Source organism: Falco cherrug, chromosome 5 (genome assembly GCF_023634085.1).
Source record: "Falco cherrug isolate bFalChe1 chromosome 5, bFalChe1.pri, whole genome shotgun sequence".
In the NCBI taxonomy this organism is placed as follows: domain Eukaryota; kingdom Metazoa; phylum Chordata; class Aves; order Falconiformes; family Falconidae; genus Falco; species Falco cherrug.
Window position 1 is genome coordinate 78,240,986 of NC_073701.1, and position 144,179 is coordinate 78,385,164.

The window sequence follows — 144,179 nt, forward strand, 5'->3', positions numbered from 1 at the left end:
TAGTGTCTTTTGAATTAATGAGATGAATAAACTAATCAAATGGCACCAATACAGCCATAATATTAGGCAAGTTGACACAGAGAAAGACTAACCGATTGAAAACTCAGTGAAACTGGTTATCTAAAATTTCTTCTGAGAGCAGGTAGATATTAATGATGAAGCAGTGAGTCTAAGGGGTAGAAACCTAGCTCTACATGACTGTCATAAACTCAAATGGAAATGGACACTCTATTAATTGCTGCTGAGCTGACATGTAGTAACTTCTCAAAATTTCTTCTCTCCCTGAAAAAGATTAATGTCAACTCTGAAATTAGCAGTATCCTTAACTAACATTAGCTTTAAGCTGGTATATTTTTCCAAAGCTTTTCAAAAAGTACCAGTCCCAATGTGATTTGAGTTCAAAGACGTGAAAATGCATGCTATAATCAGGAATTAAATTTTAAAAACCTATCTTTGATGTTATGATAAAAACTATTAGTTTTCATTATAAAAGTTTTCATTTCAACTTACCACCTGTGAGCTGATGTGATGAACTTTCCCAACATTAATGTGCTTAGACTGAGATTGTGTCAGCTTGTTTGGTTTGTTAGTTTGGTTCTCAAGGAGTTTGACCCATCACATATGTGTGTTGGGATTAGAAATGAACACAACAAAGAAGGATGAGATAAACTAGGTTGCTGGCCTGCTAATAGCCTGCTTTTTCAGTGTGGCTGTGCTCTGCATTTCAGTAATTCCAGTTAGACCATTAGATAAGCAAATGTAGTGAGTGGTGAAATAAGGCTGTGAGCATCTTCAGTTCTTACAACAGGTCAGAACTGGTCTTTCAGTTTTTGAGATACTGAGTCCTGATTCAGAGCTGGATTTTTGTATAGCTGCCTAGCTGGGTAAAATTCATTATTTCTTTGAGAACAAGCACACTTCTCAACTAACTATATATATAAATAACTAACTATGAAAGCTGCTTAATCGGTATCTTTAAATGAAAGTTCAGTAAGGGAATGATTGTTAATACTCCTGTATTTTCTCTGTTGTGCTAAAAGGCCATAAACGAGGCTGCAAAATGAATAGTTCTGATCTCCCATGGGAATAGTGTTATGAAAAAAAGCCAGGCCAGGCTGTTACACTAGCAAGGGTTTAAGAATTGGTTAGACTTTTGCTTATGCCAGAGAGTGATAAAAAGTCATTTTATAGAGCTAGGTAAAAATAGTGTCCTTTGTGCCTTGAGAACAGTCTTGGAAGCTGTTCTGTTTAAACGGACTGTTCTTTTCATGCTTCCCATGACTGAGAATTTCTGTTCAGAAAATTGAGTATTTACAACAAGATTGCCTTTACCACTATGCTGAACTTAAATGTAGTCATAACTCTCTGAAACTGATATTGTAGCACTTGTTTATTGAGAACAGAATGAGGTAAACCCTCTTTTTGTTTTATGGGTTTTTTTAAATACATATATTGCTACACTGAGGCTGAATTAGTTTGTCTTATTTCATGTCTATGTGACAATGCTTTTACATACGTAAAATTACTTTTCTGTAAAACGGTCACTTGGTGGAGACAGATGCTGTTTTATCCTGAAGAGAAGCTCTGTACACAGCTATTACCCTTTATTGTTCAGAGTTGTTCTCAGGTCTGAATTTTGATCATCAGAGTAACATGTTGCAATGGTTCCTTATATATAAAACATGAAAGAAGCTTGTAGTGAAGTGAAGGTCAGTCTTTTCTACAAGTAACAAGTGATAGAAGAAGAAATGGCCTCAAGTTGCACCAAGGGAGGTTTAGATTGGATATTAGGAAAAAATTCTTCACCAAAAGGGTTGTCAAGCATTGGAACAGGCTGCCCAGGGAAGTGGTGGAGTCACCAACCCTGGAGGTATCTAAGAGACTTGTAGTTGTGGCACTTAGGGACATGGTTTAGTGATGGGCTTGGCAGTGCTAAGTTGGACTTGATCTTAAAGGTCTTTTCCAATCTAAACAATTCTATGACTCTATGATTCTATAATTTGCTGAGGTAATGTATATGAATTTAACTTCTCAATATGACAAATATGATGCATGAATATTCCTCAGTTTTTTCTCCTAGCTCTATCTTAAATTTTGTTTATGGTGCATGGATTTGGTACTGATTTCTATCTGACACTTGATATGTAGTTGCTATGGCTACCATTTAATCTAGAAACTATGGCAAGATTGTGAACAATTACAATAAAGATGAATTAGGAATAAGTATTCCATGGTTTTAATGTTGATCCAAATAATTACACGTTTCTCTCCCTGTATTTGAGAAAAGCTTATAAATAATGCTCTTTATAAAAAACAAGTAACACAAAAACCAAGGCACACAAGCATCACTTTGGGGGTAAATAAAACCACCATTAAAATACAGTTCACACAGTATTTTGCAAAACATCTTATAGTAAATATCAAAACCTAAAATACTCCTCTTTTACAATTTAGCTATACCAATATATGAATCATCTCTATTACTTAGGTATTGATCTCTTGGTTTACCATTGGATTCTTTCAACAGTTGCAGCACAACTATGTTTTGTTCCATCAATAACATGTATCCTGCAGGATATATATTATAGGAAATAAAAGGTCGAGACTACAGCTTGTTGTTCTTGAATTGTGTGGTCATTATTTCTTGGCATAGTACCCCAGGCAGTGCTGTCCTCATTCCTGAATTTGAACTTGCAAATAACACATCTTTACTTGGTGATGTCTCTCCAGTGAATGATGGGCCTTTACACGCTTACAGAAGCATCTCCTAGTCCCTTTGGATTCAAGGCCTGGGGGCAGAATCACACTGCCCATACCTTTTGGATCTTACTTGTATCTCACTGTTAGGAAGTCAAGTCTCAGACAGATTGTATGAGTGTTCTCTGGCATTGCCTAGCTGTGGAGGCAAATGAAATCAAGTGTTTTCATTTCGCTACTGTGGTTTACAAAGTTTCAGTACCTTAGGATGGCTTAGAGGCATTCTGACCTGGGAAGCAGTTACGTAGCTCCTCTGTAAGGTCTGTTATGATTTAATAATGGGCAGCAAAGCAACTGAATTCCATCTAAATGGCTAATTTAATCTAACTTCATTAATCAGCTCAGACCACTTCTTCTTTAGTGTGCATTGACATCAGTACAAACTTCATCAGCCCTGACGGCTTTCAAAAGGAAAATGAATTCTGTGGACTTCTAGTAAGTTACTCATACTGAGAGGAAGTATCTCTAAGGTATTTATTATATTTTCCCTGTGTTTTCTAAAGAGGATACTCAGGCATTTTTCCATTTAATTGCCATGAGAATCAAGGACCCAGCCCTGGCATGATTGTTTCCTTTTCAGCTATAACAAAAATTGATTTACTCATTGGCCTCAACTGTTTGATTTTTACAAGTACTGGCTTAAGATAGATGCAAGAGGGAAAAATATGCAGTGCCACATTAAACAAATAGGGCATCAAAGGCGTTTTCATTAACATTCAACTTCAGGGCCAAAGCACATTGTCAGACAAGACATGTACTTCATGATCTTCATGGCATCACTTTAATGGTTATGTTGTAGCTACTTAGATGCATTTTTAGTTGCAGCTGGAGAAATATACAGCAACAGGCCATTCAGGATAACTTAGTTGAATTAAATGTGGAAACATCTACGGGGGCCTCATCATCTGATTTCACACTTAATTTGCATCAGTTTATGATGTTCTATGTACCCTGAGGTTTTTGACATACTGTAGATTTTATATTGAAAATAACTAACTGTAGAAATGTTGTTATCAGCCATAGTTGAAGATTTGGCAGGTTGGCTAGGAATGTTTTTTGCCTCTGGGTGGGTGGGAGTGAGAAACTGTGATTGTCCACTAAACTTTAGCACTAATTAGATCATTGCTAACAGTTATCAGTAGTGGAACAGTTAAAAACATTGGTATTGAAATTATAATCTCTGGCTGCTGCTGCTGTCATTTAAGGCATTTGAAAATGTACAGTGATACTATTGTGTGGATCCACAGCACGTTCGTACATGGGTCGTGAAAGCTACAGATATTCTTTTATTTCTAATGAAGAAAAAACAGTCATGTGTCAACTCCATGGCAGATTCCATGCCCATGGAACAGGGACCTCTCTATGCAGCAAACAGATTTCATACAATTGAGATTATATACCTGATACTTCCAATTAGGAAGTTATGGTACTTGCATGAATGCCTGGTTTGGCAATAGTTTCAGAGTTGGTACAGGAAAAGATATGTTATGAAGCCAGCTACAAAAGCAGTGCTAACACATTTCTAATACCCCTCTCAGGCTGTAAAAGCATGGTATCTTCCAATTTAGGTTTCTACAGTCATCATCTTTACGAAAAATTATTAAGCAGGATTGTGCTGTTATAAAATTAGCTGGTTTGCTGCAGTAACTTTTCAATAAAGGGCCCTTAAAGAAATAATTCCTGAACCAAAATTTATAATTACTTCAAAGAAACTAAAATAAAATAAGATACTCAAGCATTGCCAAAAAGCAATATAAAAATGTTTGAGTTACTGCTATTTGTGCATGTCCATACTTCCAAATTGTTGGAAGTCTAATTGGGACATTAATTTTGAATTACCTGACTTTTTATTCATTTATTTCACCACTGGGTTCCTGCTTTGTAATCTTTATACTATCTGTCTGCTAATCAGACATATATCAATCAGCTATACGTCAATAATGTTTTACATTTAGGAATTAAGAATAATTAATGACATCTTCTGTTTATTCTTTCAAAAAAACAGCTATGATTGATAGTCTTTTCCTGACCTGTCTGTTCCTTTTTAGGCCCTTTTTGTGTAGATGAACTTCAGGCCAAGGCAAAAATGGATATGGATAGTATAAAATTTAGAGGAGTAAGCTGGACGAATGTTGCAAAGCTTGTGGATTTTGGTTTGTTTGACCATAAATCAGAACCAGATATGACAAAAATATGAACTTAAGACTGAAGGGGATGTCTTGGGTCATTGAATTAGAATTCTTGCAATTGCAAGTATCTACATCATGTAACATTTTGGTTTATCTTAAGATTTTTTGCAGACCTCAAAATATAGATTATATATTTGCTATTGTTTTAAAGAAGAAATAGCTTCCTTTCCTTGAAGGTAAAACTTCATTTTTTTATCCAAAGAACACCCCTTCAATATTTTAAACTCGGATATTTCTACTGTGTATAGCCAGACCTCTTCACTTCTATTGCAGCCAGGTTGTGTACTGCACTTGTAGACCCCCTATTGCATAAGCTATTTTCCCTCCGTGATTGCAGAGGATTCACTTTGTTTGGGCACGTTTTACCACACACTAAGAGCACGCTGCATACAGAGCACATCCAAATCAAGTGCAGAAATCAGTTTCTTGTTGGCTAGAACACACAGAAGGTCACTAGGATTAACAAGCTACCCAGCCAAGCATCAGTATTTCCCCGCCTGAAGAGTATTTGCTGGCCAGACACGTGTCAGTCAGTTGGGGAAGGCTGATTTCTGTTCCTCCTTGGAAGAGATCTTTGATGGTACTGAGTTGTCATCCTCCAATTCCCCGTTTTTTCCTGAAAGTTTTTATACCTTTATATGTTGTTTTTCTTTTCCCCTTTAACTGCTAAGGATCCTTATCTCAGCAACCCTCTATTTACAGTTCTACTTTTCCTGTCGTGCCTGGCTTTACTCTACAGATCCTCTCATTGCTTTCTCACATTGTAATTTGCTCAGCAGTTAGAGCTAAGGTTACACACCTGGTTGTACCTGACCTGGGCCTTGGATCTTTGGTCACGGGCAGCTCTGGCTGTGAGGCCAAGCCTTCGGGAATGGTTAGAGAGAGGTAGAACCTACAACTATGCCAGTATAAAATGCCATTATATTTACAGTGATTATCATTTTCCATACCTATTAGACACGTCTATGTTCTCAACTCTATCAAAAGTTATTTACGTACAGGCTGTTGTTCTGAACGCATTAAAGATTTTATTACATACTTCTTCAAGAAAAACATGTTTCTGATCCATAAAACTTTTGCTTTTAAAATATTGAAATTGTTCCATTTTTTTGAGAAAGTCTGTTTTCTTTCAGTGCAGCATTAAGGAAAGAGCATGTAACTGAATCACTTCGACATTAAAAAGTGCAGCCTTTTAGGTGTGGTAATCCAACTAGATATCCAGACAACATTGCCTTTTTCAGGAGGATGTCAGATGCGGAGACAATAAAGGAGCTGGATGCAATATCAGAAGGTAATAATTTATCCATTCTTAATGATTGAAAAATCTATCCTGAAGGCCTTTCTCTTCCTGTAGAATGCTCTGTTTTCTTATTTTTATTGAGAAACATTTCTATGGAAATAAAGAAGTATATAGTGCTTTTGTGGAACATAAAGCAAAATTACACTTAGTTCCCACCCAAAGTCTTGGTTGGATTTTTTTGTTTGTTTTAGTTGACAATATGGAAAGAATGGACAGGTAAGAAATGAAAGGCTTAGAGTGGTGGAGTTTGAAAACAGTTAGGTACATTACATTTGCTGATTAATCTGTAAAATATAATACATGCAAAACTTTGCAAATAACTGCAGGCAAATGACTGAGCTATGACTTTTTAAATCTAGGCATAGACTTTTATTTTCTTGCTAGAAACAGCTAAATTCTTTGCAGTTTTTCTTGTTGCTGATCAGGAGTAGAGTTGGTTCTTATTAAGTTGAATTGCTGAGAACTTTTTTTCCCCCTTGAATATGTCTAATGGATTAAACTAAATAAAAACAGTTAAAAGAAAGTAATACTTTTTATCTAGAGGCACGAGGAAGAAGTATTAACCTGCAGGGAAATTTCAAAACAGATTTTGAATTTAATTTTCTTAAATGTAGAGTATATTTGCATGCGCAGGTCAAACAGTGAAACAGCACAGGGAAAATTTTTCAAATTAATTGAAGTGCAAATGTAAGTTCATTTCTGGTCATTGTTTCTCTGTAATTTGGCTTGTTTTTTTTGTTTATGTAAGTATTAATGTGGAGGTAAGATGAGAGTTTTGTTTTCATGAGGCTAAAATAGCCTTATGAAAATTTGATATTCTAAAGGAGGGAATGGTGGCGTTGGCATAAGCCGTTTTACACTATTCCTTTCCCAGTGTTTCCTCCGCATTTTATCATCCTGAAATAGGAAAGTAAGTGAAACTTTGGGTCATTGTAATCCATGCCAAGCTTTTCAGATCACAGGACAGCCCTCTAGGTATTAGGGATTGTTGCTGGGAGCTAAGACAAAATTAAAGGTAACCTCCAACGTGTGTGTGTTGGCATTGATTCTGTGCTGTCAGACCATACTTAGACTAGTGGTAAAGGCAAGCGACCTTCAGAGCTGTTGATGCAATCCTAGCATGCCCCGTGTCACTGTACTTAGAGCTGGACTAGACTAAGAGTATAAAACTAAATACAAAGGAGATTTACTTAACACAAAAGTATTAAGGGCAGGGATGCCATCCAGAGGGACCTTGACAGGTTTGAGAGGTGGGCCTGTGCAAACCGCATGAAGTTCAACAAGGCCAAGTGCAAGGTCCTGCACGTGGGTTGCGGTCAATCCCAAGCACAAATACAGGCTGGGCAGAGAACAGACTGAGAGCAGGCCTGAGGAGAAGCACTTGGGGGTGTTGGTTGATGAGAAGCTCAACATGGCCTCACAAGTGTGCATTTGCAGCCCAGAAAGCCAACTGTATCCTGGGCTGCATCCAAAGAAGCGTGACCAAGCAGGCTGAGGGAAGCGATTCTGACCCTCTGCTCTGCTCTCGTGAGACCCCACATGGAGTACTGAGTTCAGGTCTGGGGCCTCCAGCATAAGAAGGATGTGGACCTGCTGGAGCAAGTCCAGAAGAGGGCTGCAAAGATGATCAGAGGGCTGGAGCACCTCTCTTAGGAAGACAGGCTGAGAGACTTGGGGTTGTTCAGCCTGAAGAGAAGGCTTCAGGGAGATCTTATTGCGGCCTTCCAGTACTTAAAGGGGGCCTGTAAGAAAGTTGGAGATGGACTTCTGACAAGGGCTTGTAATGATAGGACAAGGGGGAACGGTTTTAAACTGATGGAGAGTAGATTTAGATTAGATATTGGGAAGAAATTCTTTACTGTGAGGGTGGTGAGGCACAGGAACTGGTTGCCCAGAGAAGTTGTGGATGCCCCATCCCTGGAAGTGCTCTAAGGCCAGGCTGGATGGGGCTTTGAGCAGCCTGGTCTAGTGGAAGGTGTCCTTGCCCATGGCACGGCATTGGAACTAGATGATCTTTAAGGTCTGTTCTGACCTAAACTATTCTATGATTCTAAAAGTATGTTTTGGAAAATCTAGAATACAAAATATATCCCATTTTAGTGCAACACTGGAACAGACAGAATTATATGAAAAAATGTACAACAGAAGCTCAAATTTAATTCAATTCCTAAACGAATGTCCAAGTACAAACACGTTCAAACAAAACTACTTGGCCATATTTTCTTCAGAAGGTGAGTTTTCAGGGAGCATTCTGTGAAACACCAGCACTGCTTCAGTGGCCAGGAGAGAAGGAAGCCTTTAGCTATATGAAGAAAACAATAATAGCATGATAATTATTGTTATAATTAGATAATTATTGTTATAATAGAGATGATAATAGCAGTAGAAGTATCATCACAAGGATAAAGTACCAGTTATTTTGCATGGCAAACCTTAGTTTCCAGATCTGTGAAGTAAACTGGTTAGTTAAATTGCTGTGGTCAGTACAGTTACACACACATACAGACATCTGCAGGGACAAAACTGTGTTGCTTCATCACTAAGGAAAAAGCCCCACCCCAGCAGAAGGAAGATCTTAAAATTCATAAGCCAGACAAATTATGGCAGTGACAGATTTTGGTTGTCACCAACAACTGGGAGCTATGTGCTTTTTACAAATACTTATGACAGCAGAAACTGGAAAGCTTATTACTCTTCTTCCGTACCTCTTCCAGCTATGGCATACATTTGAAGGAAAAGAAATCAAACCAGGATGGTCCTGCAACTTTTTAACGCTAGTGAAAAAGCTAGCAGCTAATTAGTGTATCCTTTGTATGAAATACGTCCTGTGAATCTTTAATATGTAGTATATTTCAGTTTATTATTTTTTTATATCTACAGAATAGCTAAAAGTAAAAGCATGTTCTCCTTTATGTCTTCAACCCACCTTCTTCAGCAGAGGTACTGCAGAGTTCAGGAGCTGCATAGGCAAATACTGCCTGGTTGTTGCAGTCACAGCAAGTGCCTTAGAAGTGACTTCAAAGAAGCTGCAAAGATGAGCGGAGAAATGCAGAGGAGAGAAATAAGGTCTGAATTCCATTTCTCAGAGGTGGTTGCTTCTGGTTGGAATTCTTAGATCTCAGCTCTCTCCCTGCTGAAGTAGCTTAATTTTAGTTTAGCTGAAAAAACCTGAAAGGTAGCTCTAAAGAGGCACTTGTTTAATTACAATCTACTGTGTAATGCAAACTGCTGTCCCTTTTCTCTAGTTTTTTAAAAAAACAAACCCACAAAAAACCCCAACAAAACCAACCTACTATTTCTCCAAGGAGAAATATTTTTAATACTACATACTGGTTTTCAGTCCTTCACATGGAATTGTAGAAATATTGGTTGGAATGGATCTTTGTAAGTCATCTGGTCCAGCCTCTCACTTGTAGCAAGAATATTTCCATGGACTTTCTGGGTAACCTGTTCCAAGGTTCAGTATCTTCCTGGTGAGTAAGTTTCTCCTGATGCCAGTATGAACTTCAACTTGAGGCCATTGTCTGAAAAGTTTGACACCATAATTTTTCTAACTCCCTTTCAGTTGTTCTTGTAGGGTGCAGTTAGTTCCTCTCAGCCTTCATCTCCTCCTTGTCAAACTAGAGGTTTTTCCTTCAACTTCTGCTTGCAGCCCATGTGTCCTCTGCCTCAAGAGCCCCCTTCTGTACTTTCTCCAGTTACCTTAATTTTCTGCTCCAACCAGGTGACACAAAGCTAGATACACTACTCTAAGTGTGCCTCACCAATGCCAAGTAGAACAAGATGTAGTAACTTCCTGCAGTTCCCTGCTCGTAATCCTCCTAATGGATGTGGTGTTTGCATTGTATTGAGGCTCTCTGTTGGCTTATATGCAACTTGAGATCCACCATGATGACCCCAGCAGATTTTCAGCAGGGTTGGTCTTCAGCCAGCTGATTCCCAGTCTGTCACAATGCATCTGAGTGTTCTGCCTCAGGTGCTGAGCTTTGCACTTCTCGTGGAACTTCATGAAGTTTCTGTTGGCCTAATCCCCAGTATCTTACTGCACTGAAAGGGGTATTTTTTCAGAACAGAGTGTTTCATTCAGTGTCTGTAACACTGTAGAATTAATCTGGTGTGGTACTCGAAAAGTTTGAAATACTTTAATAGCAAATAACTTTATAATAAGTGTTTCCAAACAAAATCTTTGGCCAGATTTTGTCGCTTCATTGTAATTGTTTTATTGCTGTAGAAGTTAGTCAGGTTTCATTTGCAGACATGGTGTGGTGTAGGAATGAACAAGACTTATGCCTTAACTGTAACCTTGTTTAATCTCTGAGCCACTAGGTCTGAATCAGCCTGTGGTCTAATTTTCTAGCAGATAGAATGTATCCTAAAAGAAATTTTGAAGAGAGCCGAGTTGACTCAAGGTGTCCCAGGGTGAGACCTAGAATTGTTAATAGTGACAAACGTTTGCAGATCTCTGAAGAGATTCTATATAAATCAAGAACATCTACTTTCAGATTTGCAAATTAAATCTCTGTTCATTTCATGTGGGTTCAACTACTTGAGGAGGAAGAGGAGGAGGGCAGAATAATAGTAACCTTCTCCCTTTTTTAGAAATGTGCCAACGTTGATTGAATTATATACCTTTATTGCTATGAAATGCTGTTTACCAGCTGGTAGGATAGTATGCCTAAGACTTTGCCTATTTCTCTTTCACAGCATGGTTACAACTGCATAACCAATAACAAACTCATAGAAGCAAAACCACAGCTGCTTAAGCCCCTAAAATAAGTGGTTTACAAGAAAAAGCCTAATCAGTAGTATCAAGTATTTTGTCAATTATATTAGCAACAGAAAACTAGAAAACTATGCCTATTTGAAAAGAGACTGTTTTTAAGATGTTATATTTGCATAATGCTTGTCTTTTCGTGCTATAGAAAGCAACAAGACATTATAAAAGATATCCATTATTCATGAATTTAAATAATCTGACTTGCATGTGGAAAAGAAGACTGAACTAGATTTTATATTGTTATAGTGTGTTTTTTTTAAAAAAAATTACAGGCAATTATTGTAATTTTTTAATGAATCCTGTTTCTTTCACCTTTTATGACTCAGAGTGCTGAGAGTAAACAACTCAGGCAGAATTATCCTGTCACATCTGTGGGGCTGTTGAGATGTAAGCATCGGTCATGACAATTTAGGTTTTCCATGTAGCTTCTGCAGATGCCCTTGTATACTATAAGCATGGATGTCGACTAAGGCTGCTTACCAGATCTATGTTGGTTTCAAAAGACAGAAGTAATTTGTAAAATAAATACTGGTTTTTTATTGCTCCATCTTGTTTTTAGGCAAGAACTGTGTATCTCAGAACAGAATTAGTGACTAGATACAATCCTCAATGGAAGACACACAAAGCAGACTAGTCTGTGTCTGTTTACCCAATTAACATATGAAACAACTATAGTACAAAAAATAATACCTGAAATTTGGTTAGCTCAAAACGCTTGGATCTCTCTGGTTTTTCTGCCTTCTTGAATACGTTCCAGGTACTCTTTCTTGGCTTTATACCCATTTTCTGACCATAAACTCTTCTCTCTTTCCAGTAAAAAGTTGCAATGAAGCAAGTCTGAAGCAACAGCTCTGCAGCTCCCATGTGAATCTCTGAAATGCAGCTGAGGTTCTGTTGCATCCCTTCTAAAGCTCCACTGCCTCCCTCCCACAGCCACCCCAGTGAGATGTTAGAACCCTATATTCAGGCTTTTTCTTCCTAACTCTTAAGGTTAGAAACCTGGCCAAGCTCCCTTAGTACTTCTGACGCTACAGCTTTACATTCTTTAAATATAATGGTTTATTTTGTAGAGAGTGGGTTATCTAGTGATAGTGTTCCTGTAGCTGTGGTAGCCTGAGGATGTAAGAAAATGAAAGTTTATAGGTATAAGAAACATCTTTTAATCATTCTATTAGTTGAAACATTCTATAGAGCAATGAAGACTTCTCTGACATTGGTCTGAGGCAAAATGAAGGATGCTGATACAGGATTTGATTAATATATAGTTAAAGGAGGAAATGATAATGATAATTAATATAACTTTATGGAAAAAAATGACATTGTTAGTTGCAAAACAGATTCTTCAATTCACCAATTTCATATTTTTATATCTTATCAAAGATACTTTTAAATCTTTACTTTCACTGTTGATAAATTTTCTCATTTTAATTTGACCAAGCTCAATTTGAAGTAAGAAAACGCAGTTTCTAACCAGTGAGGTGATCAGAGATCTTTAAGACAACTGGGCAGGACAGAACCCTTTGGAGCTCACTTTGGCTTTTTGGCCTGTTACAAAGATGAGAAAAGATTTTTATATTTAATACTGTTTAAACATGTATCTTACATGGTAGATACTATTATGAGACAACTAACTGGTTTAATTACATGGACTGGAGCCCATTCCATTATAACTCAGACTGCTTCTGTAGATTCACTAATATAAATGGAACTCTAGATGTATTTTTTTTTTTTTTTGCCAATCTCTAACCTGAACAGCAGGTTTGTAGCTGCTGTCTGCTGATCTTGTAATCCATGAAGAAACTCCCTTGAAAAGAAAGTTGTCAATATGGATTCCATGACCAGACCAGCTTCCCATTGTAATTCTGTGGAGCACTATATACTGCAGGAGGAGCAGGACTGCTCCCCAGCATAAGGTATAAGGGCATTCAGAATTTAGCTGATGTTCTTCATGATTGTTGCAAGCCAAAGGGAATATGATAACAAGCAGTTGGGATTCATTAAATTGGGATGGGAAGCATTGTAGATTATATTTATTACAAAATCTAATATATTATTTCTTGTATTTTGAAGAACAAGTGGCCAGAAGTATTCATTTTTCCTTCTTTGTATCGTTATTTCTTGTCCCCCTGGATCAAAGTATTAGTCTTTTGGTTGTTTTCTCAGACAGATGCCTTTCCCAACTTTGTTTTCTAATCATTCTCCTGACTGTCTTTGCATATGGCTGTTTTTTATGTGCTCTTCCACTTAGTGATCCAGAATAGTATTATAGGAGAACACTTCAGTGATACATAAAAAATGTTGAAATACACTGATTTAGTCTCGGCATCTTTATTGTTTCTTTATTGTTTCAGACGTTATCTGTCACAGCACACTGAACTGTGGTTTTAGACTCAAGACTTTGGTGAGAGGTGTGGTTAGTTTAGAATTTAACATGTTGTTCCTTTCTGCACATGTTACCTTGCATTCACGAATGCTTAGTTGTCTGCTTGACATGCAGACTTACTCTGACTTACTTTCTCGGGTGCCCTGAACCTCCTCCTGTTGACCTGCACGAGCATGAGATTTCATTCTGTATTTCTCAGTTTAGATGAAATGAAGGCTGTGACTCTTATTTTAAAGTAGCTTTGATGTTTCTGTAGGAAACGTGCTTATCCTTAATGTATTCAGTTTTGATGAATTATTTTTTCAAAGACAATATACATTCTGAGCACTGATAAATGTAACCTTACATTTACTTAAATTATTTTCTCTGAAAGTGAGAAATTTATCTCTTTGGGAATACTCTTAGAACCACTGCAGTAAGCAAGCCTTCTTCTTGAAAATGTGAAATATTTTATTTCAAGGCTTGGGACACTCACTTTGGATGTTGTTCAGCTCTTCCCTTTTCCTGAAGAAGATTTGAACTCATAGGACTTAACTCCTGAAGCAGGCAATTTTAGCTTACTGCTCTCAATCTCCACTTGAAATTGCTCCACTTTTAAATGGCATACCTAAGCATTCTTTGAGCCTTAAAGAGAGAATGTGTGTTATAAGGTGAGACTTCAGACTTAATCCCCAATCATTTGATTGTTTCATTGTTTTCTGTCAAGAAGAACTGTGCATATCTCCTTTACTGGTAAACATAAGAGCGTCTTTTTTTTTTTTTTTTTTTTTTAATGTCACTGCTGGATTTAAGTGCATGTGTTTGATTTATATTCCACTTTGGACACCTATATCTTTCTATGAAACTGGCATTAAATGCTTCTTGAAATAGGCAAGAGCTGGACAAGCATTTTAGAATCTAAATTTAGGACTTTGGCACTGAAGACTGAAACAGAACAAGGTCTTAAAAAAAAAAAAAGATTAGTCAGGATGAGTTTGGTACAATGCTCTGGCTGATGCTCTGTTTGTGTTGAGAAAGGAATGTACTCTGAACAATTAGAAAAGATAAGGTGGGCAGCTGAAAGAGATAAGGAGACCATGAGTCAGGAAAACAAAGAAAATTGAAAGGTCTATTCCACCTAGATCCCACCTGTTGTGAATGGAATGACTGGGTGTCAAAATCAAATGAATATGTATGTAAAGATGTCGCAACCTCTCATGAAAACTGTATAAAATACCTAACTTTTCACTGAAAACTTTGGAGCTAGTTTGTCCAGTGCGAACTGGCTAGCTCCCCAACGTTGCACGAAATAAATAACTTTGCTACTTAAAGACAAAATTCACCTCTGAGCAGTTACTCTGTGCTGTTTTGGCATCAAGACACATAGTAGAGGTATGTAAATACTGCAGTGGTTTGTCTTGCACACACGTATGAACTTTGGGGCTATTTGTAAGCTTGCATTGTTTTTCCATTTAGCTCAAGCATGTGATTTGATTAATCAAAATTAGACATTTTGATTTCTTTACCTAACTTCAAGTTTGAGAAAGCTATTGTGAATGTGTGCTGTTTCAGCATATGTACACCTCGTATTTCAGTCTCGCTGTCTTATTTCTGTTTAGATCAATAGCTGTAGGAACAGGAATGTTTGTGTGTTTTGTCTGAATTATGAAACATTTTTCTTTAACATTAAAGAAGAAGTTTCTTGAAGTCCTTTAAATTGATTGGGTTTTGGGGGCTTTCCAAGCTATTTTTCAAAGTACTTGTTTAAAGGTTAATAGACTTAACTCTTAGGAAGTGTCATCCTCTAACAGGAAGTCTTTGTTATCTCACCATAGAATATGCTTCCTGCAGCTCGGGGTTAGGTAATACTCCATTAATCTCTTCAAGTGTCCTTTTGCATTTAGATCCATTTGGTTACACAGACAAAGAGGAGAATATGTTGACATGCGTGTGGTACAGTACCAGCAGTCAGCTACAGTAAAGTGACGATGCAGCTTTTTTAGAGAACCAATTCCTGGATTATTGGCATGGATTATCTGGTGAAGATTATTTAATATTGTGGAATTGTAGAATTATAAATTATTACACTTCGTTGTTCAGTCTAGTCCTTACTAGGAAAATAAACCAAGTTTCTTGCAGCAATATCTATCGGTTTTAGTTCTGGACTGAGATTACTTTATGCTTAGTCACATATGAGTCTGAAATGCAGTTTACTGAGCCTAATTCCTTCCAGATGTAAGGATTTAACTTCTGACACATTCAGACTTTTGCAAAAGTAATGGTCTGAATTTTGTGTCCTGTAGTTACAACTAGGGCTGAAGCAATGTGCGGAGTATCAAAAGTTCCTCTGAAATTTTTCGATACCATGCAGAATTGGAATTGCAAGCATGTGCCCTGCATTGAGGGACCAGGCTTCCTGACTTAAGATACAGTCACTTATCAAATAACTGAAGAAGGATTGCTGTTCTTGGTGGAACCTTGTGCCTTGCTTTTGTTGAGTTTAGCAGAGGTCTGGCTGTCTGGTGTAGCTGTTCAGAACAATTCTCCATCCATGTAAAAATTCAGACAGTTGCACTTTCCAGAGCAATTAGCAGCAGACTTGTAGTGGAGAAGCAGCATCGCATACTGGAGATGGAAAAAGTTTAAGGAATGGCAGCATCTATCTTCAAGAAGTGTATTATATTTATGACTCTGGTTGGTATTCATTTTGATGGCATTTGCACAAGTTATCCTTCCTAAAAATTAACTTAAATTGTCACAGCTGTTGTTGTCAAGTTTTATCTAATCATCAAGTGTCAGTAACAGTATTTATTCATTTTTGAGGAAGCCCAAACCACTTCAGTCAAAATTTATCATCATAGTAAATTTCTCTAATACAGTAATTTTTTCACTGAAGTATCAAAGAAAGATTGTGTTTGTCTTGAGTCATTTTGAAATATCTGACGAGGCTTTGTGTAATGGATTTTCAAAATAATACTGTCCTATACTGCTTGCATACTGTTATCGTAAATATCGTAGAATGGAGGAATGCATTCTTTTGCATTATTTTTTTTGTTTTGCATTTAAGGAATTGATGCCTAAATTATATGTCTTCTTTGTGATCTAATACAATATGTTTGATTAAGGAGCACATTAAAATACATCTATTTTTAAAATATTCTCTGTTTCTGTGTTAGCTACTTTTTTATTTTATTCTTTGCGTATAATCTTTTTACCAATGTAATTCCATGTATTTATTCAAGAAATGCTTTTTTCCAGGGAGCTGGAATCTGTTCCTCCCCTTGCTTTTTGTAGAACTGGAAATATTCTGTGACATTCTCGCTGATAAAAAGGAAAGCCTAATAATTGCATTGGTGTTTCTTTTACTTTCTCTGTGGCAATAATGGTTCTGTAGACAACAGAGACCACGTCTAGCTGCTACTGAAACCAGAAAAGTCCTTCTCTTTTAATCTCAGTGGAGAGTGAATCAGATTTCACGAGAATGGATGATAGCTTTTAGATGAAAGGTACCAATATCTTGCTGTGTGATGAAGATGTGTCTCAGCACTCTGTTCTCTCCGTTCCTTGGATGGAGAGCTCTGCTGTAATGTATTTAACCCACTACTGCCGCCTCATTCTGCAGAGCCAATACTATTACAATTAAGAGAATTTCTGAGAATGATGAGATTTCAACAAGCTTGTGTTCCTATTAAATATAAAATCTTATTTCTGGAGTTCTTTTCTATTTGAAATTTCTTTTAAAATATTTTTCATTTAGAAAGTGAAACTGTCTGCTTTCCCATTCCTGATTCCAAACTGAGCTGAACGCACCAGCTTTCTGCAGCTCCCAAACCTTGCCTCCTGGAGCAGTTAGACCTGTTTCACCCAAAGATTATTCACTGCCTGTGACTGAAGGCAGTGTGACCGCAACTTGTGTGAGGGCTGCAGCTGAGGACTTCCTATGCAGTATTTGCAAGATCATTCACATCTTAACTCACACCTGTATCATTTTTGCATTTGCACCCCTAGAACGAGACTGCTATCTGGGAGCAAAGGCTGTCTGGGGTGCTGCAGAGCTGACAGCAGTCAGCATCCTCTGGGAGGTGCTGGTGCTTTACAGTGTTCCCAGACCGTACATCGTGGGACCTGGCTTCATAAGGAGGCATTGGATGCTGTTTATTCTATTTGAACTCGGGGAAGCTGAGGAGGAGCAGTCTTGAAAAAAACTGGTCTCTTAAAAGCATTATACACATTATATTCAAAGCTTTAAAACATATTTACTCATTTTAGATCAGTTCTCTGGGTGGTACTGTTAAGAGTATTTAGAATTACTGCTAATTTAAAAGAAAAATAAATCACAGAATCTTTGCAAGTTTCCTTTTCAGTACTGAATGAAAGATTTTGACCAGAAAAACAGAACATTATTTCTGCACTTAACAGTTCTTGTGACAGCATGTCCATCTACAATGATACTAAACAAGAAAACCATCTCAGTCACTTATTTTTATCCAAGCCTAATTGCACATACCTTGTTTTAACTGGCATAATTATGACCATAATGCAGCAAAACCTGGAGATGATCCTCTGTTTCTCCAGAGGACAAATAATGCAAAGAGAGCAGATTTACCAAGGCCATATCAACAAAATAAGTATCCTCTTATTTTTCTTGTTAACCTTTTACATGCTTATTAGTTTTTTTAAGGTTGCTAAGAAGAGCTGTTATTGTAGCACCAGAGTATTGGATTTTAATTTTCTCAGTGTAAATAATTCAGGTAGCTACCATGGCTACCTTGGTACCTGCTCTGGATCCCACAGGGAAAGGTGGTCTTTGCAGGTCTTGAGGACCAGTGACCCCTTTCTGTGTTCTCCCCTGTTCTTGCCCTGGAAAGCTTTCTTACTGCCTTTGCTCCAGGTGGAATACCTTCTGCAGCTACGCTTATGTCTCACCTCTGCAGCCTTTTATGCACAGATTAGAAACCAATTTTGTTTATGCAGCAACCCTATAGTAAAACCAACCAAACAAATAAAACCCCCAAAGCTAAGTTTAAATTGAATTTTGGCATAGTTCTCCTTTTCGTGCTTTTGTGAATACTTAAAAAAAATTAGCAGACTTATTGTATCACCCTAATCGATTTTATGTATTTAGCTTCTTTTCAAAGCAGCAGTAAAACTTTATCGTAAAAGGACTTTATCTCAGTATTATTTTTAAGTTTCAGGCTTTAATCTAACCTGCTGTAGCATCATAATATTGTATTAAAAAAAAACCCCAACATTCTCGAAAGGCATTTTTCTTTTATGTTGAAGTTCCTTTTGTCTTTTAATTGTATGACACATTAATGCTGAGGTTTGGGGGATTTTTTAAAACTATGGATAGCTAAAGAAAAGCTACTGAATATATGGCCTGATTCTGAACGTTGCTTGATAGCTGCAGTGCCCAGAAAACCCCGGATTGCAAAGTTTGCTTCAGGACCTGGATTTAATGGATCTGTTAGCCTAGGAAGTTTCCAAAGCTCTTGAGGTAAAGCTAAGCTCATTTTTTAGGAAAACAAAGAGCATGCAACTCCAGGGCCAACGAGTGTCTGCATGCCAGCTTTCAGTCTGGGAATATATAAATAGCAGTAGAAGCAGGAAGAAGCATTTGACCAGCTGCATGGCAATTGCATAACACTACGTTACTGAAGTTATCAGCAAAACTAATTGCTTCAGACAGAGGCATTGTGCTAACTCTGCAGGTCTTGGGACTGACATTTGATTACATGGCTTCGCATTGTCCCCTTTGCTGGCAGCTTTACTACCCTGGTTGTTGGGTCACTAGCTTCTGGTACAGATGATACGGCGTTTTACCTGTTTGGGCCTGATGAGCAGTCAGATGTCTCTCAGTCTAGCTACAAGACATGTACAGCTTCTAAGATCCATCTAAAAATGTTTTAGCCATGCCCTCCTGCAGTATGTCCTGTTTAACCAGTAATAAACCCCACTCTGACCTTCTGTTGATTTGCTCAGTTTGACATTTATTCACTACGGATTTTCACTCCACTTTCTGAATATATACAGAGCCCATTCACACTGGGGTGTTCTCCAAACCAAGGGTGATACAGGAAAAGCTGATTTCTACTGTTTGAGTCAGGTCTTCGTAACTCACAGACTACAGCCCCCGATTCTCAAGAGGATCCATTTCCTGAATGGTAAGACAGGACAAGATTGTGTTACTCTGCCAGAATCGAATGTATCGTGGTGTATGAAGTATATTTCAGACAATTCTCATGAAACTATTGGGATCTGTATCCTCCCAAGAATATAAGGCAAAAATAAAGAGAATAAAGGTGATCTCGCAGCACTTACTTTTAGGCACTACATGGCTGAATCCACAGCATGAAACCCTGACTTGCCCTTGGTCTGAGAAGGAATTCATGTGCCAGCAGCCTGGTTGAGCCTGAAGTTTGCTGGCTTGTCCCCCAAAGCTTCATCCAGACCCTTGTAGCTACAGACCTTGGCTCCCCAGGCTGCACACACACATTACCCAGACCTAGCCAGCAAACCCAGGAAGTTCTTGTGGTTCCTCAGAATGACTGTCCTTCACTTCAGGGTCTCTCCCCATTCATTCAGCTTTTACAGGGTTTGCTTTTGGATGAGGTATATCTGGGAAATAGCTACGCTGTGCAGCGGAGCTTTGATGCAAAAATATTTAAGTCTTTCAGGCATGAGAAATGAGAAAGATGGGCTTTATGAAGAGATTTCTAAGCAATTATGCTGTATTCTTACATAAGTCACAAAGGACATCCAGAGCTATGTGAAATAGTAGAATTTATGCACTTGATTTCCTCTTGAGTGTTTTGGGGAGATCTGATCTAGACCTGGACTCTTTTGAAAAACAAGATGGTTCTACCTGAGAAAGCATGTCCTTTAAACCTCTCATCCAAAGGTTTAAAACCCAGCTCTGACACTTGTTTTCACTCCCTCGGGTCTTTAATTTTCCTCTTTTATATCTCTATGGACAACATAAGGAGAAGCAATTCCCTACCCTAACTCCCTGCAGAACTTTTTCAGTTATTCTCTCGTAAGGAGATCTGGTTTCCAGATACCTGTCCTGAAGCATGCCAGTTCAGATTTGAAAAAAAAACAAACAACAAAACAAACCACCAAACCACTCCAGAAAGCAAAATGGACTGTTGGAGTGTATACATAACAGAGATCACAACGTGCAGATTTCATAGCTTTTAACATATGGAAACAGCATGTCTGAGTTTTGTGGTAGGTAAGGCAACTTTATTCAGTACTGGATGGATAAAACCAAACCAGCAGACTAACTTTCATTTCAATCAATAAAGTGGTAGGCATGGAATCGTTTCTTTCCTTTTTGTGCATCATGATTTGGTGAGATCACGAGAAGAAAGGCTTAATTCTAGTAGAGGTCTTGGATATCACAGGATGAAGCAAGTCTAGTTGCCTTTTTGCATGTGTTGGTTAATGTGTAAGCATTCTAGCAGGGTATGTCCTGCTGGTGCACACATAACCTCCTACTCAGTTTCACCTGTTCCAGAGGGGATGTCAGAGATACAGCCGGGAAATTTTACATTATATTGCAGTAATTTTGGACAGAATCCTGAATCAGCTTGTTCTTAAAAAATGTAGCCAGAGAAAGTGGTCTTAAGACAGTAGGTCTGTGCTAGGCTTATCTAGTATAAGAAGGTAAAATTTCATGGCTAATTTAAGTTAAACTGATGGTATTTGCATTCTTAAATTTAGTCACTAAAACATGTGGCCTAGTTTTCAGAGATTCTGCATACTCAATTGTTTTTTCATTAAGAAACTATTGATTACATTGGTGATGTAGAAGAGGCATTTAAAGGAATACTGATGACAAGGTTTCTTCCCTCTTCAGTGCAAAATCCATGTTTCAACTTAAATGTGTTGTATAGCCGTAACAGGAGACTTTCCTGCCTCTCATGTGCGTACAGCTGAGTCCTTACAGGAAAGCTTTCTATTTAAAAGGTTGTGGGGGGATGGTGCTGATAGCAAAAAGGGGGGAGAAAAATACAGACAGAAGAGGACAGCAAAATTTCATTTAGTCCAACACGGCAGGGAGAAATTAAGAGACTCCTTGTGACTAATGAGTTCAGGAGTAGCTTTGACTCAATGCAATTACTAAAAACTCATTTTAATCCTAGGTATTGAAGACCTAATAGCTGTGCAGTTTACCTTATCAGCTTTACCAGATAGTGGTGTATACTCCAGAAAAGTCCATGACTGTTACTTCACTGTAGTGATCTGTTGTACCGTTAAAAAAAAAGAAAATGCAGACTATGATGAGGTCAAGCAGAATCACTCACAATGCATGTGCCAGCTTTACAAGAAGGCCTCTTTGAAATGCATGTAGCCTTTTGGCAAGTAGAATCCAATTTTTCATTGCAATGCAGGGGAATTGTCAGGCTCCTGTTTTCTGCCCTTCTTCCGTTTTTTGTTGCAGTCTCAGATGCGTGCGTCGTAGCAACTGAACCATCGCAGTTCATGGGTAATCTTTGTAAATCTTTGACATTTCAGCAGCTGTTGCATGAAGAGCAGAGGGACATCTGAAGCAGGGGTAGGATTTTCCAAGAGGCTGAGGTCACCACAACAGGAATTCCTAGGTAATCTGTGCATTCATGAATTACAGCCTTCAGCTTCATCTGGGGACCATATTGCAGTGTTGACTTTGCTAGAGTGAAGCTGATAGGACTTTCAAATGTAAAGATTGGCTCTTTTGGAAGTCTTTCTTCTTTTGAAAGAATTACACACATGTACTCAAGATTACCTGGAAATCTGGCATTCCTCTGCTGATGTGGAATAGTACTTGTGACTCAGATTCAGGCAGGAGCCTTGAAATTAATTTTCTTTTTCATAAAACAGGACTTTCTTAGTGCAAGCAAGTGAAGGTCACATCTTTTGGGAAGATGTGACCTGCAAATCAGTAATCTATTAATATCTCCAATGTTCTGTTACTCAATACGGATCCTAGCCATAGCAAAGCACCTTGTGCACCTCTGAGGGACCTGTATGGAGAGCTTAATTAGCTGTTTAGGGAGACTGGAGAGGGTCTTCTGGGTCAATAAAATGTGGCCTTGTGAAGTTGCCATTAGAGAATAACTCTGGTAGGGACATATTACAGCCACCAAACTGCAACACCATCCAGTCTATGTAACATTTTTGTTTGTCATTGACTGAAATCAGTGTTGAATTTAGAAATGGCTGTTGGAGGAAATTGTCTTTCTCTTCTTTTTGCTTAAAGGAAATATCTTACAAAATTATGTGGTTTACATGGGTTGCAATTCAGCTGGTTCAGAAAAGAAATGATGTGAATGTTTGTCAGGGGCAGAGACTACAGGATGAAAAGCTGGGGGGGATGACTTCGGGTTGCAATGAGGAGAAAGGCAAATTATGGCAAAAGTTGAAGTGTTGGGGCAACTCTGGTGAGAATGGCCGGGGGGCTCAAAGTGGAGCAGTAGGAAGAGCTGGGCTTACAGGGGATAGAAGTCAGTTGCCTCTTCCTGTGCACCAGGATCTTGAAAGAATTCCTCTCTTGTGACCCTGGGGTCCTTCTGCAAGACGTGACATTAGGCCTCTTACCTTAGAGGCTAGGAGAGCCATTTACCCTCTAATCACCGCATTCTTCTTGTCCCAGACTCCATCTTGAGCAAGCTGAGGAGGACATCAGACACCGCAAAGCAACCTTCAACTTTTGCCAGCCACGTTTTGTTTTGCCAGTAAAGAATAATGCTGGCAGGCTCAGCATCCTGCTTCCTTTGCAGGTGCTCAGCACAAAAGCAGCCAGCCAGCTGCGGGGCAGAGGGCAGGGGTCTGCTGCTGAGTTACGGGAGCTGTTCTGGGCTCTCCTGGGCTTGGATGGTGATACTGCATTACCCGGTCTGTGAAAATGACCTGAGAGTACCTGTTCTGTTCTGGCTGAGTTGTTTCACTGGATACTGTTAACTGCCCCGCAGGTGTGTCTTGAAGGTTACTTTACAAAACAGTTCAAGAGAGTGGTATAGAGGATGAATGTTTAAAAATAGCTGCTTTCCACTGACACTGCAGCAGTTTGGATGAGATGACAAGTCCAAACCTAAACATTTGTCTTCAGAGGGGTATTTATTTCACATTAATCTTAGCTACTGCTCATGAAAGCAGCCACAGCTACCAACTACCAAGGCAAAATAATTAGGGTGTACTGACTGCCAAGACAGTGCTTGTTCCTCTGTCTATTTTGAAGGTGTTTAAGTTTACTGCTTATTGATGTAGTATGGACAAAGACACTCTTTTAATGTATGGCAGTCCTTCTGTTGTGTTTCACACCAGGACCAAGTAGTTCTTTTGCCTTCAGGCCTTATCCAGCTATGGAGAAAATTGTGGGCATTTTTACCTGCACATCCCTGGCATTGTCATGAGCAGAGTATGTCTGTGGTACTCCAGTGCTGTGTCAGCCAGCAAGAGACAGATGTCCATGACTTCGGGGAAGAAAATAAGGTTCAGGATGGGCTTGAGAATATCCTCTGAAGGGGTACCTGAACCAGGAGGCATCTGTGCTAGCTTGTTTTATTAACACAGTGAGGTAAAAACCAATTGTAGAAGACCCAAGGAACAAACAGCAGAGTGCATGAGTAGCAAAAACCAAACAAAAAGTGTTACCTGTGGATTTGAATCTCCTAGCTGGACTCTCTGGTGTTTAATGACCCTAGCCGTGTTTTGCACTATGGCAATAAGGACATTCACAATGTATTCACTCCTGTATGTGGTAACTAGCAGCGGGAGTGGGCTCAGCCTTTCATTCAAGAGGGGTGCTTATGGGAGGTCCCTCTCCACCTTCTCGGCATACTTTTGAGAAACTTGTAGAACCTAACATCTTTAACATCTCTAGCCTGACATGAAACGAGATACATATGGATTACCACGTGCTAAAGTTACTGGAAATATACATATGCACACACAGGGTTATTATGTATATCTCCATAGGAAAATACGCAAAACCCAGACCTCCAGCTGTATTTTTATTGTATTCATGTTCTGACAAGCCGGATGGCATTTCATCAGAGAGCAGCCTGCAGCTCAGCTGCTGACAAATCCAGGCCACCATTGCTCAGGACAACTTCTGGTTCACAGGGCTGACAAGAGAGAGGTCCAAGAAGATTCTGGCATCAGGAACCAACCTGCCTACTTTGGCAGTGTTTTTAGCGTGCCGTATACTAGATTTAGTGTAATAAAATCTTACAGTGAAGTAAGTTTTTGGAGCAGTCTAGAGGCAAGGTGTTATTTAAAGCAGTTTGATTCAGTTTTATCGTTAGGTTGTTGAGATGACACTTCTGACAGATGACTTATAGAATTGTGTCATGGTGATAGAGCATTTAATTGCCTAACAAGGCAATTCTACAAGGAAATCCTACAGGGGTTATTATAACCAGTGAATGAACCCTGTCTGCAGGATACACTGAAGGTACAGCTGTGACACCGCCAGGCAGTGCTCCCTTCTCATCTGCTCCGCTACATCAAGCTACACCCCTACCTGCCAGCAGTGTTTTGTGAGGGAATCAATCTGCCTGTGTCTTGCTGAGTTTCTATTTACCTTCTTAAGCAAGTACATCTGGGCTCTTTGATGCTAGATGCAGTCTGCCAGTGGAAACCGCTGTGCAATTGTTCGCTTACTACCTGCAAGCCTTCAAAGCATAACATTCCTTCCATGGATTCTGTCCACGGCTTTCCCAAGTATTTCCCTGCCAATGTCCTCTGAAAGCTCTTCTTCCTTTTCCCGCTGCGGTCATGGGAACCCTTGCCGCTCACAGTCAGCTCTTGATCAATGGTCCACAGCAAGAAATCACCTGCCTACCCCAGTGGCCACACGGAATCTTGACCACAGGGTGTCATACTTAAGGAACACAAGGTGGGGAAACAACTTCTTGTCTCCAGTCTAGGGAAGATGCACACATCTCTTAATTGAAAGGTGGGGGAGACCGCATCTTTTAAGTCATCCAAGTAAGATATTCACGTTAAGCTACCTGCCTTCCACAGTAATGGAATATGAGCTGTTGGTGTTGTCAAGGACAATTTCCTCCTTCCTTGCCATTCTGAACCAGGAGAGAAGACTCAAAGAAGGAAGCACTTGAATAACATCTAGTAGCTTAAGAATGCTGACAGCAAGTGTTTTCAGGACTGTTTTTGAGGTTCTCACGAAGTTGGAAAGAGAAAGATGGGGGGTTAGCTATGTTACAACTGAAGAAAATCTCACCATAAGCAAGAGGACTTGGGAAAACAGGGATGAGCAAGTATCACTCCTGCAGATAAGGAACAGGCAAATGGCTTCACTGGGAAGCATACTGAAACAAGGCACTTTTTCTCCTTTTTTTTTTTTTTTCTTTTTTCTTTTTTCCTCCTATCACAACTTATATTCTGCATAAGACATTAAGAGCTGAAGGTTTGTGTTGTGGCCATATGAAACAGGACATCCAATGAAAGTTCTCTCCCACACAAGATTCTGGCCCTTAAGATATCAGACAAAGTGGGCAGCTAATTGTAATGTTGGAAACTTGTGATCTCTTGGACTTTGACAAATTCATGCAACAGTTTTTGTGATCATCAAAATTTAATGACTGACTCTTTTTAAGTTCACAAGCTTTCCTCTTTTCTGTAATTTATTACAGCAAAATGATTATTTTTGAATGAAGAAATATTTTACATCTGTATAATTGAAAACAATTCTATAAAAGCATAACTTTCAGCCAAAGAAGTCCTGCTCTCATATTCAGCAATTTTCATGAAATATCTGAAGTATTTTAAAAAGACTCCCTGATGTTTTCATGAAATATAGATGCCAGTGTATAAAGAAAATAATTAAGATCCCAGTGAGATATGTTGTAATTTGGGCAGACTCCAAGACAACACATGCCCAGTTTTCATGAGATTATATGTTGCATTTCATGAATCGTTCAGACCCCATATTTTACAATATCCATTAGGTTTCATAGCAACATTCATGACATTTAATAGCAATTAATACAATATTAAAACATAAAAAACCCCATCACAGCCACAAGCTTAATAAATCATAGGAGTATAAACTTCCAAGCTGTAAGAGAACAGACATCTTGCTTTGTTTTTCTTACATTTCATTAAAGACAAGCAGTGTTTCATGGCAGATTCACAAAATAGGTCTTAAAATTCATTCTCGCCATGCATAGGCTAAGCATTCAAAATGACACAAAGCACGAAGACAGCACAGCCACAGCTTCACTGGAGTTTATTTTAAATTATTAATAAAAAAATAGCCCACTCCTGTCATAGCAGGAATGCTGCTCTGACAGACTTCATCAGAGACCGCAGGATGTTATTCTGGAGACAGCAGCTTTCTAGTTGCTCATAATTTCTACTTCTGTGTCTTCAAGTTATAACCTTAACACTAAAAGGCTGTTAAATGGAAGTCTCCAGCCTTGCAACTTGCCTTTCAGTTTTCCAAATTCATACTTCATCCTTACCTTACAGCTAATTAAACATCAGTTTACCATTTACAAAGCCATTCAGGAAAAGGCTTTGTTAATCCGGGAGCTACAGGATAGAGTGGGTCTCCAGAGGGAAGAGCATCGTTTTTACCGATTGCAGTAGCTGTGGGAAGTAGATGCTTTACAGCACAGTGACATATGCATACTGACAAATGTATCACCATGCCAAACAGGAGTAGCAGATAAGGTTCTTTAATAGCTTCCACCCTGTTGAAAAGGTACAGTGTCCTACCTGCACCAGCTGTACTTTCTTTACATCAGCTGTTCACAACCCCACCAGCAGCCAGCAGGTGACCTGCTCAGGCCTGACTGACGAACAGAGGCAGCCGGTGCCAGCACGGTGCTGGTGACTGGCTTTTGCAGAGATTAGAAATCTGGTATCGGTGTGCTGCTTCCCCAGCTTTGCTGGTTGTTTATTGTATCTCTAGAGACATGGTCTGTCTCACTAAGGTTCCTCAGTCAGGGCAGGTCTGAGGAAACACATCCCCCCCACATCCAAGGAAATGACTTCTCCCTCCTTGAGCCCTGCAACCTTTTTATGTTGCATCAAGGGCATCCAGGGAAACTTGTTGCTGGACACGGGTCCACGGCTCCTTGTCTATGATCCGCTGGAGCTGTCAGCAAAGCTGCTTCTTGTTGACGAGCAGAGTGGAGGCTGTACGGAGCAGGCTGTCAAGTGCAGCTCTACAAGACTGTGTGGGTGTTAGCAGGGCTGTGAAGTGGATCACTGTGTCTGACACATACACTGGTAATGACCTGGAGACGACTGGCTACCTCAGGAGGAGAGGTCATGGAGATATATTAGCAGCTTTTGAAAAACCACAGCTTGGTTGCTAACTAGACCTCCATGCAAGTAAGCTCTCAGGTTAGAAGGTAAGCATTCTCTTCTGGGTTGTTTCTCTTTTTTTTTTTATTTTTTCAATATGTTTTGTTACTCAGCTATCAGTGCTTGTGGATGGCAATACAGTACAAAACATATCAAGCAATATGTGTAGCTACTCCTGAGTACAAATATGCTACCTGTAATTTTAAAGCACTCTGGCAGTAAGTTTTGCTATTGCAGGGATGTGTTGAGTGTGCTGGGCAATGGGGAGAGCTACTGGGGTTTCTTCTGGAGTTTATTCAGTTACTTCTTAGGGAAAGCTTCCTCTAATGGGAGTTTGTAAGAAACCAGCTTGTAATTTGACTCATGATGACTAAATTAATAGAGAGGAGGCAGTACTTTGATCTAATTTTTTGGTTTCTCCTGAGAGGAACATGCTTATTTGTCAAGAGAGGTCTTAAAATATTCTCATATCCTCAGTTCCCATTAGGCCAGTGAGTGAAACCTTCAGCTTTTCCACAGGCAAAAAGCATTTGGGATGAGCAGTTTTCAGGATAAATCATGCAAGCACTTGAAGAAACTGAACCTCACGTGAAGTTTTTCTCCTGTCTATGAAAGGAGATCCCCTGCCTATGAGAACAGAGGTCTACTGTTGACATTTGTGATTCAGACTCTTAACACTGACCACCTTCCCTACCACCAGCAGAACAGCTTCACAATGAAAGTGTTTAATGTTTAATAGTTCCAGACATGACAGAGCCAAAGTAAAATACACTGAAGTGACTTGCTTTTTTAATGTGTGTGGTGGTTGAGAGAGGAAATTTTCATGTGTAGTACTTGGAGAAGGGTAGAACAAACTGACAACCACAAGGGGAAAAAAAAAAAAAAAAAAAAAAAAAAGAGTTGTTCTTTGAGGTACTGGTAATGCCTAGAAAGCACTCCTGACAGTAGGATGTTCCCATGAAGCCATTTGGTGCCAGCTCATTAGAAGGTTTTGGCAAGGATATTTGGCATAAAATAGATTTTATTTAGAATTAGGGACTCTGCTGCCTTGCTCTTGGCATGGAATGAGCTGCAAATTAAGCTGTCTTGTAATATAATGACATTACCTTGTATCATGAATCATTTTAGAATTAGAAACATTGATCTGAATAAAAATTCAAGACTTGTTAAGAAGCGGAGAATCATGTGCAGCTGATATTCAGGGCCTGAACACATATGCACGTGAAGAACGTGTTGCACTCTGTCCCAGCACTGCAGCAGTGTGCAGCATCTAAGCCTGTGTTCAATACCTGGATCCTTGTTTGCTAAGATTTCCAGTTACTCCAGTGGTCGCTTCAGTGGTTATCTTTCTCTCAGGTTCAATTTCTTTAAGAACTTCTCCTCACTGGACGTCTCAGGTGGCTTAATATTAAAATTTTATACTTGCCAGAGGCTTACTTTTCAATTAGGACAGGTTTGAAAAGTCTAGGTTAGGTGGAAGAAAGTTTTAAATACAGGGAGATGGTGGCTGGGCATGTGATGTCTCTCTAAATGTTTGATGAAGCACAGGGCTCTGTTCTGGCTGCCCATACTCTGCGTGGGGCAAAACCCCCACAGGGATGGTTGTGCATTTGTGGAGCGACTCACTCAGTATAACTGTGGCTTGTTTCCTGAAGTGAATTCAATACTTAAAAAAAATCCCAAACCAATCAACCAACTAAACAAAAAAAAGAACAGGAAAAAATGCCTAAACCAAAATTTGGTGTTGGTGTCCTCTTTATAAGAAATGGATACATTTGCAGTATGATCAGCTCATTTCCCTTAATAAGCCTCAAACTCACAAAGTTAGAAGTGGAGAGAGCTTCGTCAGCACTTCCTTGCAAATATTTCTCTCTCAGATCAAAGACACCATCCAGTCCTCTAAAGAAAGCTAAGTTATGGAGTGCTACAGATTCCTCTAGCCTGAGCATATAGGAATGCAATATGCTTTTCTGCATGTGTTGTGCTTTAGCATTCATAAGTATCCTTATGAAGGCAAGTTTTGAGTCACATGCTGTGTCACACTACAGGGAAGAAGAATATCAATTATATAGCATGCTTAATCATGAGAGGAAATGGATTTGACTAAACTGAATATGCAAATGCCAGTTCAAAATAAAATTATGAGCTCCTCCTGATATGCAAAATGCCACTGGTGAAAAACATTTTATATTAGTCCTTGACTTCAGGGGAGTGTGGTTTATGATGAGAAGAAAGAAAAAAACCAAGTAATTTAATTTCTTGCATTGTATTATTCTTGAAGCTGTTGGTATTTTTCTAGCTCGGAAAAGCGTAGCTGACATGAAGCTTTTAAAGCATATTTTGACATTTAAAATGCAGCTTCCTGTGCTTGCGTTCACGCACGGCTTCCTGAGACAAAGGGTGGTAAGTAAATACTCACTGCTGGTTTTCCTGCAAACACCACGAGGCTGTACAGGATGGGATTTGTTGTACACAAGAACAAGCTGTTTCTGGAACCTTACACCCCCTTGCCCTAATAAATCAGCAGCTGTTTGGCAAGGAGACAGAAACTGTCTTATTTACCCAAAACATGGTATTTACAGCTATTCACCCATGGTGTGGGTGGTCACAGTTCCCTTCCTGTGGCTGCTCGGTGAGAACAGCACCTCCCACCCGCTGTTACAGTAGTCTCTGGTGGAGCATCTTTTCCAGTCCTCATCGAAGAAGTCTTCCACTTCACGTGGTGTGGTGGGCTGGCTCAGAGAAAGGCGATGTACTGTACAAGAGCATCACGCTCTCCTGAGTGGGAAAACCTAATGCCAAAAATCTTTAAATACTGTTTAAAGTAGCTGGCATGTTGGCAATCGAAGCCAGTTTGCCACGTCCTCCATGAGTACTGGAACAAGTGATCAAGTTATACAGGAAAGTCTCTTTCCCCTCTTACCAGCTCTTGTTTAGAACCTGTTTGGTGGTCTTGGCTAATCGCACTCACAAGGTCGAGCTCTGTAGGGAGACTGTGGTGGGTTGACCCTGGCTGGATGCCAGGTGCCCACCAAGCTGGTTTATCACTCCGCTCCTCAGCTGGGCAGGGGAGAGAAAATGTAACAAAAGGCTCATGGGTTGAGATAAGGACACGGAGATCACCCGCCAATTGCCATCTCATCCAAGAATCACCTTGAGGAAATTAATTTAATTTACTACCAATGAAATCAGAGGAGGATAATGAGAAATAGACCCCACATCTTAAAACACCTTCCTCTCGCCCCTCCCTTCTCCCTGGGCACAACTTCACTCCCAATTTCTCTCCCTCCTCCCCACCAGCGGCGCAGGGACGGGGCCTGGGGGCTGCGCTCAGTCCCTCACACGCTGCCCCTGCTGCCCCTTCCCCCTCAGGGGGGCTCCTCACACCCCGCCCGGCTCCAGCCGGGGTCCCCCCGCGGGGCGCAGCCCCTCAGGCACAGCCGGCTCCAGCCGGGGTCCCCCGCAGGGCCACCAGCCCGGCCAGCAAACCTGCCCCAGCCCGGGCTCCTCTCCCCGCGGGGCCACAGGCCCTGCCAGGACCCTGCCCCAGCACGGGCTGCCCACGGGGTCACAGCCCCCTTCGGGCACCCCCTGCTGCGGCGTGGGGTCCCACGGGCTGCAGGTGGGGATCTGCCCCACCGTTACCCTCCACGGGCCGAGGGGCACAGCCGGCCTCACCTGCAGACTGCAGGCTTCCAGGCAGACAGAGAAGTAAAACTGAGGGGACAACAGCATTTCAGTGACAAATGCAGGCACTGGTGCAGAATTCACACGGGGCTCTGGGAAGACGGGGTATAAGCACTGGAAATTCACCTCTGTGATCTGAATCTTGTGCTTGTTCACTGCAAACTGCTCTGACTGTGACAGTGCCAACCAGCAGCCTTACTGCTGGCAGTGCCAAGTGGGCTTCTTGCAGCCTTCTCCTTCTCTCAGTATAGTTTTAAAATACCATTTTAATGGTGAAACAAGGCTCCAGAAATTAATGTGAATGTTTTAAGTCCAGAAGAGATTTCACAGATTCTGATCTGAAACTGCTTGCCCATCTGTGGCTGGGCTTTCAGTCGATGCTACTGCTAATTCATGAAACACATCCTGGCTTACTGGTGGCCTTGGAGGCCTGCTTGCATGCCTTGCCTTCTATATAAGGCCTGAAATCCTGGGTGTGGGGTAGCACCGCACCTTCACGCCACGCATCGGTAACAGGTGAAGCTTTGGGGCTGGCCCCTCTTGCCCCCAGAGGAGGGCAATGGCCAGCGTGATTCTTGGGAGGGCAGCGTTCCCCCAGCACTGCGCACACTGTGTGATGCGTGTGAGACTGCAGACAGCTCAGGTGAGGGAATGAGCCATTTCCGTGCGCGAAGGAAACTCTAACTGGGGGCTAAAACCCGGGCTGGGCTTGCTTAGGTGGCAGGATGAGGTTTGGTGGAAATGTCCTAGCTGGGTCCTACTTTGAATCCTGTAAAAACAGGAGCTTTTGAGGTATGTTATGTCTCTCTTTGACTTTCCAGTAAATAAACCCATGTTTATTAGGCTGTGGGATATATGGACTGGCAGAAGTGCCGGCGTGGGTGTCCAGAGCTATGCAGATATAGGATGCTCCCACATGATGCTGGGATGGTTTCGCTCCACTGCCTGCAAGCTCGGTGGTTATTCCGCACCTCTGGTGGTACTGTTCTGTCATGGCTTCATCTGAGCGAGGTTTGGGGTAAATCTGATGCCTTGAATAGGAGCTGTATCTGAGCTACAGTGTTTAGACTGGGGATTTCTGCTGTGGGGAAGACAACCAAATAAATAAATGGGAAGTGAAAGATGGATGAGCTGGAATGAGCTGTGACCTGACAGCTTTGTGACCAGTTTTGACTTACTTCCTTTTTGTGGTCTAAGCCGAGTACCTTATAAATTCTAAAGACATCAAAACTTTAACTAGCACAGCTGAAACTATCCTAGCACGGCTGGAAATCTAAAAAGCAGCAACTGTAACTAGAAGACAAGAGAGAGTGACAAGGGAGTGAGTTTTCTCCTCATAATGATGTTTTTGGGTATTTACTTCGCTTTTGACATTACAGGTTGAATCAGCACACTGACACAACTGTGGGCATTTGAGGTCACACAGGGAATGTCCTACAATCTAATATGGACCTAGAAATGAAAACAGTTTCATAGTTTATGCTTCTGGGATGCTGTACTGACCGACCTTGAAGATCTTGGGATCCTCAAATAGATACCTACTAACCCTCTCATGCTCTGTCAGCCATGAGGTGACGGGCAGTAGATGCCGTTCACCAACCACCAAGCAGTGTGCTGGGCCTGGGGGCCACTTCGTGCTTTGTCCACTGGGTAGACAGGAGGGCTAAGGGCTTTTGAGGGGAGGAGAATGTAAAATGAGATCAGCCGCCTCAGCTCTGGTCAGAGCACGATCCAGTCCAGCACCATGTTGCTTAGAGTGGCCAAAAATGGGATGAGCCATAAGAATGGGTCAAACAGTTTGCAGCTGAGAGGACTGAACTTGGGTTACTAGCTTTGTGTCTCAGTTGTACGGTTGTACTCAGTGGTACGGTTGTCTCCTATGAGCCTGTCCTAGACCTCTTTAATCCATATAAGCATCTGCAACGCCCTCTGGCAGGAGTCGCAGCTCAACTCTCTATTAAGGTTATTTAGTGAAGAGCTGGGGAAAGAGTTAGAAAATGAACTACGATAACAGTACTCCAACTGCAACTTGATATTTAGCATCATGCAGTGACCAACAAACCCTCTCTCCAGGGTATGCACAAGTGAAAGCTGCTAACTTTCCAGCAGTTCACTGTGCAATTGTGCGTAGCAATTTCCTGGCTGCCATCAATTCCTTTTGTGTTTCCTCGGAAGAGCCATGGGGCAGCTGGCGCACAGCAGTGAACTCCAGAAAAGTACCAGCTTTTCAGATGTTTGGGTTTTGGGTTTTTTCCCCCCTTCACAGAAATGGTCTCTAAAGAATACAGTTTTGTAGTATGCATTAGAACTTTGGAGTAGATTCCTGGCAGCCCCACGCCTGCTAGGTTTAAGTTTGGTGTTCCCTGCAGGACAAATTTCTTACCCAGAACTATAGATGCATGAAGACTCTGTACATCCATTAACAGTCTCCAACAGCTAATTTCAATGTTTATGTACACAGTTTTGTGCATCAAAAGCAGGCTGGTCCAAGAGCATACTTCGCCCTGTATGTGGGTGGAACCAGTCTGTTCTGGCTTGTTCAGACAGGGGCAACTCCCGAGCGCTGGCCCGTTACGTACTTTCTGTATTTGTAGACGAGGTGGGCTGTAAGTCTGTCATCTGAAATCTTCCTGGCAGTTATCTCAGTTCTACTATTTTTATACACCTACGTCAAACAAGCAGGAATTACAAAATCATTGACTTCCTGCCCTAAACCAAAGAGTCCTGTGGTACCTCTGGGTGCAAGACAAGCGGGATGTGGTTCCTTTATAGGGCTTCCTACTCCCTTTCTAGCCCCGCTTTCCGTACTTTTGTACCTCACATACCTTGTCCGTGTATGCCAGCGCTGTATTCTGTCCACATTCATCAGATCTCTTATCAGAATGTGCTTGATCTTTAAACTTCAAATCTTTAAAATTTATTTCACTGAGTACTTGAGGTATTAGAAACCTGCTCTAAATTCAGCCAGGAAGGTACCGCGTTTCCTCATCCAGAGAAGCATCTGGAGACTCAGCTGACAGTAAAAATGAAACAGGTGGAAACCTGGCTTAAGTCATCTGAGCCATCTTCCTCACCAGCGATGGCAGAAGACAGGGAACCTTCAGTGCTGCAGCAGATGTTCCATGCACAAACACCACTGTGGGAATGTGCCTGAGGGTGCATAACATCCACTATTGCCTTTGTACTACAAAAGCCCCTCTTCCTGGCCAGCTGTAGAGCTGTAGCTGTACAGCATTATCTGGTTTCAGACACCGTATTAAAAATGTAACAATCAGAATTTTTTAGAAGACATCTTTGTAACAGTCAATTAAATGGTGCCAGGATATGAGCCCAGAATGGAAACTTGCCTGTCTGTCCTGTCAGTTTGTTAGGACAGGCTGCAGCATACTTCTGGTGGGCTGACAGCTTTCCCTGGCAGGGCTTGGGAGATGGTATGGGACACGTTTGGAAGGCAGTCTGGATGCTGCTGCCTCGGTTTGGAAGGTAAGATGGTCTGACAGTACACACAGGCCACCTCTGCAAGAAACGAAACTGATCCGTTCTGAAGCCTCTCTCTCATTTTAGGTCTGTGAACCCCGTTCTCCTGCCCACAGCACTGAATCTGACCCATCTGATAGTATTTCTTTTCCCCTTGGCTTTTTTTTTTTCTCCTTCTTCCTTTTCTGTCTTCTGCCCTTCGCTTATCTTTCTCTAAGGATAAAAATCTTCATACTTCTTTTTGCAAGGCAGAAGAAATCTTCAGGGCTTTCAGCTATATAAACCTAATTTGTCAGGTTCCCCACCCCCCACCCCCCTAATGGATCTCTTATGCATTTATAATGTACTCAGTACCATGGTGTCTAGGGACCTTATACACAATTTATAAAGCAAACACTTTTCGCAAGAAGTTCCTACTTCTCTTCTGGCTGCTGCCAGTCTCTGAATCAGGCTGTTCTCTGATTTGCAGAGGAAGCCCAGCTGTCTGTTTTATACTCCCAACACAGCCTGTCTTTCTCCGTTTGTGGGATCGCAAAGTAGGGCTCGTGGTTTATTTTAGCAGCTATTAACTATGGACCTGTCTATAACCAACACAGCTGGCTACATTTCTCCATCAGCTTCAGCACTGGCATGAGTCAGCACTGGCAGCTCCCTGGCTCTGGGCAGAGCAGTATCCGAGGTAAGAGCCCAGAATGTTTCACTTTACCTCAAAGTGCCTTTACCAGAGAAAATAATTCGGTGCTGACGAGGAGTGAAATTTTGAGTTTCTGTGTCACTAGATGTAAGCAGCTGAATGCTGCAGGCGCCTGTTGGGAACAGCTTCCTACCCAGTAATCCAGTGTCTGACTGCTGCCTGCAGGGTGACCAGCCCTTCACAAACGCGTACGTTGTGCATCCAGTCGTGCATACCTGTTCCGGCCCTGAATCACTAAAGGTGAGCTCTGTCGTACGGAGGGCCTTTACTGGATCCAGCTTTCCAGTCTCCAGTATAACACCGTGATAACAGTGTGTTTGTATTTCACTCCACAGTGGCAGTGGGCAATGGAGACCACCTTGCTTCAAATCCATGTGCTTGAATTCTTCTGCTTACACTTGTTTTCCAACAATAATATATGCAACAGCACCTAAGAAGAAACATTATTGGAACGTTCACATGGCTATTCACACTTCTATTTCCTAGGTCACCAAAGAAGTTGACCAAAAACCCCTTCAAAGCCCCCAAAGCCCGTGCCACGGATGTAGACATACCAGGCCAGATGAGTCCAGCCAAAGAGACTCTGAATAGCTGCGGGGCAGTACTGAGGGCGAGCTGTATTGCTGTCTAGGGTTACCTCTGAATTTGAGACTAAACAGAAAGAAACACCGATGAGTAAGTTTCAAAAATAATGGATTCAACCATGAATTAGAAGGATGAGCTAAAGTTAAATTCCTTCTGATTAAAAAAAAAAACAACAAACCAAGAAAACGTGCCACTAAATCTTCATTGTACTCAGCTAGTCCTTGTGTTACAAGCACTGCTAATGGTGCAGTGCCCTTTCCTGCAGCTCTGGATACTGGATTACTACTGGTATGCCCATCACCTCTCATCACACTAAACGCTCTGCCTCCCCTCCATTTCCTACTGAAGTCTTCACTTAACAAGCCCCAGCTTCTTAAGAGTAATGCTGGACCTGTTTCATGAGGAGGGAGTGCAGGAGCCTCCTCAGCAGTTTCTGGGAGGGGCAGATGTGCAGATCTGTCCTTCTCACCACTCTGCAGTGTCGCAGTTCCCTTCTGTTTCATCTTCCAAGCTTGATCTCACTCAGACAGGAACCCTCCATGCCCTTACCTTGCTGGAGATGGTAAGTTTGACTAACTACAAATACTCACATAAATGAAGGCTTCAATTAAGTCTCTATAAAATAATGTCTCAAAGTATAACAACATTTTTACTAGCTTGTTAAGTGATAAAAAAATGACAAGGTGAAAGTTGTTAATAATTTAAGTTAATATTTCTCATGTCTATTTAATTGCTAAACTACAAATAACCCTTACAGTATTTTCAGTAAACTCTTGTTGCAATTTATAGCTTAAAAAACCCTCTAAACCAAGCTGTACAGAAAAAAACCCCATGTAATTCAAGAGGGAGCACAGAGATCTGGGAACTGATCAAGGCATAAACAAAAACATGAAATGGCAATGAGCATCCAAACCAGCAAAATATATTTAAGTAATATCACATATACACACACAAAAAAAATCTATTTACAGATCTACAATTGGTATATCCCATAAAAATCCTCCCACAGAAAGGTATTTATAAATGAGAAAATTAACCCAGTTACATTGTCTACTGCTGGCAACAGAGGTGCTTTATGGCTGGCATAGCATTAATTATGCCTTTGCAAAATAAAGGGAAAACTTAATTAAGTTGAAGAAACTTTCTGGGAAAAACTTGAACTGAAGGCTAGACAACACAATCACAAGGTGTACAAAGCACAAGGAACTGCAAATACTCTGGTAGTGCAAAAATGAAGAATGGCTTTTTTTCCCCCAATACTTGCTCAGTGAAAAATACTACCGTGAATTTGCAATCTGAATTCCTTTTAAAGACTTACATTTGTAGGACTCAGTGCGTTAGCATGTTTCAGCAAGGCTGACACCATACAGGAGGTAAATGAAACACAGTCAACATAAAATTACTAGCATGATATAAATTTATAACAACCTTTATAACAAAATGTCTGAATATACAGTATGGAGACAAGCCTCTAAAAAAAGTTTAATTTTCTCCATGCAGACAATTTGTAAGCATGTTACTGCTAAACAACTTGTATGTAACTGACCGCATATGCAACATTCTTTGGAATTAGATTTAACCTTCTCCTTCAGGCGTTGCCCCTGTATTTCATACAGGGAACAGCAGAGGGGTAACTCCCCACTGGGATTACCAGCTGGAGCTCCAGTATGCACCCAGGGCTGGGCAGAGACCTGCGGAGGTGGAGAAAAACTCCACTGGGAACGTGGTTCAGGTAGGACACCCTGGTATTGGTGAGTGTGTAAGTGAAGAATTAATGCTGTTGAATTCCTGAGGCTCATCATCCCACAGCCCTGGCTTTGCTGTGTTTTGAAATACACAAGACAGTCTCTGCCCAAAAAGGCCTCGTAGTCTGAATGGCTGTAAACATTTTAGTTTAAATCAGCATTTTCACCATGTCTTCGCTGTTTAAAAAACAACAAAATCCAAAGTAGGAATACCTTAGCTGACCCTAAAACTATTTCAAACTCAGAAAACTAGAGTTCTTTAATTCATAAAACTGAAACAAATCTGAAAACATGATTTTGCAAATAATCCTTCTGCTCTATTTGTAGCTGACTCATACCTATCTAACTTTCAGCCATCTGCTAAAGATCACCAGGTCTATCCTAGAAAAAAATAGCTGGAAACCATTTAATAAAGAGAGGCAAAAGATCAGCACCAACTGTTGCGTTTGCTCTGCCCAAAGCTAGGCCCATCACTGCACTGCAGAGCCAACACTGCTCACAGTCCCAGGACAGGTCAGGAGTCCCATGCTTTCCCTGTTTCCCTTGATGTACAAAAGGAAAGAGAAAGACGACATCTGTGAAAATGTAGCAGCAGCAGGTACAGAGTAAGATTTACCCATTAAAATTAGTTGGTAGTGGTTGATAGCCAAAGCTTTTCCAAACCAGAAAGGACTAACTTCTTGACTTTCAGATGTTCACAGAGTGACTATCGGGTATTACTGCACTGCTTTATGGCGACTTCATTAAAAATTTCTAGTGCTCAAGCTGTAACAGTTTATGATGCAATCAGATGAACCTTTACTAAAACAGCAGTCAAAATAATGGTGATTTTACAAACCAAATGACTGCTTTCATACAATCATTTTTTCTCTGTACCCCAGGGTTGTTGACCAGAAATGGCTGAAAATTACTTCTGCAGGAGACAGCACTGCTTTTCTGCAACCTGACGGAAGCTCTAACCTCAAGTATCCAATTTATGTGCTTGAACGAGGAGCGTATGCACCCACCCCAGGCTCCAGAGGATGACTTGGAACAGAAGTGCTCTTAGGTTATTCAACAGCCATAAATGATTCGTCTGTTTGACCTCTGGCAAAGTCAAAACAAATCTAATGGGCACAATCACAAGAAAATTCATCCTAAAATAAAGAGATCAAATGAGTCTTCCTCTGGAAATATTTAATTCTCTTTGTTAATGAACAGTGGAGCACTTCAGGTCACTAGCATGGATTCAGATGTCCAGCTTTCAGACACCTGAATTTAAATGAGATGACTGCTACCTCAGGCTGCCACGTCAGGAACTGAAGTTGGCTACTTGTAGTTAGATGGTGCAGTTACCCTCTGGCCCTTACTGAGGACAGCCACCTCTCCAATCCATGACAGAGCTGCAATCACAGCATTTACTTAAAGACAACCCAAGGGAACTGAGTCTTGGTAGGGTATCTCATCTCATTTCTTTATCACCTTTTCACTTCATGGAAGGGAATAGAGAAAGGCAAAGTGGGGTGGCGGGTGGTGCCTTGCTAAACAAAGTTGTATAAAACACACTAATGAAGAAATTTAGTGCCTGTCACTTGTAAATCCTACAGAAACACAATTTTTAAGTTGGTGGGTGCAGATTACTCTGGCTATTACAGATCTCTTAGTTTAATCACACATTTTATTTTCAGGAGTTACTAACAGGTATCAGTGTTAGCAGATTCTCTAACTTGGCTGACTAAAATGTTCAAACAAAATTAGAAGAACCCTTGATGGCAAAGACTTAAAGATCTCCTAAAGTATTTTCATATATTTAAGTAAAAAAAAATATTAGTAAGTTATATTTGCGACAAGTATCAGCTAATGCCTAACTTTTTTATTAAAATACTGATGGAAACAGAGAAAAGTAAACTCTAGGTCTACAGGATTGCACACACATATACAAAAAAAACCCACCACAAATTGTACTGTCTTAGCTGCTCAGCTGTTTCACTCCCTGTTTTCTGTACTTGAGAAAACAAGATCAGCAAGTTATGCAGATTCTCTGACTGAAGAGGAAAGGCTAGGACAGATTTTCTAGACTCCCATCCAGCTATGTGAGTGGAAGGATTAGGACTGGGACCTTGTGGCTGGAAGAACAGAGCTGAGGAACACTCAAGATTCCCTTCTGTCCTAAGGGAATAAATCCAATCTTTCTGACAACTTTGCTTGTGGTTTTAACAGATAATGAACTCATTGGTCCAATTCTGAAAGTAACACTGAAAGGTTTAAAAAACTGCACTTCAGAAAATACTGAGGAGCACCAGAACATTAGTGGGTTGTCTGACTCCCCTGTAGCAAACTTCCACTGATGGCAGTACAGAACTGAGGCAGGGGCTGAAGATGTAAAAGGAAATAAAACTAAAGATTCTTGATAGCTACTTACCTACAATGGCTATTCATTCTTCTTATTTTTTTGGCTCAGTGCTGTTTCATAATACCCACGACCCCACAATACAATTTCAAGGACGTATAAGTTGATTTGAGTATTAGCTTGGTTCCTTTCCTATATTTGAACCTTATAGTGGATATAAATGACAAATAAGTATGCTGTAACATTCAGAGGAGCTGCTGTCCATCAAACTGGTGACTCTGAAAAAGGCTGCTTTAAGTAACGCACATGAACATGCAAACTGTCTCCAAAATGCATGGTCACATTAAGTAAGTCTCTTACATATGTACATATACAGACCAGAAACAAAACTCAAACATCATAGTCCTACCCTCTCCTGTTTTAAGATTGTGGTTTCTAATTGTTGCATATACTGTAGCTGCTCAAACAGCTACTGAATAAAGTGAGCGTAGCAGACATTTTTTTTTTTTTGGAGAAAAATAGTCATATAAAATGTTGTAAGTACAGTACAGTGAGTAAGTTCCCAGAGTACTCACTTCATTTTCTCTTTGGTTGCTAATTAGGATTTGACAAGTTTGAAACCCTGTCCCGTGTCCAGCACTGTGGGAAGAAACCAACTCATTTTCAGTCTTTTCAAGCACCTAAAGCATGCTTTACAGACCCAGAACAGATTGAGACCACAAAACCAGTTTGCCAAATGCACTAATGGATAGGTGACACGTGGGAAGTATATCATCCAGTGTTTGGCAACATCGCTTCCTGTTGGCAAATGCAAAGTGTAGTCACTCCAGTGTTTCGACACACCATACACTGCTTTCACTGTACGTCCCTTTTCGGACCAGCTGATGTTGCTGTCAGGGTTACAGTTGTACTCAACCCATTGCCTGGTGAAGTCCCCAAGCTGTGGAGGGTCTGCTTCCTCGATGTCTACAACTCTGGCCATTTCTGCTCCTTGCACAGCAACATACTGGTCATTTACTTTTCTTACTTCTTTAACCCAAGGCTGAGAGTTCTCACAGTCTAAAACGATGATGAGTCGAGAACAAAAAGTGCCATTCTTCTCTCTCCACCACTCCAACAATGTGTCTAGTCGTAAAGCATCACCTCCTGCCACAAGTAAAAAAAGATTTACATTAGGATGAAGAAACAGAAACCTCTGCAGAGTTTTGACTGCGGGTTCCAAGAATCCCTTATTTTAACAACCTGGACAGACATAACAGAAGTTTTCAACTGATCCTCCCTGCCTGTATGCTGCAGATCTCCAGAGAGGCATTAACCGATTCCACCTGACATCTGTGGCAGATGGGGCCATTAACTCACCCTCGATTTAAAAAAAAAAAAAAAAAAAAATTCCCTTACAGAGTGAAAGAAATCACAGACTATTGAAGAAATCTGGAAATATCTGAAGGAGGATAGAAAACCTAAAATAAGAGTTTATTTTGTATTAAATCTTAATAATTTTAAGGCAAAAAAAAAGGGACATTTTTCATATGTTCTTATTAATATTAAAGAGAACTCATCTTTTACAGGAAAAGAGAGGACTTCTGAGCAGAACACATGCTAACTGTTTCAAAGCACAACGAGAAAGCCACCTACAGGCACAACCATGGCTTTGGCTTGAAAAATTCATGTGACCAGAAATGGAGAGATTCGCTCTAGACACCAATGTCTTCAGTTTCAAGAAAATTAAAACTGGCATGGATTTACAACTCAACGAAGCAAAAATCTCATATGGAATTTTTCCACAATATTTATTTCCTGTAAGCTCAGAAAGCATTTGCAACTAGAACGTGCACCTTCTCGTGTTCCCTCTCAGCTCTTGCTCCAGCAAAACTTTGAAAGAGCAGACTGTAATTAAACCAAGCCACCTGTACTGGGGAGTCCTTCTGGTTAAGTGTAATGGATACTGTAGGATTTATGCTCTGAAAAGCACACTTAAGTGCCTAAGGAAAGCATCCTGCAAATAAGTGAATAAAACCACATTGCCTCCATAGTGACTATCAATGTGAAGAAATGGTATGTCTAGGTGTTTGCGTGTTGGAGCTATGACACAAATTTACAACAGCACTCTAGTTTGAAACTGTCAACGTCAAATAAAAAAAAGCAGACTTTTAGAAGAAAGGCAGAAAAATATGATTTAAAATAACTGCATTTTAATTCCATAGTTATCTTCGCTGTGGAATATAAGTACATTTAACAGTGTTTAAAATCTTGTTAGTAAGAGTTTCACTGCACTAATGAATCTCAAATGGAATAGGTGCAATTTCAGCATTAACATTTCTACCTGTAAGAGGTGACAAAAAAGTGCTTCAAATTAATAGCTCACAGTTAAAAGCTGTGAGCATGCTATCACAGTTAAAGTAAAAGCAAAATTACAAGGCTACATTTTTTTCCAAAAAAATATGTACACTTGGAAAAATTTAGCACCAAGGAAAATCTTAATATGCAAACCTACAAGTAATGACTTGTACACAATCCCCACACTGTGGTAGTTATTTACAGCAGAGACTTATACAGAAGCAGCTTCCTTTTTCTAGATAAGCCTTCCATGTCAATTAGCAGTAAAAATTACTTTATTTGTTCACATTTTAAAAGCTTTTAAATAAATTTAATTTACGGTAACTATGCAGGGGGTGCAGGTGATTTCAAAACAGTACGGGACAGAGCTGCCCAAAGAAAACCATCTCATCATTCATACACATACACAAATACATGCTCAGCTTCTAATCCTACTGACCTCAAACACATGGACTGATAGGACTGTGCAAGATTTAGGCACCAAGCTGTGCAAGAAATCCATGCATCTGGCCACATCTGGCTCTTTGGCAGGTTTTTCAGGCAGTTAAGCCGACAGTTTCAGCAACAGAGGCAAAGCTTCATTAGCCCAGCTCTTGCCTTTGCCTTCACTCGGAGAACATGACCTCCCAGGTTGTTTGACTGCTCATACTTTATGCATGACTAGTTAACAATTTCTTACATACACCATTGTGTTACATCTCAGCTTCCAACATGAGAGAAACATCATTAGTGAACTAATAAATCCAGTAAGTCTGCTTTAAAAGATGTCATTACAAAGCAAAGACTACACTCCTACTGCTGTGCCCTATCACAGCATAAGCTGGCAGCGAGACACTGCTTTTTCTATTAGATCAGAATGTTGTATTTCATCGTTGCCATCTCTCTCCACCCTCTCCAGAGGTTGGAGAACGGTACACATTACTGGAGCTGATGACCAAATGTTCCATCTGTCAAAAACCACCACTGTCCAATACATGCAGTACGATTACACAATCAGCCTTCATCTTTCCAGTTTATACTTCCAGTTACATTCAGGAGCAGTGCTATCTGGAGGGACTATCATGTTACACTCCATGATTTTGCTAAAATTAATCACCAAAAAGCATGCAAGACACATGACAGCTGCCTGTTCCTATCTTCTTGTGACTATACATATCTTCAATTAGAAGCTGAAGATGGGCTTGGACAGAGAACGGCAAAGCTCTGTGAGAATGTCGGAACACTACTGTAGTTACACACTTTCTCTTTTAGCACAAAAACTTTATTTTAACAGTTACCTTGGCCCTTATCCTAAAAGTGAAGTCAGAGTTTAATTTAAGCTACAGCTACCTGAGCAGGTACAGAGAGACCTGTGCTCCCGTCACACTCCAGGCTGGCCAGATGTAAGGCAGGACTGGGCTGGAAGCTGTGCAGTTTTTGCAGCAGCACGTGGCTCCCTATATGCTGGAAAGCTAACCCTGTCTGTGCTGCCGGCTGCAGCACGGCTGGGAGGCAGTTTTGCTGCTGGCCGTGGACACACTAAGCAGTTGCACAGGGCGGCAGCTGCTCTTTTGGACAAACCACCCTACCCTTGGAGAAGTCACTCCGCTGCCCCGGCATATGCTGCGGTACCTCGCTCGTGCTAAGCTCGGCGTACAGCTGTGGCTTTTTGAAATCATAGGTATGGATGAAGCCTTTGAGAAAAAAATAACGTGTTGCTTCTTCAGCAGGTCTAATGGTGCAGGCATGGAGTCGCACCAAACAGGCACACAGCCTCCAGCTGAAAACCGACCTGAGCAGACCACAGGCAAAGCTGTCTGTCGGCACTGTTGAGGAGCACATGCCCCCGGGGGGGGGGGGCAGACTGATGACAAACAGGCAGGAGCTCCCCGAGCACTACCCAAGGGAATTAATTCTGTCCCAGGAAGAAAGAGAAGCTGCAATTTTTCAATGTATTAACTACAAGATTCGCTGTTCGCACACAGCAACCCCAGAAGCACAGTTCCATACAGCAGAAGAAGGAAGCTAAACCTACCAACGGTCTGTAATCTTCAGGGTTACCAAGGAATACAGCTGAGACAGAACTGCCCATCATAGAGAGATCAAAAAAGAAAAGGGGAAGGAAAGGGGGGTGGGGGGGCGAGGAAAGGGGGGTGGGGGGCGAGGAAAGGGGGGTGGGGAGGAAAGGGGGGTGGGGAGGAAAGGGGGGGAGGAAGGAAAGGGGGGGAGGAAGGAAAGGGGGGGAGGAAGGAAAGGGGGGGAGGAAGGAAAGGGGGGGAAGGAAAGGGGGGGGAAGGAAGGAAAGGGGAGGGGGAGGAAGGAAAGGGGAGGGGGAGGAAGGAAAGGGGAGGGGGAGGAAGGAAAGGGGAGGGGGAAGTGGTGAAGTTTATGCCAGGCGTATGATAAGGTATTAAATCAGCCCTTTATATAGGGCTTTGTAGTCTTAAGGCTACACTGTGCCCACAGGGACCCCCAAACTCCAGGATCTCAGCAAACCACAGCTGTTTTCATGATACAAGGTTTGCTCTACGTTTGAAGACCTGGTTTTCTAGTGTGGATTGTACAGCTGCCTCCTACTTCTTTTATTGATTCTATCTTCTATATAAAAAGCAGAGCACATCTTAATAACATGAATGCAGCCCTTCATGACAGCCTAACTGACACAGTGACACAGAGCACTGTAATACACTGCCATGTCCAGGGAAGGAGAAAAGATTATGCTTTTCCATTATAGTGACCAAATATTCCTCAAAATACAGGGGAAATCTGTCTTGAGAGCAGGAAGGGCTTTTCTGGGGGGGGGAAAAAAAAAAAGTTATCTTTAAAGTTCACTTGGATTGTACATGGAATTTGAAGTCATGTTTAAACTTGTAAGCATACATTTGGGGTCAATGATATGTAGACAATTTTGAGAACAAGTGTAAGATCAGTTAGCTGCCAAAGTGACTAAATACTAAAATGACACGAAGTTCATGAAGTAACATACCTGGCTGCCACACAGAGCAAGGTAAGGCAAGAGCTCCTGCTTTTCGTCAAGTTAACTGCACACAAAAGGGGCTTCTGCATTTCACAATCCTCCCCGCTAGCAGAGGTAGGCACCTGCAGCCTTGCCTATTTTGACAATTCCTTGTAGGCCCTGAATCTCTCAACAGCCATGCTCTGCAGATGACCCCTTCCTTCCCTGACAGGAGCTTGTATAAACCTGTTCTCCAAAGACTGGTGATTCCTTGACATTCTGGACTATCAGATAATAGATGTGACAAAAACATCAAAGTTTTGCAATACGCCATGATGTTTTAAAGAACAAATTAATTGATTTGGAAAATTTATCAATTCCAAAACTATTAATAAAAAAACCTGCCAAACCAGTTACCTGCCAGTGCCCATTCGCCAGTGCCATGTGAGTGACCACTGTAATATAAAATGTAGGTATCATGTCTGGGTCCATCTGCTGTGCGAAGTTCAAGAAAAGACTTGATCTTGGAGTGAAGAGTATCAAAGGTCAGTCCGCTTGTAGAGTAGTCACAACCATATGTTTCAATCATATGATATGCAAAAAATCTTTGGATGGCATTAAGCATGCCAGTAGACCTCAGATTTAACTCTTGTACATGCTCAGGTGGAAGAAGAGTTGGTTGGCCATCAGGACTAAAAAGAAGAAAACCAGCTATGATTATGATTTATAATTATTTCATGCTTAGTTGACTTTCAGCAATTGAGTGTTTTTTTCCCTGTGCATCTCATCTCTGATATGAACTAGCACTGTTCTAAATGGAAATTGGCTCGAAATGTACAGTTCATAAACAATTCAAAATACTGTATTTGAGTGAGGGACCACTACCTCTCCCTTCCTTCTGTCACATTTCACTTCAAAGCAGTCCTACTCAAACCCATGCTATTCCTACAGCTGAGAGACAGAGGGATAGAGAGAGGAGCTGTGATGTGAACAGACTATGTAGGCTTCGACAATTAAGTCCCATGCAAGAATTCGTGCTAATCTGCATAGAATATCATGCAAGCTAGTTTCCAATAACTGACTAAAGAGAAATCCAAGGACACATTTTGCTCAGGTATTCTGAATTAATCTCCCTCTGTTCCAAACCAGCCTTTATTCAATATGGTACTCATACAAATACAGTTAATTCTTACTTGTGTGTGCTGTTCAGGTGCTGATCTTTCAACACAAGAAATGTGTTTCATATAATGGCATTCACAGCTTAGAAAATGGGAGTTCTAAGAAAATTACAAACTAGACCTGGAACAAACCATGTATATATAGAGGGGTGCGCGTGTACCTGTCTCTGTGTGTATACATATGAATATGCATACACAGCAAAAGAATCCCTGGGTTCCAAAATGGATTTTATTTGTATTTATATATACTTTCTATATAGAAATATATAATAAAAATGTTTTAAAATGTATAAAATACACTTTTTTTTAAGTCTACATAGCTATTCATTAATCATGACAATAAGAAATTTGGTCTTGCAAGACACCCAGCTATGGGAGCGCTCTTCAGGATGCGTTTTCAGAAAAAGAAATGCATTCATCACTCTTCAGCCAATGTAATAATGGTAATGATAAGGAGCCTAACTGACAGCTTTACCAAGCTGACCTGATTTATGCTTAGCTGGAGACATGGAGAGGTTCCGTGGGTGAAAATATGGAGACAGTCTTACTCTACTAATACAAATTATAACTTCCATTTTTTATACATGTGTATATTTCATGTATTTTGTTTGCAAGTCACTGTGTAATGCTACCAGGTTTCTTTTTTGGTCTAGCTAATTACATTGTGTGCCTCCTCACCTGGCTCACATTCTACTACTACAGTTATACAGAATACATCGTCATTACTGTTTGTCTCAGCAAGTTTCAACGGGCCCATCATTGAAACAGTCAAGCTTTTTTGACAAGGAAGCTTAGTTCTGTCAGGTCCTAAACAGTTGTTCAAAAGTATCTCATTCACTCAAAAATTAGAGGGAGCTGCCAGAGCCAAAATAATGTAATACAATGAAAGAATCAATTTGTTGCCACGGAAACAAAATTAATTTATTCATATTTTAATGTAAATATTGAAAAATAATTTTTTTAACCCCTAACAATAATTGACTACAGGGATTTTTTAAGACTGCATCGCTGAAGACTGTAGATCAAGAGCTCAGAAAATTTGTTTCTCTCTTTGCATGAGATAGGGACTGTGGAATCTGCCTATGCATGACTGGTTTGTGAAGCGTTCATTTGCTTTCTAAAAGCAAATTAAATACATATAGAAAGGTAGAGTTGCAGTTACTCATCTTTTTTGGAAGGCAAGGCAAAGGAAAAATACAAAATCTGCCTACTTAAATTTGTACTTAATTATTGAAAAAAACAAGCAACAGTGCTGCATTGCCTCTGCGAGCTAACAGTACAGTTACACTGCTATGAAGTTCAAATACGTGGTAACTATACCTGCAAAAGTTGGTGGGAATCACAACAGCATACCCAACACATGTTCCTCCCAAGCAGTTTCCCAGCTCATGGAAAAGCCCATGAGCCATGGACTCCAGAGGTAAAACGATGAGAAATGCACTCATGAAGATCCCATTGGTTGGCTAAAAAGAAAATAGAGATTGAGCTATTGCACGAAAAATCCTTCCTGTTGGTTACAGTTATACGAATAATTCCCCGTGTATGAACACACATAACTGGATCCTGAAACACGCAAATTATTATATGAAATGTATACTTATTTTTCCACATACTATACAGTGAAGTACTCGCATGGCAAATGAAAGGCTTGGGGAGAAGATGGCTGGTAAGCAGGGGTCACTCTTTGGAAAGGAATGTATTTAAAAACACTAACAGCACAGGACTCGGGTTTAAAAGCCCTGATGATAGGTTAGCTTTACCCACTTAAGCAGGAAAATCAAATACCACAGAATTATTTATGTGCATAAAACAAGTATATCTGTAAATATCTGCAGGGTCAGGCCTTAATCAGTACAGTACAACACAGAATATTATGTACCTAGCATCAGATGGCTGCATACTACATTACGTCATTAAAAACATAGATTTAACTCTAGATTTAACTATTCTTACCTTTTAACACCAAGAGTTTTTAGAACATTCTTTGTGGAATACTATGTATCACACAAAAGATGACTTCTGAGAATATTTATGAACATTACTCCCATTAAAATGACAATTGTTTATCAGCTACATAAATATCAGATGAGAAGGAGCATCCACTACACAACTTCACAGCATTCACACAGTTTATACCCTACCTACACCGAGCTTTCCTGTTTTATAGACTGATACAGATGATTTCTGTAAAAAAGAAGTTTGAAAAGTTAAGTTTCAATCACTAGCACTAGTAAAATAAAAACAGACTGCTGAAATGCTAGCTGTCAGAGGCAGAACAGATACAGCTTCATTTTAATTATTTTAATATGATGTAAATGGGTTTAATGAGGCATTAAAGGCTTTAGGAAAGGTAGAAACAGTATTATATAATTAATCAAGAACGTTAATACACATGGTACGGTTATTAGATAGTTTATTATGTAGCCAAGGGAATAAATTCACAGCTACAGATTTCTGTCTTGAGAAGAGTCCCGTGGCCTCTGACCACATTTATGTTTTATTCACCCTCTGTGCATAAATCCATGATATTCATTTTTTTAAAAAACAGGATATTACCTTATTGTTTAACACTCAGTGATTTGATGTGGACTGGGAGTTTGGCTTAACGCATAGAATAAGCCATTAATAATTTTGAAAGTAAATTATACTGAAAAAAATGAAATTTAAACCAGCTCATTTCTTGTTGTCACATGGCACTAACTCAACTATATTCAGTTTTTAAACACATAAATATTACAAGACTTGGTCTGAAAGAACAGCTTTACCTATCTAATGTGCTTCCTGCCCTAAGGAAGAATCCTGTTTGCTGCCTGTCCTGGTTTTAAAGTGTCCCATTATACTTCTGATGGAAGGATCTCACCTATGTCCTTGAAATGGTGACAGCAATACTTCTAACCGCAAATAAACACCAGAATCTGATATTAACTGATAACTCACTGATAGCACTATTCTCAAATAACTGGTGACTGTTAATTGATAGCATTATTCTCAAATTCCAACACCTGAAACCACTGTAAAACTATAATCCAGCTCCTACTATGCTTCGGACAATTCATGACAAATGAAAAGTTTATTTATTTGGCTTCTAGCTCTCCAGGACATGAAGATAGGACATTGAGCGAACATCAGATCATATCACAGAACAACCATGGAGAGCTTCCCCTAACCCACAGCCCTGCACACCCTAGTACAAAAGTGCAATCAATCTGCTTATTGACCTGCTATCGTTTGAACTACGAAACTGGTTCAGATATAACCAGCTCATCAACCAGTGATAATGCTAGTGTTAATACTGCAATACAATTTCATGTGATATAATGTAATTTTATGTTTTGGTGCAGTAATTTGAATCCACAAGGAGCCATGTGTGCCTACGAAGCAGACATACATTGTAGGAGATTCACAATCACTTCTATGTACATAATTTTCTTAGACATCTCAGGAGAGATGTTGCATCCCTCCAAATACAACCCTTCCCCCATCCCAGTCTTGACTACTCTCAGAGGGCTGGGATCAACGAGCAAGTGAGCAGATGGAATGTATTTACGACTAGTGCAGAGAAGCATTCACATAGTGATCCTCGAGTTTTGTGTCAGAGAATAAGGGTTTTCAGAGTAATTTCCCTGAAATCCATATAATTACCTGAAATCACCAGAAGACAGGAAAGCATAAACCACTGTAATAATTATGGTGCAACTTCAACTTGTTTTGTTGTCAAGAAGGAGGAAAAAAATCCTATAACTAAGACAATATAATTTTTGTTTCAAATGTATCATCAGAAAGTGCGCATTTTTGTTGCTCATTTTCCCTAATGCACTCTGAAAATGAAAAGCACTCAGAGCAGCAGCAATAAAAACTTACAAATATTTGGTTAGTTTTCATTCTATAGAAGCCTTCTAAAATATAAGATTCTGATGAAATAGTGGAGCTCTCTAGCTAAATTAGTTTCAAGTTTTGGAGACTTACTTTTGTAACTGTGGATACCAGAAGGATAATTTACTTTAAGTTATAAAAAAAAGGAAGACTTGGATCCTGCAGAAATTGAAGGGCTTGTCTGGAAAAGCTTCCTATTCCATCAGTTAGAGGACTTTCTCAACTTTGGAAAGACTGAATACATAGACTGGGAAGTTATATAATGCATTTTTATGACAAATTCAGCTTTTCCATCATGTATAAATGTGACATATATGACTCTTCTTGGATCTCATTAGAGCAAACTGCTCTTATACTGCATTAGTGTTTTGATCGCAGTGAGCATATTACAAAATAAAACCCACATTTGCCCATAAAAAGTACAGCAATCATAATATCCTAAAGAATACTATTACATTATTACTTTGTATGAATGTTCTTGTGGAAGTGTTCTTACAACATGCCAGGTTGTTATAAACACTCCCTGCATTTCCCCAATCCCCTAAACACATGGAAGTTATTAAATCCACAGTGTTCTTCATTAACACAATTTGAGATTACCACAAAGATTAATAGTTTTCACCAAACTTCTGACTGAGTCTGACTACTAAAAAATATCCACATTTGATTTTTGAAAGTACTCCTACTAATATGAAGATACCGGCAAGAAAATTCACAAGTACTTGTGAGATAAGGATTCCACACAGAAACCGTAAGGATCATCTCAGTGATCCACCTTGTTCTGTATCTTGCTTTGAGTTTGTACCAAATATTAAACAAGTATGGGAAATATGCTCTGTAGTGTTATGAATCAACTCAGCTCCACCTGAAGTTTCAACTTTGTTTTTCATTTAGTGACCGTCTTACGCTATTGGAGTAGGAAAGTGTTGTTAGTATGGATATTTTACATTTTTAGACATCTATCTAATGTAAAGACTTGCTGTCAGCACTTCAACAGTTTTGATTTAGAAGAAATGTATCACTAAAATATAAAAATGATTAACGATGCTCAGTGCAGCTCTACAGTAAGATTTTGATTTATTAAAAAATATTTTAATTCAGCACTGCAAAGACATGACTGGTGGCATTTTAAAATACATAAACTACAGGAATTTGAAAAGAGTAAAAAATAATATATAATTAAGTTAGTAATTACAGTAAATCTGAAGGTAGGCTCCTCTTTTAAGGTAGCAGCTAAGATGCCAGGTGGGGACTGCCAGTGCTTTACTAAATCCGAAAGATTTGATGACTGGTCCTTAATGGAGCAGATGGCCGTGGATGCATAAGCAGAGCCAGAAAGGGATTTTGTTCTTTCATCTGTTGAACCCATTTTCATTCTGTTTTCGACTGCAGTGGCAATCTCAGCCTGAAGTACATCCCTGTGCTTCAAGTGCCCATTGATTCCAGACAGACTGCTCCAAAAGCAAACAGAAGACAGGGACCCTTCTCAGCAATCCCACTGAAAACATGAGAAGTCATTTTATCCCTTAGTCTTTGGGGTTTTTTGCCTTTGTCTTCTTCTAAATAAGTATTTAGGAAATATACAGTGTGTTTTCATTTCAAATAATGTAGAAAAGGTAAAAACTCCATGCTTCTTGCCTCTGATGGCAATAAAAGACCTGTGAGCTTCACTAGTAGTATTATCTTTCCACTTTCTTTAGCTTTTCAAGCAACACTTGTCTTTAACTGTAACTGTTAAAGCACCAGAAGAATTTAGAGGTATTTTACAGCCAAGATACATAATTTTATATTCATAGATAGCACAACTCCAATCCCACAGCATAAACCCCTGTTGGACGTGGAACAATTCCGGAACTGTATTTAATGATGGAGCATTACTGACATGAGACCGATGAAAATAACGAGGAGAAAAAAAAAAAAAAAAAAGAAACATTAGTTTAAATTGGAAGCCAGTTACAAAGACCCACAGAAGAGCCCTTCTGTTTAAAACAGGAACAAATTACTAAACATATGTCAACTAAGATGATCACAGAAACACTGAGTGGCTGAGGTTGGAAGGGGCCTCTGGAAATTGTCTGGTCTGACCCACTGTTCAAGCAGGATCACCTACAAGCAGGCTGCCTGGGATTACATGGAACAGACCAACAACAGAGGAGGCTTACAAAGATGTCTTTGTGTATTTCCAAGCAAAAATTCTGCCCTGCTTTCTATTATCCAAGCTGAATAATATTTACCTATTTTTATATATCCATAGACACAGAGACACATGTAAATAAATATTAAAGAAACCAGTTTTGCTTAGCTCCGCTGCAGTGATTCTGCAAAAACAAAGGAGTATATGATGTTCCATGATGGAGAAGGCTCAGGAGAAACAGGATAACGTGATAACTAATTTGAAAATATTTTATGGATAGCTCATTCTGAATGAAAACAAGACATGTATATTACAGGTAAAAGGAAGCCTAAAGACAGAATTTGTAAAATTACAATGTAGATCAACTACCAGAGGAAAGAATCTTACAAGTTACTGAATGAAAGAACAGTCTCTGAAGAACAATAAATAATCCATTACTTCTGACTATTAAAACAGCACTGGGAATACAATTTGCAGAAAATAGTTGTCATGTTCACTGGCAGACAGATTTAATAATGTTATGTTTCCCATCTTTGACTCCTGTTCTAACCACAGGAATGCCAGTGCTTTAGTCTGGCATTTGTCCCAGCAAACCAGAAGTGGCTGTCAGTTTAAAAGAATACTACATGGTTTTCTGATATTATTTTTTTTTAATATAAAACTTTGAATTCTGAAATTAATGCGATTTTGACAGCAAGCTTAACACATAAGTCAGATTCTTTAGACCAACAATGAATACCTTCTTTCTTTTGTCACCAGAGATTCCCTTCATGACCTAGGGCCGCTGGGAGCAGTGGCAACAGCAGCAAGGTGTACTGGCACTGTGGATGTGAACAGGTAACCTGATGTAGCCCTCGGGGCAGGACTGGAAAGGGAGAGAGCCAAGGCAGGATGAGTGCTCACTGCAGGGAGGAAGATGGGCACCAAAAATAAACAGTACAGCAGGTGAGCTTGAGAAGAAATGATGAGCAGTAAGCAAGGAGGATTTAGAATCCAGCTTAAGAGATTCTGAAATAGTAGGGAAAGAGGGAATCCAGGTTATTATAAAAGAAACTGAACAGATGAGTCTATAAAGAAACAGTGAAGCACAGATATGCAAGTCAAATCAGCAAGTAGGGGAAAAACCATCAGTGAGGAAAAGAAAGGGGGAACTAAAGATGACCAGACAGAGAGAGAGGAAGAAACAAAACCAAGCAGGAGTGGCATGGCTATGTGAGAAAATATGGAGAAAGGCCAGAGAATGCAGCAGGGCCTCTGAAGAGGGGGGGGGAAGGAAAAAAAATCAAATTGGACAAGCAAAGCCTGAGGAAGACTGGATTAAAAATACATCAGGATGAAAAGCAGGGGGAAATAAAGGAGAAAGACTGGATATGATCTGTATTCAAAAAAGTCACTTAATCTGTGATGTTAACAAAAGTACGTGCAGGTAAATACAGATGTTACTTAGAAAACTTCTTACTACTCAGAAAACAATCTTGGTTTTAGGAAAGTTAAAAACCTTACCATCTTCAATCTTACTAAGGCATTGCAAATTGAGCTTTCAAGAAACACCAGGCAATCACACAACAAAGACTACAAAGTCAGTAGCTCTCCCCAAACAAGAAAATACTCATACATACAATAAACTAACTTTTCTTCCATGAATAATTCAAGTTCAATAGTACTGTCCATTTAAGTACTCAAGCATATCATGAATATGATTATATACTAACCCATAAATTTCACTAAAATCAAGAATAATGCACTGAAAGTACTTCATTCCATTACTTTATCTGTCTCTGACAGTTCATTTTTCTCTTGGTAATATTACATTACAGGTCTTCCAGGGATAATAATTCTCTTTGGCCAGTAATTCAGAAAACCTGTAGTTACCATGGCATAGAGCACTTAACAAAAGCTGATTTTAAGTTTCTGAGAAAAAGAGTCCCCCAAACCTTTCCAAGATCTTTGCTTGCAAATTCCAAGACTTCCACCTGCAATTTTTTTCATAATTTTATTGGCTTCTGAAAGAAGTAATGCCTGAGTCATTTGCATGACTTCTGCTGGATCTTGTCCCATCCAAGGGCCTAATTATAGGCAAGCACATGAATAATTGCTGAAATAAGCTGGAGTTGAAAAAGTCTATTGATCTGACTGAAATTACTCACAGAAATGTAAAGGCAGGTGCAGAACATTCCCTAGATATTTTGCAAGGAAAATGTCAATGCATTTCTACCAACAAGGCAAGGTGTCTTTCCTCTCCAGCTAAAGCAGGAATTACGCTCAGAAGTAGACCATGCCCAAAATTAAACATGCCCCACTGAAAAGCTCTTACTCCGTTTTTTAATGCAACCAGGTTGAACAAATGACTTTTACACTTCTCATGCTTCCTGAGCTCATCCTCCAGCTTCACACAGACCTGACAATTCTGCTCTTCACATTTAAAGCTTCATCCCAGACACACATTCTGCTTTCAGGAGCCACAGGCCTTCCCAAGCACATACTGAAGCACTAGGAACAAAGACTTTCATCCTTTGGCTTATTACAAGGGCTCAGCTCCCCTTCAAGAAAGGTCCTTGGCTAACCGGACTCTGAGCCTCAACAGCTCTGCATGAGTCAGAAAACCACTATGTGCAACAGTGAGTTAACTGACCTCACTTTAAAATCCTTTCCACAAAAGGAGATTTGATGTTTTTCTGGCAATTTCAATCAAATAGGATACTTCTAGCCACCAATTAGCAGACAACTGTCTCTTTGGGTCTTGACCTTTCATACACTTGAGATTTATATGACATATAGATATTAGTTATTAAAACCATTAAAAGGGCATATATAATGTGCCTGTCACAAAAGTTTTCCATGAAACAGAACCCCTCCTCTCCACAACCCTGTCTCTGGCTATAACCTAACACACACAGCTGAGCTAGATTTTTTTACATGCTATGGCTATATAGCTGACTGTCCAAGTCAGTCTTTTTTTGTCAAGACTGTTTTTAGCCAATTCTACTCATTATATAGGAGGCCAAATGGCAACCATGAAGTGATGTCAAGCCACCCCTCTTATCAAACACAGTATCATTAAACAAACTCTCAGTACATTTTCAGAGTGAGGTAAGGTATAAATAAAAAATGCTTCACCCTCCAGGTGACACTTAACAGGTTTAAATATAATTAGCACTTACTAAAATGACTACATAAATCATAAACTGAAGTCACACAGACTGAAAACTGTGAAACTTACACATACACAAAATGTTTTAAACAATTTTAAAAAAAGAGCAAATACATTTTCAGGAACTGGTGACTGAGGAATACTTGGCATTCCTAACAGAACGTAAGGAAAAAATACACTGAAAATTTGAGTTAAAAAAATGTCCATAATATAAGAATGTATGAGTGGCTGTATTAGGTTGCACCAAAAGTCCACCTAGAAGAAAGCCTGGTCTCCAAAGAGGCCAAATGGGTGCCTAGGGAAAACTGTAACAGACCAAGCACATGTCCCTGAGTACTCCAACCACTGATGGCTCAAGGACTTCCTGAGCCAGATGTAGTTTCATATAGTACATAAACCTCTGTGAATGTTTCCCTGAACTAGTCCAGCTTCCTCCCGAGCCTCTGCAACCATTTGGCACACAGCAGGCCATGATCCACAGCCCCAGAGCTCACCCAGCGCTGTACGAAGAACTGTTCCACCTGTTTGGCTCCAGCCTGCTTCTTGCCAACTTCATTCCCCTCAACTTTTGCACCAAAACTGATCGCTTGTTGTCTCTTACTGTTTACCTTCTCCTGCATAAACATATTTCATACCTTCATCATATTCTTAGTTTTCTCCTTTCCTGACTGAAGCATCCTTGTTTATTCATTCCCTCCATGTAAACTGTTTCATGTCTATGATGAATTTAATCACCCTTCCCTGAACCTTTGCTTGTTTTCTTATCTGTAGGATGGTAAGTAAGAATTGCAGAGTTATTCAAAATACAGAAGCTATGGATTTATACAGTGGCATAATGATACCTCCAGTCCTTTCCTAATAATTCCTAATATTTAATGTGCTTTTTTGACCACTAATAAATATTATGCTGATGCTTTCATGGAAAGGCACCTAACACAGCCCTAAGATCTCTTTCTACTACATACTGATGTCACTGGCTTTTTTTTCTGCAGCAAAGTTTTCTTAAAAAACAAACAAAAAAACCCTGAAATCCCAACCCACTAAGTATTTAGCAATAACTATTACTTTTTAAAGAGGAAAGGCTGAGAGTGATCTTCAGCAGTCTGATTTGTCTCTTTAACTGTTACAATACATATAAATCACCATAAGAAAAGTACACATTCACTGCAGAAGCTTCTTTGCTGCATTAATGTTGAGCTTGTTAGACCTCCTGAAACAGCAGACTCAAAAATCCAGCAAATGATTCTAAAGTAGAGTCTTAAGGCCTTGAATTCCCCCTGCAATGAAGAAAAAACACTGGTTTCCTTAAGTCTCTAGGAAAAAAAACAAATGCCCTGCAAGAGGGTAAATTGTGTGCATGCATCATTGCTTTCTTACCTCTAATTATTTTGAAACCTGACACTATGCAGAATAATACAGAAAAGACCCCAGCTTCCTGCAATCACTATAATAAATGATACATCCATTTATTAAATTATGTTCCTGCCAGGTCTGATGAAGTATTTCATTTTCTGACAAGAGACGAAATAGACACACTGATCTGCAAGGCAAACATCACAACATCTGCTGAAGTAGAAATGCTTTTAGTTGGAGACACCTGCATTCATAATCTTAAGCTAATTCATTACTATAAACACATGATGAAAAAAATATAAACATAGTAAAAGAAATGTAAATGTAATTATCTATGGAAAATAAATTATTATAATAAAAATCTGGATTTCCTGACAAGGGAAAGTATTTGGTCTGATGCCTTTCCCTTTTGCTACAATTACTGCTCCTCCCACTGAATAGGCAAATACACAACCTGTCAGACAAAGGTGATGAGCAACAGCTTATCTACAGCTTATCTAATTTACACACACAGAATGCTAGAAATTGAAATTAACAACAATAAAGATTTTAGCTGCACTGTCAGTTTTCTTCTTGAGAACAGTCCTGCACAAGTCGTTCCACAGCACAACTGCACTTCTTTAGAATTAGAGAGGACTGAAAATTATCAGATACGTTAACAGTTGCAGCTATTTTGGGGCATAGGACAGAGACAGGAAAAAAACCCAATGAACTATCAATCAACGTGAAGAGAAAGAAGTTGTAAGATGGGTATGAAACCAGTCCTCCTTGCAGTAATGAAGCAGTTCTATAGGAAGCACCTGTGTGTTTTAAACAGATGGCCTGGGGAGGGGGAGCCCTTCCCGTGAAGGGCTACAGCAGGAGATCCTGTCCAAGTCTGGTGTTTAACTCCCCGCAGACAGGCTCTGGGCACCACCAAAAGAAACTGCCTCTCTCCAGTTGCTATCTGGACAATTTACGCTCTTGATTTGTTCCGACTGCTTTGCTAGATGCAACTAGGTGGAATGACTCCATCCAAGTAATTTTGAAACTGTAATTAACTAATGTGTCTCAGGGTGTTAAAGGAAGAGGGCAAGGACAGAGAAATTAATAAGACTATCTGATAGAAATGGTAAAAAATTGCTTTTCCTGAAAAAACACACAACTAGCATATAGAAATTAAAAGCTAACATTTTGATAAAATCACAAAATTCTCAGAAGGAAAAGTATGGAAGTTAGCAATATTTGCACACTGATCTTTATTGTTTCTGTCTCCCAAACCACCATTTCCTTTGGTGCATTAGCACCCTCACTTTCTGTAAGTACATTCTGAGGATTTTTCTCCTCTACTTCACTTTGGTTCTATTTCTTCCTATTGTCTTTTCTGCCAGCCCACACACTACAGCTATGCATGCTGATACTTTCCCAAAGACAGACCAAAAGCACCTAGCTTTCCTCCCAGGCTTGTCCGTTAACCTCTAATGCTCTTCATTCAAATAAAACCCCAACACCTAAAAGAAACCCCAACTCAAAAAAACACAAACCCAAACCAAAAAAACCCAAACCACCAACACACAAACCCTCACAAAATGACTGTTAATTTCCTTTTCCACCCAAGTTCTTTAACACCTTTCATCCAAGACGTTACTTAATCTGAGAAAATCTGCAGATATGGGTGGCAAATTGTTCTGGAAACACTATAGGGAATTTCTAAACTTACATCTGCCATAAAAAATATATATAATTTTATATACCTTTATAATATATATATATATACTTGTAATTGATTTAAGAGATGCATGGGTACAAAAATGATTGTTGTCTTGTTTTAGATCAACTTAAAAAAGCAAGTAGGCACCAAACACGCTGCTGCAACTGTGACAACACACAATATACTTTAACTTGGGCACTTTGCAAACATTTTGAGAGAGATGTATGCTTTCTGCTAAAGAAGAGACAACAGCCTTAATTCAGGAATGGAAAGAAAAGTCAAAGAACACTGTGTGATTTTGAGAACTGGTCTTTCAGAGGAAGTATCCTGTGGTGCATAACCAGACTTGAAAATAAGACACTTGGAGCACGTGCTATACCAACAATTTATCAGTTTATCAGCTGATTTCTAACGCCACATTAATAGTTAACTCCAAGGCAAAATCACTGAAAAATACATTCTTAAAACATGAATTTGCCTTGATTCAATTAAAATAGTCCATAGGAAAAGCCTCAATATAGTGAGCATTACTAGGGTTCAACACTGTGATTTACCTTGAAAACAAATTTTATGGCACAATGAATTCAAAACCAAAATAATTTCCTAAGTGTATAAATGTAAAATACTTTGCACACTTCATCTGCCCCGGAAGCATTAACTCTTCCCATTCTGCCAACATAAGGAAGCTGGTAAGTTCCAGTTGCCTTAACAGGTCACAGGTCAAGGCAGCACACAGCGTTAAATTCAAAGCGCGTGCTGGTGAAACCAAGGGTTCCAACTCTGAATTGCTGAGCCACAGCACACCATCAAACGTCACAGAAGTTTTAAGGAGCCAGGAGTTCTCTGGAGCATTCTCAAGAGGGATATCAATATAAACAGACTGTTATTTACCTGCCAAGAAACGGCCCCCAAAACAGCGGTCGCGACAAGGCTGAAAAATACTAGCTGTTCCGAAATTAAACAAAAATGACGCATTCCTTTAGATGCCATAACTCTGTCAAGGCTGTTGTTTTCTGCACGGTGGGTATAGTATACCTTGTGACAGTCATTTAGTTTTGTGTGAAAGCCCCAAAGAGTTATGAAAAAAATCACATGACAGATCATCCAAAAAATTCCAAAAATAGAAAAACCAGGTATCACAAAATACCAGAGATCCAAATCACGCAGTTTAAAGGCTGCAAGAATGAAAAAGATTAGTTCAATGACTCCAATTGAGATGACAGAAAGCCTTCTGCAAATTTTACCACGATACAAGTAGGGCTTCCATCGTTCAGTAACTGAAAGTCCACTGAAGTAAACATCAAGAAGGGGATCGGAAATCAGGCAGCTGAAGAAACATGCCAAGGCAAAAGGGTTTGTGGGGATTTGCAGTGATGGAAAAAAGAGTAAGGATGCAATGGCTCCAAAAATTGCCAAATTTGGAATTGCCAAAAAAGACTTCATACGTAAGTCAATAATCAACATGGCCAAAGCCATGACCAACAGAATAATACTCACAGATTTTTCAACCAGCATAGTTGTGCTGGCAATTGCAAATCCAACTAGTTCCAAAAACTCAACTGTTGTCAGCAGAGTTGGTCGATGATGGATACAACCACAAATCCTCTCAACCAAAGCACATAATATCCTTAAAACAATGGCGGAGAGGAGTAAATATTTAGTGGCTTCTTCTTTCACATCCGTTTTGAAGGCAGAATTATTAAGAAAACAGAGAAGGCCAAGCAAAAAACCAAACCAAAGATTGGAAAGACTCAGGCTTGCTGTTTCCATTGAAAAATAGTAGTACAGTATGCTGGCAATTCCAAGAACAAAGAGTCCCAGAATAAATATTACCAAAATCAATGCATCTGCAGTTTTTTCCCATCTGACATAAAGGCCCATGCAAATGGCAACCAGCAGGTTGATCCTGGCAAGATAGCCAAGGTATCTGACCGATGAGTGCATGTTCACTTCTCTGTTCGCTTCTTCTAGCCTTGTCATTGCTGCATAGAGACAATGACTAACACAGTAACGCAGTGACCTACACATGTAAACTGCAGTTAGGGGGTTTTACCCACTCGGCTGAAAGTAAATATTTGGGTTTCATCCAACAAAGACAAGGCAATCGCCACCTTCTGTAATATCATTTCAGCAACAGCAGTCCGCAATCCCTGAAATCCTGGAAGAAGAATTAAGAAGGTTTTAGCAGCAAAGAATTCCTTTTAATCACATACAGCATAAACATGACACAACCTTTCTCACCAAGGAGTTGAACACATAAATTAAAAAACACATAATAATGACCAAGTAAGTGTGTTGTTAAAGGTCATTCAAATTGGGGTTATTATTAAATCCAATATAAGACTGGTTCTGCATCAATCTTATTTCATAATCTGAATGAAAGGAAAAGGTAAACCAAACCTGGCCTGTGCAGTTTTTCCACAAAACTCATCCATTAGGTATCTATATTAGACATCTATGGGTATCCAAAATATTGCTATGATATCCATTGTCTTCTAAAATAATTTAATATTGATTTAAAACATTGTTTTACTTCACCATTACCTTTGGTAAGTTCTCACTTTATAACATACCTTTTCAGTACGTTTTGCAAGGCTTCTTTTTAGTAGTCAAGTAGCCACAGGATTCACAAAAAGAACTTCATAATCAGTTAATGAGCTAAACCCACAGTAGATAATCAAAAAGGATATTATCATCTCCATTTCACAAAAGGGGAGTGGACACACAGATGTATCAATAGATCTGGCAATATTTTCAGAAACTTTTCTTAACCAAAGACTTCATTTTCACCCCTCCAAGCCACTTTTTTTTCTCCCACCAAAAAACCCAAACAAAATGATGGGGATAACTATTATATTTAGAACATAAGCATCTCCTACTCGGATCCATTTAACTGACATGCTTTTCTTTTTAATATAGTATAGGAACAGACAGTAGTATTTTTAGGGGAATTTTGTATGAAAATGTGGCTAGGCAGATTTCACTGGAGATCATTACTATTTTACAGGAAAAGTTTCTTCCCGGTCTGAACTCAGTCTTGAAACATGAGGACCACTGTCATCCTATTGGTGGTTAATCATACGGGGCTTACACATAAACAATACTAGTAACTGCTATAATTAGGAAAAAAAGTTATTGAGGAAATTCTATTTCTGTGAAAATCTTAATTGCACTGTATTTATACACTTTTGTACTTACCACAAATTTGTCAGAGGCACAGTTCAGAGCTTTCTAATTAAAGGCAAAAAAGGTTAGTACTTTTGAAGTCACAACCCTGCTCTGTACGTAAAACATGTTGTGACAAATTAATAAGAATTACTCAGAGAACAGGCTTTTGCAAAAAGAGCCACACATACTTCTGATTTTTGGTGCAGGAGTCACTGAAGGAATAAAGCTGAGTCCATACCACCAGAAAAAATAAGGCAGAAAACAACTGGTAGATCACAAGAAAGTACAGAAACAAGAAAATCAGCATCATTTTTTTTGTCTCTATTTTTCTTAAGTGTCATACATTACAAAGAGCTCCAGAGCTCCAGTTGTCCAAATTCCCTTAGTTAAAACTTAGCAAAACCCTGTATAGTATTTATATTTAAGCATAAGTTTTGCTTCTGAAGTAATTAATGAAAAGTTTATTTGTAAATCTAATTGTACAGGTTATGGGCGGCATGTAGGAACACTCATTCGTAGCCACTATAGTTTTTTAAGTAATTACCTAATTGCCCATCTTACAGAGACTTCTGGAGAGTTAATGGTATGACAGAGCAATTAATGTGTCAAGAACACTCAAAGATAGGTTATAGCTTACTGCTTTTATTTATACTATTTATTTATTTTTACTTATTTATTTATAAAGGACACCTTGACTGAAAATCAGAACTTAACTTCCATTTTCCCTTGATTTTTAAATTCTCATTTTTTAAACCAGAGAACAACAGAAGACAAACTGACTGATTTACCCATATGCTTTGGCTGACTTGAAGACTGACACCCAGCATAAAACCAGCTTGAATAATTGGTGTAGAGATAAAACAGGCTTAAGAAATCCTATTGTTTAAATTACTTAAGTTTGGTAACATATTTCCAAATTATGTTAAACTCCTAACAACACTGCAGATGTTACTTGCAAAAACTATGTATTAAAAATCTGTTTAATTGAAATAGAATACATACCATACAGTTAAAGCAAATGGTTACTGCATGCCATTGAGAGTTAAAAGTTTTCATTTTAACTGTGCATTTTCATATTACTTATTATTGCTAGTGTTTTATACAAATAAACTTAATTCTGAGTTGCCTGAATGCTTAAGATCGTGTAATATTTCTCTCATTAGTTGGTAACATATTTACAGTTTTCTCAACCTTTCATTTGTTTCTACTTTATATAGATAACAACCCAAAGTTAGCTAGCCTTTTCCAGGTCACAATATATCTGGTATCATAGCACTGTCAGCAAGGCTGTTTCTTGTACTATGATCAACATTTGCTTTATGGACAACTTGAGCTTTTCAGTTCAACTCCTACACATGCCCCCTCCCTGCCCGCAGTTCTCTCTCCTCCAAACCATGAATATAAAGGAACGACTTCCCCATCTCCCCTTCCAACCCACAGCACTGACGTGTAACTACTGCTATGCCAAAGCACATCTGCCATGCCATTCTGTTATCTTGATTCCTTTCTGGAATCCCTCCAAGTTAAGAAGCTAATACTATAAACATTCATCTGGACAACAGACTCATGGAAGTCAGCAGTTTAGCTCACGCGCAAAGGGTGGAAGCTCCCACCTAACCCCTGGCTTACTATTTTGCTACAGTTGCTACATTATTTTCTGGTGGTATCATTACACTAGCAAGCTACCTCGCAGGCAAGCAGCCGCTCTGACAGAAAACTACTCTGACTAGCTCAGCTTGTGCCAAGCGGAGTTTTGCTGTGATCACATCATGAGAAATGTGAAAGCGAAGCTCCACTGCTGCTGCCCCACGTGCTGTGCCAGGTACCGGGGTGGGGGAATGTGCCTGCTCCTAGTGGAAAGACACAAAGTCTGCTTAAGTACCAAATATTTGCAAAATAACAGCTTGGACGTGAATGCAACACCCTCTTCCTGGCTACGCCTTCTAGGCAATTATCAAAAAGGCGTACTACTAAACCACGCTATTAATCATTAGTATTTTTCTGTTCAAAACACATGGTCAACTTTTTGGTGAAAAGAGAAAAAGGAGCATTTTAATGATTAATGCATCCCATCATGCAGTTATTACCAAATAAATTTAACACAATTTAACACAACAATTCAGACAATTTTAATGGGAGATTTCAATTATCTGATTTATTCTTTAAAACATAGCTATTTGTAACTCATTTCTGTTAAGACTGACTGTTGAAGCAAAGACTGTTCCAAGGCAGGGAAGTGTTGTGTTTGGTTTTAAAACCAACTGCCTTAAAAGTTTCAGGCTTCAACATCTGAGTTACATACCTGAGCGAATCACATTTAGATCCAAAACACAGAATGTGTACACCCACTTTTAAACATTTGTTGACTTTTGCAAACGCAATTTTAAGCAAAACCTGGAGTCCAAGTAGAGATTTAGAGACTAAACCATCCAAGAGCTTTCCTACATGTAAAGGAACATCATTCCCAAAGTAGTTTTCATCTTAATTTGTCTAAGAAAATATAAAAAAAAGAACCAAAACCCGAAGATGGTTCAGTAGTTTGACTACAGTTGACCTGAAGTCCAGGTGAGGCCTATCTAAAATGCTGGACTTACTTTCTTTCAGCTTTATTCTTCCAGTTTAGTGCATGGTTTTTTTTAAAAAAAACCAACCAAAACACAACTGCGTGACGCCTTTTTAAAACCATAACGTCGTACTTAGCTACCACATTAATACAGCAGCCTTAAACTTCAGGTGAACGTCTTCGTTAGTCTTCGGACGTGCACGCCCAGCCCGCATTACGGATTCCTGGTGCGGGACATGCGGGGAGCGCCCGGCCCAAGCACCAGCTGCCGGACTGGCCCGGCCAGGGGAGCCTACCGACGGCTGCGGGCTCCGCGGGGTGCCTGCGGGGCAACGCCGCTCACCGCCAGCTGCCGCCCCGGGAGGCCGCCTGGGCCCGGCCCGGCCCGGGGAGGCCCCGTCCCCCAGGGGCTGCCCGCCAGGCCGCCCGCCTCCCCTCGGCCCCGCAGCGACGGGGCCCTGCTCCACGCACACGGCGCCGGGGCGAGCCCGGCCCCAGCCCTTCGGTGCCGCCGGCCCCCGCCGCGCTCCCGGCCCGCACTCACCTCAACAGGCGTCCCGGGAACTTCCCACCCCCCGCGCAGCGCCGCCGCCATGTTGAGGCTCCGTGAGGCGTCCCGGCTACGGGCGGCGCCAAGGCTCAAACGCCGCCGCGGCCGCCCGGGCGCTGCCGGAGCCCAGCTGATCGCGGCGGGCAGGCTGGGCCCGAGGCGGCCCCGGGCGACGAGGCCCTCAGCGGAACGGTGCCTGCGTCGGTGGGGCAGAGCGGGGCTGTGACCGTGGGCGGCCCCGTCCGCACCCCCCAGCCTCACGGCTGCCCTGCTCTCATGAGCACGTGGATGCAAGGGAAGCGCGAAAGCACGTTCTTCCCTCCACACCCCCCAAAAATGCCAAGTTAATCAGCTGGAAGAAGTAGAAAACAAGACAAAACTATACGCACTGAACTGGTGCTTAGGGGACAGAAGAGGGAAGCTGTGTTTGAGTCAGCGCCCCTGTAAGGCGGGCTGGGCCCTCCCTGGCCTCCCCCATGGCGGGCCAGGAGTGCCTTCGGGGGGGGGGGGGGGGGGGGAGGGCGGGGGGCTCGGCTCCGGGCCTTCCCCAACCAAAGCATTCACCCCCCTCAGGCACACCGCCTCGGCCACCGCTGTGGCACAGCACTCGGCCTTGGGAATGGATGCTTGCTACTGGCCCTTGCAGGCAGGTGGGCAAGAGCAGGAAGCTTCTGGAGCATAATGGCTCCATGGCTCAGGCAAAACCAGGGGAGCCTGTGTGAGTGACAGCTTAAGGGGCACTGCCTTGAACTGCCAGAGGGCTGGGCCTGCCACAGATTTATATCCTTTGTGCCTGCATCACATCCAGCCCCTTCGCCCCCCGCATCAAGAAGCACTGGTGCTGATGGGTGGCAGCTGGACACTCAAACATCTAAACTCCCGAGCTGGACACTCAAACATCTAAACTGACAGCCTGTCTTTTCTGCCTCAGTTATTCAGACAACTGATTCACAAGGAACCTCCGTAGTCTCCAAATCCGTACCGCTCTCCAAATATTAAATAAAACTGGCCTAAAAGTTAACACTGGTTAAAAAGCCTAGAGGTTTCCCTTGAACAAGCAGAACAGTAGAAATCTCAGTTGGTTAGTAAATGTTACCTGCTTCAGATGCTTTACCAGCATCATAGACAATGCTTAGTTGGTACTACATCTGTTCAACTGTGATTTAGGAATACTCTACAAGCAACTATTTGTAGAACTTTTTACTTAAAAAGTAAAAAAAAAACCAACAAACCCAAACCCTCCAAACAACTGAGTTCCTGTGCAAGTCTGTGAAATGCAACCCTTCTAAAACTATCTTTTACTATTCTACAGTTACAAAACAATGAATCAAGGAAAATCAAGAAAATGAGGAAAAAGGAGAAAACCTGCTGCTGATTCATAGAGATAAAATTAAAGACTTAGAGTGATCATACTTTTAAAGCAAGTCTCCCTTAAGCTGAAAAGGGCAGATTCTGCAGGAAGCAATACTGAGATCCAGCTGTGAAATCACATCTTCTGGTCTTCACTGTCAAGTAAGAGACCAGAATATACCAGCTAGGCTCTGCAGTGCTAGACACACACATCAGTTCTGCTAAAATCTAATTTTTGTAGAATCTGGATCAGAGTAGGCACCTTGCTTTTTTTTTTTTTTTTTTGGGGGGTGCGGTGTGGTGTCTTTTCCCATTGCCAGCCTTTCCCCAACACCTCCAATACTCAAAACCATTACGGAGAAAAATACAATCACCTCAAAGGGTCAACATTCAATGAGCGCTGCAAAGACATTTCAGGGGAATAGAGGAAAAATTAAGAACATCTAGAGAAAAAGATGGGAACTGCAATAGAAAGTAATTGCATCCTAGAAACATGATACAGGATCAAGTGGAGGAACTCTAAAACCCCTTCTGTAAAGCAAAGGCCACAACCACGATGTAGAAGCTGAAATGGAAGTACCAAATCTAATATCTCCACTATAATTCAGTAGTTTATAAAATAAACCCAGTGCAAATACTTTCTTGACAATAAGGAAAATAATTATGCATGGGTTTCACTGGATTTCAGCATAAACAAATTGCACAGGAAGAAAAAAGGGTATCTCCACCCCAAAGAAACAAATTTTAAAGAGGTTTTCAGTTTTTTGTGTTTTTTAATAAATGTGCTTTGTTCACAAAAAGTAGTGACATAAAGACAACAGAAATGCAAATACACATTTTTTCCTTTTCCCCTCCAGCACCTTAAGAACAAGAGATCTCTTGCACAGTCATATTTTCAAATATTTCATAACCTAGAAACATTCTTGCACTAAAGCCAAATATCCAACAACTCCTGATATCACCACTTTATTGTTCAGGGAGGTGTATTTATGCAAATCCCACTTTCCTCCTCCACCACAATCTACTGTCCCTTGTAAAAAAAAAACCCACCAAAAAACAAATTAAAAAAACAACAAAAAGCAAAAAAAAAACCAAAACCAAAACAAAAATACCAACAACAAAACACCCCCCCTTCAGCTATTTAAAAGGAGCAGCAAGAAAACCAAGCTGTTATGAATCTCAGGTCCCTAAACCACAAATACAATGGTGTCACCAACCTGCCAAAAAGGCTTAAATTTAAATGTTAATATTATAGACTATTTTGGGGGCGGATAAATCTTGGTCTAAATTGCTTTTTTGTATGAATCACAAACCGGTTTACAATTAAACAATGCCAACATACACTTCAGCTGGTCCATAACTTGTTGTTAAAAAGAGTATCAGTTCAAATGTTAGGTACATTTTGAAGTATGCACAGATTGTTTCCATAAACAGCTGAATTTATAGCACCAGTATTTTAGCTTTAACATGAGCACTGCTGGAGTCAGTGGTTAACTGGGAAGAAGAAAGGCTGTGAATGACAAACATTTTAGTGAAAGTGAAGTGGGAAAGCACTGGATGCAAATATTGACTTAAAGCCAATTTTGAAACCATTATATATTTCATTAGAGAGGTATTCTCAAAAAAATCAACCCCGATACTTCTGTATCTAAACTTTTTTCTTAACACATCAGAATATAATTATTTGGTTTATATATATCATTCAGATTGAATAACAAATTTGAATCAGGTACAAAGGGACCCTTTAAATTTAAGAAGGGAAACACAAAAAGCTTATGTTAAAGAATAAAGCATTGCAGTCCAGATCATGTTTGAGTGTAAGATGGACCAATGTGGTATGACTCTGTGTAGGAAACAGTGTAAAAGAAAAACACATAGGTCAAACTGTGACACTTGTCAGTGCAAAACTTCAGTGAAAGGAGTAGTTTCCTTTTTGTAGCAACCACCGTAAAATCCACACTACAATTTCAGTTTATCTGGTAACGTCTGTATTATAAGTACAACATGGTAAGTTAATATGGTATAAGGTGTGTATCATCACAACTAGTTGTGAAAGTACATTATTAGTATTTTCTACCATTTTGCTGAAGTCAGTCTTAAAACCATGATGTGGCACCTAGTTCAAATCATTTGTTATTAGGCACTTACAGATTTAACAGCCTAACATTCAAACCTGAAGATTCTGACCATTATTTTTAAATGGAGGGAAATCTAAGCTAAAGTAATAGTGAATCCTCTGTTTTTACTATTGAACAGATATGTTTTTTCCAGCAAAAACTCACAAATTTATTACACAAATTTGAAAACTCAGATGTAAAAAACTTCTGTTCCCTGTTCTTACAGCACAGACCTGTTCTTTCAGACAGCTATGGAGTTTTTACTTAACTAAGCAGAAGATTTTTGGGTCCAATTCACTGAATATGTGGCTTTGTGCAAATAAGTGTATCTTTGAAAAACTTGTGTAATTGTGTTTGTTTTCACAAAATTGATCTGTAGTTACCTTATAACTTGGGAGGTCTACAAATAAGGGCAAATAAAGAAAAAAGTTGATTTTAAAATGCATAAATAATTTACTTTAAAACATGACAAAACCTACCCTGTCCCCCAAAAAACATGGTTTGAAGAGAATACAGAACACCATCATCGGAGAAATACTGATATATGTTAGTGCTTGTACACTCACAAAACTGCAAAATCATGTTCCAGCTTTGAAGTGAAACATAATTGTCTAGACGTACCATACTCCTCTGGGGGGGATAACCTCTTCAGAAATTTCATGTCTAACTGCTATTTATGCAGTGAAATTACATAATATGTATAACTATGGATTAATAAATTCCTGTGTTTTGGTGTTATCTTGATTTGGTGTTATCTCAAGAGGGCTGCAATAAACATAAAATCAAATGTGCAAGAATTATAGTTTCTCCAGCCCAGAGTGAAATAGATTTTGGAAGAAAAGTTTTTTTCCCTAATTAAGAAGGGACACGTGTAACCAAGTGTCTTAACCTTTCTGCACGTTGAATTAAAGTGCACAATATTTCTTTCTACAAATACTTCTCAGAAGCCCACCAACTCCAGTGCCTTAAGCTCAACCACACCGAGTTAAAATATTGAAACAACATTTAACAAATTAAATAGAATTCACACTTCACAGCACTAAAGAAAAGAATGGTACCTTTCTGGAAAAAATTAGTGATACAAATCTAAAGAAAGTAACAGTAATTTATGCTATGACGCGAGTCATTTGCATAAAACTTGTATTTCTTTCACTTTCATACAAGAATAAATTTTAAAATTCAAAGTAGAAAAAAATAGCAAACTCTGTAAACCTTTGCATTTTCTTTATGCAAACCGTTTTTGTGTGTTGAGCCCATGTTAGTATAGCAAAATTAGTTAAGCAAGAGGTTTGACTGAAAGGGCATTTCAACAACTACATTAACTTAGAAGCAATATAGGATCTTCTAGCTCATAGAAAGGAATTGAACTAGACTGGCTTTCTCCAGAGTCCGAGTCATAAGGAGCATCAGGTAGCTCCATAAAACCATAAGCTAGCTGTTCATCTTCTGTATCAGATCGAACATAGCAGGAAGTGTTGGAATACTCCTCATCCTCTATACTGTTGAAATCCTGTGGGATATACAACATTCCTGGGTAGTTCCTGCTAACTAAGTCACTTGTTGTTTGCAGGGAGGTTTTCCTAAATGCCATCAGATGCATGTGAGAAAACTTGGAATACTTGAAGCGTTTAAAACCCAAAGACTCTATGGCAATTTTCCAGCTTTTCATCATCATAGCCCGGCGATTCTGATGAGATGAATCAGGAGTTATTACAAGCAATAAGCCATTTAATACGAGAAGTTCATGTGCCTTCTTGCAGCATATCCATCGTTGATAGGGGGATGGAAAGTAAGAAAGGAGGAGTGAGAAAACAACGACATGGAACAGTTCTCCAGGTAGAGAATCAATGGGATTTTTCAGTTGCTTAAGAAAAGCATCTATAGCATCTTGTGCCAGTTGGAGAGGTTGCTGAATTTGAAGATTTAGGAAGTCACATTTGTATACACTCTGGTGGAATAAAAAAACAGAAAAAACAAACATCAAGGTTAAAGAGCAAACAATCCAAATCCACAGAAAAAAAATCAATGACACCCTCTCCATTCTCTTGAGGAAATATCAAGCCTTCTGAACACTCCTCTTGATATCACATCAAACAATTTAATGCATTGCTAGCTTTTAGAGTTGCAAAGCAAAATTTTAGATGTGCAGTAATTTACTAGTGATTTAATTGCTGAGAAATATTAATTTAAAAAAATAATTTTCCTAAAGTATCAAATGAACTATCTCATAAATGATTTAAGAACTCAGGTAAGCCTACATTGCTTTTGTTTCTCCAGATGCTGGAAGCCTTTTATAAACCTGAAATTAGTAATGAGAAACTATATTTGATACCTCAGTATTTACAGCAGTTCTTTGAAAAGAATCCAAGAAACTTAGTCATCTGATCACTTGGGGAAAAAAGCGTCATTCTTTACTGATACAGAAACAAAGAAGCTATGGCAAGGCAATATACATTAGAAAGTTACAGTACGCTAACTGTTTCGCAGCAGTGAGGCAGGTCCATGTAATTTACTGTAAATGCAAAGTGGTACACATTTTGGCAATTATCAAAGTAAGGTGAGGGTTGTTAAGTTCACCTGTTGATCATTTGTGTACTCAAGCTGCCAAAGATGGGAAATGACACCACAATACAACATACAGAAGTTCTTAATGCCCTTAATTACTGAGCATTAAAAAAACCCCAAAACCACAGTATGCTATTCACTACATTTACGTTTTGACACTTTATATTCATCCAAATCTGACTTCTTCATAGCAAAGGTATTAAGATACAAGGTTTTGGCACGATAGCAACAAAACTTGTTATTAATGCCTAGAGAACATGCAGTGAATGACAGACACTCTGAACAGGTAAGTGAATATGAAAGCAGACAAAACATTTTATGGAGCACATCTGAAAGGTCCACCTGTTAGATCTGTTGCGTTTTCATACCACAGAAGTATTTATATCATGACTTACAAAATAATATTCAAAAAAAGATCTCTAGAACACTATTGTAAAGCTATTCATAAAGCAACTGATGTGCACAATTGTTTTCAAGTAGAAGAGAATGTTATTTGTTTATATAAAATCACATTCTCTCCCAAGAGTATGCATTAAATTAGAAAAAGTAGCCAATGTTCAAAAAAATGTGCGATTTATTTTCTAGTAGCATTAATCTTGGCCTCCAATATGCTAAAAATCCAGATAAATACTTACGTTATGTGGCTATAATAAAGAAATTTTAATTGCAACTATTATACCTGCAGGGCTATATTCTGCTTTCTTGTAATACTTAGAACAGGAAATTACCAGTAGTAATTTCATTATTTCCTCTAATAAGTTTTAAAAGAAGTGCTTTGAAGAATAATTGTTCAGGGTAACAGGCTAACTTTATGTAGAAACAAGACTTAAAAAGTTAAAGGTTAAACATACACAATTAAAAAAACAATACAGACCACAAGTATTTCTGTATACTGGTAAAATACTTTAGTCCTTAAATTGTCCTTAACACTATTTCTATGTTGTTTATGACTGGTTTATGACTTATTTTTCAAGTGGAATCTGAACTCTGCAGAAAGTTTTAGGACAAAAATGCTACTCAACTGGAGACTGCTACTAAACTCCAGATATACAAGTCTTGAACTGATCTTAAAGTCCCCCTAGACACTGAAACAGCAGTCATACTTCAGTGCATCCACTGATATTTAAAAACGTAATCCTACTTGTATATTCTAATTTTTAATTCCAGTACCCTTCCATCCCCCCCCCTTTTTTTGTCTCAAACTATATTTACTCTAATGCAACAGATGTTGCATATTCAGAAACTTTTGCAGCAGTATGAAATCATATTTGGATTTTCCCAAAGTGCACATTCTCCCTTCAGTTTTGGCTTTTTTTTAATTCAGTGTAGACAAATTAAACTCCTCCAAGAAAATAACCACTGCTACTTGTACTCTAGAATATCTGTGTTATAAGCAGAACATTTGAAGGAATAGCAAAAAAACCCACACTGGGTCAAGAAGAGACGTATTCTGCTTATCCCAGTCCCCCTCCTCCTAGTTTCTAATACTGCCTGTTTCCCTCTGCGTATGTTACACCCAGACACTGAAAATGAGTGCACAATGCCTAGCTAAAGGGAATGCTATTTTTTTTCTTGGTGCAGTTCCCTTCCTGCTCAAAACACAAAACCTTTTAATGGAAATATATTTCCATTTTCGTATCTCTACAGTTTATATTTTCTTTATATGAAACTGAAATTCTAAACATTTTGAATACATTATTACATTTCAGTTCCCCTCCTAGTTTTTCCACAATTGTATCTGTCTTAATCCTCAAATTAGCTGAAGTATGTTATTCAACTATTTAGTCTATATCCAAAGCATTTATATATGCAGAAAGTGGATTAATCTATTTTTATTAAGGAAGGAATTATTTAACCCTCCATTCAACATTACTCAAGAAACTGACTTCCTAAGAAGTCTCTATGCTTCAATGTGTTTCAAAAACTACTTTGGTATCTTAACTCAAAGATCTGCTAAATCAGATTTTACCAGTTCTATTTTCAGCTTCTACCACTAAGTTATTGGATCAATTTTCAGGTCAGAAGATGGCAATAACTACCACAAGAACCCTCTGGCTGTTGTTCTGAAATCTTAAATCAGCCCAGAAAACTGCTAGCCTAAAGATAAATTTATTCAGGAGGTTACAGTGCTGATGTAGTTCAAAATTGAGTTATCTTGAATACATCAGGGCTTATTAGTGCTGTTTTGGAGGTGGGCCTAAGCTTATTCTAGCAGATGCATTTGAGTGCACAAATTGTACTCCATGTCACTCCAAGAAGGCTTGCTAGCTAGGTTGCAAGGTGCCCTGAACACAGAGTATCCAGAAGAATCGAAGTAAGAGAAGCTGGTGAGCCTGGGGACAGGCTTCACAGTAACTGTGTTGGTCTGTACAGTAGCATTCTGGGGAGTTCCTACCATTTCCTATCATCAGGCTACAGTACTAATTATGTCCGATGACAAGAAATCAATTAGTTTATCATTCTCTTGTTCTGGGAGAGAGCCTGAAGAACTGGTTAACACACAGAAACTGCGACTACCTGATTACTGTTGTCTGGCCTGGATTACTCACATGCATTCCTCCATTACATCCACAGGAGTAACCTTTCTGGGACTCTTCCAAGAATGGTTTTGGTCACTGTACATCTACATTGATTTTCACGAGAATAATAGTAATACGAAAACAGCACAACCGACTAGATACCAAAATATTAACTATGCATACCCACAAATTAATGGTTGGGTTCAGCTCATGCACCTTCAGGTGCCTAGGCTCCCTTTATAGCCACTGGAGAGCTAATCAATACAGCCCATGGGGTCAGCACACAATTCACCTCAGCATGAAAGAGCAGACACTGAGGCTTCACTGACTATTTTTAATAGATCTCCACTGACTGTAGTGGGAGATCTGTGTATCTTACCTCAAAATTTACTTGCCATGTATTACTGTTTAAGTGCCATAGGCTGCCACTTCAGTGGCATGTGTCTCTGACATCCTGTATCATGCCAACAGCCCTATGCAGATGTCCTACAGCCTCATCAGTGGAAAAGTACTGGAGGGCAATCACGTTTGGGCAACTGGTGCCTATTCTTCAAATTAGGCAAGACTGAGTCCACTCAAAGTTTCTTTATGTTTTAGATGAAGCTAACATTGAATTGCCTTAAAAAGCAATTTATCAGACTCAGACCTTTTTTCCAAGAATCTCTTTCATTATCTCTAAGCGTATATGCAAAAATATAAATCAGATGTTAGTGGACTAAACCTGGTAACCACAACAAAATATCACACATTTAGCATGTAAACGACACTGCAGCAAGTAAGAGGACATTACTTTCAAGTTAACTGTATTGTACTCATACACTTCTCCAGTTCTAAAGAGGGTAACCTTAGCCCACTGATTTTAAGAGCCTTAAATCTTTAATTTTTAAAGCTTTAAAATCAGAGCCTGATTTTAAACTGGAAGTGGTCAAGATGCGTACAGTCAAAAGTTTTTCTGTCAGAAATGCATTCCTTTTTGTTTCTTTTCATTTTTATGCCACTTTGTCATTTTGCTTGGTTGATAAATGCTATCTGGACTGACAAAAGTTGGGTCAAGAGCAGAAGACAAAGAATATATGATTACAGCAGAATTAAAACATTTGAGACCCTTACTAACTCGAGAAAGTAAAGCAGTTTACCCCAAAAATGCTTATAAATTTGTCTTAAGTATTGTGGAAGTTCAGTAATAATTCTAGCAATTAACGAAAAGCCCCCTTACAGTGAACTCTGGTTACTAAAACTCCCCAGAAAAACTCACCAAGTACAGTCACTGATCATTTCTTTCTGTCAGCAAACGCAGCTTCTGAGAGGTTTATGCCTAAGCATAACCCTATGTAATCTGTACTTATGCCTTTAAGATGCAAGGACTCATCTGAAAAGATGGCTACTAAAATTTTCAAATTTTAAGATTCACAACAACATAAAAGGCATTAATTTAAAAAAATCAGTTTTTTTAAAACAGAACAATTACAGTTTAGAGCCTGTTGATGGGAAAGGATATAGTAGGAGGATCACAGTTCCTATTAAAGCACAGATATTTACAATACACACTTAAGTATTTAACATACTTTCTTTTTTACAGTCATTTTGAAGCATTCAAAAATATTAGAGAATCAAGTTTATATTAAATTCAGCAAAATTACATACCTCAACAGCTGGAACAATATCTATGCCAACTGTCAGAAATTCTTCAAATTTCAGAAATGGATTAAAGCAGCTACCAACATCAAGTAATCTGATCTTCCCCAATGAGTGGAGCAACCTAAGAAGAAGCAAGAATTCAGCTTTATCAAATGTTTTTGAAGGTATATTCTGAATTACAATTTCAGATAATGAATGCAAAAGAATTCTGATAGAACACCACAGTAGTGACTAACAAAAGTGAAGGCCTTACTTGAATTGCTGAGATACCTAAAGAACCAAGCTTCATCAGTAAAGCAGATGACCCTCAAATAGAAGAGTTACGTTCAGAGCAGCTGTAATTCTATTAACTTGTACTTGTAGTAAGAATGGCAACTTGGGTGTCCACTAGACAGGCTTTCTCTGTTGCTTTATGTTTCCCACTTACCTATTTGTGGTATTTATCGATGGTGAAGACACACAAGTCCGAGTTAAAATTTCATAAGTTTAAAAAGAGAAACTGGCAACACTCTGTGACCTACCTTCTTGTCAGTCCCATTTAAATGGGCATCTGAAATCAACTGCCATAATTGGTTAATAAAGACAAGAACACATATAATGGCATTCCAAGGTAAACCACAAAAAATAATATAAAAATGAAAGCATTTAGTTATTCCCTGCAAAAAAATGTAAAATATTTTATTTGCTTTATGTTAGCTAATTTTTTTAAAAATGGATGACTGCTGGAAGCTCACTCCAATTCTGTTTTCAACAGATGCTGTGAAAGAGATCAGTCCACACACAGCTACAAACTTAAATAAAATTGGCCACTCAAGTTGTAGGGAATTATTCTAAACATCTAAATGAACAAAGTATTCCCTCAAAACTACTTGGGGGGGGGGAGTCTATTGTATGCCATGCAGTCAGTTTTCTTTTGGAGTATCCAAAAGCTTTTTAATGAGAGATAGTCAAAGGTAGCCATCTGGTTTAGGAAAGAGTCCTTATCAGAGTACTTCTGAAGTACTGAAAAATGAAGATTTATCCCATAAGAATTCTGGAGAACATTTTAGCAAGCCAAAAATCTATCTCCTTATCTGTTACTGTGTGATGACCCTACTATTCAAGGTGAAGTTACAGATAAGAAGGACAGTGGCCTTAATGCTAAATACTTCCCTATGCAACCAAACAACAAAAAGTGAATGATTAAAAAAAAAAAAAGGGTGGGGGTGTGTGTGTAGCAGAATTAACTTGAGAAATCATGACTTACGGCTTGGACTGATAGATATTGACAGACTGCTGAGGACACTTCAATGATTTAGATCCAGAATGCTGCAGAAATTCACATATACCCTTCCAAAACATCATGGAAAAGGAATCAATAAATAAATTAACCCTGCACTGAATAACTGGCCCATCATCTTCTCAACTAGATTCCAAAACTTCCTGAGGTAAAAAACAAAACAAAACGAGGAGTGGGAGATCAGAAAGGAAACAGCAGACTGAAGAAACAAAGAGAGGACATTCTTGTACTGTCTGGTTGAAGCTGCCATTGTAATATAGCAAAAAAGATGTTAGAGGCTGGCAGATGAGATTTGCCTTTTTTCTTGGGAAGCTCTGACATCATCTGTGACCAACTGCAAAAAAAAAAAAGCCCCTGAAATGCCTTTATAAAGATAATGTTTTCTCTATTATAAGAAAAAAGATGCCTTGCAACTTTTAAGAATAGCAACTGCAGTCTTGCCTCTGAAAGCATTCTTATTTTCTAAAGAATAGTGTCCTTGACCGGTGCCTAAAGGAGCATTTGCAGTCTTAAAGTTTGTGGCCATAAGCATTTTTTTAATGACAAGAGGCAGTTACCAGTATAGATAACGTAGCATCAGATAAGATCAACGTACCTGTACAGAAGTACTGGCAGTCAGCTATCTTGTCAGCATTTAAAGGTTTTGCCTTGTCTTGGCATTTAGTTTGTCTAACTTGAAATGTTGTCTCTCATAATAATTAAATTTGAATGTTGCACTCTTATCACTAATATCAAGGACTCAGCTGCTGAATACATTCTACAATCAGAGACATTGTCTATTTTTTTTTATTTTCCTTGCAATCTGAATTTGGAAACCCCTGCTGTTTATTCTTTCTTTGCAATTCCAACAAACCAGTAAATCTGAGTTAAACACAGTTGTTTAAGTCCACTAGTATAGATTTTACATCTGCCTCTTCTTTAAAACACAACTTGATGAGTATATCCATGTAGAAAAAAAAAGAAAATCTAGGCAACAGTTTGAGCTCCTTCTATTGGATCATTTTTAGGGCCGCATCTAAAAATTTCCATCATGATTTGTAAGATCTTAGAATTCCCAAAATCCATTAATAGAGACAAACACAAACTCGCAGCTTTCACAGGAAGGTGAATAATAACTTTCCATCAAGCAAATGTTGCTTCTTGTTTCAAGTTCTGCAGCCAATTCCAATTGGCATCTCCAAAATATCACTTGTCATGTTTCTGGGAATGATTCAGCCCTAGAGATGCAGATAACTGCAAACACTTTCAGAAACAGATCTGCAGGATCACTGGAGTCCAACAAAACCATGGTTCTATTCATAGCAACAACAAAGCAGGAAGGAATACCATGGAAAAAAAAACCCCATCTTTAAGCAGCAATAATGTGTTCCTCCTAAACTCTTAGTGATCTACCACAGAGAGGATACTGGAGAAGCAAGACAGTATTTCTTGTTGCGTTTGGCAGAATAATCACGCTAAGTTTAAGGATTTTGCTTCTACACAGAATAGAAGATACCCAGGGGATACTTCTGTCAAAACACCAGCATCACCAAGGCAAATGGTGCAACAATTACCTTTAAGTTAAAACCACACGCATTACCAGGCTACCCTGTAAGTCAGTCAGTACCAAGTGAGGTTTCAGAATGAAGATGATAGCAACAGTTTTTTTCCAGCTTGGATGCCAATCACAATGTAATCTGTACAACAGGGATCCGAATACTACAGAGGGATCCTAGCGGCCATAAATCACAGACATAGGCTAAAGTATCATCTTTTTCCACATAAGGCCAGCATGTCTCCTTCAGACCAGCATGTCTCCTTGCCTAGCAAATGGAGACACCAATAGCAGATTTCTCATTCAAACACAAAAACGTATGTGCCTCTGTACGCCTGTGTTCTACTTAAATCGTAATAGCAAATAAATAGAAGACACATGGGACCACAGGAAAGACAAGAGGGAATGCGACTCTATAGTGCAGAGAAAACTTCCCATGTAGAAGAGTGACAGCCTCTAGAGATCTTAACACTTTCCATTTAAAGTGTTTGATGAAATACTTGTACAGATGAAAATTAAGCAACAGAACCCAGAGCCCTCTAACCTCCAGGAGAACCCGCTTCACCTACAGTAGACTGGAGGGGTGTGGGGGGAATCACTGATCTATTCTGACTTCCTCTCTTACAAAACCTGCATTCTTGACTGCAGCATTGTTTGACTGGGTGAAAGGGGATACCGCTTCAGACTACTACAGCATTGGGGCACACTTCTGGAAAGCTGTAACTCTGGATTCCAAGCTGAGCAGAAGACAGAAACTCTTTTCTACACTAATGGACAACAGATCCAAGACATCTGATACAGAGCAAACTCACTCCGATAGGTGTGCCACATCCAAGAAACCTTGTAGTCTATGTTCATGTAAATATACTTCGAAGTCTTAAAAGTAGCAGAGATTCAGATGCTCATTTATGCCTTGACTTCCTGCTGTTGGTCAGGTTTTGCTGCCTTTTAGAACACAGGTGCAATGAATCACTTAGTAGCAATTCTCAGGCTGCCAGTTATCAGTAGGAACAGGATCCTAGTTACATGCTTGAAATCATTTTGAAGCTCTTCAGAAGCACTTAGATTTGGTCACTTGAACATTTACAGGGAACACAGATCACAGATTCGGATAGCCTCAACACCACTAGTTCAGATACTTACTTTTTCAGCACTGTAAATCTGAAGTCAGATTCCTCAGTGAGAATATAACTGTAATCTAGATGACGATCAGCAATCCAGTGACTTTGTTAGAAATTTAGTCTTTCTGAATTAATTGATAACCACCTTTCAACCATGTTTCATAATGATTTTCAGTTAAAGGCAGCATTAAATGCAAGAGATGTACTTTGCCACTGTAGGTAACTTGCAAGCACACCTGGAATCCCATTCTTTAATGCATTAGTGTATAGGCAGAAAACCAAAATGTGAATAGTTAAGAGAGCAGGAACTGGTAAAGAAGAGTACCATAACCTGGGAAATGAGTGCATTTTAAGTATATCCCACATTTGTTTTTCAAGAACGTTACTAAATGGACTGCAGTGCTTCATTTATCAGCCCCCTTAAAAACGCACCTATTATTCAACTAGGTGCTGTACAGGTAAGTGACATTTTTTCTTCAAAGTAGATAGAAATAGAGCAGTTACACAACCATAAGGAAAGTCACTTTATCTCTGAAATTCATCACTTCAAGCGCTGATCTCCTAGTTTACAGTTTTTAGTTACTCTAGTATTTATCAAGAATGAGAGGGGAAAAAAATTCAGAAGCCTTATGCTGCTGTCAGAAGAGCAGAACAAAGCTAGATATCTGGTTCTGAGTGGCAATATTGGTATGCCTCAAATCTTTTGTAACATCCATGCGTAAAGATATCTAATGGGAAGGTCTAGCTTGCTGAGATACATATGAAAGAAGGAATGATAGGTTGTACCTTAAGAGACAGTCAAACCAGCAGCTGAGAAGAATCCATACCAAAAAGTTGTGATTTTTGCCATTAAGGATAAAAAGGAAGACTGCTTAATTTGATGGGAAAAAAAAAAGAAAACAATACTGAAAAAGAGAACAAAGAGGGGACTGATTTATTGAAGGGAGGAGCTGTTAAACAGCAGATAACAGCCACTTATCTTGCAAGACTGAGACACTTTGATGTCCAGCTTCACAACAGGTGCAGTTGTAATGCTAGAACTCATTCTGGGATGGAAGTACTGTGGACAGTACATTACTTTTCATATAGATGAAAGTAAAAAAAAGCAAGACTGTTCATATTAGTTATTTCTGTGAAACTCCCCAATTTTAATCTGGCAAAGAGGTGAGCAACACGAGCAGCTGGAAATGAGTTCAAAGTAGTTGAGTGACTACCTTGAGATGCAGTAAACTTTGCACTTCTGGTTCTTATGATATTGCCTGCCATCGCCTGTAAGAGCTGGCTGAGTGCTTCTTACTTCTCTCTACATCTCCCAGAGTCCTTTTTACTACCTGTGGAACTTTTTATTCCTGAGCTAGCTTTGCTCCTTACCAGGCAAGGTACAGTCTACTATGGCTTGCCAGTAAAAGTAAACTCAGAAAGAGCTCTCACATGAGCAACCTGTTTTTAATACTACGGGAGAGGATTATTTATGGGAAGAACAAAATTATTGTGTTTACACTTCCCAGAGTACAACAAAATGTCACAGGCTTAGCCATACCTATAGACAACCTCACAACTCTTACTTGTAGTGTTACATGACCAGAATGGAGCAACAGTGCTTGCAACAAGTGTGTGCGCATAGGTTCCCCCATATCCCTTGTACCAAGACTTCACCAAGATTCAGACTTCACTAACTGACCAATGTAGACATGGTGGAAAAGCATTTCAGGAGCAAAGTATGCATTGTGTAATACACAATTCATTTTCATCTGATTAACTCTGTAGTTTCTTCTATAAAGCACATAGGAAGAAACTGAATTTTGATTTCTCTGGGCAGTAACTTAGAACAGCTGTCCCTTGTAGCTTTAAGGTCTGTACAGCTACTAAAACCCTTACTATCAGTTGTTGCTTACTCAGGTAAATATTATGAATCTTGCCTTTGCCATGTGCGTCTTTACTGATTTTTTTTTTAAGTCTTAGGGATGAAGAGAAAAAATCATCATTAACTATATTAAAAAATACTTTTAAAATTATTTTAAAATAATAAAACCTTCTCTACTAACTACTTTGTATACACACTAGTCAGAACAAAAGGTAAGGCTACAGACTACTGGTAACAAGAAGAAACTCGTGTGAAATTAGCTCCACAATGGCCATTATTATAAAGTATGAAGACAGAGCACATACAAAGAGATAACTAATGCTTTATCATAACAAGGCTCCCACTGGAAGACAAAGACAAGTAGTGTACGATCATCAAACCTATTGATTTAAACAAAGTACCACCAATAAACTGCTATTTATAGTAATGTTAAAATTATGTGTTAACAATTGCCAGCATTATTGGGATGTTATAAGGTATTAGTATCTCATCAGCCCTTTGTGCAAAAGTGCCTGGCAGTTTTTATTAAAAACAGGTGTTTGTTTGAGGCTGACTTAGCAAAATGAGCACTAAAAAGAGGAGCCTGGGGGAAGTCAGCTTATGAGAAGCCCCTGCCTTCATTTTGGAAACATCTGGTTTGTTTTGTCATAAGAGGACAACAAGGGACAAAATGTTTTCATTTTGCATGTAACTATTCACCTACATTGGCATTTGGGATCTTTATGCCTTTTACAAGTTTACAAACATGAGAAACCACAAAGATACCAGCTCATACGGATAGACATCTGCTAATAATATTATTAACATGCTCGTTCCTTTCCTAACTAAAACCATATCCAACTTAAGCACTGATCATAGAAGACATGCTACAATAATGAGAAAAATCTCTTCACAGAATGGAAAAAATATTGCAGACAGTTGTAATAATTGGTCTATAAAGTATACGACACAAGTCATAAGCGTAACATTCGATGATAATATGCTTAGACATTCATTATTCCATTATACTTGCAAAATATTGAATTCTTTCCATCGTGTATGGAATAGCCACAAACATGACCCATGTTATTTAGGAAAAATAGGAGGGTGGGACTGTAACTGAAATAAAGTTACTCTTGAATGCCAAAAATAAAATTCTTACTTGAGTGAAGGTCAAAAACAAAATTAAAACTGTTGTTAGGAAAATACCTCAAGGATACTACAACTTCTGCAGAGCCAGTCATCAGAAAGCTAGCACATTTAAAATTAAGGGTTATAATTCAAAATTGCTTTTGAAGTGTATAATTGGAATCAAGAGTTTCTCTGCAATTATTTATGAAGAGAAAGTTTTAAGTACTCCGATATTTACATTTCGCACTTAGTACTTACATAAGCAATTGACTTTTCAACAGTGCTGAACAGCCATTAGATTCTAACTTAATTAACATCTCCCTTATTTCACCTCAAGGTTTAATATAAATTGCATTGCACACCAATGACATACGAAAGTGAAATTGCTCTAACACTTAAATGAAGATGACTCAGTTGTCATTCTCAACCAGTTTTTTTTATGGCATCCATCAAAATATACTACAACGTAAGTATTTCTCAAAACATGTACGTATTCACATGAAAATACCCTTTCTTAACTATTAAAAATACATCAGATTGATCTAATATGGGGGAAAAAACGTCCAGGTAGAGTCTTACCAAAGCTGGGGAGGGGGGGGGGGAGCTTGGAAAACAAGTAAGACTTACTCTTCTGTTATAGCTTCATGATTTGTCAAGCCAAAGTTTGGCAAAGGATCTTCAATCTTGGGAGCTGGAGTGGTGTTCGAAGCAAGAAGTGCTCTTTTTTCATCTTTTTCAAGTGCTTTTCTTTTCCCACCGTTCTGAAAATATTCTCGGCATACACTGAAAAAGACAAAAAGAAAAATTCCCCAGAAAAACAGAATGCTATTTGTGGTCATTACTATAGATAAGACACAAGACAGAGGTTTAAGAGATAGAAGTGCTGTCAGCTTTTAGACATGTCCGGGTTTTACTGCAACTTTGGTAGATCAGCTTTAGGAAAGATGCAATACACCCAAAGAGACATGGGAAGTCACATGGTGTTTTATTCCCAAAAATTAGGCTGTAAGTCACAGTTGAGTAAACAGATTAAAAATAGTTTTATCTGGACAGATCTTTAAAGCAAAGCTGCCGAAGTCTTGTCAGAACATCACCAGAGGGTACACTTCAGCTGTCACCTGAGCACCACTGTTCTTCACCAAGGTGAAAAGAATTATTAACTAGCTCCCCATAAATGCAAGGGCTTTTGAAACGCTCGTGTCTTAAAAGGCACATAATGTGGGGGAAAAGGAACATAATCTAGGCCTATGGGCTAAGTTACATATACCAGTTTTTAATTTTAATTGACTCTGCCTGGGGTGTTTTTAAGTAACTGATATCTGCAGTAGCTGTATTATTGTGGAAGACGTACTTTAGCTTCCCATTTTTTCCCCCATACGTAATTATTTCGCTAATAGGAACCAGAACAAAACAATCTGATCATACTTCAACAGAAACGTTAACTAGTTTAAAGCAATGAATGTTATAAAAAAAGTTTAATTGCACCTGCATACTTCAACCAGTAGTTCAGCACTAGGGTATGAGAAGCAAACATTATGTTAGAAAATAACTGAATTCTGTCTACAAAATAGAACTAGAATTGGAAACAATTCATTGCTCAAATTAAAAAGCCTGACTCACCCTGTACAAAACAGTATTTTTAATTAGATGTGCCAGCCAAGTATTTGCATGGAACGTTTCACAGAAATAGTACTTGTTTGAATGTTTTCGTAACAACCCATTTTTATGATGTTTTCTTGAAATTCACTCAATTTTCCTCTACCAAAGCTGCAGAGGTTTGAAGGAAACATTCCAGAAAACATAAATTCAAGCGTAGTTTAATAACACCTTATACAAAGCAGGGTCAAGATAACATAGTATTTCACATTACATATTCAGGAAAGGACATGTTGGTATAACACTGCATTTAAATCACAAATAGAGACAAGGATTTGGAATACACAGGCCTTACCTAAGTGTTGGTGCTATTATATGCACCAAATATATCCAGCCACTCCACCATATAAGATGTGAAGGAAAAGAGTCGTTACATTTGAGTTTCTTGAGTATGTAAAGGGAAACATACACAATCAAACAGAAATTGCTTTACTCCAAGATGGTAGAAAATGATCACCTTGAATCAGTAAACATATAATTACAGTAGCACATTATGTCCAGGTTTCTAATTCTTGCCATAAGGGGGGTAAAAAAAAAAAGTTAGCCTGGACACATTCCTGTGCTGACATGCTTATAGGACCTCAAGATCAAAACTGACCTGTCTAAAACTCAAAGCACAAGCAAGTTTTACTTGCTTAAGTAGGCCCTAGGCATTATTGCACTAAATATAAAAAGTCTAAAACGCTGACAGTAACCTTAGAGCAGAAAACACAGCTATGTAAGAAATAAACTCAGTAAACATTGTATTTACAATCAACAAGTTTATTGTTGCAATTCATCAGCAACCAAAGCTATTTTCAGACCAAAGAGAAGTGAGGTGTAATAAAGAAATAAAATCCACATCTTAACAGTATGGGGCAACATCGCATGTAGAAGCATGAACAGCAGTCGAGGCTGCAATACTCTCAGATATATAGACTGTGAAACCATACCAACTCCATTCATTAGAGACTGTATGTATGGAAAACCAACAATTCTAAAATTAAGAAAGTTAAAGCAGAAGTAGCTAGTCATTTAGCTTAGCAGGGACGAGATTTAACACATCAGGAAGCCAAAGAAAAACCTAGAAAACACACTTGAATTATTGCTGGTATGCTAATAGAAGTCTATTTTCACTGTATTGTGTTATTTGTTCATAAGCATATGACCAATGTAAAACTATTTAGTTCTGTGTCATTTAGTCAAAGAAATGAAACAAAACAAACCCCTTTTTCCTCACAATTTATCAGTCGCCTTGCTACTTTGTTAGCATCTTGCAGTCTTTACATTTTTATTTTAAGTCTTTTTTTCCTCATTACATGTCTTAAAAAAATCCAGAATCAGATGCTGACATTTAAGTTGCAACATATTAAAAAGTTCACAACCTCAGGAGAATGTATTGCTTTTTCCCCTTGACTACAAATGTTACCAACCTTTTAACTCCCTAGAAGCGAGTGTTGCCCCGCTTGACACTTGATGAGCTGTTGCACTGGAGAACTACCTACTCCGAGTGTAGTGTAAGCTCCTCTCATCACGGAGAAGCCATTTCTTCCTCACTGGTACTGGTGCAAATAAGTGTTTTTTCCATCCTTCTACCCCTTTCTATCATGTCATCTGAGCTCTCATAATTCTATATTCTTAACTGATCTTCCTTGTCAGCACATAAGACTTTATCAGTCAGCCATGAGAGGAAGCATCTTCTTTTCTACTCCTGGGTAGACAAGAGGGGCCAGAGCCACACAGACTGCAAGCTGGGTGAAATTCTTCACATTCAGATCCCAGTCTGTATACCCATGCAGTACCACAAGGAATAAAAAGAAAAAAAAAACAAAAACAAAAAAGCCCCCAACCAAATCCACCCATCCAAACAAAAAACCACCAATCAAAAAACCCCAGGCAACACTACACTTCATAACCACTGAGGGTTATCGCCATTTTACACCTTTCTGAAATCACAGTGATTCTGGCAGGACTACTGCATGTTGCCCTTTTGGCTCCTGAGGCCTCAGAGGAGCTGTGCACGTACTCCGCTCATTGAAGCAGACCTCACACCTAGTGTGGAGTAACAGGGAGCATGTGAGCAGTCACTGCACAACAGGTAACCAGAGGTAATGCACTCTGTAGCTTACTTCATGGTAACTTGTTGATGTAGCCATATGTTTAACTTCACGGCCATTACAAGCTCTCATTGATCACAGTGTGGTTTTGAGTATGCTGTTATGTAAGACTCTACATTTAACAACTGTCCAAATTAATGAACAGAGCATCTCAATTACCTACAAAGAAAAAAAATTAAGGGATCTGTTTTATAATTTCGAGAGCTGACATGGCTCCATTTTTAACTGACATTCAAGCGTTCAGTCTTTGATGATACAATATTAGCTCTACAATTAATATACTTGTTTGTGAAGAATTACGCAATGTAAATGCTAACTGAACTAACACTTACTACAGTTTACTCAAACTGCAAAATAAACACTTCAGGTCTAAATTGTTCAAGTTTGCTGGCAGAGGAATGGGTGAAGTATAAGTTCATGTCTTCGCTTTAAAAACAGAATAAATAGTAACAAAATCATTGAGGTATTTCCTCAGTGCAACTTATTTCCTATTCTTCCTTAAATGTTAAACAACCTTTTTAAGTTCAAGTTGACCCCATTCTCCACCATTTGGGCTGGACACATATAGGGAGTTTCAGTAAAAGCCAATATGAATACATATTAATTTATTAATACTCTCCAGAAATTAAAGAGAAGCTTTGTTTTCAAATACAGTGACCAAAACCAAGGGATTCAATAGGTTATATAATAATAAAAAGAAAAAACTATTGAGGGGAGCATTGCCAAAGAAACACAATATGAAATGTAAAACCCATGAAAGAATCAGTAGTTTGTTCTTGTTGAGTAATAACGAACAACTACGTGAAAGCTGGCATGGTCAGCTTTTATCATAGCAAAAAGCAGTTTCTGATGGCTGTCATCAGTTCTTGAGGGTTTCAAGCAGCCAATTTTACAAGCTAAGAACTGACACAGACCATTTTTTTCCCCTTCTGCTTTATAACAAGGAAAAGGTGATCTTAACATACGTTCCTTATAATGTTCACTAACCAAAACCTAATATTGAAGATGAAGTTTGGGAGAGTACAGAGAAATAACATACTTCCCTTTAGAGCTGAAAGTCTGGACTTCTTGTCATGGTTTGTCTGCAAAACATTTCTCCCTTTCTCCCACACACTGAGGAATATGTTTATTAATGTTGACTGACAGAGCTGCTGGCCTGAAAAAGAGCGTAAACTCTTCTATAGGTTTAACCTACCCACCCCCTAACCTCTAAAGAAAAATCAAAGAAGGGAGAATTCTCAATTGCCCTTACACACATTAATCATACCTAGAAGAGCAGAAAAGTTTCCTCTGGACTGGGAAAAATTTTGTGATTCTCATGCGCACCCAGCTTTGGGTTATGGAAATCCTGTATTCAGCATAGGTGATGGCACTAGGTTTCTCAATTTAAAGCATTATAATTTTTTATCATCACATTTTGTTATACTTCAAGTTGAGAAACTTGTATACAATACATTTTTCATTTTATTTTTCATATTTGGTCTCAGTTCTAGGGTTTTGACACATTTTCCTTTTTGAACATCCATTCAGTCTTCCAAACCCAAACAGGATCAACTTTCCGGTTCTAGCAGAGACCTTTTATTCTCAAAGATCCTTGAAGAGATTACTTAGCCTTCTCGACTTTTAACTAGACAGTTCCAGTTTCTAAAAAAAAAAAAAAAAATCTCCAAGGCTTTTGCAGAAAAAAAAGATTTTTGATCATTTCTTTGTCTTTCTTGGGGTTGAGCTGTTATTTGTTATTTTTTAAATGCAGTGGCCAAGGTGATGTTTTGGCTAAGAGCAATATTAGAAGTCAGAGGACTACTTTGCGCATCTTGTGGACAATCTCATTAACACACTCCAGTATAATATTTGCCTTTATTGGAAAAGCATCCCATGACTGTTTCATTTTCAGCTTGTGGCCTGCTACAGAATCCAAATGGTTTTCTAAAAGACTGACACAACCAATTACTCCCTGGTCTGTATTTGTATAGTTGACAACACTGTTAATTTTAATCCTGCTCTCAGAATAACAGTTCTTTGCTGTTTGGTCTCATTTGCAAATTTAATAAACAGACATTATTCTAGCAGATTGCTAATGAAAATATTGATTAGTAATGGATGCAGGGACAAACACTGACAGAGTCCTCAGTAAATCACATTTTTAAGACAAGCTTCTAACATCTATTCTCTGCAAGTTTTTCCAAAGAGTTCTGTACTCACCTGATATTAGCTTCATCAAGACTACATTTCTTCAGTTTGCTCATGAAACAGTCAAAAAACTTTTGAAAAAAGGCAGGTCTAGATAGTGTTTTGTCATGATAGTTAGAAGTACAGACCTTTTTTTTTTATTATAAAAAAAATAGCCAGGTCAACACAAGTCTTAACACTGCAAAAGCAACAGAAAGAAGCAAACCTGCTGGTCTAGCTTATTTTGTTCTAACTAGAACCAGAACAGGCTGGCATTCATTGTCCATACAAAAGGTTCACCAGCCTACCTATGCCAGCAAAAATTAAGAGTTAGGACAATTATTCAGGGTAAACCAACTTTAAACCAAAATAGGATAAGACAAGGTTTTGTGTTGTAATACGAATGAAAGAAACCCAGAAACATTAATTTCCAAATACCATTTGTTACTCTGTATTCAGTTTTCTAAAGATATAAAAAGAAAGCAAGGGTAAAGACAGTTGAGTGTTATCCAGGCTTTTTACACAACCACTCAGGGGATCATTGACCTGCATCTGGAAGGGGGTAACATTTTAATCCCTCTTCCCCCTGCCCCTCTCCCCAGTTAACAGTTGTATAATGTCACCCTGAAACAACAAATAAAACTGGCCCTATACAGTGCAGCGTATGGTCATCAGCACAGTCTATGATGCACTGCCTTCCATCTTACAGAGTTTCTAAGGTCTGGATATGTGCTTGTTTAATTCAACAACTAACAAAAGTAAAATAAAAAGTTTTATGACACCTGGTTTAAGAATTAATGTCAGAACAAGCATTTTTTCAGTGTCTTCAATTAAATAGCTAGGCTGAATTTTGAAAGGAGAACCCTACTGTATTCTCTGATTTACTTTATCAGGTGCTGGTTTGTAAGAGAATACAAAGAAAATGAAAGGAAAAAAAAGTGTTTTTTTTAACTAGCGGAAACAACACTTCTCAGATTCAGACCTCTGAAAAGTTCTTTCTTCAGTTTAAAACAAAAAAAGCTTAGACTATCCTTTCTTCAGCAGGCATACACCAGTGGTTCCAAAGTATTTTCAGCATTCCACCCCCAAATTAAATTTCATCTAATACACATCAACTACCTTCCTGCTGTCATGGTGACAGCACTGAGCAAAAACTTTCACTGAAGTCTCATGCAAGTTCTCTTCCGTGCAATTACACACCCAAACACAAGGAGGAGTAAAATCCGTGGGACCTGCCATCTGTATGGCATAATTCTTGGCCCTTTGAGAAGGAACAAAAAAACCCCTGTGCAACACAATGTCAATCTGATGTGTTCTGGCATCTAGCCATCCAGGCTTTGGTTTAATCAGAGACAAACAGAAGTGAAGAGTACCCCTCTTTTTCTACAAATGTAAAACTCCTGACCCCTTGACTTTGCAAATTGAGAAGGTATGTGTGCTTTAACTGAAGTTTTATACTGATTCTTTTCTTAATATGAGTTCATGCTGCAAGGTCCAAACTGGACACTTGCTTAAGTGTTTACTTTGTAAATCTTGTAGGAACTAGAAACAGAAACCAAGTGCGACAGAGCCAAAAACCTTCAATACAGAGGCCATGAACTGTTCCTCCCCTGTCCACAGGGAACGTTTCCCAGCCCTACAGGGTAACAGACAAGCTTGCCACAAGCTCAGGATACTGTTTAATTGAAACTAAAGTAAATGCACACAGCTCTATTGAAAAACTTTTCACATATTAGTTGACAATCAAATTGTAAGAAAATATCAAGCAATATTCCATGGGAATCTGCCCTGGGTCCTGTATAATTAGTTTTTGCACAGATAACCTGAACATTGGAACAGTCAGTACTCCTCTTAACTGATCTGCAAACAATGCCAAGCTGAGGCAGGGGGGGGAAAAGATGCTGCAAGTCACAGTATTAGTATTCAGTATGATTCAAGAGAGTGTAATTTAGTGAAGAGAAATACAAATATCAGCATTTCCACAGAAGTAATGAATAGCACAAATACAAGAAAACAACTAGCAACTAAGCAAGCCTGTAAAAAAGAAACAGGCAGTTGGGATCACAAGTGAACATAATCAATGCCAAAACCAAACATAAAAGCCAAAAAACCCACAGAAAACCCACCAAACAAGGTCAACAGCATAAACAAGAGTTTACTACAACCTCAATAATATTTATTTATCCCTGACAAGGCCATTAGAACACTATCCATTTCGGGGCATAGTTCTTTACAACAGATTAACCTCTCTTGCAACTGGAATAAGGATACACAAAACTTGTCCAGAAAAAGATATGCAAAAAAACCCCATAGTTAAGTTTAAGTTAAAGGGTAAAATATTGATATGTAAAGGAATGGTTTTCAAATATTTAGAAGTCTATGGTAGGGAAAAAGGAAACTAGCTTGTTATTACTTGCTGCATTTCCAGAAGCCACAGAACAGGTTGAGTTGCCACCAAGATGTATTCTAGATGAATTGTTTCACAGTCATTCCTCCTACTTTTTTTTTTTTTGTTTTATGGGCTCAAAGGACCCATATAATGAATTTAAATTTAACGATACCATATCTGCTGTTCTTTAATGCCTTTTGCTCTGCACTTTGCAACACTCACTTGCAGAACCTACAGACTGGCACAGAAGATTATTTTCACTTGTATAAAGTCATTCCCAAAGACAGAACCATTGATAAATTCTCTTCCCAGTTAGATTTCAACAATATTTTGTTTTATTCTGCCATACAAATTCCATGGTATGCCTTGGATGCTGACTGCATGCAGGAATCCTAAGTGACCAACATTTCTCCTTTTAGGAATTTGTTTTCCAAGTATTGAAATATTTTAGCTGAACTCACTTAATGACTTTACAAATAGGAAAACCCAACAAAAATTAGATGTTTATGACATATAGGAATTTAAAAGTTTAAAATCCACTTAAAACGAGTTTCACAGAGGTTAAAGTCTGCTGCAAGAGATTGAGACTCGAAAATTAAGCACCAGAGATTGGCATTTAGGAATCAAACACTATTGGACACACAAACCAAACCAAAGCCCTGAAAAATTACACTTCATAAGCTATTTCCTTAGTAAGCTGGAACAGTAAGAAGGCGTTTGTTTTAGAAAGTAATAAATCATTAACATCTTATAAACAAATATAACAACATGTTAAAAACCAGCAAAAAAGCAAAAAAAAAATGTTTAAGCCTGTATTAAATTATTGCAAGTAGAAGTGTATAATTGTGTCTTTCAAATACATTAAGACTTACCTGCAACACCATTCAATTCGGCCTTCCCCTTCACAAGTTTTTGCCCAGTGATTATCTGCAAGGTTTTTCATTGCCACAGCATATTCACACAGAGTTTCTTCATCCTCACAGTGCTCACGCCAGATCTTATCAAAGTCTCCCACTAAACAAAACAACACAACAACAAAAACATGTGCACATTAGATACAAAGCAGTTTATTATCTCCATGGCAAAATCCCCATCTTCCAGTTAAAAGATGTTACATAATGCCCCAAGATATTACTTCACCTGCATGCAACAAAAACAAGGTCCCCTTTCTCTAGTTAAACACACACACAAAAAAATAATCCAGGGTTTGAAGGAAGGGACTATCAAGTACTTGAGAAGCTAGTAGTATTCTCAGTATACTGATTTTGTTCAGTTTGCTCTGTGAAATTCAAGTCCCCAGGAAGTTTCACTTTCAGGTTTCTGTGCATAAGCATTAATGTGACAAACATTTTAGAGATGGAAGACTGAAAGATTTTCTAGAACATTCATGCTCATGGCAAATACTGTGGATGATATTACATGTAACAATACCAAAAAAAGTTTAACCCAGAATACAGATTTCTATGGATACATTGGAAAAGGAATTGAAGCCTTCATTGATGTCTGCCTAATCTAGCCAGTCCCAATGAATTTGCTTCTAGGGGACAGTATGGAACAATCAAACTATGGTCAGGAAATCACAGGTAAACTCGCCTGCTGATCCCTAGGGACAAATTTATTTCCATGCGCATCACCTTGCTGAAAAGAAGTCTTGCAGATTAAGTTTGTCACTTCGAAGTCATTAAACGTGATTTCCCTCTCTTTTGCTGCTAAGTATCCACTTCTGCTAGTTTGCTTTACATAATGTACTGCTAAACAAAAACAAGGTAAATGCTAGTCTGGCTAGCCACAAGTCTTACTGTGGTTTCTATAGCACGCAACCCCCTGGTATACCTTACTTAAAGGATATTTCTGCCTTAAAGAAAAACTCTAGTACAATCTTCACTAATTCCTTCTGTTTCTTAGTCACAAACGTGAGTACGCATCTTTTATATATATAAATCTGTAGAATAAAAATTATCTACTGATTTTGCACCTACAAGCTGACACAGCTAAAAACAAGTTTTCAAGAGCAGAGTTACACTTCAAGGTTTCACATGGTTCCAGACCAGGTTTTGTAGCAACTTCATATTAAAAATATTTTAAAAGTATCAAGCATAAGCTAACTATTAATGTCTGCTAAAGCCTGCAAGTAGCTTACCATATGACCTGTCCTTCTCATACCAGTAAGAGATTTCTGTTCCTAACCCACTTATGGCAATTTCTTCGATGTGCTTTGTTTTAACTAGCAGTAAATAACAGATTTCTTCCAGTAGCAATCTCTTTTTTGCCCTCATGCAAAGTAGTAACAAGGTCTTACCTCACCTGTCCTCCACTTAAGAGCAAGACTGGGTATGACAGACAAGTATAGACAGCTGCATACTTAGAAAATTTAAACCAACCATCCAGGTTACTCCCTGTTCAAGTTTGGGTTAGGGAAGTCACTGCAATTTTCTCTTCTAAAATAATCATCTAGCACACTTGTACAATCATCAAAATGAGTCATGTTTAAAATTAGGTGTTTATACTCCCTTGTGTGAGATGGAAGGTGAGATGGAAGGGAGTGGCCATGATTTAGTTTTAACAAAATAGGAAGGCTAAGCAAGAAATCACATTCTACTTGCTACTCAACTAGCACATATAAGAAAGTTCTTAGGCTGGACAAAAGAACATAGCAATATTTGAGAGATAGCCCTCATTATTTCCCAAATGATCCAAGTTCAAGGAGATATGCTTAAAAGAAAAGGTGGTCATGGTCACCAACTGACCACCCAAGACACAGGCAGGCCCTCACAGGGGTTACTACCAAAACCTGTGGGTCACTTTTCAAGAGCTTTCAGGAAAGCTTTGTGTAAAAACAATCATGCAGGACAGAACATACTCTACTGGCAAAAAAAGAGCAAGAAATGGTATAGACAGTGGCCTACCAGCAAAGGGGGCAAAACAAGCATAACTCCTATGAATCTTTATTTCTTGTGTCAGTGCAGTGCAGAACTTATACAGCACCAAGCCAGAAAGCACTAGCCAAGTTCAAAGTGTATTTCCAATGGCCAGTTATGGTGCAATTTAGATAAAGTTTCATTTTCTGACACAATACTCTGAATGTTAATGCATGTTCCAGACAACTGCAAAATACCTGAATGACATGTAGCTGCTAAAGTTTTGTTTCAAGAATACACTACTAATTAGAAAAAAGTAAACAAGTGAACACTTCCTGAGGGAAAACATCACAAATACAACATCCCACATTTAATATTGTTCTTTTAGTCCACTACTTTATTTGGTCTATTCTTAAGCAATGATACTATTTCCAAACACCACTTCTTAAAAATTAAGAAATAGATGGGTAAGAAGAACTATGCAAAGACCAGACATTCTTATCTTAACTAGCCTCCACTAGTAACTTACTACTTTTTTATAGCAAAGTAATGATGCCTCCTAACACCAAATACTGCTTATAGCAACTCTTACTATTTCCTTCCGAACAAGGTAGTTTGCACCTCTCTCTGAAAGTCAGGTGAGGGTCAAAAGAGTCCACAGATAAGGGATCTTGAATTTAGATATACAGCAACAGACCTAGAGGTGACTACTAGCACTCTGAGACATGAACTTTGGGTTACTACAGAGCTGCCTATGACAGCAACAGCTTCTTGGCACTCAGCTAGTAGGAAAATAAAACTGAATGATAAGGACTATTAGGAGAGATAGTCAGAACAAAAGTGAAAAATTCATCACAAAGTAATTCTGTCACACTTCCTATATCAAGTCTGGGTGAACTTCCAGTTTGTTTTCATCTACCAATACAGAACGTCTAGAGATACAGAAAATGGCAACATGGGGCAGATACAGTACAGCTTCTGTATGAGGAACACCTAAATAGAGGTAAGGAAAAGGCAAAAGCAGGAGGGGACAGAACTCCGCAAGATCAGAAGTGACAGAGGGAAGGTAAGTATGGAACAACTTCTGGTTGTTCTGGGAGTAGGAGACATTCAGGAAAAACATAAAAAAAAAAAAAGACAGCTTCAAAGCAAAAAAAAAGTTACTTCTGGACAAAACGTATAATTACACTTAAAGTTCATGTAGTGGAGCAAGCTAAGAGAAGAAAGTCTGGGACAAAGTCCATATTCAATGATGCAGTTTTTAACACAGGAGGTCCTAGACTATGAAATCGCCGAAAGACAGAGTGAAGCAAGTCTAAAGTGATGCTCCAGCAGCATTTCTCATATATTCTTGTTTAAGCATCTGCTGTTGACCCACTGTCAATACTGGGCTTGATATGATGCCTGTTTGCCTGTCCTTTCATTAATGTAAGCTCCAGAACAATTGCAGACAGGGTCATCTTAACACATTGTCACAAATGCACGGGGACTTTCAAAGAAGGGTCTGAGGTCCAGTTTTCCTTGAGCAACTACCATGGTAGTGTGTTGCTTTGGGTTCCCCTCCCCATTCTTCTCCAGGGTGAGCTTTGAGAAGACACAGACAAGTGCATTAGATTTACAGGAACTTTAATTCCATAATCATGCTCCAAAACAGAGTTGAAAATGCAAATAATGAGATTTTTGAGGTAGTGACTACAACAGGTCTTGCAACATCCACTTTCAAACCGATACCCAGAACACAGTAGAGCTAGGTATTAAAAATTTTCAAACAATACAATATAATCTACTGTGTATTAATTTTTCAAGCAATACATTATAACCCATGTGCAAATACTGCATTAACTCTAGTGGAGTTAAACATTTATTTATGAATCATTGCTTGTGTAACCAAAAAAACCCAGTAAAATATGCAGGAAGGTTTCACCACAAAACTAATGCTTACTAAAGATATAAGATAAATAAAATCTTCTGTTAAGCAATCAATAATGCTGTAAATTGAACATAAGTTTGTGGTAGGCTAATCTAAAGGAATAATAAAAAAAAAGGTTTGCATCTTCAATTGCACCTTAAAGTTAATATTTGATTTAGTGCATTAAACTTTTAATCTTGCATACTCATGACCATACTACAATCTGATGTGTAAGGCTACTTGACACTCTTACTATGCACTTGGAGATCACCTTTTACGCGATTTAAAACCTGTTTTGAGCACTGACTGACTTCAGAAATCTTCATACACTTCAGATCTCCATCAACAAACCAGTTATGCCAACATCCAGCTAAAAAGTGTGATTGGCAAGATTGGCTCACAACAGAAGTTTCACATACCTCTCAAATCACTACAGTGCCATTATTTTAAAATTTTTTCATGTTTGTTTTCCTCTCTATCCAGAATTGCCTAGCAAATAAATTACCTATTCTTAACCTTGATGATTAACTATTTCATTAAAAACAAAAAAAGCCCAAAGCCCACCTCCTTCCAGCAATTCTGTCAGTGAATAAATGACTGACCAACTTGCAGGTTTTTGTAACACAGCCTTTTCCAATGCAGTAACAAAAATCCAATACTATTTACCTAAAACAGAATAGTCCCTCTAAACAGTTTCCACTCACATTAATATTGCCCACATAATGGCTAAATCATACCCCAAACTCAACCACAGAGTAATCAGCAGTTGCTGAATCCCGTCAGAGAGAGAACAGGTCAGGCACGTTGAAGTTATTTTTAAATGATCCTAATTACAAGATAGTTTTAATTGTGGGTAACAGCAATAGAGACTTAACGTTAGTTGTAAGTTTCAACAACTGAAAACATTTTTAATAAAGAAAAAGAATCATACAAGCTCTGTAAGAACTCTCCTTATTCTACATTTATTTACAAGACTGTATCAAAGGTCCCCAGCACAGCATGAGCAGACCAGGTTTGCCATTCTTGGCAGGACAATTTCTCACCAGAACTCTTCTCTATAGGCAGCCTATTTTTAAGAACAAAACCCCAGCTTTCTTTCATCCTATTTTTGTTTGTCTTTTTTATTTCTAAGACATTTCTTTACAGAGTGTTAAATGTAATAGTCATTTAAGGTATATTTATGAAATAAATAGAAAAAAATCAGTCTTCTGCTTCTGATGGAACGAGTCATATCAACTAGTATTTTAAACAAAACACAATCCTCTATATAAAAGAAACAGAGCTCAGTTTTGCTAAAGGCAATATTTTTCATTTTTGAATGGGATAAAACCCCAAACAACTGATCTGAATAATTCCCTTTTATTAAGCAATAAAATAGTTAAGTCAGAGATTTAAAAGTACTATCTGCACCCACAAGACGAGCTTTGTAAGTACTATTTTCCTTAATTCCATCAGTGCTCTTCAGAAAAATAGTGCAGTCATCTCTGACAATCTCAAAAACAAATACTAAATACTTCATCACTGAACAAGATTTTGCATCCCAAAATTTAACTGAAATTGTGCGTTTAAACTTCAGGCAGATGCAATGTGGACTTAGATCTTAATCAACAACTCCCCCCAAAAGAAAGTTTTTTTAACATTCAAGGAAAACTGGAATTAGAACAGCCATTATTTCCTTTTGGAAAACTACAATTTTCTGAATTCAAAGTGGCTGTAATTGGGGCAGGGGGAAGACCAAACAAAGGTTTTGAAGTCTTGGCTACCGACATGCTGATAAAAATTTTAAATGTAAAACCCCACAATTTAACCCACTCCCTTTTCAATATGTCTATTTAACTCCTATGTACACCTTTAATGACTCTGGTAGAGAAGAAAATCAGCTCAAATACGTTGACCAACAATGAAAGCTAGGAACAGAAGTTACATATTCATGTTTGTACAATAGTTACTAATAAAGCTCTTTGAATTGCTCATTGGAAAAAGCAAACCTATCCCCACAATTAACAATCTGGATAACTTCAGATGACAGGCTGCTGGCCATAGCAACACCTAGCAAGATCTTTGAGCTTTCTTTTTTGTTGTTGATGGCAACAAACTGGGGAATGCAAAAAATCCATCTCATTTTCAGTCCCTTAAGACCACCTCTCACTGCTGGCAAGAGTAAACTAGCCTCTACAACATGCCAAAGTGTAAATGGGAAAAGCAACCCTACATAGTCCACTGCTCTAAAGCTGAAATCAAATTCCTATGAATATCCCAACAAAATTTCCTTATCTTGTCAGACTTGTCAGTTGAAATTTAGCTTTACTACTAAATGCCTGAATGCTGTGGCTATGATTAGTAAAATTAATTACATGAGAAATATCAGCTAATACTATGCTAGTCACAATTTTCAGTGTATACAAGATAAACTAGAAACTAACTGAACATCTGTCTTACTAAAACAGCATATCCAGTATTTCTTGTAAAAGACATTAGGTATTTTCGGCTTCACTGTTTTCCAGTTTCACATGTCTAAATACAGAACATGAACTTCAACTCAAAGTTAAAGCAACTGGAGCTAGTATTTTCCTTCTCTTGTCTGACCAGTGTTTGCTTTACATTTCTTAGGATTTACCTGAAATATTTCACAATAAAGTATTTTAAAAAATAAATAAATCATAGAATCTCCTTTTCTCTATCTATCTCAATATCAATGTTCCTCCCTTCTACTCACACAGAAAGGATTCATTTGACCAAGCATGGATCTCTACATCTGACCTGTCAAGTAAACTTCCTATCTATCTGTTTACACTAAACAGACTCCCAGGGCCCAATTCATCTGCCATTTAAAGCATCTACTGGGGGTCATCTTAGATCACCCTGAAGAATAATCTGTGTCTGTGATCTGGTGTAAATCTCTGATGGCTGTCACACAAACAGTGGGGAGCCCATTGGTGATAGTTTAAGCAATTACTGCCCTCAGGTGTTGGATTATTCTATAGGAACCTACCAGCCCTCTCTCTTCTTCCCCAAACCTGACTTTGTGGGATGGACTATGTGCTACACCTTAACACCACCAACACACAGATGAACACATTAACAAAACCTACTGATTTTGGTAGATTTGTGCAAACACAGGAGCAAAAAAAAAAAATCAGAAGCAACAGAGGCACAGGTAAAGATTTCATAATACTGACCCTGCAATTGGAACATCATCTTCCCTGCCAAGGCAATAAAGGAGCAGGGAAGAAGTTTACATATAGCTGTTTGTTCAGTGGCTGCAAGTCTGTATCGTAGCTTTTTTCAAAAATTTTCAAATTTTTCAAAAAAAGAGTTTTCAAAATTTGTGGACTAACTAATGATACCAGTGATTAAATCCCCCAAACTATAAAAACATTATGGGACTCCTAATGAAAGTTTCACTGCAAAACTGTGGTGTGCAAACTGGAAGGGCAATTGTATCAATGCTCATGTCATAAGATAGCATCAATTTTAATTAAATGGATTTTAGTTTGTATTGCTTGAAAATGTAACAGTATTATAAAATGTCCCCCTCTTCCAAGAAATTAATGCGAGTGGGGAAAAGACAAATGGAGATCTTGAAAACTTAGGTTTATTTAACAAAAAAAAAAAGTGTAACAACTGTTAACTTACTGTGTAGAGTTCAGTGACAAAGTTTTCCTGTCCTGTGAAAAATGCCACTATTTCAAACTGTTTCCGGTTTCACATCAGGAAGAACTTAAGCTCTCTCAAGGTTTTTCATGAAAAACATGAGAGAGGAAGAGACCATAAAGCAACTGACTTCAGAGCCACACTTCTCACTCAAATGTCTAAACCAATTACCTACTCAGGCTACTTATTATTGTCAGGCAGGTTCCTGTAAATTCTTCCTGATTTTCTGGATTTGAAAAACCTCTTAGTAAGTTACTACCCATTTTCTTTAAAGTTTCAACAAATCTTTAAGGAATCAAACTACCACCTAGGAAGGTTTCTATCAGTTTCTGTGATACAGTAACAAATATCAGGACAAGGATCAGTTCTGTCTCATTCTAAGCCTGAACAGCCTTAACAGGTGTATGGAAGGAAAAATGAAATGTTTTAGTCAAACACAGAAAATTATTGCATAAAATACCTTTACAGATACCTCAGCAACTGAAACAATTTATTAATGATTAGCTAAATTAGTTGACACATTCACTCAGTGTGGACAAGGACCAATCACCTCAATTTAAAAAATACACTTTTTTTTTCTCCACTAAAAAACACAAACTCATTTTTTAAACAATTAAACCATTTTACAATATATGACATAATACTACTGTCAGATCCACAGTGGTGAAAAAAAAGAATATCTTACAATTGCAAATTACCATATCTGCCATGGCATTTACAATTACATGCTTCCCTTCTTTATTTACTAATTAAGAACAGAAAGGATGTAAGGGGAAGGGAAGGAAGTCACAAAGGATGAAAAGAAAAAGGAGTGAAAAAGAGAGAAAAAAATAAATATTCCCACTAGAAGTCATACTAGATTAGTAATATCCTGAAAATAGGTAGAGGTAAGTACTAGTTACATGGTAAAAAACCTAAAAATTGTTGAAGAAAAAGAAATGCGCTTCAATGCAAACTTAAAAGAATTTAAGCTGAACCATTTCAAACACAGCAAATGCTGTCATAAATATACTGGCATGCTCTGGGACTATCATATGACATGAACCACAGTACAGAAGTACATACAAAATCAATCTACCATACTTACAAGTACAAGTGGTTCAACAAATGCAGAAATCAAAAAAACCCAAGATTCAGATTTGATGACATGATGCTAACTAAACTTTACTCTGGTAATTCCTTAGTAACTACAAAAAATTTGCTGTGATGCATCCTTAGTTAAGATTTATTGCTCTTGCAGTTTGACAAGTATGCAACTTCTTCAGAAATGTGTTAGCTTGCAGTTTTGAAGCATATTGTCACTTTCCCACTGGTTCCTCTTCAAATACAGTGGCTCGCCTTTTACAATTGCCCGTTAAAACACAAGCCTTGCTAACATCAGCAAGGCAAATGAATTATCAAACCAGCTTATTACAATCAAGCCTGTATAACTTCTATCAACAAACATCTCATGAAAAAGGATGCATCTATTTCCCTTCAACACTTAAACAGAAGACAGTAACTTAGGATCATAGTACAATACTAGGGACTTTCTTAGACTTACCCACCCTGTGCAACATAATCATCCGCCTTTGAGAAGGATATTCAACATGCTTTTTCCTCCTACCGATAAAATTCATATGTAATTTATTTTACTGTTTACAGACAACGCACTGAAGTCCATGCAATGGCAATTCTCTATGCTTATTTAGACAAAATGGAAACTGGCTTCTAGCTTCATGGAACTCCACTAAACATGAAAAGAGGCAGACAAACCAAACAAAAACACAAAACTAAAGAAAACCCCAAAGAAGGACAACAGAAGACTCTAGAATACAGATAGGTCTGTTTCTGCTTCATATGGAGGTTGACTGCGGAGTCAAGAGGTTTTCCAACTGTAATAAGCTGTAAGTATATAACCAAGGATGCATTTTTTTCCTCTGCTCTTTCATACCCAAGTTAAAATTCAAATTATACTGAGAAATTACAGAAGATTTATTGGCTTTTTATTTCTCTTCAGCAAACTTATCAACTTTAATTTTGTCAGTGCAATGTATTTGCCAGTCAGAGTTGCTGAGTATTAGAAAACAAAAAAATCCAAAAGATCCTTCAGAGGTCAAGCACGTCTTAGTATTACAATTTCAGAATGACATTAAAGGCATTTAGGAAGGAGATTCTCAAGTCTGCTTTTAGAAGCATAGAGAAACACAGGGAGAAAAGACTCCAAAGATAAAATTCTGAAGTTGAAAGAAGCTAAGGTATGAAGTACTATGACTACTAATAGCTAGTAAAGACCACCTATTATTGGCTGAGTAGGTAATGGGTGGAGCTCTCCTTGCTGCATAGATGTGATGAACTGTTTGGTTTTTAACTCTATCCATGAAAATACAAACAGTGTTGCTAATTTAGAGAAACTAGAAAAGTCACCTTAAAGTTTTCATTAACACAAGATTTACAGAAAATACGATGTAAATTAAGAGTACTATTGGCTCTTTTGCTTAACCAGTTACACACAACTTACCTTTGCATACTAATCTGCTCTTTGCCGAGAAGCAGGCTTATATAGACTTCCATGTAATTTAGGCTCTCATCTAAAAAACATTCAATTGTTACAGAGATTGCTCACTTTTGTTTTTGTAAAGTTAATGGTGCCAGTGCTTATCTGTCTTAATCTGCAGGCACTCTGAAATACCAGATAAATAAGAACTGCTAAAAGCTGGATTCCTTTGCCAGAATTTGCATGTTTAAACGTACTATGTTCCTTTGCTTAGATGTTGGGAGAGCAAGGGAGATCCTCCCTTCAGTTTTGGCTCATCAAGGCCAAAATAAACAGCAACTTTTGATCAGGGTCCAGATAGGTAGATATCTGTGCCCAAATCCCATGGACAGGCTCCTGTGGAGACTTCTGAAGTTCAGAAGGCAGTATGACCTCGTTTCTTTAACGGAAGTGTCATACACAGACATAGAGGAGCAGCAAGAACTCCTGCCTACAACAGGAAGAGTTCCCATTTTTATGTGTGTCCTTCTGGAGGTATGCACCAAAAAGCTGTGGACTCCCTGAAAGAATGAATGGATGAATATTTTGTAACCTGTGTTAAAACAAAGACTGAAGAGATTGTTATGGTCAACCCAAGGAGGCCAGAAATTTCAGTAAACAAATCTCAACTCTGACACTCATCTGAAAGCATTTCTGGGAAGGTTTTACACATTGCAATACCACCCATAAGAACCTTGCATAAGGGCGTTAATACTGATGACCTAGTAGATTTTTCAAGGACTCACAGGATTTTATAACAGCTTTTCCTCAACTCTCAGCTCTTTCGCTTAGCGCTCCAGCCTGAGCTACATCTCCACCGTAGAAAGACAGAAGGGATAAACAACTCACAAAGACCCGTGCCTCTCCAGATCGTCATTCAATCTCTCTCGGCATTCATGACCTACAGTCCTCACTCCTGCATATCCTAGGTCTGGAAAACACTGCTGTAGGACTTGGAAGCTGCCTGTGGTGAAAGGCCTAGCTATCTGCTACTGAACGTCACACGGAGCAGTAACATAGGGCTAGACGGACCCATGCCCAGGCACAGGTGTAGCACACCTTTAGCCAAGGGCACGTTTCCATCTCGGTGCATTATCCGTGCGCGCCAACCCTCTTCTCTTAACATCCCACGAGAAAAACTCCTAGAGATGCGCCATAAGCCCTCCCGAGCCAGGAAGGGGTCTCCGCCGTCAAGAGCTCAAGGAAAGCGGCACAGCCTCGGCAGACCGGCCCAGGGCTCCTCGGCGGGGCTGCGGGCAACCCCCGGCAGCGGCACCCCGGGCGCCCGGGGAGGAGCAGGAAGCGAGCCCGGCGCTGCTCCCAGCCGCTGCTCCCAGCCACCCCCCATGACACACCCCCCTCGGCAGCGGTCCGCGGCCCAGCCGGCCCGCGCCGCTCCGGCGGCGGCTGGGGGCACCGGGCCGGGCCGCCCCGCCCCGGGGGGGGGGGGGGGGGACGACGCACCGACCGGCGCGGAGCCCCCCGCGGGAGCGGCTTCCCCTCCTCCTCGGCGGCGGCGCTGCAGCTCCCCGCCGGCCGCCCCCCGCTGCCAGCCCGCCTCCCGCCGTGAGGGGAGAGGGGCGGCGCGGAGCGGACGGCCCCCTCCTCCGCGGTTACCTTCCCGGTACTTCTTGCGCAGCCGCCGGTGGACGCTCTTCACCACCCCCGACAGCTTCTCCTGCTCCAGCTTCCGCTCCTGCTCCGGGGCCGGGGCGGCGGGCGGCGGCGGGGCGGCGGCGGCGGCCCCCGCGGGCCGTGGCTGTGGAACGGCCTCCATGGTGGTACCGCTGCTCCGCCGCACGCAGCCCGGCTGAGGGGTAGGCGTGAGCGCCGGGCGCTGTGGCAGGGCGGGCATGCGCGCCGCCCGCGCGCCGCCCCGCTCGGCATGCCGGGAGGTGGAGTCTGCAGCCCCCCCCGCCCCGCTCGGCATGCCGGGAGGTGGAGTCTGCAGCCCCCCCCGCCCCGCTCGGCATGCCGGGAGGTGGAGTCTGCAGCCCCCCCCGCCCCGCTCGGCATGCCGGGAGGTGGAGTCTGCAGCCCCCCGCCCCCTCAGGGCCGCGCCGGCGGGGCCATGGCAGGGCCCGGCAGCTGGTGGCCCCTCTGCGCCGTGAGGGCTCCCCAGAGATGTGGGTTTGCTTCGCTCCAGCAAAAGTTTCCACATCCCACAGCTGGAGCAGGTCACCCCGCGGTGCTTAATAAAGCAGGGGGGGAAATCAGGTGAAGAACAGACGGAGGGGCCTGGGGCAGTGCAACTTCGCAGCGGGGGCTCCTCTGCCTCCCTGCATTACCCTGGTTCACCAGCCACCCCAGAGACCCCTCTAAAAGATCTGAGGGTGAATCGCTCTGAAGTAGGGTGGTAAAACCCATTCCCCACCTACAAAAGACCTTGCAGAAACAAACTGAATTCAAAATAAGGTAAAGTGAACCTTGGCAGGTCGGTGTCGGTGGTGTGGAGATGGGTGTTTGAAGAGCATGGTTTTGTACAGGCTTTTTTTCTGTCATCATGGAGCTGCTGGGCCCATTTCTTAGCAGAGTACCATTGCTGACCTTATCTGCTTGGAAATAACACCGAGCAATGCCTGCAGCCAGCAGAACTGCCCTTCACAGGTGAAGACACAGTGCTCTCTGCCCAGCTTCAGCCTTCCACCAAAACCAAAGTACTTCAGTTCTCTCATTCAGTCGTTGTTGGAAACAGGATAAAACAAAACCACTCCTCACAAGATCAGGGCAGGGAAATCTGCCACGAAGTGGCTTGCTTGTTTGACTGGGCCAGAAGTAGCTAATTGTCTTCTCTGAAGATGTTCGAAAACATTAAGGAGGTAATTGCAGCTACAATTAAATCGGTGACAAATCTGACTCGGGTAGGGTCAAGATTTCATCCTAATAAGAAGTCAGTGACACAGGCAACTTTATGCAGTAGGGTGTATAACAGCTCCTTATCAGCACTGTGTCAGTCCTGCCAAAAAGGTTTTACAGCTGATCAGAGAGCACGCATGATGTTGTTCTGCTTTTCTGATAAATTATTTTTGAAGGTGCAATTATCACGACCAAACAGCAATGTCCAAACAAAAACTTTTCATCATTACTGGCTGCAAAGACATCCCTTCTTCACTTCACGCTGAGCTGTGCAGGCAAATACTGCATCGCACCCATTGCCCTGGAAGCGGATCACACATTATGCCTAAAGGTCCAGCTTTTTCAGTAGTGTTATTTTTCAGTAAGTGCTTAAAAACCTCCGGTGTAGTTTGGATCTTCCATGATATATTTACATGCCATTATGTATTTTATTGTGAGAATATTTCAATTTGAGGTTTTTTTCTCAAAATGCAGGAGAATAACGGAAGCAGAATTTAAATTTTTTCTACTGACATCAGCACTAAGAAAGGGAAAAGAAGTATAGTGATTGAGTTATTCTTTTAGCTGTACTTTTAATTTTGAAACTGAAGAAAATGATCATGCATTAATAAAAAATATGTTATTTTACTTTGATTTGGAAAACATCTGAAAAATTGGCTTCTCATATCAGTTACTGTATTTCATATTCACCAAACTGATCCAGGAAGTCAAATCTGAAGTAGAAAGAAGGCTTGGGCTGGGGTTAATGATAGCTTTCTGAAATACTTCTATTTCTAGTTTTATTTGCAACTCCACCTAAGAAGAATTAAGATGGTGTAAAAAGAGGTTACATTGATAACTACTAGGAACCTTTTGGTTAAGGGTGTGCCTACACAGTGGTTAATATTCCTTCCACTTCTACATTATGTAGGATTTGGGGAAACACAGAATGAAGAGGAAAGCATAAACCAGTCTTCTGTGTGCAGCATGATACTAGAAGAGCACTGAGGGAGCCTTCTCAGAAGAGTAGGAGTACCAGAGTGACAGAAAAGAGATGGAGGCATTTGGAGGATGCCTAACAGATACTGTGGTGGCATCAATGCCCTCCCCAGTCACAAACCTCTAGACTTGGAAATGTAGGTCAAAATATGAGTGTATCTGTGGTTTGGAAAATTGGAAATCAAGTTGTATAATTGGAAAATCAGGGGGAAATGGCACTTAGGTGAAATATACTCTCCCAGAATAATAATTAAAAGTTACTATTTGAATGATGTTTACATTGTTTTTCAGTTCTCAGGAATTCTTTCTAAAACTAACAAAGTTGGTTTAAGTACAAAATGGTTTAAATTTATCACAATTATTTCAAAACTTACAGTTTTGATATTAAGCATACTTCAGTATTATGACTTTACACTGTACAGTTTTTACATGACTCTTCAATAAAAGTGAATGATGTTACTTTACATTTTCAATATTTTGATCATTTTCGGATATTTTAGAAATATATCAACAAGGAAAAAAATCCAACTCATTACTTTAATGCACAGCCTACTTTCATATCTAGCTGTACAAGCTATTATTAAAAAATAGGAACTAGGGAAGTATCGAATTTTTAACATAAGTGGTTCTATATGAAAATAGACCAAGATACAAAAAGCATTTCTCCTTCTTAAAGAAGTAACTTAGAAGCTTAGTTTCAATAAACAAGTAAACAGCATTTACCAGATGTCAAATTTGTCCAGGAACAAAAATGAAAGAATACTTGAGGAAGAGGCATTATGTTTTCAGGACACACAGATACTTACCTCAGACTGCGGTGAGAGCTGGCTCCCAGCGACAGGCTCTGAATGCAAAGCAATTGAAGGAGGCGCTTCCCCTGAGTGCTACAGAGATACAGGGGGATGATGGAGTGGGTGATTAATGCAGGACCAGTTCTGTCAGGCCTGGAACTGATGACCCACTTGCTCTATCGAGGTGGAGAAAAAACATGTATGCTCAATACGTTTCTTGAACACAGTACAGGAAGAGTCAAGGAACAAATGAAGATGAACATAAATCTTGTGGTTGTCCCCAAGATGCGAGGGCAGAACGAATGATCAGAATCCATACACTTACTCCAGGGGGATAGGACAATAAACTACCTGTGTCCTGATGGGGATGATGGAGTTTGACCATCTGGGAAAGAATAATTTTGAGCAGCTGGATTTACTATCTTGAATGTAGAAAATGGACACACAATCCTTTGTGTATTGCTTACTTTCTAAAAAGAAAAGGCCAATATAGGGCAGGCTAGCAGTTTCTTTTGACATTTCTGCAATATTTCAGTGCCCGTCACTTTTCATGAATAGCATTAGAAACAAGTGTCTGGATTCACGGGCCAGGAGGAGGAATAACCCCAGTCCTTTCCAGTAATGAGGTGGCTGGAACATTCACTGAGGATGTGGGAAAACCAGTTCACATCCCTACTCTGCCTGAGGGGAATCTGAACCCACATCTTCACTGTGAGATTATACAAAGTGGAAGTGCTCTTCCTTCCGGAGGGAAGGGTGACAAGCAGCCTATATTTTCAGTCTTTCTCCCCAGGGAAACTGTGGAAGAAAAGTAAGATAAAAAAATTTCTGAGCTATGCAACTCGGTGGTGCTTTGTTTCCATCTCTGTTTCATGGTACTTTTGATAATCAAGTCTTCTCAGCCTCTTCATCCCTTCTATGCTATAGATGCTGGTTGTTTGAAAAGGAACCAAAAAAATGACACAGCATCAAAGAGAAGAAACCTTTCTAGACAACACTCTCTCAAGTATGATGACATCATCATAAGAGTCTCTAATGCAATGTAATCTGCAAAAATATTACCAAAAGCATGTAATGATTTTAATGGAATACTGAAACACTGTGGTAATTTTAAAGGAATAAAAGGTTCTTTGTTGGGTGCAGAACTGTTTTTGCTACATATATCCAAAGGGAAAACAAATAGGGAGCAATAGTGTATTTGGTTTGAATTTAAGATTTTTTTCATTAACTGTGGAGACCACGAAGGCCACGAAAATAAGATAATTTGATTTAAAAAGTGGGAGTCACATCCCTGAATTTGCACTGATGCAATTATTAAGAGCTGGTCCCTTATTACATTTCTCCAGACTACACACTTTAGTAATTTAGTAATTAAAATTATATAGTAATTAAAACTGCTACCCCATAACAATAATTTTGTAACTACAGATCCTGGATACTATTCCTGGAGGCTGACACCTCTAAAAGTAAGTTGACATCAGCAGTCCCCCTACTTAATCCCCTGTGTATTTTAGTGGAAAAAATAGGACTGATATTGACTTTGTTTTGCATCTGAAGTCCCAGTATTCACAGAAACAAACATTTTGCTTCTGGATAACAGAGTATTTGTCTACTGAAGGACCAATTAAAGTTGCTCTTCAACTAGATAGAGACACTCAACTTGGAGAAAAAGGCTGAAAAATCCTCACACATGGGGACTCATTGTGGAGTCTGATTATGGATCCTCAAGACCATGAGAATTAGATACTGATAGGAGATTTTATTTATTGAAATTGTGCCTTCTGCTTGTTAACTTGTGTTGCAGTAAGGCAGGAATAATTTTAACAGTACCCAGCATTTCTAATAAACAATACATTCACTTCCTCCATTGTGGCTAGAAGGTACCACCGATTTCTGTCCATGGGAAGGGGCTGTTTCTTTTGACATGAGGGAAACTAGGAATTTTTTAGTCCCTTCCTTCTGTCACTTGTGTAATAGTAAAGTGGGTATTAAATTCTGTGTAACTACTGACAGGTCTACTGAAATCCAGCAAAGTACTTTATACCTGAGCTGTTCTGAATGTTATGTGCATGTGTAGAAAATAAAACGATCCTTTAATGCTGAGAACAGATAATGCATTTTTCAAATAAAATGCTGTACTTCATTGTACAACTTCTTTGCAACATGAGCATCACAAACATACTTAATACTCTATTAACAAAGATCATTAAATATAAACATAATTTATTTAAAAGTAATCCCCAATTCCCTTAAAAATCTGGGGGGTTTTATTGATTTTAGTCTAAGCACATTCCCCTGTTATTTGGAATGTGAATTATTAAATGAAGAGAGTCAATATAATGATTGCTTTAACAAAGAATACCAGCTACTCTTTCTAGATTGATTTTCTTAGCTGATTTCTTGCTGCCATAAAAGATTAACTCATAAAATCACTTTGATTTAGCAAGAGATGTCAAAACATCCAGCAGGTCTAACTGGTTTTCTTCCAATGTCAGTCAAAATAGTGTGTGGTTTTAGCACTGATTCATGTTTCTGTCAGCTGCTATGCATAAACTTGCTGAGTAATCAATTCGGACACAGTAACTTCAAGAAAAATCAGTGCTAGTAGGAAAATTTTAAGTTTGATTATTTGTGCATCTGTGGAACCTGATAGCCTTGAAGATGTTCTTAATTCTTGGGATTCAAATTCCAGTCTTCCTGTATTGGTCAGGTATGTATAATACTAGTTCAGCTCAATAGCAGTGCAGCTGTACATTAGGTCATTTTCAACTTGGGAAATACTGCAGTATCCTGTAATCTTGTATTGCAGGTATGATAACCTGACTCCTAAACTAAGATGAACTCACAGTTTGACTGGAGCTGTGAGTGCTAAAAAGCACCCAAAGAAAGACTAAGCTGCAGGTGAAATTTTGAGACAGAAAAAAAAAATCCATGGAAAATAATCTGTTTCTGTGGTGCCGTGGATAGATCAAGGTATGCTGCGTCATTTCACTTCTCTCTTTCACCTCCTAAATCCTGGAGGGTGCGGAAGAAGATATTTTGGGTATCATTAGATATGACCTATAAAGTAAATACATCTCTAGTATGCATCAACTGTTCTTGTCTATTCCAAAGATTGCCCAACTCCTTTTAATCTCTCCTGCCTCTTGAATACTGTCATGTGGTTTATCTGGGACTCTACTGAAGTTCAAGTTTTCAGTTAAGAAGATGAGAGAACAACAGCAATGTCTAATCATGCAACATCAAATGGAGTTCTGTCTCTGGGACAACGTATTGCAGGCAGTATAATATACTGCAGGAAGAGCAAGGAATGCCAAAGCTCTTACTTACCCTGCACACATGGTGTTTGGCCTGTGCACAGTTCATGTTTTAGGTTTGGGGAAGTCTTGCCTCACTGACGCTAATGCCTGAGGTGTTATCAACAAAATTAAAAGGGTTAGTACTCTCTTCATCAGTTTGAAGGATCAGGGCTTAGGAGCCCAAAGAATGGTGGTAGGACAAATGAAACCACGAATATTAATGCTGTTTCAGAATTTTTGACAGTCAGTACACAAAGGTTCTCAATAGTTTACCCATATAAGCACCACAGATAAAGATTATCTACTGTTAGAGGAATAGTTTCTCTTTTCTTCTCCAGAACATCTAATAAAACAGCTGTGGCACAAATACCATGAAGTAAGCATTGTCCACACTAGATTTTTTAAAAATTTCATCTGCTATTACTGTGGATTAAGAATGATCTGATAGCAGCTGCCCTAAGGTATGAATGGAACTACAGTCTGCAGGAGAAGAAAGCAGCTCTGAAATGCTTATTTAAAGATAGGTAGAGTTGTGATAAAATTAAATAACCATTTCAATTTGTTGAGGATACACTGATAAACTGTTATGTTAAAAACCCAGGAAAGAGAAGAATAGCGTAGCAGTTAGCGGAGACATACATTTCATACTGATGTTCAGATTTCAGTTAAGACTTGAAGTCTTTCAGATTTCTAGCTAATAAAAATGTCTATAACTTCTCTGTATGTGTGAGAGTGTTCTTGGACATTAACCATCTTGTTAACTCCTAGAAAAACTTTAGACTAATAAGCTTCCATTATTGAGTGCTATGATTACGGTTGGAGTCTTCAGTCTTGTTAAAATAACGAATTCTCTCTCACACGCTGAAAACATTTCAATAATAATTTGAAATATGTGTGTTTGAGCTACGCACAACGTTATAATCATGACATTCAATGCAGGTTAAGAAAAGAAAATTGTCAAACAGCAAGGCAGTAAATATCCATCTTCAAACACCCTTCTTTCCGTTCCTGCTGGACATGGGCGTTTCATGCATGGGGGGCTGCAGAGCGCCTCTGCCCCAGCCCCACAAGGGGCTGTTGTGTGTTTTTCCTGCCCTGCCATGCTTTCCCTCCGCCGTCAGGTCCCCCCTGGCTCCCACCGTCTCCTCCACCTGAGCCCCTGCGACAGCGATGCTGTGCCAGGCCTCCTTCCTCCCGCTGCCTCAGCCCCGCAGCCCCCTCCAGCCCCCCAGCCTGACTCCTGGTGCCACTCCTGTCTCATTTCCCAGCTTTCCCGTAGGATTTCTGCAGCTCCCATCGCTTTGCCACTTCAGTCTCACTAAAAGCTGTGGAGGGCAGCGCCTGAAGCACAGCCTTGCAGCCGCACAGAGAAACGTGGAGGTGAAATGGCTGCTGTAAACCCATTTGTCCAAAATGGATGGTGGCAGCCATGTTGGGGAAGGAGGGGACGTGAGGAAAAGCTGCTGTCTGCCTCACAGCCAGGTTCAAACTGCCACTCTCAGGAGAGCTGGCAGTGCCAAAAATCAGAGCGGCTCAGCTACTGGGGAGGAGGGGGTGATGTGGGAGTGCAGGCTGGCCGGCAAACCGTGGAGGAGCCAGACACCTGCAGGCACACACAGAGTTATGGTAGCCACCACAAAGCCTGAGCCTCTGGAGTCGGAGACCTACAGCACTTCTGTGCTTTCACCCTGGGCAGCTTCAAACCATTTCAGAGCACGACCGCCATCTCACCGGCATCCTAACAGGAGGGGGAAGAAGCACCTCCAAGCCACAGGGCAGCCAGCACCTTCATCTGGCTTTGTCAGGATCCCAGCTGTATGATCCGGATGGCTCCGTAATTACAACCACAACGTATTTTTCAGCCCCTACAGGTGCCATGTCTTTTTCATTAATTAAAAAGAAGGGGAGGGGAAGAGCTAACTGCAAATACTCATTCTCTTCAGAGTTCTGGGTGTCGAGTGGAACCTATCTCTTTACAAAAAATGTAGTACTGCCTAAATTTTGCTGGGGATCCAGTGTTGAAGGGCTCACATTTGCCATTTCAACTAGTTCCTTGAAACGCATCACACATAGATACTCTGTCAGGAAAGTGTTAAAACCAGTGCAAACTCTCCTTATAAACGTTGATGGCTTCATTACACAGAAATGGCGTTAAGAACGCTTCTATAATAAAAATGTCTATTCAGGCTACGTGCTTTTCTGCACTGGTCACCAAGGAAAAGGCATCATTTTGGAAGCCATAGTGACAATATACTACAAAATGGGGAAAATTTTAGGAGGTAATGTAAGAACCAGTGGCAGAGCTTCTGCTTGCTGGAACCTGAAAGGTGGATTTTTGCTGAATAACACCTTTAAATCCAGGTGAAACGGCTGTCAGCTCACAGGTCATAGGCTCAGCAGGAACAGAATTTCATATCATAAAGTTATAATATTTGCCTCTTCTGGAGCCTGACATGATCAGCAAAATGCAGCATGAGGCTTATCACACAGCCTAACAGGTACTTGAAACATTGCTGTCCTTGCCTTTTCAGAAGCTAGAATGGTCTCCTGGAGGCTTTTCTACATAAATAGAAACAGCCTTTTCTTAGAAGATGTAGAAATAATTCTGTAGCATCAAGAAAAGTAGTTGTGGCAAAATTTCTTACATAACTCATGACCTTTCAAGCTCTATTTGTACTCATAAAGGTGAATTTTTTCCATCATTACTTAAAGGTCCCTGAACCAGAACTAAAAGCATGACTAAAAATTTATTTTAAAAATAATTTTGAAGCCTGCTTTTTCATTAATTTTGTTTTGTTTTGTTTTGTTCTGAATAATATTAAAGCCTGTGTAAAAGGTTGGGAAGAGATTTTTGGTTTCAAACTGTTTCAGGATGTGCTTCCCTTTGGTAAAAGGCTGCCCCCATTTTTTTACCATTCATACTGAAGTCTAAAGACCCATAAATGTATAGAAAGATCTAACTGTCCTTAGAGTTGTTGGAGGGTTGTCCATGTGTGGAGTTATTTTTAGACAATTCACTATTTCAAAACAAGTTATCTGTAAACCCAGTTGGGTGGGACAAACAGAATTCTATTGATCTATGAAGGCTCATTTTTGAGAGAAGCAGCTCAAATTAGATGGTCTTTTTGGTTAGACATTGTTTATGGTATGGACACCGGTTATGTTTAAAACATGTTTGGCAAAGACTCCTGGGGCCACACAGACCAGACAGAAGGCATCCCAGACCCAGCAGAAGGCATCCTATGAATCCTTGTTGACAGATTTTTTTTCAGGCTACCTACAAATCTCATTTATTCTATGGCCTTGACATTGCTTAGGGTCCCTAGGATGAGGATGCATTCTTGGGCATGTTTTATGCCTGATGGTTTTCCTTAATTTTCATCTGTAATTTGTGGCAGCCTAGCAGCTGCTTCATGAACTAGCCTTAGAATGCAGACAGAAACCTCTGAACAAGGGGCACGCATCCAGCTGTGAACAGCAGCTTCTGTAGCTGTTACAGAACCCCAATGTAACCTGCTTGAGCCAGAGCACTAAGAGAAACAAGACAAATAGCTATTGTACTTTAAATTCACACCTGGCTTGTTGGTTTTGCAATAGCTTCTTTATGCAGATGAACACAAATGGGACCCTGGCCAATTTTCTTTTGCTGGAGGAACCTTTTGCTCCCGGGTGTTGAATGGGTCTGCCTACATTAGCGGTTAAGAGCACTACATAAATGTTTCTATGATGTGAATTGCCCTTACCTGTGAAACTTCTATGCCTGATATTCTTAAAGTTACATCACTTAAGACCTTTGGAGGACAGGAACTGTATTTCTTCCTGAAGAAGCTTAGCTAGAAATTGCACACTAGGGATTTTTCTAACACACCCCAAAGGTAATGGGAGCATGTAATTTTTGGGCTGTTGAGAAAGAATACAGTGGTTGATCGTGTTATTATTTTGAATTGTACTCCTGCATCATTTCCTCTTTTGTCCTGAATAAGAGAAATATCAGCACAAAGGTGAACTTTTAAAGCTCTCCGTTGCTGAGACTTCTATAGAACTTTTAGGGTTTCCTTTTTGCAATCCGAGAAACTTGATGAGATTTTTGAAACTGTAAAAAGAGGGACTTTCCAAAATGCCTGTGTTGTTGCTATGGTGTAAGAGACTTCCAAAAGAGTTAGTTAATCCTCAATGAGCCATGTTTTTAATGGAATTTTATTTTAAAATAAACTTTCTTCTACATTCTCTCTACTCTGGGGTATATGCTCAGTGACTATCGTAGTTGTTGTTCTGATATTTCAAGTTACCTGGTCATCTGTGAATGTTTCTGAGAATTCTTTTCCTATAGAACCTGGCAACTAAATGAAGGTGACTAGCAAATTCCTATAGTCTGAAGTCTTCTTTGTTGCTGGGGATTGCTGAATTCACATGTACTTGCTGGGTCTCAGCAATGACTGACATAAGCAGCTACCATTTCTGACAGCAGTTATTTGTCAGGTCTAAATTTGAATCTCTTAAACATAGTGGCAAGGCTTGGGTCAATACAAATTCAAGGTTTAGTAAGTGATTTGTGATCACCATTACTCTGCGTACACTCTTTTAATAATAGTTTTACAAACAGTTGGCTCCAGACCAACGTAATGTGTCTTTCCTGTAATACAAAACCAGTAATGGCCATTGGGTCCCATGCTGGCATCTTGTGTGTGAACACGCAAATCCTGATTGGTAAATGGGCAAAATAGCTGCATGGTTTTGGAACAGGCTGTAATTCTGACTTGAGGAATAGTAGTCAGTGTGCTCACAGGAAGTATTTTCTCACTTCAGTCCTTCACTCTTTCTTGTGTGTTTTTATAATTTCACATAAGCAGAAGTCTGATATAAATTTCTTTCTAAACATACTTGTAGAGTTGAGTCTTTAAATAAGACTACCAGAAAGACTGCAACCAGAAGAGGTTTGTAAGCTAAACAAAGCCAAAAATAAAGAACCAGTTCTTTTATTTTATCTATAAATTAATTGGCACATTACACTAATTTTTACCACAATGTAATTGTGTAGAATGTGGTCATGAGTGCCATAGCAGCAACTTGAAAGCCTTCAGAATGGGCATCTCAGCCAATGTGCAAGACCCCATATGCAGGATGATATGGTGGGGAGATGAGGTTTTGGCCTCACTGAAGGATGACCCCCTGGCATCCTACTGTGGCACCTCCCTGGCTCCACCACCTCTAACACCAGCACAGCAAACACAGCTTGCCAAGCTCTGTCTGGCATGGAGATTACCAGCACGGAAGGGAAGCATCGTACTGTAAATTAATGAAATTTGGACACCAATGCAAGGCAAAGACCTGTTAAGTGAAGGTCACACGCAACCTGGAAAATCTGACAGGTCAGTGAATAAGTTGAGGTTTACAGCTGGAGTGGGATTAGGGCAAGCTGAGCTCTAGGTACACTACAGCCCTAGAGTATGTGCAGTTCCCCTCTTCAGTACTGTCCTTTGAGATTATTTCCAGGCAAAAAATCAGATCATCAATTGTATATGGTTCAGAGTTTGAAGGATTTCTTAATGAAGAGCAAAACCATATTTTAAATTATATATTCTCAAAGAAAACCAGATGTTGGTGCAAGCGCATCATCTCACAAGCCATAGGTAAATTGGCCTGTAGAATCTATGCCTCAAGCTAGCGCTAATCAGAATATCACTTGTAAGAAAGATTTCTTTAAGAGTAACCAGGGGGGAAGTGGGTACCATTCCATCATCTTTTATAAGTTAAGAGAACTGAGTCATCTGTTTCTTGTCAAGTCACAGACTTTGTGTAGTCACTTGTGCACAGTTTACATACTAAGGCAAAAAAGATCCTTTGCATTATATAGGGAGTTAGACTTACTATCTGAGGACCATTTATTTAAGTCAAGTTCCTCTTCCCACCTGGTTTCAGTATGGAGATGAAACAAAGACTCTCATCTTTCAGCCATTTTGGCACATGGTAGCCTCTGCTAGAGTGCCACAGAGATTCTGTAATTCCCAGGACACCCTCCAAAATAACCTGCACTGCAAGTTTTGAACCGTCCATCTTTGAATAATTGAGAAATAAGTTCCTGCCTGCTGATAGACCCTTAAGGCAGAGCAAGGTAATGAAGAACTGGGCCATGTCAGGTTTTTGGTCTTGATACTGTATGGTTCCTGACTCCCAATTAGATATTTTACTTGCAAAATAATACTTCATAATTGAAGAGTGCATACTTTGAAATGGTAACTTTAGCCAAGTATTGATTATTTTTTAAAAATTTACAAGATTTATTGTACATGATGGGAGGTGACCTAATGAATCACAGAAGAAAAGCAAAACTTAATATTTATACTCACTATCTGTCTTTCTAGATTTCAGCAGACTGATTTTAAATCTATAGCCTAAGTGAAGATAATATCTATGAGATTACAGTTTCACAGAGAGTGTTTGATTTATACTAGTAGAAGCTGAATTGTAGCACTTGCAGATTTCCTGTAAGTAAAAAATGTAGCTTTCTTACAAGAACCAATTACCAGTACATGGTCACCAAGTTACCAAGTAAATGCAGCACTTAGAAAACATAATAGAGGAATATAACACTTTTCTGAAGTTCACAATGTGTTTAAGATAACGAGATACTGTAAGGGTGATCTGCAATCAGAAAAAGAATTGTAAACTGACTTTTAATACTCTAAAAATTTAAGAAATAGAAACCAAGAGGAGGAAAGGGCACATACCAGGAACACATTTTAATCCAGTCAGCCGGTTAGGTGATCAATTAGACAACACAGCAAGGGCAAACAGATCAATGTTTCTGTCTTCAAATGTGTTTACTTACCAACATTTGCGTCTTTAAGATAAGCATAACCTCTTTCACTTCAGTTAAAATTCCAAGTCTTGTTGATGTTGCCTCTTTTTTTTCCCTAAATAATTACTGTTGCATTCACTTGTTTAGCACTTACCCGACCTTGACAGAGACTGGCTGCCAGAAAGGAGTCGACTGTTGACATCACGCAGCTTTCCTCAGAACACCCTACAGTAGGAGATTCATTCACAGAACTCATCCTCCTTCACCCTGAAGTCACAGATTCAGATCTATCCTAACTGGAATGAAACATAATGAATTTCTTATGACTGCTTTTCAGTAGCTTCTTATCCGTCAGGGACAGTTCCTAATGGACAAGTGCCTGTGTGGCAGCTGTATCACCAATGGCCTCTGCGGGTTGTTTTAGGAGTGGTGGAAGGAGCCACCACATTCACGAGGACTAATCCACCACAGTCACAGGAGATCCTGCGGTATGTTTGCCTCACGAGCATCCACAAATCCTCCTGCTTCCCATACAGCTGTGAGTTTGCTACCCACAAAACTGAACTGAACTAGACTTGAAGTAGAAGTTCAGAAAGCATAAAGGAAGAAGAGACTTCTTAGGAAGGCCTGTTTCAGCATGGAATAAAAGTACCTTTTGTAGTATCAAAGGACTTTATAGTTTAAAATAAAGGAGGAAGACCTCAGGAAAGAGGAAGGTGCATTGCCATTTCCAGGATGTGGCCAAGAAGGATCCGTTCCCAGGGTATGAACCTGAAAGCTTCCACCAACCCTACATTTAATATTGACAGTCACTTTGGTCCTTGTGGGGGTGAATTCAACAGGGAAAACTTCAGTCATAAAGCCTGTGCAATGTGGAGAAGGTTCTTTGTAGCCTTGAGCTGTGCAAAGAGCAAAGAGGCTCTTGTTCTGCCTGATGTACAGGAAAGCCATAACAGATTGTTAAATAAATAAAACTTTTCTTGGAAAGACAAGAAAACCCAGACTTGTCATTCTCAAGCTTGAGAAATCTGGGGAGTGCTTTGTAAACCATACTTCTTGTGAAACAACTTGTTTCAAAAACAATAACTGATATGATTGGTGATTATGATGATATTGTCTACAATAAATTACACCCCCACCCTCCCCTCAGAATATAAGTATAGTACTCTTGGTTTACCCCAGGGAAGAAAACCAGCTGGAACTACAGCTGCACTGGCAGCAGGTGTCACAGCCATAATGTTCATTGCCTTTAGGTGGAAGATATATGAAAAAAAATAGTTATGTGGAGAAGTAAGACACTAGGATAGTGCTGTCTGAGCTGCGGAGACTAAAAGCTAGTATCCACAGCTGGAGGTCAAATGAAATACAATTCAGCGTTCTGGGTCTAATGTAATAGTAAGTTTAGCTGATACACAAATCACTTGGTTCTGTAAAATGCAAGTGAAAGTTTAAAACCAAATCTTTACTGCAAGACTTTGTCTTCCTATTACTCTGGAAGGGCATGAACAGCCTTCTCTGGGTATATAAGCACTGTGAAAATGCATGGCACCAAGTGAAATGTGCCATCAGTGCCTCCATGTTTGGATGCAATTCCACTGTATAGTAAGAGGACAAAGATAAATCAAGCAAAATCATCCTCAAATTCTGTTTCCTGCTACCCACATGAAAAAGCTGCCTTTGTTTAATTTTAGGTTTGCTTTGCAAGTTAGAAGTCATGAGAAAAACTACAATTTTTGGTGAGGAACTTAACTGATAGAGAACAAGAACACGCATAATAATTTTTTTGGCTGTCAGTAGGTAGGTGTAAAGGTTAAAGGGATCCAAACACACTCTGAGTTCTGGGAAGAAAAGTCTGGGGAGAGACTCAACTTACTGCAGTTCAGAGCAGCTGTGGGATGGGATGTGAGAGTGCTGGGATTTCCTCAACCTGCTTTCCTGTCACTTGGGTTTTAGCTGCTTTGCAAAGTCTAAGTTTCAGCAATTGCTGTCCTCAGCTGTCCTTGGCATTATGTCTTATTGACAAAACTGCTAGGAAGAAGCCAAGCTCCCTCTTTTCTGTCCACAGTCGCATGGCCCAGGTCAGAGTTTAGAAGGCAGATTCCCTCGCCACTGACAGCAGCAGTATGCAGAGAGTTCATTATTTGCTGTGAGTCACCCACCCAAGCTGCCAGAGAGAAAAGGATCTTTTGTATTTTCTGCCTGCTCCTGGCTCTTGTTGCTGTTGTGAGACAGGTAAAACAAGGCATCCTTTGACTGTTTTTATTTTTAGATGCATTTTTTTCTCTTCCCTCATGCAGTTTTTGACATCTGAAAAGCAGTGAGATACAACTGACGTTCCTGCTGCTTTCACAGACCAGATTCCCAGAAGTGTTTGAAAGGAACCAGTGGATGTCATCTAGCCCATCTCCTGCTTGAAGCAGAACTCATCCTGGAACTAATCCAGGTCAGCCATGGCTTTGTCTAGCTGAGTCTGGAAACCTTCCAGGGATGAAGGTCCCTTAGCCTTTCTCAGCGTGTGCAGTGTAACGTGAGTAGAAAGAGAAGCTGACCATAGGCTTTCCTTTTTCACCGGTGTGCTGCTTGGTAGGAATGCCATCAGACGAGGAGGGACTGAGTAACTTGTCTTTCAAATCAGGAAACTAATTTTGCACCAGTGATAACAAAGTGATTGCAAGTGATACTTGTGGTACAAAGTAAATAATTCTGTAATGTGGTGCATCATTTTTGTTTTCTTTTGGTGATTTTCATGAAGTGTGAACTTTTAGAATCGTATCAATGAAGACTGTTATCTTACTCTGCTTTATGTGGAAATTTCTAGTGACATTGATTGCAGAAATCTAATGTAAAATGTAAAGTCAGCATACTCTCAAATTAAATAGCTTAGAGCCCCTTTGCCATGCAGAAGAAAATGCTCATTTGCTACCAAGAAGGATTTTCCAGCTGTGTGGAGCTTTGAGGGAAACCAGCCATAGTGTAGAAATGCTTCAGAGAGGTGTTGCCAGTGAAAAGATACTGGAACAAAGGTGATTGTAACAAAGCAGCAATCTTGTTTCAGCCCTCAGGTATAAAGAGTGGTAGGCTTGCACTGGGTGCTGGAAGGAACACTTACCTTTCCTTGATAGGATTTGGAGCCTCTGGCATTGTTTTTATTTTCTTCTCCATTTCCTCTCAACCCATGGCAAAGGTTTTCTGAGAAGTAATTATAACAGGATTAGTGTGTGATGGGAGTAAATGTGCTTATTCGCAGTGTGACTAGGGAAGATGGAGTTAGGACAGTAGGGGAATATTCTGTTAGATTGTCTGAATTCTAAAAATTCTGGGTAAGGGCTGACGAAGTCGGTTATTTTTACTTAAGGCCAGTTCCCCAATCATAAGTTTTAAAATGCAGTAATGCAGAGGAAGACCTGAGGGTGACGGAGAACAAATGAGACAGGAGTTCACAATGTGATGAAGCTGCAAAAAATGAGTATTGTACCAGATATATAAATAGGGTATGACTTTTAAGGACAGAAGAATAATTCTGCTTCATGCAGCTTTGCTTACGTTTGGGAATACTGTGTCCAGGTTTAAAAAGATTTTTAAAATTTGATGGAATCCTAGACAGCTGACAGTAATCTTAAGGTTTTAGGGAATTATTCCTATGGGAATAACAAAGGAATATAAGTCTAGAAAGGAAAACCTGAAGCTACAATCTGTTCCTCAGCCTGTAATAACCTATAATATTTCAGTCACGTGAGGCAATTGCCAATATAAAACCAAGAGAATATCTTGAAATCAAAATAACTGTCCTGCTATTTAATTCTAAATGAACATTTGGTGATTTGCCCTGTTTCAAAGAGTGGCCTCATGTACCAGTTTAAGCCAGTGAAGTATTTCCTACATCACAGAAAATTGTCAGATGCCTGAAAACTAGGATGGTGGTAGGCACTAGACTCCCCCATATCAGCTTGTCTGCCAGCATGTCTTAAAAATACAAGTTATTCTTTTCCAGAATTTTACAGCTTGTGAGTTACTACTTGTGAGCAAACATAGATGAAGAATACATGTTTCTTTCCACGTATGGCCATGCACAGAGATATCAGTATATCAATCACAAGATGTTCTTTATCTAAAAACACAGGCCTAGAAATAAGTATTACTAGATGGGTAGTTTGCTAGCTCAAGGTATGTGGCCATTTGCTTAGCATAGTAAGATGTGAACATAGGGGACTGAAAACAGGCAAACGGCTGATGATGTAATTAGGAGTTGCCAGAGTAGATGTGTCTGCTAACTCCAAACAGCTTTAAAGTTTTCACAGGCTGCTGGTTTACAGTGGTTTTTAGTATGCACTGCATAAAAAACCAGATTTGTCTATAAGATGTGAGAGGGGAAGAAAAAAGAATGAAAAGAAAAAAGGAAGAGAAATTATTTATTTTATGTAAGCATGTGTATGAATTATCTAATCTCTGTATTTGTCCAACTGCTTTACAAATAATTTAGGAAAAAAAGATCCTTACCTAGCCTGATCTCTGTCCTTAGTTGTTATATCTCTAAATCAGCTTCTGTAGATAGAAACATCATGGATGTCAAATACCAACAGGATGCCAGGTACATTTTGGTGCTACTTTAATGTACAAGTAGAGGCTGTGTGGCTAATACCAAGAAAAACGTAGTCTTTAAATCGCATGATGTCATAACCCAGTTTTGCTCCAAACCAGGAGGAGACTAAGTAGCTGAAAGAGTTGATAACTAGAAGTAAAACTTTTTTGCTTCTAGGCATAGGTAGTTAGTAAATAATTATCTTTTAATAAAATATCCAATGAAAGAATTAAAATACACTCTTTTTATGGGTTATCTTCACATGAGAAAAGCAGCATGTTTCAACAAAGTTGAAAAGGTGAACAAAGTTTCGATTACCAACTGCTCCTTTTGAGGAAGGTTGTTAGGGTTTTTTTTTCCCCCTAGGACACAAATATTTATGAACAAAACCAATTGTAAGCTTTCCTTTTGTTATTTGTAGAGAGAAACAACATTAAATTAGGCCAGACATATTCAAGCTCTACTGTTGTCCCATTTCCAGCATTTAACCTGCTGGATTTTATTTTTGTAATGCAAGCATTACACACAAGTTACAAGGATAGCCAAGATAGCCAAGGATAATGTTGTGGAAGGTCTGTTTCTAGTGATTGGAGTGGAAGCTTGTTGAAAGTAAGGAGTGTTGCAGCTCTTCAGTGTTTTGTGCCCTTGAGGTGCCTTTCCATCCCTGCTGATGGCTGAATCCCAGACAGGGGGGCCTTTTGTAACACAGATTAGGTGGTTGTTCTGACTTCTTCAGTCCTGTCACAAATACATCTCATCAAGTACAGAAATTTCTATGGGCACATGACCTGTCCTACCTTCAGCCTTACTTCTTTCTGCAAACTAATATATTATGTTCAAGATCACCTGCCTCTTCTATAAGGCCCTTAAAGACATTTTACGGTATGCATCTGGGTTAAGACAGCAGCTGTCAGATCAGGTACAATAAATCTGACTATCACAACAGGAAAGTCAGGGGATGAGGCAGCACTTTCTTGGAGACTGATTCAGGATCACTTCTGATCTCATTACTCTCTGTGCCAGATAGAAGAGGAACTCGAGGCCTGCTTTTGCGTATAAAAGCTCACGGACTTGATGATGAATGAACTTATATGCAACTTTTGTCAGGAAAAATAGGATAGGCTCTGTACATGACATGCTATGCATTTTTTTTTGTTGTTGTTGTTATTGTGTTTTGGTTTTTTTTCTTGCTGTGTTAGGATTTGAAAGCATGGCATGAAAAATGGCATGGAAACCTGAATGGTGCTGCATATCCAGGGCTACTGTTAATGCAAATTGTCTTTTTCCAAAGGCCTGGTCCAAGACAGAAGTAAGGGTTTAATATGTACATATATAGGTGTAAAGATCTTCTATGTATGTACATCTATCTTTCCCCCTTTCGGTGTTTGTTTTCATGAGTGCCTTATGCCTTAGGATGCCAGTTCAGATGAGTACTGCAAGGTCCTGTTTCTTTGATTTTGTACCTTTTCATACGGATTTTTTTTTGAAAAATGAAAATTTGCCATATAGTAATTTCTTGTATTTTGGCACAAATGCTTTGCTGATATTTGGAGGCTCTTCTGGCTTCTCTCTATCAGTAGCAGAATTCATTCATCCTTGGTATTTGTTTGTTGCAACTTTGTTTGCTTAATTGCCCTAACACAGTATACAAATAGACTGCTGTGACCAATTTTTTAACTTATGGTAGTAAGTCTGACTTTCCAACTGGTCCTGCACAACACTGAGCCCTGCACTTGCTCCTGATGAATACAATTTGTGCCATCTGCTGGGTTGCTCTTAGTGCTCTGGTTTCCCTTGGCCTCTAATAATGCAGAGCTAAAAACATTCATGCCTCAACCCACTGCCTTGCAATCAACTGAGAAATCAGAGAAGCGTATTGACTGAACTGGCTTAACTGCTTACCATACTGGCTTTAACCTTGGGCAGGAGTTTTTGTTTCAAGTGTCATCACACATGGGAATATTTAATTACTCCTTCCTTTAGTCTGAATGAAAGGTACTTACCGGACCTGTGTGAGTAATGGATTTTGTTGTGGGGCAAGCATAAAAATCAGTTATAAAATTGTTTGGATTTACTCTGTATTGAATGTATTCTGACTGGAAATGAAAATGTAATTTTGGAATGAAACTTGTTTTAATTAAAAAAGCATTACAAATATTCACTTAAGTCAACTCAGTCGTATTTCTTTCCAGATTTGTCTTTCCTCAGCATAATTTCTGATCTCTGAAAACATCTTCTACCTCTAGTGTTCAGTATATCCATTAACTTTAACTGTGCTAGTAAATTAGTGGCAGCCTTTTTTATGAATACTAAAAATAGACTTTGGGATATCATAGCTTGAAAGTGTCTTTTTACATCTGACATTAATTTTCAAAACCTTTGCGGGGAGGATGTGTGAGTGTGTGTGTGTGTGTGTGTGTGTGTATTTTCTGGTTTCTCCTTTCACTGATTGCTCTCCCCAAACACTGAGCAGTGCTGAAAGCTGTCTAATGCTCTTTGCCCAGAACTTCATCTAAATGTGAAGGTCCTCATGTTTTCCTTCACTTGCATTTACCTACTTACATTAGCAGCTCATCTTCCCTTACCATATGCTTAGACTTCCAGACTATGTTCAATATTGTAGTCATTTTTGAATCATTGCTGATTTCTGCCCCAATTCTAGACCTAGTACTTTTTCACATATGTACTTGGTAAAGCTCTGCATAATCCTCTTACCCGTTTGCCCAGCATTACTAACATGGATTCCTTTTTTTGATGTTCTTGCTCTTTCTGAAGTCCTTGAAATTTGCTGCTTGGAATATAGCCATTTACATTCTGAAAAAGATCTTTTCATGTTATGCCAAGAAAACTGTGACCATTGGGATTAGTTCTTCAGAAACGTGGAATCTCCCATGCTTAAAATCTTTGATTTCAGGATCATAAAATTGTAGTCGGTGTAATTTAGTCTCTCAAAGCTTTATGCTAGCTTTGACCCATGACCAGAAAAAATATACAGTTGAAGAACTCCTATCTAATGCTAACTTTCACGGATTTCCAGGGCTAACTTTCACAGATTTCCAGGGAAAGGTGTGGTTTTTAGATGTTTTAATAGACTGGACTAGGTAGTGATGACTCGTGATCAGGGCCTATGATGATATGGTTATGTTTACTGGTTTCTGTTGATGGTCTGTCAGTGGAGCCATGGAGCCTTTCTAATATGCAAGTGAACTCCTTGTATTTTGCTCTTTGAAGCTTTACATTGTTTCTCTTTTTGTAAATGGTGTAGGTATGTGAAGAAGGTATCTGAAGATACAATCTGGTACCTTTATTATGCACTCAGCAAGACAGGCTTGGGTAACTTTGCATGTTAAATTCTGTATAATCGTAATGTACTCTATAAACAACTCATAATCTAAAAAGAATTGAGACATATAACGTTGATGTATAATTCATGCATTCATTTATAGAGGGTGCAATATGCACATGCTAGCAGTTTCCTCTGGGGCCTGCAAACTGAACTGAAAATTGTTTTGACTTATGTTCAGTGTAGTGTATAGAATAGTAATTTTCCAAGATGTATCTTAATTGTCAGAGGAAGAGGTGAATTACTATCCAAAGTAGAAAGTAGGACAAAAAAAATCTATGTCATGTCACAGTCATCAGTCCAATCAGAATATGAACAAAGAGGAGGGACCATGGAAGCACTAACATTGTCAGTCATAAAGGCAAACAACCTCAAAATTGAGATTAATCTCATAGCAATTATATGAATGTTATGAATATCTTCTCCTATCAAGTGCTTTCAACTCTTGAGAGTGGTGTCTTACAAAATACATTGGGGTTTCTAATGGATGATTTGTTCAGAATAAGAAAGAATAAAATCTCTATATATTGAAATAATATTAATTTAGCCTTCAAATCTATGGAGCTAATGGGAAAACCAGATACTAGTCCTATCTTAGACCTCATATGGTATTAGTCCTGAGCTTTTTAGCAAGCAGGATATCCGTATTATACCTGTATGTGTTTAATCAGGTCTTACAATTTTAAAAGTACATTAGCAGTGCACACAAAGTATTAACAGGAAGAATCAAGAGTAGTGTTGTGGGAAAGACCTGTTTGGAGAGATTTTTATTTCTGGTTTTTGTTAATTTATTTGAGTGTATTGATTTTCCACAACCTGTTGTGTTTTGGGTTTTTTTGTTTTTGTTTTTGTGGGTTTTTTTTTTTTGTTGTTTTTAGTTTGTAATTTCCCTTTCCTTTTCTTGTCTTTTTTTCCTTTCTTAGTTAATTTTTCATACTTTTTTTTCTTCTCCCCTTTCTGGATTTCTCTTTCCTTTTCACTGTAGCTACATTACCTTGAAAGGCTCTTGTATCTGTAGCACCGCATCTTTGAGGTCAGGCATAACTTTTCTTTCCCCTGCTCAGTATTTAGCACAACTTAGAAATACTGAACTAATTTCCACTATGATTCACACCTTATCCATCAATGCTAAAGTCACATGCTTAGGGCATGACAGGGGTTTAGTTTGTTTACACTGTGCTGCAAGTATCACATCAGCCCAATGCAGGCAGATACCTGTTTTGTAGCTGAGGACCCCGGGACAGGAATTTTATTCCTGCAGTCAGTGGGAGAGTCCCGTCGGAGCTGGGCTGGGCAGGCAGCTAGCTTTCCCTCACTGAAGTATTAGTTTTTATTCCTTTAGACTGAGCTGTGTCTTACACTCTACTGGTCACAACAGAGGTCGTGCACAATCACGAGCCACTCCTGGCAGCTTTAGCAGGGAGCATGTAGTGGTACTAACAGCCCTGGAAATTTCAGAATTGGTTTCAAGCTGCCTCCAAGAAGTAGAGGAGTTGTAGCCATAAACTGCCCTTCCAGCCCTGCCTGGCTACATGGAAGAAAATGGAAACAAAATTTCCAGAGATCTCTGTCTGTTAGCTACAGAACATTGTGAGAAGACCTGTGAACATGCTTAAAGCAAATTTTGACATTTCTAGCAACTCCAAAGCAGGAGAGCAACTGGATCCCAAAGGTCGGCTCTGAAATGAGCAGTCTGAGGAGGCTTTGGGACACCAGTGTCCTCTTATGTGTACTCAGGTGAGCTGGCACTAATGCCATGGGCATCAGCCAGGTTTCCTACACTGCAACAACACACAAAAGAATATATCTCAGTGCTCTGGAGATGTATCTCTGGGGAAGTTCTGTCCCAGTTTTGCTTCTCTTGTCGTTAAGGGGCATGTGAGTGCAACCACTACAGTGAGCAAGGTGATGTTTAAGAAATAAGATCCTTTTTGTACACTTTTCTAAATGGCTTCTTTTGACCACAGACTTTCTTCCTCCTGCTCATGACAGCACTGGAAGCACGAGACTACGGGTGTTAAGATAAATACGTTAGTGTGGTGCATTCATTTTCATGAGATGGTGAATTTAGGGAAGCATACGACTACTGTAGTTTGGATGAATTCCGAGGTCTGAGCCCCTTTGCTGGAGCCCTGTCTGAGGCTGTCACTGTGCCCGTGTTAGCCAAGCACATCTAGGCTAATGCCAGGGCTGTGCTGGCTCACGCCCAGCTACACTGGCTCTTCCAGCACTGTATCCTATGTGCTTCTGCCACAAGGGGTAAGCATGAGGGGAATGAATGCAGATCTCCCTGTACCTGTCCAAGCAGGCACAGCACAGCCTAAGTGAGCTCGGGTTGAACTAATTGTTCTTTTTCAAAAATACCTTGAGACTGGTCCACAAACCCTGTTCTCCTCTGAAGAGGAGCATCTGCGTGCACTCCCTTTTTGCATAAGGAAATAGTGGATGGTAAAAATCAGGTATTTCATAGCTGTAGATCCCTTAAATCTGTATGATACAAAAAAAATACATTCAGCTGCTGTTCCAAGAAGTAATCAGCTCCTATGTAAGAGGAGGCACAACACAGAAATAAAATATAAAGGAGCAGGGATCACAAGCTGGCAATGAGAAAATACTAGCTAACATGGACAATGGTGTGACCGCCAGCCAGACCTGCTGCCTGTCCAGGTTCCGTGGGCATCGCTGTGAAGGAGAAGTTCAAGGAGGCTTTAGAAGACTTCACAGACATTTATACTGACATGTGCTTCACTGAGCAGGAGAATTTTCAGAGGATTTTTGAAAACCTGGCAGACTTTTATACTGAAATCCACTTGTACATGAAGGAGGCGGGGGGTGGGGGGTCGGGGGTGGGGGGTGGGACGGGGAAAGCAGCTATGCAAACCTGAGACAGAGCTGCACAAAAAATACTTACAAAATTAAGAAGGGGAGGTGGGGGTTGGGGGAGTATACACCAGGTGCAGCGGTAGAGGAGTAGAGGGGTTCAAGAATTTGAAATAAAAAGAATGTTAAACAGAGGAAGAGCTTGTATTAAATAATCACTTGTTGTCAGTCTCTGTTATAAGGGGGGCAGCAGGATGCCAGCCCTGCCAGAGCTGTCCGGCAGGTATCCTGGGGACCGATTTGTGCCTTACAGCATGGCGCTGGGGGAGTGAGCTGCATTGCTTCCCTCCTTCTCTGTGCTCTCCACAGCAAGGGCTCAGCCACCTCTAGACTCTGCTACCACCTTGCCTTTGCTTTTTTTCACCCTGTGAAGCCAGTATGATGGCCCCACCACCTGGAAAGACTTTGGCAATGTATTCTTCCAGCGTTTGCAGCTCTACCTCCACCAGCAGTTGTCAGACGCTCTCTTGCCCCTTTCATGATCCTACGTACATCCCTGCGGAGCAGTGTGAAATACTGTCAAGCAGAACAGCACTTTATACCCACTTTGCCCAGATGTAGTGACTATGCAGAAGTCACTAAAGTCCACAGAAGCAGAGAACAAGTACACTGTGTTCTGGAAAGTAATTAGTCACTGTATGCGAAATATCAGTGAAGCCTTTGAGGGAAAAATTGCTAAATGAATCAGTCTTGAAAAAGTACACCCATTTAATCAAGTGGATTTAAAAATCAATCTGGTTCATCTGGTGCAAATGTCTAATGTAGGTTTCCGTTAATCCTTTTAACCCTTGTGTATATCAATTCTGCTTGTGTCAGTAAGTTACTGATGGAGGGCAGATATAATAAAGTGCTTTAGTACCCATGAATTAAGTGCTCCAGTGCCTGAATTCTAAGTGCTTGGGGTAAAATGCAATCATACAGTAAAGCATACAGGCTCCCTGTACAGACAACAGTAAGAATTAGGTGCCTGAGAGGGGGTCTGGAGCAGCCCTTGTGCAACAGGAATCCCCCCTGAGTTAGTGATGGGGGATATTGAGCACAGGGGTATATCTGAACATTTGCCTCTTTCTGGAGTTTTATTGCCTAGCCTGAAAAAAGGGGTTGTGAACCCGTGTCAAGAGGCTCCAACCCATTTCTGGATGTCTGCAAACACATGTAATTCTCGAAGCCTTGCCTTCTCTCTGGTGGTGCCTCCCACCTTCTGCATAACAGTGGAGCAGATGGAGCAGGTGCCCAGGGCAGGAAGCAAGCCCCAGCCATCAGCTTTCCTCAGCCTGGGAAACTGCCACTGGTAACTGCTTGTTTCACCAGGGGAGGCACCTCCTGCCTCTTCTGTGGGTGTAGAGTGCCAGGCAGCAAGAAGCACATTATCATGTCTGTAGAGCGGGTCGGTGAGAGGCTAGGGCGTAGCTTAGAGAGGGGTATTTCCCCAGAGCAAGAAAATTCTTGTTTCATAGCAAAATCACAGGGTTTTAGCCAGCGAATGTAAAACAACATGTAACACATCAAGTTTTCAGGCAACAGGACGGCTGGGTGGTCGCTGACCCCTGCTTCTCCCCATGTGCTGTACTGATGCCTCTGTGCCTTACCCTGGGCTCCCTTTATAGGCAAGAGGCTAAGGATTCATTTTAACGTGGCACCAAGATTTTTGGACTGAGGTCCAAGACCTTGTCTGTTCAGAGTTTTAGAGCTGCCTTTTCTTACACCTCCTCCGTGTTCATTTTGTGGTTTTATATGTGACGTAAAGCCCTGCTTCTGCTTCCAAGCAGCAAAGAGGGGCTGTGCAGAAGATGAAACACAGGGCAGGTTGCTGAAACACAGCTTGGGATTGCTGCTACCTGATCTCCTGTGCTTCACGTGTGTCTGAAGCACAGTGCCTGGGACAAAAAGCAGGACCAAAGGGAAACAAGGCAAGAACAAGGTCAACCTCATACTACACCGAGCAGGTCAGCAGGGTCAGAATGGATGAGGCATCCAAGTGCCGAGCGGAGAGGTTTATAGCATTAACAATGAGGCAGCGTTTGGCCTTCAAGGAGAAAGTTTAACTCTTGATTTTGTAGACATACGCTGTCTGACCTCAAGAAAGCAATCCCAATACTGTTTTCATCAAAATCATGGAGAGTTTTGCTTAGAGACCTACTTGGAGAGTGCTGGGTTAGGCTGATGTCTGAGTTACCTGAGGCTTATTCTGTTGTCATAATTGCCTGGGGGAAGCAGAAAGAGCTGGTTACCAATTAAGATTTTAATGTTATTCATTCAAGAGAGTTTGAAGGGTATAGGTGGTCTAGGGAATCTGTCTAACTGATAGGAAAACAAGTTAAAGAGCCTCCTGCCTCAAAATCTAGCTGTGTTCTCTGTCCAGGGAATTTTCGATTTTTACATTTGAAAGGTCAGGTCTTTGCAGCCTGCGGGAGGGCTGACATAGCCCTGCCCGTGAGAAGCTGAAATCCAAGCTGCAGCTCTGCCTCCCCACAATAAGGGGCCAAGTGGTGAATGGGGGGACACCCTTTTCTGCAGAAGAACAGCTGTAACTCGTGCTTCAGCCGGGTATGACATGAGTGTTCAGGTCTTCCAAAATCTAGCTGAGTAACAGAGGGAGAAAACAGCTTACCAGAAAGGAATAGTAAGGACTGAAAGATTACTTCTTGCTTCATAGCTTTTTATTGAGCAGAGATGAACCCTCTTCTAACAATCATATGAGAAATGTTATACAAAATGCTTGCTATAAGATCCCATCCGGTTCATCTTTAAGAACTTCAGCTCACAGCTGACCTGAAGTACAGACTACTACATAGACACAAGTAGTACTACTGGCAATCTGGCAGCTCTCTGGCAGATAGAGATTGGGACTGAATGTTTGCTCTAGATGTTTGTGATAATGCAAAAAAAAAGTAATGAAATATTAAGCAAGCTCCTATTACTTTTTTTTTTCTCCTCAACTTTTTAAATAAGAGAGAGGAAACATGTTTTGAATGAGTGCTGGAGCGTCTAAACTGTTATCTCTTAAGTTATATAAAGTGCAGCCAAAAGTTAACCTCGCAGTACATTTTGGGTTTGTGTTTGCCAGCCATGTAAACAGCTCCTGTATGGCCAATGCATTCCCTTAGCCTAATCAGTCTTTTTGCTCTCCAAGGTTGCTTTTCAGATGCTGAGCTTGTTGCAATTAAGGTAGCAGTGACTTTCTAAGGAGAAAAATGGCAATTTATAATAGAAGCTACAGAGTTCAGTTTCCCAGAGTCTAACATAGGGCAGGTCTGTCTCTGTGATCCAGAGGGGCTCTGCTTGTGTGACCTGGAGGGCAGACCATTGTCTACCCATCTTCAAGAAAGAGGCAATGGTATCAAAGCATTGCTCTGTGCCCTTAATGGGCTCTTTGAAGCCGCAGTAGCAGAGAAGGTGAAGTACTGCAGCTCCCTTCCTCCTTCTGAAGAAAAGCCAGCACAGCACGGCTCTCTAGAAGTTGTATGTATAAAGGTCGAGAAACTAAATATGGTTTTATGGAATATGCTGCTCTTTGGGAGTTACTGTTTCTGTTGAGTTACCTTATTTCTCACTGAGGCTGTAATTGTAAAGCTCTACTCTGGTTTTGATAACGCTTCCGTGATCTGCAAGTGGAGACCTTGTGCTGCCTTCTCTGCTGCTGCAGTCCCTGTGTAGGAACTTGTACAAACACAAAGTGAGACCTCCGTTGGTACCTCCATGATATTCATGTGAATGAATACACAATGTGGGAGGAAAAGAAAAAAAAAAAAAGAAGAAAATGTTAATTTGAATCTGCAGTTAATAAAGATTGGGTGAGGCTTTAGTTAATACTCTGTTTAAGAGGCTCATTTAGCCTGTTTTCATACTGTTTTGGTGGTCGCATTCTGGAAGGACAGCAAGTTAGCTAGCTAGTAGGAGTGATTGCCAAAATGGAGATTAACTGAATGCAGCAAAATATTGATGAAATGTCTTACTGGATCCTTGTCTTCACATGGGCAAATTTATTGTTCTGATTTACATCAGTGCAAACAAGTTTTAAAAAAAAGAAGCCCGACAAAGCAACATGACTAATCTATTGAAACAGTTCATTTTTAATACAGAGTACTGGCAGCAAACTACTTACTAATGAGGTTCAGCATGTGAATTGTTGTTGAAATGAATCCTTGAATAGTTTTGTATAACGTGTTGAAGAAAATCACAATCTGTTTGTAACATATTTCAAAGCAGAAAGAGATTAAATTAATTTCACGTTATATTCCTTATGAAAGAGACCCTTGGCCTTTTTTTTTTTTTTTTTTTTTTTCTGATAAGGGAAGACTTACCTAAAATAGAAGTGGAATAAGCAACTGAAGTGAGTATTCTACCAAGTACTGCAATAATAATATGGCTTCTTTCCCTTGAGAAATAGGTACTAAAGCATTAACATTAAGGACTGCTGTTCTTTGGTGTAGGTCTGCTCTAATGTGTAGTTGAAGATAAATCAGCCACTGGTAATCCAGTCACAAATCATAATTTTCTGTGTATTTTCAGTATCATCTTTACTCATTTATAGTAATTTATTACCTAGTACTTACATTGTTATAACTTGTTTTCTGAATATGAATGAAAAAAACCAGTTCGGTTTTCTCTCTGGTCATGTTTCATCCTGGTACAACTTCCTGATTTAATATAAAAGTATCTTGCAAGTTCAAAAGAACCCTTTGGGTTATATTTATGCCTGCAGAGTTTATGCTGGATGAGACAACTTTTGCCTGTGCTATGGTGGTGCAAGTCGTATAAAATTCTGGAGAATAGCTCCTAGCTTGACTTGCAACCAGACTTGTAAAGTTGTCCTTTCAATTAACAGCTGAAGCATCAAAGTGCCTTTGGGAATTCCAGTAGGTGCCCACTGGCATCACTGAGCAAAGTTTCCTTTGAATATTGTGAAATGTATACACCAACAAAATATATAATACTCCTGTGCTTTTTGTAGCTTTGTACAGTAGTCTGATGAACCGGGATAGTGTTAGCAGCGATGGAGCACATATACACATTAACAAAACACTTAAGTGCTCTGACAGTGAGAGGTGTGCCTCCAAGTCTGTTGCTTTGTAGAAGTCACTTTCATTTAAGTGTCCACATTTCTTGCACATGGATGAGCTGCCTCAGAAAAGATACACAAGAGCCAGCACACATGAGTGTGAACGTGCCTAAATCTTCCAGTTAAAAATTAATAAATTTTTGCTTTCATCTTTGACTTGGAGGAATTCATGTCAGTTATTTCTCTTATGGCAAGAGTTCTCTAAGCCACATGGCGGGGAAAAATTAAACTTTGGTCTGCTTGGGCAGCACAAGCCTGCCTCAGTCATGACTTTGGGCTATTCCTGCGTTATTCCTTGTCTTGGACAAAAAGTTACCCATGAGCCAGCAGTGTGCCTCTGTAGCCAAGAAGGCCAGTGGGATCCTGAGGTGCATTAGAAGGAACATGGCCAGTGGGTCAAGGGAGGTTGTCCTTACCCTCTCTCTGCCCTGGTGAGGCCATACCTGGAGTGCTGTGTCCAGGTCTGGGCTTCCCAGTTCAAGAGAGACAGGGAACTACTGAAGAGGGTCCAGCGGAGGGCTACAAAGATGATGAGGGGACAGGAGCATCTCCCTTATGAGGAAAGGCTGAAAGAGCTGGGCCTGTTTAGCCTGGAGAAGAGAAGATGGAGAGGGGATCTTATTAATGTCTACAGATATCTTAAGGACGATTGTCAAGAGGATGGGGCCAGGCTCTTTTCAGTGGTGCCCAGCCACAGGACAAGGGGCAACGGGCACAAACTGTAACATAGGAGGTTCCATCTGAATATGAGGAAGAACTTCTTTACTTTGAGGGTGACAGAGCACTGGAACAGGCTGTCCAGAGAGGTTGTGGAGTCTCCTTCAGTGGAGACATTCAAAGCCTGCCTGGACACGACTCAGTGCAACCTGCTGTAGGTGAACCTGCTTTAGCAGCAGTGTTGGACTAGATGATCCCCAGAGGTCCCTTCCAACCCTGACCATTCTGTGATTCTGTGATTTGTCATTGCTCAAAGAGCTGTAGGTGCCATCTGTGCTGTCCTGACAGGGGCATGCTCTGATGCAAGTGCAAGGCCATTAACAGAGCAAGAAACCCAGCTCATGACCTAGCATCTAAAACAGAGGTGCTATGTTATCTATCTTTGTATTCAGTCCCCCAGCGACCCAGCTTTCCTCTGTTTAACAAAACCCAGCTGGTTTTATGCAGAAACCTATTAAAAATGCTAATACATTTTCTGTCCTTCACCACTGAAGACTGAATGTGAGGTAACCCCACTCTAATTATTTGGTAACATCATGCTTTTTTTTCTTTCTTTCAGTACTACTAATTGCGCACTGAAAACAAAACCTACTTGTAATTTTCTCTGGCTTTTGTAATTTGTTATTGGCTCTTATAGATTATTCAGTAAACTCAAATTGCTTTTTGTCTTAATTGGGTCTTGTCTGCATTCTGCCCTGGCCAATTTTCAGCCTATCACTTAAATTGCTCTGTGCCCTAATAAGATTGACTAGTTGATACAAAGTAACATAACATTTATTTTACACCTCATAATCCCCTCAGCTTGTGTAGAAAAATCATTTTACAATTAACATATTTTGCAGCTGATTCTAGTGACCACCGGTTTTCCAGAGTGTCTCACTAGCTAAAAATAACTAGGAGAAGACTGTCCAGCCAGACTCTTCCTTTAAATATTTATTTTTTTAGCCATCACTCATCTTATAGTAAACTTTTCTGAAATCAGTTTTTGAAATGTTAATACTTTTCTCAAGCTTGAACCGAACTTGTCTGGGTTACAGACTGGGTGGATTCTGTTGGCCTAGAAATGCCAGGTTGCTGGAGTTTAATGGTTCTGTTTACACAGTAGTCAAAAAACAAGTGTTCAAATACATCTTCAGCTCAAGCCTCTCCCACTCATGGGTCTGTGTTGCTGGTTTTTAATGCAGTTAAGTAAACATCTATTTTGCTCAAATTAAATGTCATATGATGGGTAATAGGCACTTGGGATAGTCCTTTTCAATGATAATAAATCTGATGATCCCTATTCTAAAAAGGACATAACCCCATTTCTAACTTCTCCCCATTCATAAGACACAGTAATGTGAAACTCAAAAGGGATATATCAAAGTTTGGTATGTGAATATTGCTGGTTCCATTTAACTTGCATAAAAATTATCCAGAGAGAATTTGTGTGTCACACATGAGAGATCAGGTATTAGAACAGCAAAATTATTGTTTATTTGGTCTCAGATTGTCATCCCAGAAATCCTGTGAAAGATTTGGGGTTGGTTTTTGTTTTTGTTTTTGGTTTGGGTTTTTTTTTTTGCAAATGAAGTGAAACTATAGGTTTACTTCATTGCAAATGAAAGTTTAAAATTATATATTTATGGGAACAGAGGGAGTGTGAGGTGGGTTACACCTTGTTGGCTCCGGAGAGATGGCTTAGCTGTTCTGCTTGGCTACCTCCAGCCCAGCTCCATAAGTGCTGTGGGTGGAAGGGGCCAGTCTTAGATAGGCAATAGGTTTCTGAAGTAGAGAACAGATTAAGCCATGCTAATGCCTCCTTGGCAAGGGGGAAAACTTGCTACCTGGACCCCCTCCTGCGCTACCCAGACCCCCTCCTGTTCTTCTGTGTGTGAAAAGCCCCGTGCAGCAGCATCTTGCTGTCCTTTGCAGCCAGCTGGGCTGCACACAACAGCAGCTAGCTCTTCAGAGTCAGCACACTGCAAATGTGTAAGGCAAAACCACAAAACAAAACCACACCAAAAAAAAGGGGTTTTGGGGGGACCCTACTGAAATTTTCTGTCGTTTCCTGCTTAGCATCAATTCTGCTGTAACGAAGATAACCGGTGTCACATGTGGGTTTTGGTCCCCATTAGTTGGGACGAAGATGAGCCCTCACTGGTTTGTTCAGTTCAGTAGAAATCGGTGTGTGAAATCTGTCTTTTGCCAGCCGTGATTGTATGGTAATGGTCACGTATCTTTCCTCACATTCCCTTCCCTTGCTTACTTGTAGGTGTCATGTTCTCCCTTCTCACTTTTATTTCAGCTATTAAACTGTCAGAAAAAGCTAGTGCTTTCTTACAGCGTTGAAGCTGCATTTGGGGTTTTGTGTGAATGTGCTTTTGTGGGTTTGTTTTTTGTTGTGTTTTGTGGTTTTTTTTTTTTAGGCTGTTAAAAATTTCAACATGTATCTTTTGATTTCCATCCCAGTATCTTTTACTACAAATTAATGGTGGTTGCATGGCTGCATTCCTTAACAACCTTGTTAGGAAACATGAAAAAATGAAAATTTTACAATAATTACTTGTTCATGGAAACTGAGCTCTAATAGAAGAGTAAGAAATGTATATACAATTTATTTAGAAGTACTATCAGAACTGTATATTCATAACTAAGAACATATACATCTTTAAATTGGTGTACTTAAGTACATTTTTCCCCTGTTTATATATCCCTACAATAATCAAATGAAATGCAGAAAATGTCATTATTAATGACCTGTAAGCAAGTACAAAGGCTATATTTGTATGGGCTAGAAATAGGATTGAAAAGGAGACCTAATTTTATAGTGCTGATACAGAAGAAACTCATATCCATTTCTCTTTGGCAGTACACCATCTCCATGTAGATTCATTATGAAGTTATTAAAACAATACTGTGTTATCAAACAACCTTAAAACTGAGGATATATGTAGGCTTTATTATTAGTACCAGCCACTTTAATAGATTATAAATGTCATATAGGATGTCATCGCTGTCCACAAAGCCAGCCATCCTATAAACCAGTGTAACGCACCAGTGTGTTACATCTGTATGTTTTATAGGAATTTCATATGCAAGCTTAAATTAAGATAACTTGTCTTTCCATAATTAGTATGTAAAATATGGGAGAAACTGAAGTGCAGCTGTAAGAGTAGAATTGCAAATATTATTTTAGATTTCTGTCACTATTCTGAGAAAAAAATATTTCATATCAATGTTCCTTTCCAGCCCAGTCCCACCCCACCCCTTTCCATTTTTCATTCTAGGCCTGGGAGGAATAGCTATTTTTAAATTTATTTCTTGCATTATTGTGAATTTTGTGCAAATATGGATTAATCTTCCATACTATAGGAAAGCTGCACTAGCGCAGTGTGCAGAATTTTGAAGAGTACAGCAGTACAGCTTTTTTCTGTGGGTGTTTTCCTCACCCTTTTATGCAAGTACTAGGCAAATACATTATAATTTTAATGCCCCGAACTGACAGAAGCATTGATTAGATGATGAGAAACAACAGGTCATATTTCTCCTCCAGTTCAAACTAATTATAAAACCTCATGTTATAACATACTGACGATGTGGTCCTCCCTGTGAGGGAGAAGAGATTGGATGCCATGTTGAATGGGTTGTTCCATGACCTTGACATTGCAAGAAGCTTCAGGATCCATGGGGAAAAGGTGGTTTTACCCCAGACAGCACTGGAGCTGTGGAGGGGATTTTTCCTAGCGTGTGTTTTCTACGTTCTCTTTTCAGACAGTGGTATTAAGGAGTTAAAGCCGGTGGTGTCATGCAGAACCTTCCTGTTGAGACTAAGATATGCAATGGCAATGCATCAGATGATGAATATTTGAATAGCTTAGGCTTCAGTTATATCTCAGCATTTCAAGTTTGCAAAGAAGCCAGCTGTTTTGACCAGACCTGCGTTTCTGCTCAGCCTGTTAGATCATGCAGCTACAGCACCTTGTTTCATACCTCGGACATGAGCCAGGGTGACCTGTACCTATCTGGTATTTCAGTCCCAGATTTGGCTGCGCTGAGCTTAGAGGAGCCGCCGGGATCCAGCGAGTGACGAGGCAGATGCACAGCTTGCTCTGCCCCAGCCCGCTGGGCACCTGCCTGCGCTGGCTTCAGGCGGGGAGGCCTGTTCATTTGCAGCTTTGCCCACTGCGTGTGTCTCTCCTATCACTTTGTCTGGTTTCCCTTCGTAACTGTTGGCCCTCTGGCCTTTAAGGAAGAATATTTCTAGGCTATCAATTCAATTGTTGTTCACTGATGGTAAGATAATTTCCTTCTAACAGGGATATAAACTGGTAAGTTTGACTAATTCTTATCTCTTACTCACTGTTCTCTACTTTTCAAGTGTGAAACTAGGTGTTTTGTGTATCATTTTACTGACAAAAATCAGCTTTAAAAAAAAAAAAACAACACAGCAAAGCAGAAATCAGCAATGTGGGTAAACTAACAGCTGTCAGTGGTTTACTGTGGGATTTATCATTACAAAGAAGTAGAACACTTACTCCCCTGCCCCCTCTTAGCAAATTTCAGCTCTGTTACCCATCTTTCTCGACCGTATAATACTTACTTGGTACATAATCAGTGTGGCTTTACTACTGAAGCGATGAAAAAAAATCTGCCCTATTTAATAGCTCATCTGTGGATATTAATTTTTTTGTACACTGAATGAAGAGGCACTCCCTTGCTGCTTATTCACATCATTCTATATTTCTGATTTAATTGCTTCTGTCCACTGAGCCTCATAAAGGATTGAACAAAATTTAAATATCAATTGCATCTAAACTGTATGTAAAGTATTTGAATCAAAGCAAAAAAAATAATATTAATGTATAGAAATTAATACAAGCTACAAGATTTCTGGAGGGAATTTTTGTAAAGGATCTATTATTCTATTGAATATTACAGTACAGTTTTAGCTAATTATCCTCAGACATCTTCTTTATTATTTTCTCTGTTCAATGACAGGAAGCACAGTTGTGTGTGTGATGGTGTTAATTCTCCCTTTATTCCTGCGAATCTCAAGCCTCCAGACTTTCTTTGGCTTTCATCCATTTTTTTTGGTATTCTGGAACTTTTTCAGTGCAAGTTCTCAAATGAACGGTTCTACTTCAGCCCCCGAGGACTGCAACACAATACTGGACGTGGAGGCAGCAGAGGTCTGACAGATCCTGTTCTTTGATCTGCTGGAACTTCTATTGGCTTCTTATCCTTCCCCTGCCTGACAAACTACTGGGGGTACAGAGGAACAACTGAAACAGAGGTATGAAAGCAGGGATTTATAGTGCTCTAAATTCAAGCGCGCAGAAGTACAGGGATACACCCTTTATTAAAGGTAGTGGTTGTACTAAAAAAAAAAAAAAAGAAAAAAGAAGAACTTTCAGCAAAATAAAATGAAAGGCTAAATAATTGATCAAGGGGAAACCTGCTAAACTGCTGGTGTGCTCAGTTACATTGCTGCAAACAACAGAGGTCTTTGAAAGCAGCTACAGGACTGCTTGCTTGTCTTGCTTGAGGTCTTGTGGTTGCACACCTTGTAGCATGTGAACTCCAATAAAATTGTTTTGTTCAATTGATTTTTTTACACTGTTACGTCTTGCTTTGCAAATAAATTTAACAGAAAGTATCTGGGATTTTAAGAAGTGCACATCTCTCTGCAAGCAACTGGAGCAGAAAATCTTTGTGGTTATTGACCTGCTGAGACTAATGCAAATATTCAGTGGCTGTAATGTCTTCTGCCTTACTTCACCAAAACCCGAACACAACAGTCTTCAGGAGTTACTGCAGGAACTGCTCATTTTCCCAAGCCATTATTTTTGGGTAAGGTAGGGAGGCAGGGAGGAGAGAGGTGAAAGAGATGCCGTACTTGAGCAGAGTTCAGTCTGCCAACCATTTTCAAGCTTGTTTTCATTACAAAGCTTTGGGGAAAATCTGTTTTGTGTTTCAGAGCTGCTGTTACATTTATTTCGAGGCAAACCCATGCTGGAGCACTTTACCTGGGGTGGCAGGCTGCTGGCAGCTGCTGTGTATCACTTCTGTACCTGCTTTTATGACTTCGTTGCAAACGTTGACTAGAACAATTTTGTAAACTGTTCCTTCAGGCCTAAACCCAGCTCTACTTTTCTCCATGCTCATCTTTTCTTTCTAAGGATATTACAGCTGAAACATATTCATTTGTCATCTCTACCGGCACGGTCGATGGTGAACATGTCCACTGGGTGTTTGTTTCCCAGATCCTGTTTTTAGGAGGTTTCTGCCTCCCAAAGCCCATGTGAAGCACAGGACAAATGCAGCTGAAGAGACTTGCTCTAGCTCTTGCCAGGGGCCTTGGACCCCAAGTCTGGTGAGCATTGGACCTTTCCCTGGGCACGAATCCTTATCCTGCCTATCCCTGGGTGCTGCTAGCCAAAGCAAGCATACCCCTGTGGAGGTGTGTGGGGCGGTTTGGTGCATCTCACAGATGTGTGACCCTACAGTGCTGATGCCCCAGGCACCAAAACTGTCCCTGTTGCAGCCCTGGTGCACATGGGGCCTGGGGGTGTGCTGGCCCCTTCAGCTGGCGCAGGACCACCAGCCCTGTCTCCGTGCCACCTCTGCTCCCACCTGGCATGACTTCTGTGGGGTTTCTGCTCCCATCTGAACTCCTGCTCCTCTCCCCTCCTGTCAGCAGCCTTCTCTGGCTTCATCCCTCAGTCTGAAATAATTTTCTCTTAGGCCTTACCAGATTCTGGAATCACAGGCTGCAGCTGGAAGCTTGACTCGGACCTTCTCGATGCCATGCCTGCACCCATACATCTTTCAGTGCCACCTCAAGATCTGTGTCTGCAAGGTCCAGGCTCGGGGTACTGGTTTGAAGGGCCTGCAAGGCAGCACAGCTTCTGCTAGTGCTGTCAGATGTCAGAGAAAAGGTAAAAGATTTCCTCTACTACATGTTTGAATCCTGTGCACTGCATGGAAAGTATACGGGACATGGCTTTCTCTGTGCTTTTGCAGTTGCAAGACATCTGGAGAAGGAGTTTTTGTACAGCTGGGGCTGGGTGGTCCTATACTGCGCATATAGATAATTTTTGTCTGCCCATGGTTGACCTGTATGCCCACAGGAGTGGCTCTTCCAAATTTTTATGATAAATCACACATCTGATAGGGACTGTCCCAGACTAAAGATTGATGCCCCAGCACAGCGGCTCCCTAAGTGCTATAAATTTACTGCTCCAACAGGTTGCAGACAGCCAACCTTTGGTTGCCCAGCTTGAAGTCATTCACCACAAGCTTTCTGGAACCTCAGATTCCAATTTGTGCTCAGAGCAAATCTGGATGTTTGGAAGTACGCGGTCCTGATGAGTCCTAGATAGGATTTCCCAAATTACTTCTACTTGTATCAGACATGACACAGTATTTTCGTCAGGTGAAGGGACTATGAGGTGAATGGAAGAAGGGACAGAGGTGATATGGAAGGGACAGGACGTGTGGAAGAGCCAGATGATTTTGCACTCTCAACTTGTAATCAATTTCTATTTACTATATGTAATTTTATTCCCTTTGTTTCTGGATTTTTATCCCAGTTTCATATAATGCTTTCTGTTTACCTCAGCTCCCCTTGACCAGCTTTTGATCTCTTGGGCTAGCATTAGCCACACCTGGCAATGCAATCAGTTTAATGATGTTTAAGGATGATGAGTTCCTAGGAGGGGCCAGGAGACGTGTGTTGCTCACAAACCCTTCTCCTCCCCGGGATGAACAGACCAGTTCTGAGTTCACACAGACGTGCAGGGGCAGAAAGCCCTTAGCCTGCTCGTACCCATTCCCAGCCCCCTGCACCATATCAAAGTGTGACAAGTGAGAGGTTTCAGAAGTAACTGAAAGAAGGTGAGGCTAACACAATTAAATAGTGAGACAGAAAAAAATAATATCAAAGCCAGCCATTCATTCTGCTACTTGTAAATGGTTTCCTTTCATTTTCCCTTACAAAAACAAAAATCTCACTTCATTTTTTATTGTCTTGCTTGTCCTCATGTGAAATCCACAGACACGGTAATAGTTCCTTGTTTCCTCCTGTCAAACAGAAGGTGACATACTGAACAATAAAGATTTTTTATTCATAATAAGCTACAGCATCTAAAAGAAGAGAAAAAGACTCAATTTTAAAATAATCTGGAGAGTAAGAGGGCAGTCTGCTGCCTCATAGAAACCGGGTCTTAATTTGTAATAAAGTAGAAGCCTTTTCTTCTTGAGGACTATGAAGTAAATTTTACTACTCGTGGCTTTTGATTTTCAACATTAACACTTGCTGGGGGAGCCAATCTACTTTCTATTGTCCCAGCCCGAGATTATTGGTGGTTTATCATTAGCTAAGACTTTTTTTTTTTTGATTTATTGGATTTATTGGAAATCCTGTCCCCAGTGAATACAACCCTTTCTCAATGAAACCAGTCTCGGTAGCACCCCAGTTCAGACTGCCTGTGCCACATGTCACTCCAAAACCAATTACAACGCTGTCATTGAGAGACAGGCTGCATAACAAAACCGCACGTGTACTGGTAATCCTCTGCACCTCAGTATGCTTTGTAGGGCTGGCTGCTTCAAAAATGACCCACATATAACCTGAAAGGCCAATTTTATTTATCGTTCGCTTACTCAAAGTCTTCAACAGCTGAACACGGGTATAACAGTTTAAATGAAGGTAGGATATATGATATATAGGAAAAAATATTCCTGTGAACAGATTAGTCCAAAATATGTTTTTCAGCTTGGTTATGAACATTTGGAGAGGGGTTTTCCTCTCAATTTGAGCATGAGAGAGGGAAAAATTACTAAACTTGAAGTAACCTTGTATGAATGGCAGATGAAATGCAAGCAAGATGTTGCAATAAATAAATAAATATACTGTTTGGGTTCTATAATTTTCCATTGCATTAATTTGTCTGAATATATTTAGATCTGTAATTTAGACTGCAAATTAAGGCTGTTTATGGCAACTGCTGTATGTTGATGGAAATATTGTTTCATGTGCTATATTTTAAACCCATGTCACTGACTTTTTAAAACTGCTTCAGAGTTAAATGGACAAAATTACTGTAACAAAATAATGTTTTACCATACAATTAAAACACAAAAGATGGAAAGTTAAAGGTCTTGCATATTTTATGCATAAGATTTAATTTTTCTAAAAGCAATTTAACTGACCTGGAATTACTTTTATGGAAAGACACTCTCTGATGTAGTCAGACCATCTTAGCCAAATCTTGCTTTCTCACCGTTCTCTCTTTAGTTTTTAATCCTGAATTTATTAATATGTGCACTAACCTAATGTTTGGCATTTTACTTTTTTAGAGCCTAATTCAACCATCCTGTAGTTACAGAATAAAAGCAGAGTTCTGAGGAAACTCTGTGGGAGACCTAAATTAATGTTCCTTTCCTAGGAGAACATAGATTTCCCTTCACAGCACCCATGGACTGCTTCTGAATGACAGCATCTTTTGCCTGTGCACCTGCATCTGAGTGACCTTCGTTCTCCCGACTGCCCATTTTCTCATGAGTGACCCCAAAACCTTCACAAAATCTTTACTTTTTGGAGGGACCAGTGTTAGTTCCAGTTGTGCTATGTGGACAGCACATAAGTGAGTCAAGCTTTGCCAATGTCCTTGGTGTCCAAAGCAATAGTGGAAACCAATGATCACTTCCTACGAGAATATCCTACCTCAAGAGCTGTTGCTCAGCCTCAGAAGACACACACCTTCTGCCTGCCCCTGAAGATGAGTACTAGTGAGGAGGGAGCAGGGAGGCAGGTAGCAGGGATACTTGTTCCTACAGTTCTTGGTACTGGAAAACAACAGGCTCCAAATGTTGCCCACAGTGGCAAAGGGGTGTTTCTGGCAGGGAGGCTGGGATTGTCTTCAAAGTGAAGAAGAGTAAGAGTGTGGATGTCTGAGGGCAGAGAAGGAAGCTTAGCACAGGTAGTGGGAGAAGAAAGCAAATAAAAGAAATAATAAAATACTCAGAATGAAACTTCAGTAGTTGTAAAACTGAATGCTCTTTCTACAGTAACAAGTAAGGCTTTAGCATGCTTAAAAAGTTCATTTCACTGGGAGAGAAGAGTAGAATGGAGAAAGTAAGTTTTCATTAAATACAGAAAGAGCTCATATCCTCTGTTTTCAACTCCTGACTCTGAAAGTGTGGTCAGAAGAAAATGAAAACCTGAATAACTACGTGAATGCTTCCTGAATCTGCATCTCCTCTTTCTAATTGAAAATCATGCATGGCAAAGCCCCTGGCTTTGAGTAGCCACTCATTCTGAGTATCTCTGCTCTTGATTGCCTCTTTTCATGTGCCTTACACTGTGCAATAAAAATAAATACATAAATAGGCAGGACTGCTAACTGGCATGTAGATCCACAAGCTGCAATAGCATGACCATTGCATTGTTTGTAAAGACACCGTTTGTAATTGTTATCCATTATAGTGAGCACTACAGTTTTTATGAAGAAGAAAATGCAGAACTGCTGTAAGCAATTAACAAATATACCACTTTCAGTATTTCCATCCAATTGAAGTTATTCCTCATCCTAAAGTTTTGCTCAAATTTTTTATAGTGAGAAGTCATGTATATATTTCCCCCCTTTTTTACATTAAAGGCACTTAAAAATTACTGGAACCTGTATAAAATGTGGTTTAATTGTAATGATATGGAGAACTTACATCAATGCTTTGACAATGCTTGGGAATGAAACATCATATCCTACCAGATTAAACTGTCAGATTCTGCCCACTACACTAAAAAGCAGCCAATTTTATACAATTCCTTCCATAAGCTGCATTTTAAAATAAGTTGGAGCTCCTTTAAGCCATGATGTTCCAGTTGAAACATCATTCCAAACATTCAGTTTTGTTTAGATCTTCTTTCTAATCCCTAGATCTGTGCTTAGATCTTCCATCTAATTTCTAGGATGTGAGCAATTAATACTCACTTGTTTTTGTGTCAGATTGTTTTGTGACTTGGTAGTTCTTTTCCTGTTGTTTGTCACTGAGTCACATCCTCTCTAAGCCTTTGGTCTAATTACCAAACCAATTTTTTTCTGGTATGATAACCTGGGCTTCCCTAGTCATCCAAGCAGTTTCCTCTGTATCCACCCGGTTTAGAAGTGGTGGTGCTGAGGACGCAAGTGTCCACACATTTAGGAGCTTCCATTTTGGATTTCATCTCGTCTCCTTCCATGAACTGAGAGCCCGTTAGCAGTCAGCACACTTTAAATGTGCCTCTGCAGTCTACCTTCGAGTTTCAGTTCTCCTGAATGAATCTGGTGCACATGCTCTATGACCACTCCGTGGTGTGAACCAAGGCAGTGTCTGCAGTGATTCACTTGAAAC

General features: G+C 39.7%; 2 protein-coding genes and 1 long non-coding RNA gene across 7 annotated transcripts; 1 reads left to right on the forward strand and 2 right to left on the reverse strand.

The window, feature by feature from the left end:
* Nucleotides 1-30,810: 30,810 nt before the first annotated feature.
* On the forward strand, nt 30,811-37,591 carry LOC129736144 (uncharacterized). The gene is made up of 2 exons (XR_008732360.1): nt 30,811-35,805; nt 35,901-37,591. It is a non-coding gene; the product is annotated as an uncharacterized LOC129736144 (long non-coding RNA).
* TMEM168 (transmembrane protein 168) lies at nt 37,051-65,590 on the reverse strand. 5 transcript variants are annotated; one of them, XM_055711057.1, is made up of 6 exons: nt 65,151-65,590; nt 62,074-63,893; nt 59,767-61,033; nt 47,995-48,137; nt 45,914-46,188; nt 37,051-41,370 (listed from the first exon to the last, which is right to left on the reverse strand). In XM_055711057.1, the coding sequence occupies exons 3-6, from the start codon at nt 60,901-60,903 to the stop codon at nt 40,823-40,825; spliced, it is 2,103 nt and encodes a 700-aa protein (XP_055567032.1). In that variant the 5' UTR covers nt 60,904-61,033; nt 62,074-63,893; nt 65,151-65,590; the 3' UTR covers nt 37,051-40,822. The 5 variants fall into 5 exon arrangements, with proteins under 5 accessions (XP_055567032.1, XP_055567033.1, XP_005441817.1 ...); XM_055711058.1 differs by lacking the exon at nt 62,074-63,893 and having other exon boundaries at nt 65,151-65,588; XM_005441760.4 differs by lacking the exon at nt 65,151-65,590 and having other exon boundaries at nt 62,074-65,049.
* Nucleotides 65,591-67,259: 1,669 nt separating this feature from the next.
* Nucleotides 67,260-103,379, reverse strand: BMT2 (base methyltransferase of 25S rRNA 2 homolog). The gene is made up of 5 exons (XM_055711575.1): nt 103,117-103,379; nt 91,436-91,577; nt 82,881-83,036; nt 75,352-75,466; nt 67,260-70,571 (listed from the first exon to the last, which is right to left on the reverse strand). The coding sequence occupies exons 1-5, from the start codon at nt 103,352-103,354 to the stop codon at nt 69,942-69,944; spliced, it is 1,281 nt and encodes a 426-aa protein (XP_055567550.1). The 5' UTR covers nt 103,355-103,379; the 3' UTR covers nt 67,260-69,941.
* Nucleotides 103,380-144,179: the final 40,800 nt, after the last annotated feature.

What these genes read in the sequence shown, in the direction of transcription:
- BMT2 (XM_055711575.1), bottom strand. Translation starts at nt 103,354, where the DNA reads ATGCCCGCCCTGCCACAGCGCCCGGCGCTCACGCCTACCCCTCAGCCG. An exon ending in GCGCAAGAAGTACCGGGAAG is followed by an intron (nt 91,578 to 103,116) that starts GTAACCGCGGAG and finishes TGTTTTGTTTAG; the next exon opens with TGGGAGACTTTGATAAGATC. An exon ending in CATGAAGCTATAACAGAAGA is followed by an intron (nt 75,467 to 82,880) that starts GTAAGTCTTACT and finishes GCTTCTTCTTAG; the next exon opens with GTTGCTCCACTCATTGGGGA.
- TMEM168 (XM_055711057.1), bottom strand. Translation starts at nt 60,903, where the DNA reads ATGTGTAGGTCACTGCGTTACTGTGTTAGTCATTGTCTCTATGCAGCA. An exon ending in TGGGGGCCGTTTCTTGGCAG is followed by an intron (nt 48,138 to 59,766) that starts GTAAATAACAGT and finishes TTTTCTTTTTAG; the next exon opens with CCAACCAATGGGATCTTCAT. An exon ending in TGGCGAATGGGCACTGGCAG is followed by an intron (nt 41,371 to 45,913) that starts GTAACTGGTTTG and finishes TACTTGTGGCAG; the next exon opens with GAGGTGATGCTTTACGACTA.